This window comes from Eublepharis macularius, chromosome 16, assembly GCF_028583425.1.
Source record: "Eublepharis macularius isolate TG4126 chromosome 16, MPM_Emac_v1.0, whole genome shotgun sequence".
Taxonomy (NCBI): Eukaryota; Metazoa; Chordata; class Lepidosauria; order Squamata; family Eublepharidae; genus Eublepharis; species Eublepharis macularius.
Window position 1 is genome coordinate 21,480,001 of NC_072805.1, and position 106,745 is coordinate 21,586,745.

At 44.1% G+C, this 106,745-nt stretch overlaps 5 protein-coding genes across 9 annotated transcripts in view; 3 read left to right on the forward strand and 2 right to left on the reverse strand.

Moving 5' to 3' along the window:
- TRADD (TNFRSF1A associated via death domain) overlaps positions 1–487 on the reverse strand; it is a 15,758-nt gene extending 15,271 nt beyond the window's left edge. The window contains exon 1 of one of the 2 annotated variants that reach the window (XM_055000429.1): positions 428–487. The gene's annotated coding sequence lies outside the window, so the exon portion shown is untranslated. Of the gene's footprint in view, positions 1–304; positions 405–427 lie in introns of those variants that run through there. The other variant, XM_055000428.1, reaches the window with a different exon arrangement.
- A 318-nt stretch (positions 488–805) lies between these two features.
- Positions 806–13,784, forward strand: FBXL8 (F-box and leucine rich repeat protein 8). The gene is made up of 4 exons (XM_055000905.1): positions 806–876; positions 6,051–6,110; positions 9,854–10,042; positions 11,703–13,784. Exons 3-4 carry the CDS (start codon positions 9,885–9,887, stop codon positions 12,676–12,678), a joined length of 1,134 nt encoding a protein of 377 aa, XP_054856880.1. The 5' UTR covers positions 806–876; positions 6,051–6,110; positions 9,854–9,884; the 3' UTR covers positions 12,679–13,784.
- A 9,686-nt stretch (positions 13,785–23,470) lies between these two features.
- Positions 23,471–51,148, forward strand: HSF4 (heat shock transcription factor 4). Its single transcript, XM_055000906.1, has 12 exons — positions 23,471–23,593; positions 26,342–26,450; positions 30,030–30,157; positions 32,600–32,724; positions 34,250–34,325; positions 36,853–36,917; positions 41,828–41,927; positions 43,176–43,300; positions 43,834–43,939; positions 44,256–44,321; positions 45,580–45,686; positions 48,159–51,148. The coding sequence occupies exons 1-11, from the start codon at positions 23,471–23,473 to the stop codon at positions 45,637–45,639; spliced, it is 1,083 nt and encodes a 360-aa protein (XP_054856881.1). The 3' UTR covers positions 45,640–45,686; positions 48,159–51,148.
- A 2,462-nt stretch (positions 51,149–53,610) lies between these two features.
- On the reverse strand, positions 53,611–76,415 carry DNAAF1 (dynein axonemal assembly factor 1). Of its 2 annotated transcripts, XM_055000157.1 has the most exons (14): positions 76,332–76,415; positions 75,076–75,272; positions 74,178–74,279; positions 73,292–73,415; positions 72,476–72,567; positions 71,180–71,401; positions 67,975–68,141; positions 64,168–64,289; positions 63,484–63,677; positions 61,698–61,958; positions 59,775–59,884; positions 59,491–59,559; positions 58,341–58,716; positions 53,611–54,243 (listed from the first exon to the last, which is right to left on the reverse strand). In XM_055000157.1, the coding sequence occupies exons 2-14, from the start codon at positions 75,200–75,202 to the stop codon at positions 54,140–54,142; spliced, it is 2,070 nt and encodes a 689-aa protein (XP_054856132.1). In that variant the 5' UTR covers positions 75,203–75,272; positions 76,332–76,415; the 3' UTR covers positions 53,611–54,139. The 2 variants fall into 2 exon arrangements, with proteins under 2 accessions (XP_054856132.1, XP_054856133.1); XM_055000158.1 differs by lacking the exon at positions 74,178–74,279.
- Positions 76,416–77,302: 887 nt separating this feature from the next.
- Positions 77,303–102,040, forward strand: HSDL1 (hydroxysteroid dehydrogenase like 1). 3 transcript variants are annotated; one of them, XM_055000540.1, is made up of 5 exons: positions 77,303–77,648; positions 88,788–89,020; positions 94,608–95,053; positions 97,507–97,734; positions 101,190–102,040. In XM_055000540.1, the coding sequence occupies exons 2-5, from the start codon at positions 88,801–88,803 to the stop codon at positions 101,289–101,291; spliced, it is 996 nt and encodes a 331-aa protein (XP_054856515.1). In that variant the 5' UTR covers positions 77,303–77,648; positions 88,788–88,800; the 3' UTR covers positions 101,292–102,040. The 3 variants fall into 3 exon arrangements, with proteins under 3 accessions (XP_054856515.1, XP_054856514.1, XP_054856513.1); XM_055000539.1 differs by having other exon boundaries at positions 77,303–77,593; XM_055000538.1 differs by lacking the exon at positions 77,303–77,648 and adding an exon at positions 87,643–87,689.
- Positions 102,041–106,745: the final 4,705 nt, after the last annotated feature.

A 106,745-nucleotide genomic window follows, 5' to 3' on the forward strand; every position in this document is an offset into this window, starting at 1 on the left:
TCGTCTCAGGGCCTATAACCCGTCCATTCCCCTCCCGCCAAGAAAAAACAAATACAATTCAATATGGAAGCCCCGATTTCCTGGAACGAGCGGGATTCCCGAACTCCGTAAAAACGAAACTCCTTTCCCCCCGAATATATTTTTTTTAACTGCCGCTTGAGTTGCAAACTTTGGCCTTCATTTTCTTCCTTCCGATCTTGCTGGGGAGTTCTCTTTTCCTTATTTTTAAAAATCACTGCCGTTAGAGAAAACCCCCACCCCACCCTAGCTGGGGCTGCTGCTTTCTCTTTCCAGCGGGACCAACCTTGAGCGCAAAGGCACGGAAGCGATCACGCCCGCGGAACTGTCGGATGGAGCCCCCGACCGGCTTGCGCGTCGGCCTCTCGCTAAAGCTCGCCCCCCCTGCGATCCCTCGGCCGCCGCTTACCTGCCGGGGCCAGCGGGCGCCCCCCTCCCCTCCTCGCGCAAGCCCGGGCAGAGCCGCCGCCGCCGGCTTCCGCCCCTGCGCATTGGCGCCCTGGAAAACTTGCCTTCTCCGGCGCCTCTGGTGCCAGACCCTTAGCTACGCCGCGACCCCCCCATCGCGCGGCGCGTTAACAGCAGGTTGGCAACGAGTGCGACGCGGGGCAATTTGGGGACGCCGCATTTTCTCAGCGGCCTTTCATTCTTTTCTTCGGCCCGAAGGCGTGCAAGGGAAGCCTCCCCTCCTTGCCCGGCTTGCAGGGAGCCGCTCTGACTGGCTCGGGGATCTGCCAGTCGAAAGAAGCCTCCGCCGGCCATGCGGGTGGCTCAAAGTCCGCCCCGTTGAACCCGCACCGGGAAGTTTGGCAGCCAATCGGAGGCGCCTCCGAAGAAGGTTCGTTGAGGGCAGCTCGGGTAAGGCCGGCGTTTGGGGCCGGGGAGAAGCTTGCTTGGAACGGGGGAGGCTGCCCGGGGGGGGGGGGGCGGCTTCAGCCTTTGGAAGGATCCCGCGAGCTGCAACTGTGTAAAAGCTTGTGGGTAAGGTTGCCAGCTCCAAGTTGAGAAATTCCTGGATATCGGGGGGGGGGGGACCTGGAGAAAGTGGGGTTTGGGGAGGGAAAGGACCTCGGCATGGCATAATTCCATAGAGTCCACACACACCCGTAGCCGTTTTCTCCAGGTGAACTGATCCCTATGGCCTGGAGACTAATTGTCATTCCGGGAGTTCTCCAGCCACTACCTGGAGGCTGGCAACCCTACTTGCGGGTTTCAAGGTATCCCATAGAGGTAGTGGCTACTCGCTGGTTGGGGACGGGAGTGAAAACCCGAAGAGACTTGGCTCGGCATCCTGCCCTGGTGGGGTTTGCTTTGGTGGAATCTTTATTGTATGCATTGCGATGGAATGGTGCCCCCCCCCTTGATATTTGTGTGTGTAGTTTTGTCTGGTGAGGTGGAGTCCCTGTTCAGTTAGTTCTGTTTGTTAGTTAGGCCCCTAAACTGCATAGACTCTCTAGGACTGAAACCAGCGGCTCCCACCCCTGTATTCCCTTGCTAATAAATGGATGTTGTTTTGAACACACTCACCTCAGTTGTGTGAATGTAAGAACAGGACCCTGAGCGAGTCCCTCATTCTTGACTTTCAACCAAAAGGAACCACTGCAGTTTCAAGCCTGTTAGGAGCAACAAGCTTGCCGAGTCCATAGTGGGGGAAGCTGCGCTTGGAGATGTGCTGAAATCTACCGATGCAGCAGTTTTAATTGATAAAGTTAACAGGCTAAATGTTAGCAAAGAGCAAGAGTCCAGGAGCATCAATAAGACTAACAAAATTTGTGGTAGGGTAGGAGCTTTTGTGAGCCACAGCTCACTTCTTCAGATACTTCTTCAGGCTAGATGTTAATTGGGGGTAGTAGTGAAACATGGCGTGGGGTTTCTCCTTTTCTCCCCAGGGTGTCCTGGACAGCACCAAGCACAAATAGCATCTGCTTAGTGTGCAAGAGGTCCTGAGATCAATCTCCAGTTGAAAGGACCAGGCAGTAGGTGATATAAAAGACCCCGGAGAGGTGCTGCGAGTCTGAGTAGATTATTGCTGGTCTTGATGGACCAATGGTCTGATTCACTCAGATCCTGCAAGGATCTCTGGGAAATGTAGTCTTATTAAAAAAAAAAACCTAGCCGTTCAATGTGATTCTCAGATGGGGAGAATCGCAACCGGAGGGACTTTCTCTCTCTCAAACACACTCTCTCTTTCCAAAATCCTCTGGTGGGTGGGAAGGTAGGGAATGATGTAACAAGAGGCAGGAAAAAAGCCAAGGTGTTTTGCGAGCGAGAGAGAAATCCCAGTGCCTCCCATTCTTCTTCTCCTGGCAAGGAATCACAGCACAGATTCCCCCCCCCCTCCCGTCTCTGAGCTCCTGAAGGAAAACCGAAGCAACTGGATTTTTGAAAGAGAGAATCCAGTGAAGCGGCTGTTTTTTGTAAGAAAATCCACTTGGCTCAGTTTTCCTCCAGAAGCTTGGAGGGGGAGGGAGGGTAAGACTACCACTCCCAGAGAAGTGTGCGCGACCCAACCCGTGCTCTTCACGTGTAATTCATCTCATGTGTTTCCACTCTTAGTGTCCAACTCAAGCTTATCCTTAGAACCTGGTTTTCATGCCAGGCCTCATTCGTCATAAAAGAGAGCCTCTGAATATGTGCTCTGGCTTTGTTCCACTGAATAACCCCATCTCTCCCTACATATATTTTCCAGCCAGGGACTGTACTTTCCAAACACATAAAAAGTGCTGCTTTGCCAGCTGGGGAGAAAGCATGAAGCAGAGACCAATGCAGCTGGCAAAATATTGCTTTGAGACTAGCACTGCCTCTCCATGTGCTTGCTTCCCAAGATACCTGCTCGACCTTTATATTTACCAGACTATTGTAAAGACATTAGACGTCTCCTGCATTGTTTCTTCATAAAGAGGCTTCAACAGCTGCCTCGAACTGCCCATCATCTCAGAGGAGGGCTGGCCGAAAATATCTGGTCCCGTTGGGATTTGCTTTCAGTTTGTCCCCTGCAAGGGTCAACATACTTGCTTGAGTCTCTGACAGGGGAAGCTGTGGCCAGGGACCACAGAAATCACCAAAATGCAGTAGTTGTAATCCACAATGTTGACAGAGTACATTTTTCATTTGTGGCAGAAAGCCCCACATTTCTCAAAAGCAGAACAAGAAACTTTCCCATTCAATGCTGGAAAGTGTTGTGGAAATTTAGTTTTTATCCATGTATTGCTGGTCACTTTCATTCCAGCAGAGACACTTTTCATCCAAGTATTGTTGCCAGTTTATTTCTCTTCAGCTACAAAATGGTTGTTTATAAAAGATGTAGGATCTCATAAGCTCCTCTCCCTTGGAGGTCTGCTGCTGCTGCTACTATTATTGTCTTCATTTGTTACCTTTCCTACTTACACTCAAAGCAGATTACAAAATACGAAAATTCAAACAGCAGAGATCTCTAATAAACAGAAGAATCACAAAACTGGAAAATAATGCAAGCAAAAAACTGTCTTAAGGCAACAGCATTGTCAGTGCAGACTAAAAAAAAAAATTCTGGTAGATCAGACTGAGAAAGAGAGAGTTTTGTCCAGAGCCACAATGGCCAGCATAGAACTGGGGTCCCACTCAAGCTTCCTAGGACTGACTTTCAGCCAGTTTGACCGCTAACTCCAGGGCCAGTTCTCCAGCCAAGCTGCCCAAGTGACTGCTTGGGGCAGCACAAAGAGAAGGCCAGGATACTGTGCAGTGTCCACTTGCTCCCAGCTGTGAGTGGCACGGGCAGAAACACATCCGCTCCTGGACCTGTGCTGCTACTGGCCCAATCCCAACCAGCTCTGCAAACCCAGGAGGAGATGGGTATATTTTGCTTGCACCAACACAATAACTTGAAGTGGCAATTGCTGATGGAAACCTTTCCTGTGCATGTGAGCCTAGATTCGATGGTGCAGAGGTTTCTGTCCCAATCTTTGTTCCACTGGGACGTGCTTCTGAGATCGCTTCATGGCAGTGGCATAAAAATGTTTGGGTTGTGCCATGATGCGCTCTAAAAGTGGATCATTGGACTAGGTCTGGAAGACCCAGGTTCGAATCCCGCTATGCCATGAAAGCTTGCTGGATGGCCTTGGGCTGATCTCACTTTCTCAGCCTAACCTACCTCACAGAGTTGCTGTAGAGATAAACTGGAAGATAAGAGAGCAACTCAAGCCACTGTGGGTCCCCGTTGTGGAGACAAGCAGGGGTCTAATGAAGCAGAATAAATAAATAGATTAATGGAGAAGAATATCAGTGGCTACTAGCTGTGAGGACTAAAGGTGAGCCTCCATATTCATAGGCAGTTAACCTTTGAAGTCCAGTGCTAGGAAGCAACATCGGGAGAAGCCCTTGGCCTCTAAGCCCTGTTTGTTGGCCCTCCAGGACAGCTGGTTAGCCCTTGTGTGATTCAGCATGTTGGACTAGATGGGCCGCTGGTCTTATCTAGCAGGGCGATAGTCTCAGGAAGTACATCTTGTACCCACAGTTCCCATGTGCCCACCTAGGATGTCTGCCTGACCGTTCAAGATTATGTGATTTTCCCCTTCTTGTGGGGAGATGGTCCACACCAAATAGAATCTGCTTTGTGTGTCAGATAGGCAAGCCAGCCTTCCTGCCAGACCTGTGAATATCTCGCGCTTTGCAGCTCTGCATCAACTTCAACTGATTGTCATTTGAACTGGGGCGGGGGGAGGGGCTAGAATATAACTTTTCTGGGAGGCCTTTGCTTTGGCATTCCAGGCAATTACTATGTACAGTGTACTTCTAGGGTGCAAATCTCTAATAAAGACCTTCATCTCATACATCTGTGTCTGATGACGTGGAGAGTCTGAGAGAAATCCCTAGGCAGGCCTGACATTATGCAAGTGAACAGTCTGGGATTCTGACTGTGTCCCACAGCAAGATATGTAAGCTTTAGAGTTATCGTATTTACGTAAAAGGAAGGTGACCCTGAATGTACGAGGATCCCCCTCAAAAAAAGCGCAAGAGTCCAGTAGCACGTATAAGACTAACAACATTTGTGGTAGGATATGAGCTTTCATGAGTCACAGCTAGTTAGTCTTATAGGTGCTACTAGACTCTTGCTCTTTTCTACTGCTACAGACAAACATGGCTGCTCGTCTTGATCTACCCCCTCAAAAAGTTATTAATCAAGAAACATTTCTTATTGGGCGTAACTGTAACTTATGTGCGAATGCAGGGGTCATTTCATAGAAAAAGAGCTGGAGGAATTCATTAGCATAACTCATTAGCATAACTCATTAGCATATGCCATGCCCCTTGCCATCACCAGAAGTGGGTCATTAGCATAACTGATTTGCATATGCCACACCCCCTGATATCACCTATCCTGGCTGTTTTGGACCCAATCCTGGCCATTCAGGACCAAAATTGGGCCCAAAATGGCAAAAGGGGGCTGAAAATGGCTGAAAGGGAGCCCCAAATGGTCAGGATCGAGCCGCTGCTGAGCAGGAAAGTGATCCACCACCCATCAGAGACCCAATCCGGGCCATTTCAGCCCCAATCCAGCCCGAAATGGGCCCAAAATGGCTGAGAGTCAGGTGGGCCACCTGTCACGTAACTGCGTTCCTGTGCGTTCCCCTTTGAAATGAGCCCTGTGCGAATGTAAGATGAACCTCCCCTCTTTTTTTTTTTTAGTGTCTTACCTGAGGGGAAAAAACTAGTCTTGAATTGGAGTAAATACAGCTCAGGTTAAACTTAGAAAAACTAGGGAGAAAAACCTATTTCGAGAACATCTGAACATCTTTTGGTGCCCTCCAACCGTGCAATCCTGAGCAGAGTTACTCCATTGATTTAATTTCAATGGGGTTAGGCTGGAGTAATTCTTTAGGATTGCAGTGTGTTTTTTCTCCCTTTGTTAATTTCACTTAACCTCACCGTGAAGAAGTATTCTGTATAGCTCATAACCTGTCACAACAGATTGTGAACCTTAGCTTTTCTTGTTTTTTTAAAAAGACGCTGGTACTCGTATATAAGGTTGTACTGATTACCACCAATTCCCCCAGGTGCCTGTACTCAGTGCTGGTGAGTGCCGCCACCAGAACAAAGCCTGGTTCCTAATAAAGGTAAGTTTAAAAAAATGTATGGAATGGGCTGGTTTGGCTATCTAGTTTGGCCCCTCTCCCTGAAAAATACCGCTCCTTCAAGCAACTGGATTGGATCCAGACTAAATTGGCAATTTCCTCCAGTTCCCCACCCCCTGCAGACCCCCTTCATGTCATTCCTTGGGGTCCCCTGCCCCCCAGAAGCGGCATTTTGTGGAGATCAGTGAACTGCAGGGGGAGGCAGGAGGCAGGAAAGTTCTGTCACTGGAAAATTTGAGTCTGGATCCAGTCCATGGCTTGGATTACCTCTGCAATAAAGTTGGACTTGCCGGCTTGGGAAGGCCCATGCTTTGCAAAGTGGCTCCATCTCCTCTTTTTAATCCCAATTAGGCAATTTCTTTCCCTCTGGTTTATGGTGCAGGGAGCGGCAAGGAAAGGTGAGGACAGGGCAAACAAGAAACTGGCAATTTCCTTCTGATATAAAGCTTATAAAAATTCACTCTTGTCTCAGATGCAGTGAAATGACCTCATCCTTTTTGGAAAGCAAACAGTAGCCAAGAGGCCCTCCTCTTCCTGGCTTCTGTGTTGTAAGGGCTGGGATGATGAGTAATCTCTCTGGCCCCTAGAGAAGAGACGAGCTGGTGGCTGGAGCAGGCAGGCGAGGGGGATCTTGACCGTAATCGGTAGGTGCAATACAAAATACTACTTGTACATCTAGTGAGCTGAAGAACAGAGAGGCTGTCCCGAAGCGGGCTAAAAATAATATCAATCCAGAGGAGTTAGACATGTTAGTCTGTAGTAGCAAAAATAGAAAAGAGTCCAGTAGCAGCTTTAAGACTAACCAACTTTACTGTAGCATAAGCTTTCGAGAATCACAGTTCTCTTCTTCAGATGCATGAAGAATCACAGTTATCTTCTTGCATCTGAAGAAGAGAACTGTGATTTTCTAAAGCTTATGCTACAGTAAAGTTGGTTAGTCTTAAAGGCGCTACTGGACTCTTTTCTATTAAAAATAATATTGGCACCAGTGTGTAACTTTGCTCTTTCCTCATCTGTGAATGAGCCCCCTTTTCCATCCAGCCTGGTGAAGAAGAGGACCAGCCCTTAACCCAAGATCTCTTTCAGAGTCACGGATTGTAGCTGTCAAGTGGTTTGCCATTTTCCTGGTGTCCCAACAGTTTTTGTTGCTTGGATAGCAGAACTGGTTGAGATTAAAGCCTTCTGTATAATTCAGAAGCTGCAGGAATGCCTGTACCTATGTGAGTCCACGAGACAGCTTCCATGACCAGACCACTTCAGCTGCTTGAGTACAGAGGATGGTGTTTTCCCACATGGAGACAGGCTTCTGTAGCTGCCAATACAGCACAGCAGCAAATGGGTTTCCACATGGCAGGTTTCTCTCTGACCCACCTCCTCCCCCCCTCCCATGCAACCAGGGCTTTTCCAATTTTGGAGGGGGCGAGGGGGGAATTGATAAATGAATATTGTTATAGCAATCTATCTTTCAGGTTCTTTAAATTCCCAGCTTTCACTTTTTTAAAATGTAAATACCCCTTTTGCTGTAGAGAGATGTCTTTCCCCTTATATCTCTGCAACAAAAAGGCTAGATACTTACTTTTTGGTTTAAATGAAAACTGGGAATTCCGAAGATTTGATATATAGATTGTTCATTGATATGCAATTGCTGACTAAAAACCAAAAAGCCCTCCCCTCCTGCCATCTGCACGGGGAGGAAACCGATGCTGCAGGGACAGAGACGGGGGAAATGACTGCCATGTGGACAGGACTGGGAAACTCTGGATGTTCCATCCCACATGGCAGCCATCTGGGTGTTGGTGCACTCTTTCCCAAAACTTTGTATCAAGGCAGGTTTGAGAAAGATTGGAGAAAAGCCTGGGAAACCCCGGGTGGTATACAGGTGCAGTGCAGTGCAGTGGAGAAGCAGGAAAAAAATCAGCTTCACAACACCAGCAAACCTGAAAACAGCTGTGGAAGACCCTGACTTTCCACAGTAAAGCGGAGTTCTTTTGTCAGGCTTTCAGTAGCCCTGAGGTGGTGGCTCGCTTTCTCTTAGGCCGTTTTCACACTGCTTACCGGCCACAGAACATCATGCCAAGCTCCCAGAACAACAGCGTCTTCCTGGTGCAAAATTGCACCAGGAAGACGCTGTCGTTCCAGGAGCTTGGCGCGATGTTCCGTGGCCAGTAAGCAGTGTGAAAACGGCCTTATTTGTATTTTCTGCCAGTGTGATATTGTATTTGGTTTTTGAGACCACTTTGAGTCCTGTTGATCAGCAGTGAAGCAGGATATGGATATCTTAAATAAATAAAAGAAGGAAGATAGAAATCCCATGGTCTTGCCCTGGAAAAACCTGATGCTCAGAAAGATCTTGCTTTGCTTGTCTGTTGACTCTTGCTGATTCGGAAGCAGGCAGATGCCTCAACTAGAAGTGACCTTGGAGAGGCAGAGAAAAGGTGCCTAATAATCTGTCCATCCTAGCAGTTAAAAAAGCGTGATCCAGTCTTCAAGCAACAGGGATAGCCTGAGCTTGTGAGACTCTGTCCCTCTGAGCGGTATACAGAAGTTAATCTGGAACATGAAAAGTTCCTTTAAATACAGAAATAGTTTGCTTCTTTCTTGCATTTCATTGGCGGGCAGAAAATATATCTTGGTGGAGCCAAATAAGCAAAGCTGCATATTTGAGGAAAGGATTCCTAAAACTGGAATCCTTTGTATGTATTTGCGATGTGTGTTCCCTCCCGCATTTTAGTCGTGCAGCATTATGGATGGGGGAGAATCTTGTCAAGCTAGCTGGCTGGAAAACCAGCCTGTATTTAGCAACCTCTCGTTGCTGCACTGCCCCTTTTAATAAGATAATCTGACATCTTATAAAACTTTTGACTCAAATCTTTACAAAATAGAGAATGAATGAGCATGTATGCCAGAACTCTCAATTTAATTAGCATAGAGGGTTTTATTTATTTATTTTTGCTCTATTGATTACAAGCGTGCACTGAATTCGTATCAAACTTCACAGCTTGCATGTATTTGACTGGTGGAAAATGTCCCCTTGTCTTGATCATCAGATATGGTATAAAATTCTATAACGGTTAGACTGGAGGTAGAAGACAAGAGGGCGACCTCTGGTAAAAGAAGAGCTATCGTCATTCATGGTGTGTCCAAACGCGCTACTCCTATACCTGGCCAGACAATTTATAGGGCTTCAAAAATCTGCCAGTCCATTTTGTTGGAGCCTAGATCGGGACCACAAGTAATGCCTGCTCTGTCATCCTGCCTTAACTCTCACAAAAAATTCTCCAATCTCTTTCCATCCTTCATTCTTGGCAAAGTAGAGAGGTTTTGGTGCAAGTATGTTATCATGTGATTACCGAGGAACAATTTGCCACTCATCCACTTCTGAAATGATTTTGTGAATCTTACTTTGAAATCCAGAGGAGTCAGCCATGTTAGCCTGTAGTTCCAAAATAGTAGAGTCCAGTAGAACCTTCAAGACTAACAAACTTTATTGTAGCATAAGCTTTCTAGAACCACCGCTCTCTTCATCAGATGCATGCCTCTGACGAAGAGAGCTGTGGCTCTCAAAAGCTTATGCTACAACAAAATTGGTTAGTCTTAAAGGTGCTACTGGACTCTTTACTATTTTACTTTGAAATGTTTTTCTTACTTTCCAAACCCTTGAGCTTTGACTGATATTTCTGGTTTGGGGGGCAAATTATTATTATTATTATTTTATTTAAATGTAGAGCTGCTGTTGGATTTCGAAGCCCCAAGAGGATGCCAATACCAGACATTTGGAACGTGATCCCGGAAGAAATTCTGTCCCACATATTTTGCTACCTCCCTCTCAAGGACAGGCACGCGGCCTTCCAGGTGTGCAGGCGTTGGGCTGCGGCGGTTTCTGCCAGTTCCGTCTGGAACTTTACAGAGGTCAGGTAAGGAGTGGCAGCCTCTCGGGGCATTTCTAGAAGTCTTCTGCTAACACACACGATCCCCGTTGGCTGGTCTCCTTTTCCCAGTCCGATTTCCGTGTTTTCAGCTCTGCAGTTCCCTGCAGCGGTCTCTCCTTTATTTGCTAACTTGCTTCTCTCCTCTCCCCCTGGTCTGTCCTCAACATCTTGGTTTTCCAGCAAGAACCTCCACGCTAGGATCATATTGCCTGCATTTTCCGGTCATCTTGGTTTCCTCGTCCTCTCTGCTTCCTGTCAATCTCACATGCCCTCCTTCCCTTTCTCCTTCCTTGTCTTGTCTCACTAATGCAGCTTACAGTGCAAACAATGTAAGTCAGAAAACTGGGAGCTGAAACAGACGTGACAAGTTACTTAAGTTCAACTTGGGTTTCCTTACCTTAAGGTTTGATGGGAAGTGTAGGCGTCCTTGCAGCTTAAAGTTTAACATTTACAGAGCAGCAGGGAGGGAAGTGCAGGCATGAGGCACCTTTCCTCCCGCTCTCCAGGTGCATTGCTGCATTTCTCCTTCCCCTGCTTGCGTGGCCTGGAGCTACATAGCCCCATGTGCTCTGCCTTTCCCCCCGGTCGCACTGAGCATCATTTCATCTCCCCACCCCCCTCATCTGGCCCAGCCCTCAACAGCTCTGGGCCACACAGCTTCTGGCGGGGGCCAGGTGGGTGAGGGGGGAGATACAGCGATGCTCTGGGCACCTTTCCTCCCACTCTCCCGGTGCAGCCCGGTGTCGCTCTGTGGGGGCTGGGCCAGGCGAGGGGGGGGGGGAGATGAAGCGATGCTCTGTGCGAGCAGACTATGTATAAATGAACAAATATGAAAAGTGAAAACATAAATTTCGCTCTGATACCTACCAGAGTCATCTAGATGAGTCTTCCAGAACTGTGCTGTAGAAAAACTTATGTTTAGCAGGAGCCACAGCTCAGAGGTAGAATACACACTATACTCGCCAGAAGGTCTCCGTTTCAGACCTTGGCATCTCCAGGTAAAGGATCTCAGTAACAGGTACTGGCTAAGATCTTCTTCTGCCTGCGACCTTAAGAGAACTTCTACCAGTTCATATAAACAAGGCTGGACTAGAGGGCCCAATAGTCTGATTTTGGGTAAAGCTGTTGGTTACCTGGAACTTGAGCCCCGTGGCGCAGAGCGGTAAGCTGCAGCACTGCAGTCCAAGCTCTGCTCACAACCTGAGTTCAATCCTGGCGGAAGCCGGGTTCAGGTAGCCGGCTCATGGTTGACTCAGCCTTTTATCCTTCCGAGGTCGGTAAAATGAGTACCCAGTTTTCTGGGGGTAAAGTGTAGATGACTGGGGAAGGCAATGGCAAACCATCCCATAACAAAAAGTCTGCCAAGAAAACGTCGCGATGTGACGTCCACCCATGGGTCCATAATGACTCAGTGCTTGCACAGGGGACCACCTTTCCTACCTAACTGGACCTTACAATGGGTTCTCACAGGTGCCTTATGAAACACACAGCCTCAGCCCTTGCTGGTATGTGCCTTATTTTAGAGTTAAGAAATTTAAAAAAATGTTTAATAATAGCATCCCATATCACACAGCATTCTGAGGCTTTCCCTTGATACAACTGCAGAGATTTCCAGTTACGTTTTTCCCTCCCCCTGTTCTTTCAGTTGCAAGGATGGGGACGAGGAGGGCACGTTACAGAGCTTGCACCAGTTCCTGCACCGTATCAGACATCTGAAGATTGTGTTTGATCAGTCCGAGGAGGTAATCCGGAGGAACGTCTCCCAAATTTTAGACATGCTAGCCCAGCAGAACCACAGGTTGCAAGCACTGTGCATTGCCTGCACGGGACAGAATCCTTATTTCTACGCCGGCCAAGACATTCTTCAGAGTATCAGGAATGTCTGTCGGAGTGAGAACAAAATTGATCTTCAGAAGATTGACTTGCGGCAAATGCCTTTCACTCTTGATGATGAGATGGTTCAACTGATCGCAGCCTCCAGCCCAAACTTGCACACCTTGTTCATTAATAACCGCACCCTGGTTTGTAACGTCAAGCCAGAAGCCATGGTGAAGGTCCTCCAGGCTTGTCCAAAGTTGTCTACTTTGGGCGTCTATTATGCCAGCCTGTCCGAGGATGTGTTTCTGGAATTGGTGAAGCCAAATCGAGGACCTTTCCATTGCCTGGACATTTTCTGTGAACGTCTAGACAAATATGTCCCAGTCATCACTGAAGAGCTTTGGGCTGCAGTGAGTGAGAGGCACCCACAACTCTACGTTGAGCTAGAGTTTGAGCACACAGTCCCTGCATGGAAGATACCTCGGATTCTAAAGCCAAATATCCCTGTGACTACTTTGCAACTGAACACCTTTACTTACATGGTGAACCAGGTTAGGTTTGTCACCAGCAACTACAGCCAGAGTTTGGAGAGGCTGGTCCTTCACACCACATCGTCTGATGACCTCAACTTCTCCTTAATAGATCTGGCAAAGAAGTGTGTACATCTGAAAGAGATCCACTGCTACTGCACAGTCAGCCAAGCAGTGATCGATGCCTTCCTGTCGCATTGCACGGGTCTGAAAAGATACACTCTGAAGATCACCAAAGAACGTTACCCCTGGCAACCAGTAATCGTCTTATGATTTGACTAAAGAGTTCATTTGTGCTTCTCAGCCAATTCACACATAACCACATCCTCGTCTTGCCTGTTTGATCAGATGTCTTCTGGGAGTTCTGAACTTCCCAGATGTGCAGGGGAGAGATGCGGATTGGGACTGTGGGAAATGGAGACCTAAGGCTTCTCCTTTGTGCCACCTGAAATGGTCCCAAAGAGCTGCATATAGCACCACTGGAGACTGCGTGCAAATTTCCCCAGTGGGGCAACTAATGGCTTCCCAAGACCCTTTCAAGTTGGGAAAACAGCGTAGACAAACCCCGTCTTTCCCACTATCCAAATGGGAACTAAGCTACAAGAGACGGACTACACGAGGATGAGATTGGAAGGCTTTGTCAATTTCTCCTCTCTACAGAGCCAGGGAGATCCCTGCTCAGAGGGTTTGTTAATTTCCTCTTTGCCTCTTGAAGGCTCTGTCAGTTTCACCTCCCCTTCTAAGAGGCAAAGAGGAAATACACAAACCTTCTGAGCAAATACACAAACCTTCCCCTGGCTCTGTAGAGAGGGGAAATTGACAAAGCCGTCCGATCTCTTTTAAAACCCAGATTCCCAGCTAACATTGCGACTCCCTTCACGTGCGCCTCCTCATGTAATTCGTCTCTTGTAGCTTAGCTCTGGGTCTCCAATATGCCTGGAAATTAAGTTCTGAGCACTTAACTCTCAATGCCTGTCTGATCCACAGAGAGGGCTTTGTCATGTATCAGTTGGCTCTCAAATAGCAGTCGCTTGCATCAGCAGCCATGTGTTTATGCGGTACCAACTCTGTTTATTCCCTACTGAACTGGGATTGCGGAGAGCACAATGCACGGATAAAGCACTTTACTGCAAAAGTGAGACATGGAGGGAGACGGCTGTTTTAAAATGTGTGGGCAGCGCAGGCTATGTAGAACTGAAACGCTTCATTGCTAAGCTATTGCCAGAAGAAACAGCTACCATTTTAAAGCATGGATATCAATGCATCTGAAAAGTGATCTCAGCAACTGTGGTGGGTTGGAGTCACGTGGGTAAATAGGCTAAGTATGTAGAATCTAACACGCAACTAAGAGCTAAACTACAAGGGATGAATTACACCAGGACGAGCACGTGAAGGGAATCACAATGTTAGTCGGGAAGCTGAGTTTTAAAAGAGATCAGAAGGCTTTGTCAATTTTCCCTCTCTACAGAGCAACTAAGATCGCTCCTGGGGGGGGGGTGTTTATTTCCTCTTCGCCTCCTAGAAGGGGAGACGAAACTGACAGAGCCTTTGGGAGGCAAAGAGGAAATTAACAAGCCCTCTGAGCAGTGATCTCCCTGGCTCTGTAGAGAGGGGAAATTGACAAACGCCTTCCAATCTCTTTTAAAGCTCAGCTTCCCAACTAATATTGTGACTCCTTTCACGTGCTCATCCTTGTGTAATTTGTCTCTTGTAGCTTAGCTCTAAGAAAACTCATTCCTTCAAATAGGTATGAACACAGCACTGCTTCAATAGATGCGGGATATTTATATACAAGCTGCAGATTTCTATATTTGTATGTATATATAATAAATACATATTTTGCGATTATTGTGTGATTGTAGTAATTTGTACATTTGTGATCATTTATGACCATTCATAATCACAATAAACGTTTGTCTCAAAGTGTAACCACACTTTACTAGCTGTGGTGTGAAGAATACTCTTTTCTGTTTTAAGATCTTAATACCTTCGAGACTTCAACCTGTGGCAATTAGTTGTATTTAGGAACAGTGCTTTCCTTACAGTAACAGACACAGGGAATTCATCTGCCTTTATCTTTGTCATCTGCCTTTGTATCTTTGTTGAAACAGGCTGAATACTGGATTCTTGTTGTGCATGTGAAAAAAAAGGTGTGTGAAAATTGTTGATAAAAATAATATATATGGCAATATACAACACTATTTGCAAAATGCACATTTATATCGCTTGTAGCTACTTACTGTGTCATTTGGACTCTCCGTTTGGAAGGTATGAATTTATATATTTAGAATATATACAAATTGTTTATAGTGTGGTGCTGATTAGCATTTTTGCAGTTTTGGTTTCCTTTATTCAGCATGGCTAAGAGCAATTGTTGGTCTTAACCTCCGTGAATTTTGTCGAATTCCCCTTTAAAGCTGCCTAAACTAATGGCCATCAATACATCAGGTGGAGGTATGTTCCACAAGTGAATTATTCACTGAGTGAAACCCCCCACCTTTTTTTGTTCGTTCTGAATCTGCTGTCTATCCCACAGTATCTCACAGTACTCCTAAAATCCAGTACTCCATTGTGTGTTTTAACTATTTATGTATTTTATTTAATTGGCATTTTTAAATGGTATTTTAAAATGGTGTTTTAATGGTGTTTATGGTTTGCCAACTCAGGGACCCTAAGTTGGGTGGAAAAGTGGGATGGAAAGATGGCATTAAAATGTTGTAACTAAAATAATAACCTTGGAAATAGGAGAAGGAGCCACTGCAGATATCCCAAGAGCAGGCGATCCACGATGCCTGCCCTCTGTTCTCTGAAATATGGTTACAGTGAAAATTCCGTTGTAAGTTTTGAGATGGAATGAGTTCAGGTGGTTCTTCCTTGTTTAACAAAGACCAGAGACTGAGAAGCAGTAGCGTGCGTTGAGGATATCTTGTAAGTGCAACTGAGTTTGGTACTTGCATTTAACAGCTTCCTTAACTTCATTCTTTGATTCGGGGTACAACTTTCAGATACAGGAAGAGAGTGCTGCAGCGGCACCTTCCCTCATTGCTCCACAGTTTGTTCACTAAATTATATATACACAGGGATTTTTTTTCTGGGAAAAGAGGTAGTGGAACTCTCAAAAGTTTCTGGGGAAAGAGGTAGTGGAACTCTCAAGAGGGAAATGAAGGGAACTGATCTCTGGAGATCAGGGAGGGAAGGGGCCACCAGCCATGTGACCATTTTCAAGAGGTGCCGGAACTCGGTTCCACTGAGTTCCGGCTGAAAAAAAGCCCTGTACATACATATTAAAATACTTCCCATAATGTCTTTCTTCACCTCACAGTGAACCCAAGGAGCTCCCTTCTGCCCAATTTTGCCTCCTTCTGCCCAATTTTCTGCCTGTTGGAGGGAACGCATGCACAATCCATGAAAGACTACACTTGGGTTTTCTTGATACGGGCATTGAATCCTTCTCATGTTATATTCATTGCACACATAGCTGAGCATGTGATTCTTAATATTTATCCACGTAGTGGTCCTCGGTTTCATTTGTAAAGTGAGCACCCATTGGCTGTTTCAAACAAAACATCTGTATGCACATATCCCCAGATGTTACATGCATTCACTGTAACATGAACAGAGCTATTATCAAAATTTGATAGAAACAATTTCCATCAATCGGCACCCTTTTATGCAGTGATTTGAGATTAAAAGTAGCTAATGCTGTAGATGGAGGAGTCAGCCGTGTTAGTCTGTAGTTGCAAAATAGTAGAGAGTCCAGTAGCACCTTTAAGATTAACCAACTTTATTGTAGCATAAGCTTTCAAGAACCACAGCTCTCTTTATCAGATGCGGAGAAATCCGTTATGTTGTTGTCTCAGGATAGTCAGCTGACTTTTCCTCAGGGGATTTTAATTGTTAGGAGATAATCCTCTGATAGCTTTATGTATCCAGCAGAGCTTAGTTGGAGTAAATTTAGCAGTTGTCTTCCCCTGTGCTCCATTCCCTATGCTTGCTCAGTGGAACAGTGAGAGAGAAAATGAAAGGGAAGGGAATGACTCAGACACTGTGACATCACTTCTGAGTGAGCTCCTGGAAGTGATGTCACAGCATCAGTGATGCTCTAAAAATATATTTGGTCTTTACTATAGAAATTGGGTGCATTCCTAGAGCTCTGTGGGTGTGGTGACATAACTTCTGAGTGCTGACCTGGAAGTGATATCACAGCATCAGTGACACTCCCCCATGAGGGTTGGGTATATTATAGTTATATTTTGTTTGGTAGCTGATTTACCCAGCCAGAACCATTGAAGTAATTAATCTTTAGGCAATGAAACTGTAGAAAAGATAGGTCTTACAGTTTATTGAAGTAAATTGTATATCTATGAAATATCTATGAATAAAAAGGAAGAGTCCTAGTCTAAAGAATCACTTCCCTATATCACGGCCAACTTGTATGGCGTCAAGGCTGTATGCTGATGTGTGGATGAGGTGTTCATGGCAGGAGCTCTGAAAGTACATCCTTCCTGTGGAGCGAGTTAACAGCTGAGATGACTCAGAAGTTCAAACAACTGGGAAAGCACAATGGTGGACAATAGAGATTGTTGTGCATCTTTTGCCAGTGAAAAAGGCGTCAAATAAACCTTGCAGTTACTTAGTTTTACCTGAAAAACAGGTGCCTGCTTTCCCACAAAAGCATATCGTAAATGAACAGCTACAGAAGACTTCTCCAAAAGTGAGGAAAATTTACAAGAAAAGAACATGGATCTCCCAAACATTTAAAATCAAACCCTACTTTAGGAGGAAAAATTAAATATTCATACAGGTCCAGTTTATAGGAGTAAGAATTGCATAACTGCAGGGTTTCAGTGTCCTGAATTCCTGACTAAGTAGAAATAATAGCATTTTGATTCCCCCTGAGGCTTTACTTCATGCAACTTCCAGCAATCTTAAAGTTACGGCATTTTAAAGAGCTGTTTCCCAGATACAAAGATGAGGACAAAAGTGACTCGTTGCAGAGGTCACACCACATTCTGTGGCATATTGAACATTGGAAGATCATGTTTAGTCAGTACAAGGTGGGAAGCCAAATGAAAGTCGCCTGCATTTTAGATATATTGACCAAAGAGGACCTGGTGTGTAAGGCAGTGTCAGGTAAAGGGCATAGATCCAGAGGAGTTAGCCGTGTTAGTCTGTAGTAGCAAAATCAAAAAGAGTCCAGTAGCACCTTTAAGACTAACCAATTTTATTATAGCATAAGCTTTCGAGAATCAAGTTCTCTTCGTCAGATGCCTGATCAAAACTGGGCAGATACAGAAGAGGAGGGGGAAAGAGAGAGAAGAAAGGGAGGGGGCATAAATCACAAGAAGGCAGAATGCAATTAGCATGGAGGCTATCAAAACATTCCTTTGCTTGGAAATGTAAACATTTCCTTTTGGTGTGCAGTCAGTTTGTAGCAGTGAAGGTATCCAATGCCTATGTAGTATAAGCCTTCGATGACCACAGCTCTCCCTGCCAGCTGCATCTGACAAAGAGAACTGTGGTCCCCGAAAGCCCACACCAGGCGTCACTGGGCTCCCCCAGATCACGCCTCTGTAAAGAGAATCTGTTACCTGTGGTAATGTGATAACCATTCATAGTCTCTATTCAGTCCCCGCTTGACAGAGTCAAATTTGCATATGAATTCCAATTCAGCAGCCTCCCGTTGGATTTTGTTTTTGAAAGGTTTCTGTTGAACCACAGCGACCTTTAAGTCTTTGGTGGAATGTCCTGGTAGATTGAAGTGTTCTCCCACTGGTTTCTGGACGTTTCCATTTCTAATGTCAGATTTGTGTCCATTTATTCTTTTGCGTAGAGGTTGGCTGGTTTGTCCAATGTACAGAGCAGAGGGACATTGTTGGCACATGAGGGCATATATCAGGTTGGAGGATGAGCAGCTGTAAGAGCCAGAGACAGTGTAGTTGATGCCATTGGGTCCTGTAATTGTATTCCCTGGGTAGATATAGGGGCAGAGCTGGCATCTGGGTCTGTTGCAGGGCTTGGTACCTGTGCTGGTGACTCTGCTGGCCGATTCATGATTGTAAGTGAGAAGTCGTTTAAGATTGGGGGGCTGTCTGTAGGCAAGGAAAGGTCTTCCACCCAGGGCTTCTGAGAGAGAGGTATCCTCCTCCTGCCTGCAACAGAGAGCAAAAACACTTGGGATCCAAGCAACATCATCAATCTTTCCAGTTACAAGCTGAGCCCAGCAGAGGAATCAGTCCTCTCACGTGGACTATCCTTTTGCCCAGCCAGACCCACACAAACCATACAACTTTGTGGAGACCTGGAGGCCTATTTTAGACGCCTAAGACTGAAAGAATTCTTCAACTACTCTGCTGGACAAAATGACGAACAAAGCACTGAACAGACACCATCACAGCAGCCTCAGCAGCCCCCACCCCCCCAACCCAGCAATACACAACCATCGTTACAAAACTCCAGGAAAAAGAATTCCACATGGACACCACCTGAGGGCCGTAACTCCTCATTGGACTTTTACATTGAATGCTTCCGTAGACGGGCTCAGGCTGAGATAATTGACAAACAACAACACCTAAAGCAGAACCTCAGCCGTGGAGAAAGAGAGGCCATAAACAGCCTCCAAAATAATTCTGGCATCGTAATCAAGGAAGCTGACAAAGGCGGAGCAGTTGTCATCATGGATAAACAAAATTATATACAAGAAGCAGAAAGACAACTCTCCAACACAACATTCTATAAAATACTACCTTCTGACCCCACTGAACAATACAAAAGGGAACTCAATAAAATATTAAAAACACTCCCCATGGACATACAAGAATGCATCCATACAGACACACCCCAGGAACCACGACCAGGAAGATTCTACCTACTACCCAAAATCCACAAAGCGGGTAACCCAGGACGCCCAATTGTTGCAGGAAAATGCACCATCACAGTAGGAGTCTCGGGATACATGGACTCTATCCTCAGGCCCTATGCCACCAGCACACCCAGCTATTTACGGGACACCACTGACTTCCTCAGGAAAATACAATCCATTGACAACCTACCAGATGACACCATCCTAGCAACCATGGATGTGGAGGCCTTGTACACCAATATCCCACATGCAGATGGATTGCAAGCCATACGGAATATTATCCCGGACAAAACCACAGCAAACCTCGCCACTGAACTTTGTCACTTCGTGCTCACTCACAATTACTTCGAATTTGGTGACAACTTATATCTACAGGTTAATGGCACAGCCATGGGCACACGCATGGCACCACAATATGCTAACATATTCATGGCGGACTTAGAGCAACGCTTCCTCAGCTCCCATCCACTGGAACCACTACTATACTTAAGATTCCTGGATGACATCTTCATCATTTGGACCCATGGGAAGGAAGCCCTTGAGAGATTTCATCAGGACTTCAATAACTTTCACCCTACTATCAACTTAAGCCTGGACCACTCTACACAACAGGTACACTTCCTGGACACCACTGTACAACTACATAATGGACGAATAAATACCACCTTATACCGGAAACCAACAGACCGATACTCATATCTACATGCCTCCAGCTTCCACCCTAAACATACCACTCGGTCTATTGTCTACAGCCAAGCCTTACGTTACAACCGTATCTGCTCCAATGCTCTCGACCGAGACTCACACTTAAGAGATTTACAACAAGCATTTTTGGGACTACAGTACCCACCAAATGAAGTGAAGAAACAAATTAACAGGGCCAGACTAGTACCCAGAAACAGTCTGCTCCAGGACAAACCTAAAGGAACTAACAACAGAACACCACTGGTTGTCACCTATAGCTCCCAGCTCAAACCGATCCAACGTATCATCAGTGAGCTACAACCCATCCTGGAAAAGGATACCTCTCTCTCAGAAGCCCTGGGTGGAAGACCTTTCCTTGCCTACAGACAGCCCCCCAATCTTAAACGACTTCTCACTTACAATCATGAATCGGCCAGCAGAGTCACCAGCACAGGTACCAAGCCCTGCAACAGACCCAGATGCCAGCTCTGCCCCTATATCTACCCAGGGAATACAATTACAGGACCCAATGGCATCAACTACACTGTCTCTGGCTCTTACAGCTGCTCATCCTCCAACCTGATATATGCCCTCATGTGCCAACAATGTCCCTCTGCTCTGTACATTGGACAAACCAGCCAACCTCTACGCAAAAGAATAAATGGACACAAATCTGACATTAGAAATGGAAACGTCCAGAAACCAGTGGGAGAACACTTCAATCTACCAGGACATTCCACCAAAGACTTAAAGGTCGCTGTGGTTCAACAGAAACCTTTCAAAAACAAAATCCAACGGGAGGCTGCTGAATTGGAATTCATATGCAAATTTGACTCTGTCAAGCGGGGACTGAATAGAGACTATGAATGGTTATCACATTACCACAGGTAACAGATTCTCTTTACAGAGGCGTGATCTGGGGGAGCCCAGTGACGCCTGGTGTGGGCTTTCGGGGACCACAGTTCTCTTTGTCAGATGCAGCTGGCAGGGAGAGCTGTGGTCATCGAAGGCTTATACTACATAGGCATTGGATACCTTCACTGCTACAAACTGACTGCACACCAAAAGGAAATGTTTACATTTCCAAGCAAAGGAATGTTTTGATAGCCTCCATGCTAATTGCATTCTGCCTTCTTGTGATTTATGCCCCCTCCCTTTCTTCTCTCTCTTTCCCCCTCCTCTTCTGTATCTGCCCAGTTTTGATCAGGCATCTGACGAAGAGAACTTGATTCTCGAAAGCTTATGCTATAATAAAATTGGTTAGTCTTAAAGGTGCTACTGGACTCTTTTTGATTCAGGTAAAGGGGAAACAGAAGGTAGGGTTGCCAAGCACATACCTGGAGCCCTTGGGAGACTTTGGAGGGTAAGGCATGGGGTGGGTGCAGACTACTCATGGATGTCATTTCTGTTTAAAACCCAAAAGTGATGTCACTGACCATCCAGAATTTTGCTGATCTACATTAGATTGGTAAAATCCTAGATTGTCAGTAGGGCTTTTTTTCAGCGGGAACGCGGTGGAACCGAGTTCCGACGCCTCTTGAAAATGGTCACATGACCGGTGGCCGCACCCCCTGATTTCCAGACAGAGGGGACTTTAGATTGCCCTCCGCACCACTGGAGCAGCGCGGAGGGCAATCTAAACTCTCCTCTGTCTGGAGATCAGGAGGCAGGGCCACTGGCCATGTGACCATTTTCATCGAGGGCGATTTAAACTTTTAAAAACTGCTCCCTTGTTCCAGGTGACCCAAAGTGATGTCATTGTGCGGTCCTGAGTTCCACCACCTCTTTTCCCAGGAAAAAAGCCCTGATCGTCAGTGATGTAGCTTCTGGGTTTTAGCCGGAAGTGACATCAACAACATTTCCCTCCCCCAATTGTCCCACCCTCTGCTGCTCATTCAAACTGTGGTGGGGAGGGAGAGGAGGCAGCAGAAGATCACCCTTCATAGCAGGTAAGTTGGTAACCCTACAGGTACAGGTCTGCAAAAGACTCTTACCTGTGGATCATAGTTTGGATTAACTGGCAGAAGTCTCGGGCAGTGGGGTGATGATATAGTGACACTTCCAGGCTTCCCCAAGAAGTGATCTCATGTCTCTCTCAAAAATTGCAGGAAGCGTTATGGTAAAGAGTTTCCAGTGATCCCTAGAAAGGACTGATATTGGCCATTTTCTCACGTCTTACCAACTGTGGAAAATCTCGCAAAACTACTGGAATGACAGCCTGGCACGATTTCCCGTCATTTCTGATGTTGTCACGGTATGAACCAGAGTCATGACAGGAGATCATGCCAGGAAGACGCCATCGTTCCAGGAGTTTTCCGCGATTTTTTTTGGTCGGTAAGACGTGCGAAAATGGCCATCGTTTCCAAGTTTTCCTGGAAGTGATGTCATGTCATTGGCCCAGTGGTGATTTCTGTTGTTTACTTTTCTCCTGCTGCTAAGTTGCCAGCTCAAGGTCTACTGCCATAGTGGGAGGCCTGGCAGCCCGGGTTCGGATGCCAGTGTGGTTGTGACAACTCCGTTCCTTTAATGTGGGTCAATGTTTTAGACTGCCCTACTCTGCCCCAGACCTTAGTGTGGGCTGGAACAAAAGAAAACGAATTTGCTGGTACTGCAGTTGTATACAGAGAAAGAACATCGCTTGTTAAACTCGGCTCCTGTTTAAAATGGTCCTGCTACCTCATTGGGAGGCCGCACTTTGAGGGCTCAGCAGTCAGTGGGTTAATGCTAGTGGGAGCCCTGCAGTAAGGGGCTACCTCTTGGGTGGCTGCTTGTGGCATGGCAGTTGGAGAGAAGGTTGGGCTGTGTCGCACAAACAGGTCATGGGATGGTGCGAGCTGCCCTTTGACAAGCAGCTGCGCACTTGGGGCATTTCAAATACTGCCGTTTTCAGCTGCTGGCTTCTAGTTTTACTTTTTAAATACTTTTTTGGACAAAGATCTCTCAATGGTTTTAGTGTGAGCCATTTCCCCACCAGATTTGTCTCTTGCATGGGGCCTTGTAGTCTAGTTTGGATTGGGAGGGGGCCTAGCGATAGAAATAGACGCAAGTCAAATGGGGCGTAGCGGTAACAGAAAGGCTTGAATTAGGTCCACATACCATACTCCCCTCTGCCTTCTTAAAGCAGCGCATGCAGAAGACGAACTAGCAGTTGTTCTCCGTGGCTCTTTCCAGTGGTTCGCTGGCTTCCCGGCTGGCTGCGTTTGTGCAAGCAAGTGTGTATTCTCTTTGCATGAGGCTGCATCTTTATTCAGTGCATTGTGTGCGATCAAATGCAGTGTGCTTTCATTCTCTGTATTGTTGCCTGTGGTTGGCCATGCCCCATGCATTGTGCTGAGCTTGGGAGAGAGCCAACTACCCTGCTGATGTGACCGGTCGGGGGAACAGGGAGGGTTTTTTTCCTGAGCTGGGCCCAAATCATGCAGTGTTTCTTCCTCCCTCCGACATACGCAGTTTGGAGTGAAGGGGAGGCTTGCTGTGGTAAAAGGATGGCGCTGGCGTAGCTGGATCACTGTGAAAGCTATGCAGGAGTCTTCCACTTCTCTGGCTATGGATGGCTACTCCAGCAATGTGCCTGCATTTCTCACCAAGCTGTGGACCCTGGTGGAGGACCCCGAGACCAACCATCTCATCTGCTGGAGCGTTGTGAGTAAAGCACTTCTCAGAAGTTTGGTGTCGGAAAGGAGGATAAAAACCCTTTGATGCTTCAGAGGATCAGCCCTCTATTAGATTGTAGCTACTGCTGGCCGCATCGACCATGGGCACGTTGACTAGAAACAGAAACATGCGCTCTGCTGGTTTTGGTGTTATTTTGGCTTTTTGCAGCTCGATCGTTGTACACGTTTGCTCAGGACGAAGTTCAACGGGACTTATTCCTAAGCTAGTTCCAACTGATATCCTGGGCAGAATGAATTGGTAGAATGGACTTTAGTTTGTGGGGAATTGTGTTTCTTGAACGGTTTGTGGGAAAACATCCTGAATGTAGGGAACTGATGCTATGGAATGACTATGGCAAAACCTACGTGGTAGAGGAGATTTTGGTTCTGTTTATTCCCCCCAAAGATGTGCATAACTGCAACACAGTCTGAAACCACATAGTTCCGATTTCCCACCACCGCATTCTAAATAACTTGCAGATCTTGGTACAGCATTAGACTTCTAAAAGAGCTATGCCCAGTGCTGTTTTGACAAACCACTGCAAAGAATTTTGAAATGACTGTATAGGCCAGGAGTCAACAGCCTTTTCTTTAATGAGAGCTAACTCTGAGTAATGAAAAAATACCTCAAGTTACTTCCAGCACCCCACCCCAGCATGATAACCGGTTGTGATGTGTCCTGGAAACAGGATATGGGACCCTATAGGAAGAGTGCCAGAAATGAAGCTATCAGTGAAGCAATGCAGAGAAAAAATCTTATGGAATCAAAATGTTTGGAGCATATCTTTTTGTGACCTTTTCCTGGGTCTTCGGGAGGGTGGGGTGGATGAGCTGTTTGCAGCAACTGACAAGCTAACTACTCCTCTCTGTGCCCGTCTTGGCTAGAAGAGAATGGACCACTCAATGCAAAAGATTCAGATAGACGTGGACAGAGTAAAATCGGGATAAAGAAACTCTGAAAGTGTGCCTGCAAAATGCAATTACAACTCTGTTTTTGATATTGCCAGCTAAATATTTTCTTTAAAATATCTGTCCCAAATTTATAAACTATTGTTTGATAGTTTTAAAAAGCTTACTTTTCAGAAGAATATTGGGGTCTCCCTTGTGCAGTGCATAAAACAGCCCCAGAATACAGCCTTTTGTTCAGTAATGCAGCATATTTATAAGTGCTAAACATGAAAAATAAATTACAAACTTGTTCATTGTTAACCGACGTGAAATTCTTGCGTTTTACATTGGGGAGGGAGAAAGTAGCATGGGGTTCCTTTGCAAGATGGTCCGGAAAGCACAGTAAGTTTAGAAGCGGGTGGGGGGCACTTAAAAAGTATGAGAGAACCACTGGTATTAACTGGTACTTGCTGCTTATCTAATTTCTAATTCTTATCCCCTGCTTCCAATAAATCCAACACTGGCCGTTTCCAGATGGCTTACCTGAAGCCTGGAAACAGCCACTGTTTTGTGCAATCTACCCAATCAAGATTTTGCACCCATTTAAAGGAAGTCCAGAAGAAAATATCAGCCCACCAGATTCTGCTTTGGCTTGGGCCTATTTTGGTTGTTCCACCTGCTAGGTGGTAACCAAATGGATAAATGTATGTGTGTGTGTGTGGGGGTGGTACCCTTGATTTTCCCCACCCTTCTTTGTCCTAACTGCCACGTAAGCCTTCCAGAAATAACAGGGCAACGAACGTTGCCCACTTGGGACACGAGAGAAGGAGAATTCTTGCTGAGAATCTCTGTTAGCAACAGGGAAAGAATAGACCTGGCTGACTTCCTTAGCTGGGCAGGAGCAAGAATGTGTGTGTGCCAAACGCTTTCCATTGAGGAAAATATCTCCTGAAGTGCAGCTATGTTGTGAGGGTGGTTGAGATCAGGTTTCTGAAATCACCATGACTGCAAAGGATGGATGGAACTTTTGGGTACCTGAAAGAGACCAGTTTGTTTATTTAGAATTATTTAGAATTCTATCCTGCCATTCTTCCACAGAACTCCAGGCAAGGTATCTAGGAATCCTAGGAAACAAAATAATACCTTTTTTTGAGGCTGATCCAAATAACGCAAAACATTGCAAAAGCTTTTCAGTTCTATAGAACCTTCCATCAGGCAGATGTAACAAAAACTGAATATGTTTCTTTTTCTGAATATTGCCTGGGCCAATATGGCTGTTTACAACTTTTGTCTTCCATCCAGGCATTGATGCCAATATTTCCACTTGGTCCTGGAAGGAGAGAGTGTCCCCTTCAGTTGCAAGTAGGACCTAAGAGCCAAGCTACAAGTGACACCTGACACAGGTTGGACACTTGTCAGCTTCCCTCAAGTGTTGATGGGAAATGTAGGCGTCCTGGTCTTGCAGCTTGGCTCTCTGACTGCTGTCCAGTGGACTTTTCAACTGTCACTTGTCCAATATTCTGCCAAGCTGCCAACATTTCCCATCAAAACTTGAGGAAAGCTGACAAGTGTCCAACCTGTGTCAGGTGTCACTTGTAGCTTGGCTCTGAGACTAGAGAAATGTATTTATCTTTCATGCCTTGAATTGAATAATATATTTCTCCCTCACATTGTGACTTTGAGAAGTGCTTTGGGCTATGGTACTAAGCTTGAACTGTCTGTATCACTATCTCTACCCGCCCCCCCCCCCCAAATAAATATGTTGAAATGTCAAACAATTATCCCCTTTTCCTACCTCTGTTCATGTACAGGTGAGGACCCTAATCCTGTTCAATTCCTTTTCTTTTAGAATGGCACCAGCTTCCATGTTTTTGATCAAGGCCGGTTTGCGAAGGAGGTCCTGCCCAAGTACTTCAAACACAACAACATGGCTAGTTTTGTGCGGCAGCTGAATATGTGTAAGTGACATTCCAAGATCCAGAAGGGGCAGCTGCATGAGTATAACAGGGGAAAGAAAGAAGAGAGACTGGAACATGTTACGTTGTATGTACATCGCCACATAACACTCCAAAACATTGTGGGTGCCTCCACATCAAGAAGGAATAGGGTTGCCAGCCTCCAGGTGGTGGCTGGAGATCTCCCGGAATTACAGCTGATCTCCAGGTCATTGATGTCAGTTCCCCTGGAGAAAATAGCTGCTTTGAATGGTTGGCTCTTTGGCATTATATCATAATCAGGTTCCTCCCCTCCCTAAACCCACCCTTTCCAGGCTTCACCTCCAAAATCTCCAGGAATTTCCCAATCTGGAGCTGGCAACCCTAAGAAGGAATGTTGCCATGGGACATTGGGATGTCCCATGGTGCAACTGGCAGGGTTGTCAACTACAGATTCGAAATTCCTGGAGATTTGGGGGGTGGGGCAGATCCTGAGGCGGTTGGGGTTTGGGGAGAGAAGGGAACTCAGCAGGTTAGAATACTATAGAGCCCACCCTCCAAAGCAGCCATTTTCTCCAGGGGAACTGATCACTGTGGTCTGGAGTTCAGTTGTAATTCTGGGAGATCTCCAGCCACCACCTGGACCTTGGCAACGCGAGCGACTAGCTTTCCTAGTGAACTCACCTTCCGGACAATCCTGGCTTCCATTTTAGAAATCTGGATTGCCTATTGGGGGGCAGGTCGACAATGTTATTTATTTATTTAGGAAATGTTTATGTTGCCTTTCCTAAGCCCTGCTTGTGACCGCTTAGAAGGAAAAAGTTAGTCTGTTTTATGAGTATTTGTCTGCGATATATAGTAAGGGGCCTATCATACCATATTCCCCTTTCCACAAAGTGGTTGTACAATGTCTGCCTGCCCGCCTCCGTATATTTTGCCTGATTACTAGACAGAGATAGACAATGCAATCCTAAGCATGTATACTCCAAAGTAAATCCCATTGGGTTCAGTGGGACTTAATCCCTAGTAAGCATGTTTAGGATTGCCAACATAGTTGCCTCGTCAAGGGTGCCTAATGTCTTCCATGCTTTGCCCAGATCTGACTGTATTTTCACAAGTTCACACCTTTTGCCCTCTTTTATTCTAGTGATTAGTTCCCATGTTTGGAGTAGACTTCATTTTGCCCAATGTTAGCAGTTTTTTCCTTATTAAATAATGCAGCTCTAGTGCCCAGAAGTTTCACATTTCAAATCCAGTTAGAACCCTTTTGAGGTTGGGGCGCTGTTGAGCTAAATGTCCTTTGCTTGGGCTTCGTGGAGATTTCTTGCCTTCCACGCCTTGGGATTGGGCTTTGGAAAGTAGACTTTTAACTATAGTATCCTATAAGTATGGAAGTATATTCCTTGTTTCTTTAGAATGCTGTAGAGCAAGCAAATGTTAGCTTCTTAGCCAGATTCAAAAGGACCCTCTTTTCTTTCTCACTTGACTGTCCGGTGATTCTGATATCCTAATTAAGAAGTATCTTGTTCTCATGTGTGATGTGCCTATGTAACTAAATCCTTGATGCTTGTCCATAGACATTGCTAACCTGTGTTACTCTTTATTGATAAGCAACAAGAATGGGTATTCTGTAGCAAACAGCTACATGGGATATGTCCCCCTGAAGGCAGAAAGTTTGATTATTCTGTCTTATCTATCACAATTTTATCCTGCCCTTCTTTTACTGGCTTACTGTGGCATACGTCATTCTGACCTCCATTTTATTTTCACAATAGTCTTGTGCAATATGGCAGGCTAGGAGGTAGCCTGTACGGTATGAATTGGTAGAATGATCTGGAAAGATTTGTGGCTGAGTGGGGATTTGAATCTGGGTCTTTCCGGGCTTAATCTAGTACTTTAACTGCTAAACCTCACTGTCTCTTCCAGTGCCTGTCAGCTGTTAGTACTACCAAATGTCTAATACCATTGCACATCAGTTATCAAATATCCAGGGCTTTTTTTCTGGGAAAAGAGGTGGTGGAACTCAGTGGGTTGCCCTTGGCGAAAATGGTCACATGGCTGGTGGCCCTGTCCCCCGATCTCCAGACAGAGGGGAGTTGAGATTACTCTCCGCGCCACTGGAGCGGCGCGGAGGGCAATCTCAACTCCCCTCTGTCTGGAGATCAGGGGGCGGGGCCACCAGCCATGTGACCGTTTTCAAGAGGTGCCGGAACTCCGTTCCCCCGCGTTCCCCCTGGAAAAAAGCCCTGCAAATATCAATGATCAGATACCAAATACTGGATACAAATCCTTGCTGCGTGTCAAGTACAGGTACAATATTCAGCAAGTATCTGAGAAAATAGTCGGAGAATATCAAAGCAAACAAGTAGTTTGAGTTTTTGTGTGCAAATTAGTTACGGATCTAGACTATATCTTATTATCATGTCCTTGTATGGTACTGTCCCTTTAAACAGTGGTTCCTAGTCGTTTTGGTATGGTGAGCAACAAGTCCAAATTTAGTTGCTACAGCGATCCACTTTTAAAAAAAACAAAACAGAGCATGCACAAGTCAATAAGACCAGAAGCTTGGGACTCCCTTTCACAGGCTTTGTGACCCACCTTTGGGTCAGAACCCACAGGTTGGGAAATACTGGCTGGTCCAACAGCGAGGTCCTTGTGGATTAGACAGCAGATTATACCAATCTGAGATAAGAGAACAGGGAGTTCAATCCATGCTTAATTATCTGTTTTCCCCAAAGCCATTCCACACACCCACGTTTGCACAGAGGCAAACCCAAGCCTGCCACCACTTAACAAGGAGTTGCAGCCAATCATTTTCCTTGCATGGGACATGTTTTTGTAACCGTGTCAGCTGCACCTACCTCCAGGATTTTGGAGATCTGTAGGCAAGGATCTCCTCGCACATGATCACATGATGCTGCCGTACTCAGACTGCAAGTATGGGTCTTTCATATCTCCTGCTGCCTGGCTGTTTTCATTGGAGATGCTGGAGATTGAACCTGGGACCTTTTGAGTACAAAGCAGATGCTCCACCGCTGAGCCACAGCCCCTCTCTTGATACGCTCTGCTGCTACCGTTGTGCTTATCTGAGCAAGGTCTGCCACCCTGCAAATGTGTACGATCAGCAGCTGCCCATACCTGCGCTTTCTCTGTGGTAGCTCTCACCTTGTGGAATAGCCTGCCTGAGGAGGTCAGGAAAGCTCTTGCACTTCTATCAAACGATGTAAAACTGAATTGTTTGGGAGGACATTTTTATACAGGGAGTAGAACTGTAGCAAAATGGAACCGTTCAGGATTGTAAAGGCAAACTGTAAAGAGACTAGGGCTGTAGCTTGTGACTTTGTTGCATGGGTTACTGAGTTTTTACTGCATTGTTTTCTAATTCCTGTTGTGCGTTTTTTGCATTTCTTATACATCATGTCTAACTTTGTAGTCAAGCCTTATTACGGTTATTGTTATACGTTTTATGCTGTTGCATTGTGTCCAATTCTGTGAGTCTTGGCAAAAAAAAGGCTCACTCAGCCACAAATCTTTCCAGATCATTCTACCAATGTATTAATTAGTCACACTGTCTTCTCACCAGTTTTCTCTTTGTCTGTTTAGATGGCTTTAGGAAAGTGGTCAATATTGAGCAAGGTGGACTTGTCAAGCCAGAGCGGGATGACACCGAGTTCCAGCATCTCTATTTCCTTCAAGGCCACGAACATCTCTTAGAACACATCAAAAGGAAGGTAGGAAATACGAGGAACTGGTCTATGTTGCTGTCTCTGTTGGCACAATCCACAAAGGCAGCTGATTATTTGGTTTCACACTTCTCTGAGTAGAATCTTCAGAAACCGTTCTGCACGTTTTGTTTCCTGGTGAAGTGGTGTTTTTTATTTGTTTTATTTACTTCATTTATACCCCGTCTTCCTCCCCAACAGGGATCCTAAGCAGTTTGCATCATTCTCCTCTCCTCTGTTTTATCTTCACAACCAGGGCTTTTATTCTGGGAAAAGAGGTGGTGGAACTCAGCCCCCAGGACCGCACAATGACGTCACTTTGGCTCAGCTGGAACAAGGGTGGAGTTTTTAAAAGCTTAAATCGCCATCAGCGAAAATGGTCACATGGCCGGTGTCCCCATCCCCTGATCTCCAGACAGAGGGAAGTTTAGATTGCCCTCCGTGCCACTGGGCAATCTAAACTCCCCTCTGCCTGGAGATCAGGGGGCAGGGCCACCAGCCATGTGACAATTTTCAAGAGGTGCCAGAACTCTGTTCCACAGCGTTCCAGCTGAAAAAAAGCCCTGCTCACAACTATCTTGGAAGGTAGATTAGGTTGAGAGTGTGCGACTGGCCCAGGGACACCCCGCAAGCTTCCGTGGCAGAGCGGGGATTTGAACCTGGGCCTCACAAATCCTAGTCCAACACTTTCACCACTACAGCACACTTGCTCTCAGGAGAATATTACAGGAGAACTGATTAAATTTTTGAAATATCTCTGAATTTACAACCGTACAGGGTGAGAAGATGGGAAGCAAGTAAGCCAAGTGGTGCTTGTTCTAAAGCAAAAGTAGTCTTCTCAAAGCAACCACAGCTGTCTTGCTACTAGGGCTGACAAGCCCCTGGTGGGGGTGGGGGATTCCCCACCCCAAGCTTCTATTGCCCGCTGCTGTTCCAAGGGGTGGCGGGAGGAAATTAAAAAGTGCAGTGTCATGAGCGTGATGATTTCACTTCTGGAGAAAAAACAGAAGTGACAACAAATAGCTGTAGGAATTGCAGGCAACTAGTTTTTCCATAGAGTTTGCAGCTATTCCTAGAGCTACGTGCTGAAACCTTTGGGTTTTTCCTGGAAGTGATGTCATGCTCGATCGTCCTGGCAACCCTACGCTCAACCTACAAAGGCTGCTGCTTCCTGCAAAGTCCAAAACCTCAAATATGTGTCCTCCCCAAAATTTCAGACAGATGACACTCAATATTTTTCCTGAATTAAACCTGGAAGTAGTAGAGTCAAGTACAGTCACAATGGGCACCTCTTCCGTAAGGGTTGCTAATTATATAGCAGAAAGGAGACAAACTTACTGTCGGTTCTAGGGATGGCACTTACACTTACACACACTTGCAAGAGACCAACTGGAAGGGGATAATGGCCAGAACAGCAAATCATGCAGAGATGCATCAGGCTGCCTCTGTCCTCAGTAGATGGGAATTTTCATCTCACAGGAGCCATTAATTGACATACTAACGGTTCTTTCTTGGAAGATGCCTGCAAGTTTACTCAAAAGCATGTCGCACTGAGTTCAGTAAGACATCCTCCAAATAAACTGCTTATCTTATTTATTTATTACATTTATACCCCACTGAACTTCCAACGGAGCTCAAGATAGGTTGCAGAGGTGCCCCAGGAGTTCTCCCCTCCAGGCATCCACCAGGCCAGACCACTGGATCATGTGCCTTCCCCATCATTCCACGGGACACGTAGGACTGTAGCCCATTTCAGACGTGGGGGATCTTCATCAATTCAGTTCTATGACCAGCAACTTGTGGTTTTTCAATCTCCTTTTATACTTCCCGCTTTTAGGAGAATGCTGCCAGAAACGGAGGGGCACTCCTAAAAAATTTAAAAGGGTTGAAAAGGCCTCAGTGGGCTGAAGCGAGATTTTCGGGGTGGTGGTGGAGAGTGCCCTCAAGTCATAGCTGACTAATGGTGACCCCCCCACTGGCCCCTGGTGTTTTTTGGGGGGGGGATTTTTTATTAAAACTGTAAAACCCACAAAAATACCGTAAGATAACAGTGTAAAACAACAAGCAATACAACATAGCTTTCTGAAGTACAAGAAGATACAGCTGGTTGTATAAGTACATGTTCAGAGAGAATATTAGCAGTATCCAACTTGGTAGCGCGCGCGCGCACACACACACACACACATACATATATCGAAAGCCTAAATGAAACTTACATATTCCTGGTGGGGTTTTCATGGCAAGAGACTACCAGAAGTGGTTTGCCATTGCTTGCTTCCACAACCCAGGTCTTCATTGGAGGTTTCCCATCCAATTACTAACCCAGGCTTAGCTTCTGAGACGTAGTGAGATCAGGCTCACCTGGGCTATCCAGGTCAGGGTAGTGGGCCCGAATCTCCCCTGCCAATTGCAGGTTTCCTTCTTTCATGGCAGCTTCCATGATTTCTCCAGGTATCGGTTGTGAAAAGCGAAGAAACCAAGATGCGCCAGGAAGACCTGAGCAGGTTATTATATGAGATCCAGATCCTCAGAAGTCAGCAGGAGACGACGGAGTGTCAAGTGCAGGACTTGAAGCAGTAAGTGAATCCTTACCTGAGTGTTTCCGTCTATTTATTGCAAATACGTTGAGAAACAGTGGCGTGGGCCTGTGGCTCGGTGGTAGAGTGACCTCTTTGTGTACGCAGAAGGTCCCACATTCAATCCACAGCATCTCCAGTTAAAAGGTTCAGGGGACTGTTGATGTGAAAGGCCTCTGAAACCCTGGTAGGTTTGTCAACTCTCGATTAGGAAATTCAAGTACATCCATAAGATCAAGAAGAGTTTGCTCAGTTGACATTCCCCTACCAGTTCATATCCCAACATATTTTTGGGATTTAACATTTCCTAAATATAGACGTGCCTTTATGTTGGCACGTCTTAATGTTTTACCATCTGCATTGTTGTCAGGTAGATACGCTGGTATTCCAAACACAGAGAAACTATGTAACTGCAATCTTAATTGCATCAAATCTATTGACTACGTATTTTTAATTTGCCCAGAATTTTTAAACCTTAGACAGGAATTGATTTTCCCCCTAAATAATAAGGATTTTGCTTCTTCAACTGCTGAGACTTCTAGACTACTAAGCAATAAAGACAGATGGGTTACATATAGAGTTGCTAGATTTTTGGCTGCTGTTGCAGAAATACCGAAACATCCTAAAGCAACGGCATAAACTGTAATATTACTTGGGCAGCTTTTATTAATTGCCTAGACATAAACTCTCAGCGGCTGTTTGCAACCACTGGGTCGAAGGAACAGTGACAGAAAAGAAAGAAAGATTAGGAAATTCCTGGAGATTTGGGATGGAACCTGGGAAGGGCATAGTTTGGGAAGGGGAGAGGGCGCAGCTGGGATGGGATGCCATAGAATCCATTCTCTGAAGCTGCCCTTTTCTCCCAGTTCTCTGTCATCTGGAGATCAGTTGTAATTCTGGGAAATCTCCATGTCCCTCCGGATGCCGGCAGCTGTAGGCTCTGATGAGATGCTGCCTGATCCGAATCGGGCCTTGCTGTGCGTTTACTCTCAAGTTGCCACTGGGAACTGGCAATTACAGTATAGCTGCAAACACATGCAGCAGGGCTTTTTTTTCAGCAGGAACGCAGTGGAACGGAGTTCCGGCACCTCTTGAAAATGGTCACATGGCCGGTGGCCCCGCCCCCTGATCTCCAGACAGAGGGGACTTTAGATTGCCGTCTGCGCTGCCAGCCATGTGACCATTTTCGCCGAGGGCGATTTAAACTTTAAAAAACTCCCCCTGTGTCCCAGCTGACCCAAAGTGACATCATTGTGTGGTCCTGAGTTCCACCACTGAGTTCCACCACCTCTCTTCCCAGAAAAAAAGCCCTGACATGCAGTAATGTCTAGCTAGGCTCTGAGAGAGGACGCCAACAGGAGGAAGCTCAAAGGATGTGAGGTGGTACAAAGGCCTCAGCAGGGGAGACGATCCCTCAGTCCAGCTTAACGGCTTTTATGACTTTTGAAATTGTATCGCAAGTACATGCAGTTCAGTGCTTTGTGGGGCTTGTGCAACTCAACGTGGGGTTCTGTGTTCTTTTCAGGCAGAATGAAGTTCTGTGGAGGGAAGTTGTGTGTCTGAGGCAGAATCACTCGCAACACCAGAAAGTGATCAATAAGGTAAATATGACTGTCCCAAGTCCTCTCGAAGCCACAGGGTGGTGGAGCATTTGCGGGATTTAACTGTTGTTGTGTCTGATAAACATTGCATTGTTGTGAGGTTTACTCCAGTCCGGGTTCTACACTAGCAGCAGGAAAGGTTTCCCAGGCAAGTCTTTCCTAGGAAACTCAGAGCCAAGCTACAAGTGATGCCTGACACAGGTTGGACACTTGTCAGCTTCCCTCAAGTTTTGATGGGAAATGTTGGCGTTCTGGTTTTACATTTTGGCTCTCCATTACAGCTGCAAGACCAGGATGCCTACATTTCCCATCAAAACTTGAGGGAAGCTGACAAGCGTCCAACCTGTGTCAGGTGTCACTTGTAGCTTGGCTCTCAGAAATGAAGGCCTGTGGGCTCCGAAGGGTTAATTTTTAACAGCTTTTTTTCTTTTGCTAATCTGGCTGCCAGAATTGCTTCAGCAAGGAGGAGAACAGCATGACAGGAGTGGCTTTTCCCAGTGAGAAAAGGGTAGGGGAGGAAAGAGTTAAAGTTTCCCTCTCTCCCCATGCCAATCTCATACTTGATAAAGAAACCCCACAGGTTGCATTTGCAAAAGGAAAAAAAATGCTTGAAAGAAAACATGGAAGAAGCACTAACTTCTCGCTGAGCCCAGTAAATAAAGAGCATTTTGATTTAGAAAATCGACCTTGAGTCTCTCCTATATGTTGGGATGCTGTTCACATGGGGACAAAAGAGTGCCTTTAATTTTGCACATATTTTTATAACGTTGTCTATGCAGCATCTCTCAGTTAAGAGGGGCATTTGTAATGTGAATGAGCTTCCTGGTTGGTGTTTGTTTTATATTCACATTAAGCATCACATGTGAACACTCCTAGAAATATGTCCCTTTCACATAGCTGCAGTTCCTTTTTTGGTCCTCAAGAGATGCCTTGATAGTTAAGCATAGATTTGCCAATCGATACATATGGAAATTGCTTAAGCTTAGAGCCTAGGAGCAAACATAAGCATTCCAGGGCCTATACAGTAGTAATACACCGTGTTCTTGTGTTATTTCCGGAATCAGACCTAGTGCTTATTGGATTATTTCTATAATATTTAAGGGGCTCCAGGTGTGTATATCCTGGGTCAAAATGAAAGTAACACAAGGACAGATAGTGGAGAACCTGCAAAAGTAACAGATAGGGTTGCAGCTCAGTAGGAAACCATTTCCACATCCCACACAAGCAGGTCCCTGGAGGCTCCATCTAGGTTTGCCAGTCTCCAGGTGGTGGCTGGAGAACTCCCAGAATTATAACTGATCTCTAGGTGACAGAGAGAGTTCCCCTGGAGAAAATGGCTGCTTTGGAGTGAGGACTGTATGGCATTATACCCTCCTGAGGCCCCTCCTCTCCCCAAACCCTGCCCTTTCCAGCTCCACCCACAAAATCTCCAACCTGGACCTGGCAGCCTTAGAGATTTGGGGGGTGGAGCCTGAAGATGGCGGAGTTTGGGGAGGGGAGGAGCCTCAGAATGGTATAATACCATAGAGTCCACCCTCCAAAGCAGCCATTTTCTCCTGGGGAACTGATCGTTGTCACCTGAAGATCAGTTGTAATTCCAGATCTCCAGGCCTCACCTGGAGGCTGGCAACCTTAGCAGCAACCCTATCATCATAGAGGAATAACAGGTCAAGGAAGGATCAACCTGGAGTATCTGGATGCCATTCTACATGGTCACAAAGTTCTTGTGTTTATTGGGGGCAGAGGCAAGGACTTTACATCACATGGTTGTTGGGAGTTTTGTGCCCCCCAGAAGCACATGGCATGTGGGGAGGAGCAACTTTGGCCTTCCCCCTGCAACATTTTTGTGTCCTCAAACTCCCCCTGTAGCCACATAAGTAATGTAGATTTTGCAACGAAACCTACTGCAGCTCCACGGGGCAGCCTGAAGATAAGACAGGGGGTGGAGGGAGGCCAAACCCACTTCTTCCCATGTGCCACTGTTGCAAAAAAGAAAAGAATTGGTTTGTGTCAGGGAGGCACCAAACTCCTCCTGCAGTCTGATACAAAGTCCTTATGCTGTCCCTCAACAAAACGCAAGGGCCTTGTAAAGTGTTGATTGGTCCCTCCCTGGGAAATCCATGCACTGAGAGCCAAACTACAAGTGACACCTGACACAGGTTGGACACTTGTCAGCTTCCCTCAAGTTTTGATGGGAAATGTAGGCAGCTTGGCGGAATGTTGGACAAGTGACAGTTGAAAAGTCCATTGGACAGCCGTCGGAGAGCCAAGCTGCAAGACCAGGACGCCTACATTTCCCATCAACACTTGAGGGAAGCTGACAAGTGTCCAACCTGCGTCAGGCGTCACTGGTAGCTTGGCTCTGAGTTCCTTTTTAGAAAGATGACAGTGTCCCACCCCCTGGCACTTATGGCAAAACGTAAGGTCTTCCGTGAGTGTTGATGACAAAGGGAAAGCTGTGAAGGGCAGGCAGGAGTGCTGAATCACTGCTGACTGACCAACGCCTGACCTTGATTTCCCCTGACAGCTGATTCAGTTTCTGTTCGGGCAGCTCCAATCAAGCCCCAGCAACGCTGGAATAAAGAGAAAACTGTAAGTGCCCCCCGTGCGACGCATGCCCAGGCAAGCAGCTAGTTTGGGGCTGGCCCTCCATTTCAGAACGCCCGAGCTCAGCTCCGAGTGGCGTGGTGGGTCACCGGACCTGAACACCATGGAGATGGGCAGTGAATGAGGACAAACTGATGAGTCAGAGCTGCTGACCTGTTCTGTTCAATAGCCCATAGAGAACCACCCTGTCAGCTTGATGCACCCCTTGTTTGGAATAATACACAAGGAATTGAAAGGAAGACATCTGAAGAGGAAAGGGGAGGGAGAGCAGGCATGCCTTGTTCATTAAATCCAAAGAGAAATTTCCCAGTAATGTTACTGGCGGCCACACTGGGATCTGGAAAAGGACCATCAAGCCCAGTTGGTCATGAGTGAGCATTCTGTGGCCGTAGAATGGTACCTGGGGCACTAAGAGGGGTCATCTGGGGACTGCAGGACAGCAAAGGACAAAGGAGTGCAGAAGTTTCAAGTTCACTTCTGGCTTGCTGTGTCCACAGGTTATGGACAACCTTGGTTGGTCAGACCAAAGGTCCATCTAGGACTGTAGCATACTGGCCAGCCAAATGCCTGTAGGCTGGGAAGCCAGGGGGTAAATAACCATCCACTAACTTATGGTCGCCCGGACCTGGATAGTCCAGGTGAGCCTGATATTGTCAGATCTCAGAAGCTAGGCAGGGTCAGCCTTGGTTAAATAACTGGATGGGAGACCTCCAAGGAAGACCAGGGTTGCAGAAGCAGGCAATGGTAAACCACCTCTGTTAGTCTCTTGCCATGAAAACCCCACCAGGGAGTCACCATAAGTCAGCTATGACTTGAGGGCTCTCTACCACCGCCAACTCATGGTCATTGGAGTTACGCTACCTGGCTATGGGGATGGTTTTCCACTTAGCTATCCTTGGTTTCCAGCTCTGTGGTTCTACGTTCTCATTCGCCCATGAAGCTGACACGTGGTATCCACTTGAAAAATGCATTTCTGCAAAGGTGGTCCTAAAAAATTTCTTCCCACACTGTTCTGATGACTTTCGTGCAGTAGGGGTTATGATATGCAGTGAAAATTGATAGAGATCTGCACAGGGAGCTGGTTCACGTGTGAGGCCATCTCCGGGTGGTCGCTTCTTTTAAGAGGTTGCTGTGCTGTTATGCCACTCTTTGCATGTGTGAATTGGAACTGTTGGAAAGAAGACAAGTTCTAGGAGTCAGTGAGAAATAGCCAGTGTTTTCAGCGGTTGGAGACCCCCTCGTTACATTTTCCTGCATGTCCATACGCAGGTATTTCAAGAATAAAAATTCTCAGATTTTCTACAAATGGCGGTTTTAGTACCAAAAACAGAAAGCAGGCATTACAAAAATGCAGTGACGCCCTTATTGCAAGGTTGGAACTCAGGGCCAAACAGGACTTCAAACTGAAGATCTGACTTTGATTCCCCAAATATGTAACTGAGCTGCAAAAAAGCCACCAGGGTGGGGGGCGTGAACTGGAGGGAAGGAGAAAATACCCCCCTTCTCTAAGCCCCATTTGAAAAAAAGTTTTACTTATTCATTTATATATCTATATGCTTATACCATGCTGTTATCCCCAATGAGGACCTAAGGTGGCTTACAATATTGCTCTCCCATCCTCCATTTTATCCTTGTAACAACTCTATGAGGTAGACTAGGATGAGTGTGTGACTGGCCTAAAGTCATCTACCATCCATGGTAGAGTAAAGATTTGAATTCATGTCTCTCAGGTCCTAGACTCTAACCACTACCCCACCCTAGAGCCAGTGTGGTGTAGTGATTAGAGTGTCAGGCTCGAACACCCAGCGAGCTTCCAGGGCAGAGCAAGGAATCAAACCTGGGTCACTCAGATCCTAGATCGACATTCGAATTGTCCTAGAAATGTCTCTCGCTTTAAAGAAAGCTTTCCTCACCCCCTCCTTCTAACCAATCTCACGTTCTTCCAAAGGCTGGTATGATGATTTCTGTTTCACACCTCATGGTGACCTCTTGTCCCTTCTACTCTCTTTTTTAAAAAAAAATTAAAATATAGCACGTGGGATGAGTGGGAATCTCTGTATGGCAAAGTGCCACCTGGATTCTCCAGCATTCTGTAACAATAGTTGGATTACACAAAGGTTTTTTTAAAACTCTGTTTGTGCTTCCTGTGGGCTCAGCAAAAAAACAACAACACCATGTTGGGTCAAATGCAGGGCTTCAACCTTGTCAGAATGATGCTTGAATTTAAAGGTGCCCCTTCCCTTGTTACCACGTATTCAAGGAGACACGTGTCAGTGTGAATATGGCCCACTCTCCAGTTTGGCCTACATACACACTAGAATAGCCTAAACTTAAGGAAGAACACTTATTTTTCACTGCCCCTTACGCTTATGCTAAAACTGTTGGTTTCCACCTACTCCCAGTGCTGGCAGTGAGTCTCATAAACGGCTCTTGAGTCTATTAAAGTATTTATATGCCTCCCCTTTCTCCCAAGCATCTCAGGACTCTGGTAAAAGGGCTTGTTGACAGAGGGGTGAATTTCATTAATAAGCTTGGAATGACTGTTGAGAACTTGGGTAGAGTGGAATTGTTGATGGGAATGATGCAAGTTGTTTGCCACACATAACTGAACTACCTCTCCCCTGGCTGGGACATAGTAAAGTTTCCGAACAGGAGATTAGAAGCCAACTCCAAGCTAATGGGGGATCACCTGAGGGTCAGCGTTTGATCCTCCTACATTTTGCGGCATGTGGCCTGTTTGTGCAAAATGGGTACAAATGGATCGTGAACAGTCAGACATTCTGCCAATAAATCCACGGCCTGATCACAACGGGCAAACGGGACAGGAGCCAAACTCGTGGGTGTTCGAGTATCCCTTATAATATTTGAATAGAAATATGAAATATATGTTCAGTTTTCAGAAATGCTGTTCCATAACAAGTAGAAATCTATTCTGGATTTGGACGGATATGGGAGGTCAGAAGGACAATGTAATGTAGAACAAAACCCTAAGCTTACATGGTGTTCAGCTGGTCTGGAATATTTCTAGGGCTGCCAACCACCAACTGGGGGCCTGGAGATCTCCCAGATTACAGCTGATCTCCAGATGACAGACATCAGTTCCCCTGGAGCAAATTGCAGCTTCAGAAGGTGAATTCTATGGCATTAAAGCCTGCTGAGATCCTCCACCCCCAAACCCTGCCCTCCCTAGGTTCCCCTCCTAACATTTCCAGGAATTTCCCAACCTGGAGTTAGCAACCCTAGGTATCCCATACAGGCATTTTATGTTATGATTACCACTCCAAAATAAATTTGCTAGCACTAGATTTCCAAAGTTCTGGTGCTTGGATAGGATCCAGGATCAGACCTGAGGACAGATTCAAGGCAGGCCCTGGTAAACCCCTTGGGAGCAGAGGGGCAAGCTTCCCCATGCTTCTGTGGCCAGTGCTGACAGATGCAGTGCCTGAGTGTGTGCTTGCATTCACCTGGGAGGTAGTAGGGGTAAGAGCGATACCCATCGCTGTCAGGATTAATGCTGAGCAGGGCTGTATTTTTCATACAGCCTAGGGGCCCCACAGGGACTCGGGGCCCGTCAATTTTATTTTTTTGCTGAGGCACTGTTACCTGCACCCTAGGGCTCCAATGGATAAAGCACTTTGCACCATAGTAATATATATAGAATTCTTCAGGAGACCCTCAAAATGGATATAGGGCTATGCAGGGCCGGCGCCAGCGTTTCTGGCACCTGAGGCAGCTTCGGGGGGGTGGGGGTTGGTGCGCACGCACCCGGACTGTGTGATGACATCACTGCGTATGACGTCATCACGCGGGGCAGGGCGGTGCACGGGTGGCCTCCCAGTCCTCCCGTTCAGTTGCCCCATGCTGTCCCGGCCGCCTGCCACGCCTGGCCCACAGCTGTGTGCTGGCGGCGGCAGCAGCGGCAGCACAGAGCAACTGAGTGGGAGGGCTGGGAGGCTGCCCCACACTTCCACTGCCAGCACGTGCTCCTGGCTAGGTGCAACAGCTGCAGGCCAGGCGCGGCAGGCAGCCAGGGCAGCACACGTACATCCTCCCTCTGGCTCAGTTGCTCTGTGCGCCGCCCCAGCTGCTTGCCATGCCTGGCCCACAGCTGTGTGCTGGCAGCGGGGGTGGCGGGGGCACAGAGCTCCTGGCCGGGCGCAGCAGCACGGGGCAATTGAGCTCCGTGGCACATGACCCCGCCCCGCCTTAGCACTCAAGGTGGCTGCCGGCCTGGCCTCAATGGGTGCGCCTGCCCTGGGGCTATGTACTGTGGTCTAGTACCTACCGTATCAGGGTCAGGCTGTCAGCTGTAGTGGGGTGAAAGACTGAAGTACCGGAAGGGCCCCCCCAAACACCTGAAAGCCTAGGGGCCCAGACATGGGTTAATACGGCCCTGAAGCCGAGTTGTTACATTGCTCTTTCCTTTATCTAACATGCTTAATTTGCTCAACTGAGCCCAGATGGTGAGGGAGAAGGAGGTGGTTATGGAGGAAATGCATGTGTGCACTCTGTCAAACATATAAACTAGTGCATGGGGACTGAGCTCAACCACCTGACTCTTTATTGCACACATATGGATGACGCAGTTCAGATGTATGTATGAAATGGGAAGGATGCTGCAGAAGCACAGTCAAAGATTATGCCTTTCCCTAAAAATGGCTGGTAACCAGCCCCCAGTCTTTTCCTTTTACACAATGCAGTTGCAATTAACTGGCCCTAATCCAACTCTCCCTTTTCCCTCCTCCGAATGTTCTTGGTCAGTTGGCAGCCAGAAGGATCTAACGTTCATTCACAGAAACCTCGAGAGTGTTTTTAATGTTCTTGAGAATCATGAGAGGAAAAAATAGGATCTTGATGGAAAGGAATGTGATCAGGTGTATTTTTTTTCTTTACAGACCTCTTATGCTGGATGATGGAAACTCTGCTCCTCAAGTGTCAAAATTCCGGAGGCATTTGTCCGTGGACCCACTCCACGACTCCTATTTCATTCAGTCGGTAAGCTGACTCACGCCAGCAGTCTTTGGCTGAAATAATGTTTGTGCTGTAGAGTGCAAGAAAGGAGAAATACAGTTGTCATACAGTCTTCCTTTCCAGCCCGGGCTCTGATCGGCTCTGAAATCTGACCCACGAACATTCAATCTGTCTTTCATACATCAGAAACCTGACACTTGTGCATTTAGAATGTCTGTGCTTGTATTTTGCACATAACACGCCAGCAGACACTGTAGGGGCTAAAGAGTGTTTTAAATGTCACCTGTGTATTTGGTCCTATTTACGCCTTTGGTGTGCTATGATGCCATCTTGGAAAGTAACCAATTGCCGTTTCCATATGCTGAAGTGCAGTTTGATCAGTATTTAATAATAATAACAATAACAACATTCGATTCATATACTGCCCTTCAGGACAACTTAACGCCCACTCAGAGCAGTTTACAAAGTGTGTTATTATTATCCCCCCCAGCAATCACCCTGTGAGGAGGGTGAGGCTGAGAGAGCTCTGAGAGAGCTGTGACTAACCCAAAGTCATCCAGCTGGCTTCAAGTGGAGGAGTGGGGAATCAAACCTGGTTCTCCAGATTAGAGTCCTGCTGCTCTTAACCACTACATCAAACTGGCTCTCAGTTAGAGATAACAAGTAAGGGTCTTTTACGTGCTCTGAAAGCAAATTGTTTAAGGTAAAGCCCTCCTCCTTTTCTATAGCAAGCAGATATTGTCAGTGGCAGTGATTTATGAAAGCTCTGGAATCCCGTTCCAGTAGGTTTTCAGACTCAAGTGTACCTATAAAGGATGTGCTCCTGCCTTTCAAAAATGCCTTTCTGCACAATCCTGTGTAGGCTCAGGTCTCAAGAGAAAGAATTACAGCACTAACCCCCAATTTTGATGACCCCGTGGCCACTTCTGGAATATTAAGAACGGGTAGAGGACATTCTCACAAAATGGCTGCCATGGAAGTTAGAGCCAATGTCAAAATGGCTGCCATTGGAGGTGGGGGTGGGGAGCTGGGGGGCCAATCATAAAATGTTTGGAGGTTGCTGAATGAGTACTTTCTCCCGACCCAAAAGTGCTCTGGTAAGGTAGAGGAAAGCCAGGACTGGATCTTTGGTTTGGAAAAGAAGGACTGGATCTTTTGTTTGGAAAAGAAGCTCACAGATGGAAGGGACCCATCAACTGGAACCATGTTGGGTGTTGCCGCTTTACAGCTACAGCGGGACTATAAACCCCTATTTTCTGCCCTCCATTTCAGCCCTGTGCAGAACCTGCCTCATGTTTAAACAGCCCTGCCATCACTGGAGGGCCAATCATATCAGATGTTACAGAAGCATCGCCGTCAAATGCTGTGGTAATGCCGCCTCCTCCTGACAGTGAAAGGTAAAAAGCATTCCGGCAATAATATGGATTTCTGTGTGGGAGACAGAAAGATCTTAAAAACAACAACAACGTACTATTCCATATTAGGTAACCAGTATAGTATAGGAGGCTATTCAGAGGAAACCCAGTCTGTAATATGAACCCTTGTTTTGTTTTGTTTTTTGCTGTGTATGCCTTTAAATAACCCCAGTCATCAAGAATATGTTCCTAACCTCCTTGGGATGAGCATAAAATGGGATGGGTGATGAGCCATTTATTTGTTTTGAGTTCTTTGGATATCAGACAAGGGCTGATTCTGCACACATTGGATAATGCACTTTCAATGCACTTTAGCTATCATTTGGAAGTGGATTTTTTGTTTCACACTTGAAAAATTCAGTTCCAAATGATCTCTAAAGAGGATTGGAAGTGCATTATCCAACGTGTGCAGAATCAGCCATTACGGGGGATAGGGGAGGACTTGAGCCATTCATTATCTATAGAACCTTGTGTATTAAATCCACATGACATACAATTGCCTTGTGTTTTCGCAGAGCAGAAATGGGCGACCCTTTAGATGGTGCTGATTTGAATTTGGAAGGCCTTCAGATCTTGCTGAGAAGCCAGCAGTACAATCTGGAAGCCACCGGCTCTTTGGATGTATGTTGTTTCTTTTACCTGTAATAGAGTCTTACTTGGGCCAGTCACACACTCGCAACCTGACCTACCTCACAGGGTTGTTGTGAGGATAAAATGGAGGAGAGGAAAACAATACAAACTACTTTGGGTCCCTACTGGGGAGAAAGGCAAGGTGTAAATGAAGTAAAAATTTAAGAAATAGTGGCAGGAAAATCATCCCTCTCTGAAGTCAGGTCTCTCTGTCTTAAATTAACTATGATTAATTGTGATGCCTGCTGTGTTGCCTTTTTTAAAAAAAGTCCATTTATAAGAAGGATGTGTGTCTTATGTCCCACAGGTTTTCAACCCCACCGTTTCTGCAAGTGAATGGAATTTGAATGACATGGAGGCAAGTTTGTCCTCGGTAAGAGATTTCTACACAGGAAGAGAGATTAAGGGTGGGGACATAAAATAGGATTAGAGGAGGGTTGAGGATTAGAAGTACATCCGCGTCAGTGCCAACCTTTCAGAGATGAAAACTGGGACACCTTTGTTTATTTGGGAGATCTTCATTCTTATACCAAAGTTCTGAGCTTGTTTCTACCCCCACTATGACATTAAGAGCCAAGCTACAAGTGACGCCTGACACAGGTTGGACACTTGTCAGCTTCCCTCAAGTTTTGATGGAAAATGTAGGCGTCCTGGTCTTGCAGCTTGGCTCTCCATTTAATTGAAGTTTACAGAGCGGCAGTCTACGGGAGGGAGAACATGCGGTCAGGAGGGGAGTGCAGGCGTTGGGCTTTCGCCGGGCATCCCCCTTCCCCTCCGCTGGGGGTGTATGTGTGGGGTTTCTGTAAACTTCAATTAAATGAAGAGCCAAGCTGCAAGACCTGGACGCCTACATTTCCCATCAAAACTTGAGGTAAGCTGACAAGTGTCCAACCTGTGTCAGGCATCACTTGTATCTTGGCTCTTAGCCCATCTCTCAAGTTGTGAACCAGAAATTCCATGTTCCAGTCTCACCTCAGCACTTAGTGGGCTTGATGGCTCCCATTTCCTCAGGTTGAGATGTCACCCGTATTAAAAAAACAAAACTGGGCCTCCATAAACTAGCAGGAGGGTAGCAGAGTAGTGTCAATTGTTGGCTGGTGTGAGTGTGAGAGAAAAAAAATCAGACTTTCACTTGGTTTATATTTAGAAAGGAAATAAGAGGTTTTTTATTGTAGGACCTCCGTGCTTAGATAGGAAAGGAGCAGAGATAGATCTCTATCTACCTATCTAATCTAAGGATGGGCACGGATTGCAGGACACGTCCTGCATCCATGGTGCAAGATGGAGAGAAGAGATTGTTGTGTGACAAAGAGAGGAAGAGAAGGAGGTCAGGAGGAGATGTCCTGAGATTAGCAATCTACACATCAAATGATAGTTCAGGGCAGTAAGGAGTAAACTGATGCCCTGATCTCTGTATCTTTCTAACTTTCTCATTTGTCTTTCTAACTTTCTCATTTGTGTTTCTTTCTAACTTTCATTTGTGTATCATTCTAATCTTCTCGTCCTCCTCTTCTCACACCCCCATCCCATCTACAATACAATACTGGGACAATCTGCCCAACCTTAAAGAGTCCTACTGTTTGATTGGTGTTCTAACCAGTTTTCTCTGTGTCACGCCATGTTTGCTACAGTTCGTATTTCTGCATCAAGATGCAGAATCCCACTGTGGATCTGGAGAAGAATGCAACTGAGATGTCCTATCAAGCGTGAAAGCCTCCGTTCAACGCCCCCTGCCCAGGTACCATCAAGAGCTGGCTTTGGAAGCAACAGAAAATAGAGCTGATGAATTGACAGGCATGTTTCCATTCCAAATTGACATTGCTAGCTCTTTGCTTGGAGCTGTAAAGAGAGAGTCCATTGATTTCAGGAGGACTTCACAAATGCTCTGATCTCTTTTCTTTTGCCTTCTGTGCTGACATCTTTTGCAGTGCTTAGTGATTATGAGTCTCTCTACACGAAACGAATTACATGAGGACACACAAGTGAAGGGTGATGCAATGTTAGCCGGGAAGCTGAGTTTTAAAAGACAGATCGGAAGGCTCTGTCAGTTTCACTTCTCTAGAGCTGTCAGGGATCACTCCTCAGAGAGTTTATTTCATCTGCACCTCCTTGAAGGCTCTGTCAGTTTCCTGGCTCATATTGTGTCTCCCTTCACTTGAGCGTCCTTCTGTAATTCATCTCGTATAGACAGACTCATATGTAGTCAGCCAAGAGTAATCATCTATGGATGACCAAAAATGAGGAGAAAACTGTAAGAAATCAGCAGAGATTATGCAGAGATTGCACATTGGATGTAATGAGAATAGACACACACTCCAGTGTAGCTCTGTAAGGATACTTTACTAAGAGGGTAAAAATTGAGTTACTTTGGAAGAAAATAATAAATTGCTAATAGACTACATCTTGCTAGTAACTGAAAGAGAGTGGAATAACAGACTACATACTGCTACAAGACTTACTGAACAAAGAGCAATAAAACTTCAGCACATAGCATCACTTAATTGCCCCCCCCCCATAAACAAGTTGCCCAACAGGAAATCCTAATTCTACTTCATTATGAAGCCCTAATGGTTACATGCAAAGTTTACTAATTAAGTAACACAAATAGTTTAACTCTTTCATGACTGAAACAAAAACACTTGCTAATCCCCAACAAAAACAAAATTTACTTGTGCTAATGAACATTCATAGATGCAAATTTACACCTCATTCCCTCAATTTAAATAGAAATGCAACTAACCCTCATCAGTATCATACCAGTTTTGTCTGGGGCAGCAGGTAGTACTCATCTCCTTGCAACTCAATTGTCCTCTCCCACCCCCTGCAAAAAAAACTCACACATGAGCTGATTTTGGCTGAATCCACACACCCGTGGAGCATCCCGGTGTTGCGCTAAATGTTCGCTAAACACCCGGAAGTGTAGTGTCTTTCTAGCACGAATCATGCTAGAAATACGCTACACTTCCGGGTGTTTAGCGAACATTTAGCGCAACGCCGGGATGCTCCGCGGGTGTGTGGATTCAGCCTTTATTCGACAGAAGCAGAATGCAGGTGGTTTAAAGGACAGGCCTCATGAAAGAGGATTGTCCTCTGGAAAAAAGGGCATCTGGCCATGCATTCATTGTGAAACAAACCTTTATGCTAAAAAAAAAAAAAGCTAGATTTTTGTGGTAATCCATTACTACAGGAAAACAAAAATGTCTCAGTGTGTCTGACCAAGTATGCACTTCTCTTTCATTTGTCTCTGCCACACCCCTTTTGTTGGCTTTCATGCATCAACTTCTTCACAGTAGGTGGTCCCCACCCCCGGCACCTGGGCCAGAAAAAGTTTTCTGCTGGGGACTAGGACCTGTCTGACTCTGTTTTGAAAATTGCTAGGTAATGCGGGGTCAGAAACTCAGTTTTAGCTTAACTTACCTCACAGGTCCAGAGGAGTTAGCCATGTTAGTCTGTAGTAGTAAAATAGCAAAGAGTCCAGTAGCACCTTTAAGACTAACCAACTTTATTGTAGCATAAGCTTTCGAGAGCCACATGCATACATCTGATGAAAAGAGCTGTAGCTTTCGAAAGCTTATGCTACAATAAAGTTGGTTAGTTTTAAAGGTGCTACTGGACTCTTTGCTGTTTTACCTCACAGGGTTACTGTGAGGATCAAATATAGAAGAAAACTATGTATGCCTCCTTGAGCTCCTTGAAGATGAGTTGGATAAAAGCAGGGCTCATTTCGAGGGGGAACGTGCAGGAACACAGTTCTGGCAGTTCCCCAAAGAGGTCACATGTCAGATGGCCCCGCCCACCTGACCCTCAGCCATTTTGGGCCTGTTTCAGCCTAGATTGGGGCCGAAACGGCCCGGATTGGGCCTCTGACAGGTGGTGGATCACTCTCCCACTCAGCAGCAACCCGATCCTGAGCATTTGGGGCCCCTTTTTGGCCATTTTCAGCCCCCTTTTGCCGTTTTGGGCCCAATTTTGGCCCTGAATGGCCAGGATTGGGTCCAAAACAGCCAGGATAGGTGATGTCAGGGGGTGTGGCATATGCTAATGAGTTATGCTAATAAGTTCCTCCAGCTCTTTTTCTACGAAATGACCCCTAGATAAAAGTGTACTAAATTCTTCAACGTTTCTTATTTTGAGCAGTCTATTTGGATTGAAATCTTAGAGGGCCAAAGTGCTGGTAACAGTGTTCTCCATTTCTGTTTCTGTTCCTAAGGAGAGAAGTCAGTCTGGAGAGCACCCAACGGCACCTTGTTGGCAAACCACGAATCCTTTGAGAAGCAACTTCGTAAAAGTACCTCAAAGTTTCACCTCCTTATGCTCAGTCTGGAAATGCAGTTTCCGTCATGTCCTTTGCGGACTTTGGGAAAAGCCTCCCATAAAGCTGACCTCTCTGTATGAGAATGACGTGTGAGCTTTTGCTTAGTTTTATGAGGCAGTTTGTGCCTTTCCTTTTCTACCATGTTTACCACAGTGAATATCAAGGAGTGGACATCTGTCTCGGTACAGTTCCTGCTGCTGCTTTCTCAAAAGTTATACCCTAATTTTCACTGTGCATCTTCTTTAGCAATGAAAGGGGAATATCTGGGTTTTTTCCCTGGATCTCCCACCATGTTATTCTGGAATTCTACAGGAATATCTAAACTTAGTTTCTTCTTTTGTTTGATCTGCTACTGAAAATCAGGTGAGGAGGTGGCCAGTCCTTTGACACTCCTTTGCTGCTGTTTAACTCTCACAACAAGTTTTTGTTGAAGAGAATTTTGTACCTCAGTAAAAAGATGCCTACCTTCTCACAATTGGTCTCAACCGGTCCTTCTTCCTGATTATTTTTCTTCATTATTGGAACTTGAGCATCTATAATATGCTTCATTATTGGAACTTGAGCATCTATAATATTGGCCTGATCCTGTTTGAGACTTGTTACACTATTAAGTGCTTGAGATGGGACTACGTTGTTGGGTGAGAATCCACAAGGGGACAGAGTTCGATGTGTCAGGATCAGGTTGGCCATCGAACAACTTGCCTTGATCAGAGTCTATTACTTGTTCAGACAAGAGTTGCACTGGAACGGAAATGTATTTGGAGGAGAATGTCTTTGATGTAGTGGATATGCTTGCAAGCATTTATATTCCAATTTGACTTTTCCAGCATTCATATGAGCACTACTAGTTGTTAGAATGCTAGTTAAGAGGGTTTTTTTTTAAAGTTGCAAAAGGCCTTTAACATCTTAAACTTGCAACCTATTTCACTGAGAGAACTAAATACTTAAGTGTTTAAGAAGCTGAATTTCTAAAAGCAAAATTTGAAAATGTTGCCAAATTTTAAATGTATGTTTGCTCCTGTTTGCATTCCCTTAAAATGGCACATGACTCGGGGGTGGGGGAGGAACTGGAGTATATGAGGAAGCACTTAGATGTCACATACTTCCTGCAAACAGAGTGCCAGGTGCAAAAACATACAGTACTCTCCCTTTTCCATCTCCACTGCAAATGTTCCCCTTTTCCCTTTGTCAATTTACCCTGGTTCATTGAGCACAGTTACCCCCAAGGCAATTATAGAGTAACACAAGATGGAACATGATTAACCCAAGTTTTGGACTGTATCATCCATGGTCTACAAAGAAATTGCCAAAAATATGTGATAATCAGTTGGGTGGGGAGGCTAGAAGGCATCTGCCATGTTGGGTCAGTATACTGGACAAGTGTAAAAACCAGCACTCCGTTACCTCAGGGAAGGTCTTTGTATAAAATGCTCCTATTTAGCTGGTGTGGAAAAGGAAGTTGACTCCAGAAAGACTCTCTTATACTCTGGGATATTTCAGATTGTGTGTGGAAATAAAACCCTAGCAAAAAAAAAGCTGCAGGCTTTTCATATACTGCCAAATGAGAATATAAGGGCTGTTTTCACACTGCTTACTGGCTACAGAACATCACGTTGTTCTCACGCAAAATCACGCCAGGAAGACACTGTTGTTCCGGGAGCTCGGCGCAATGTTCTGTGGCCAGTAAGCAGTGTGAAAACGGCCATTATCTGGCTTCCTTAGCATTCACTGAATCGCCTTGATTTTTACTCAGAGAGATACTTTAGGCATGCCTACACCACAGAGAGATATCAGGTTGTATGCCACTTTACTGTCAAGGCTTTCCCTCCAAAATCCTGGGAACTACGGTTTGGTAATGGGACTGAGAATTCTTTCTTTAGAGGCCCTGAACCGGAGTTCCCACAGATTTCCTGGAAAGAGGGAATATCAGTTAATTCAAGTTTGTAGTGTAGAGACACCCTTTGAATATCTGGGCTGCCAGAGAATAAATAGGTTGCAAGCAAATTAATTTGAGACAGAGTTTAGCAGGGCTGCATCCTGAAATACAGTGCTCAGTTTTAGAGCTAAGACCTAGAATATATTAACACTCAAGAGTATTTGTACAAATTGTCTTTTCCTCAGTATTGAGTAAGCTCACCAGCCTTCATACATCTGTATTAGGAGAACATGACTTCTGGGAAGGTTTGACCCCCCCCCACCCCAGCACAGGTGATTGTATGGTGCATGAACGGGGGAAGGGACATTTCAACATCTTGATTCTGAGATATTTTCTGCATCTTAAATTCTTCTCAGGTGCACAGTAGGTTTATATGCAGTAAATGTACTTCAGTTCTCAAACCAGGCTTCTTACAGAAGATAATGGCAGGTTTATGGTTTAATTAGATCTTTCAGTATTTTCCAAGTCTCTTTTGTTTACAGATACCTCTGATCAGTCCAGTGAGTGAGTTCACTGTCAATGATTGATATGAAGGGGCAAGACAGAAGGGCAGGAGGTGAGGCCAGCCTGCCCCCTGGCCTTTTTGCAACTCAATCCATCACCTTTAGACACATTTTTTCTAGGTGCCTTAGACAACATTTACAGATATAGTTGCACCCCCCTCCTTTCACAACAAAGAGTAAAGTTTCCAAGCAGGAGTAATTTATATAGTCATCACATCTCTATTTCTGTTGGAGGTTTTTTGAAACTGGCTAATTAGAACAAACATCAATGGGGTAAGTCTTCCAAGCATTTTTCTTAAAGAGCATCGTGTGATTATATCTGTTGGCTATTTGATGCTTTGTTAAGGTTACTTGAAATTGATTCGCTGATCCTACCATTTTGCACTATGCTATTTATTTGTAAAGTTTTACAATGTATGCTAATTAAAGGGGTTTTTTTGTCCTCATTTGAGTTGTTTTGGCTTTTATTTTCCTTCACCTGATCTTCGTGTGTATCTGCTGCCCCGTGAGAAAGAAAAAACAACAAAGGGAACCCCCTGGGGACACGAACAACTCAAAAGTACAGCAACCAGGGTACCAAACACTCGACAACAATGTTAATACATATATTATTATTTTATGCAAAAGTGCAGAAGTGCAAATGTGTACAAGGACAATTTAAAGTGCATGTATCAGCATTAATGAGGTAGTCTATCGGATAATAAATAAATGCATAAATTCAGTACAAAAAGTTCAACTGGTGGTAAGAGAGTGCGTATTAATGGAAAGAAAGCATTCCGCTGGTATGTGGAAACAATCCATATGTCCAAAGGTGGAAACTGGACGAGTCCAGAGACACCTAGTGGACGGGCTTTAGCTCGCTGTTACCAGTTCCCGTTTCGGTTTTTCTTCTTCAATTAATTCAAGACAATTCAATTAATTCAAGACAATTAATTCAAGACACACCCCATATTTAAATATCGCGCCTTGGGTCACGTTATTGAGATGATAAAGTAATGAGCCCTTAAAGGAATCAGTACCACAAGTACATGATAATACAACCAATATCATACAAATAACGTTATTTGTATGATATTGGTTGTGTTTTCATGTCCTTGTGGTACTGATTTCTTTAAGGGCTCATTACTTTATCATCTCAATAACGTGACCCAAGGTGCGATATTTAAATATGGGGTGTGTCTTGAATTAATTGTAACTATCGGTTTCCTTGTGATTCCAACGGTGTGGGGAGTGAGGGGAGATGCTTGTGGACAGTAAGGAAAAAGACTTTTTATTGAGATTATAGTAGTTGGACATATTTTACGTTTTGTATAATATTTATTATTGATGGGTTAATTTTATTGTAGTCCATAGAGTCTAGCCCAGGAAGAAGAAAAACCGAAACGGGAACTGGTAACAGTGAGCTAAAGCCCGTCGGCTAGGTGTCTCTGGACTCGTCCAGTTTCCACCTTTGGACATATGGATTGTTTCCACATACCAGCGGAATGCTTTCTTTCCATTAATACACACTCTCTTACCACCAGTTGAACTTTTTGTACTGAATTTATGCATTTATTTATTATCCGATAGACTACCTCATTAATGCTGATACATGCACTTTAAATTGTCCTTGTACACATTTGCACTTCTGCACTTTTGCATAAAATAATAATATATGTATTAACATTGTTGTTGAGTGTTTGGTACCCTGGTTGCTGTACTTTTGAGCCGTAAGAAAGAAAGAAAGGCTGTCTGTCTACCTACCCATTTCCCAAGGGCTCAGGGTGGTGGATCTGGGCCTATCCCATTTTAACCTCATAAGCACATTTAAGTCATGCTGGTTATGTCACCAATAATGTGGGCTGATTTGTTATCAAATGGCTCGTGAACAGGAGACTTGTGAAAGCAGCCTCCAGCTAAATGCCGCCTTGAAAAACAAAGCTAATGACAAGCAGATAGGGCAGCACATGCAGCTTCCTTACAGGCCTCCTCCAAAGGAGCGCGGGTGCTAAAACAGGCTGTAGTTGTAGGCTTCCTAGTGGAGTGCAGAGTAGCAGCACTGGCTGCTTCCATATAAACATGTGCAATTGTTAAAATCTTGTGTGGAAGACGCATGCTGGGTGCCCCAGATGTGGCAGCATGAAGGTGACGGCTATTTCGAATGGGGCCTTCTCAGTGGTAGTGCCCTGGTTGTGATGTGGAAGTCTCCAGATCAATTTGCCAGGCCCTGATGCTCTTAGCATTACATACTTGAATAAAACAGGGCCTTCCTTTCAGGTATTTAGATAGAGCCTGATTGATTTTGCTGTACTTGTGGGGATGCTTGTTTTAGCTGGGTATGTTTAGTGTGTGAATTGTATATGATGACATACTCAATTGTTTTCCATATTTTCCTTCATGAGTCTACTTGGAGATCTTGCAGTTGAGAGGCAACAAATAAATATTTTAATAAAACAACCAATGTTCTATCATGAAGGTGGCAGGAAGCAACTGGTGGTGGTGGTGAATGAGTGACTGAAGCCATGTCCCATTTTGATTGAGTGGGATAGGTTAGGCTGGAATGGGCCCAGCAACTCGCTCACTTACTTGCCAAATGAAAAGCCCAGGGCTATGTGAGTCTTTCTACCTTATTTCAATAAGAACAAGTTATCCATATCATAAAGAAAAGGGCTGCTTGGCGTGCAGAAGTTCCCAGGTTCAATCTCCAGATTCTCAAGTTTAGAAGGATCAGATAGTAGGTGATGCATAAGACCTTGACTGAAACCCTGGAGAACCACTGCCAGTGAGTAGACAATACTGACTTTGATGGACCAATGATCCGATTCAGTATTAAGGCAGCCACATATTTCTTTGCTTCCATCTTTCTGCTATGGGACATAAGGGGCATGGATAGCCGAAGTCTCTTACACAAGCACATGGGTCCAGTAAGTTGAGGATGAAAATGTTTTACTTAGAATGAATTACAAATAAAGACAAATAAATTACTGAAATAAACAACTAATGGCAATAATTCTACAAACACAGGGCACGATCAAGCAAAGTGAAGCACATTTTAATTTCCATAGATTGCAATGGGAGAGTGTTCAACTTTCTTATTGCCTTAAATGTATTTCATTTTTCCTGGATCGTGCCAATATGGACACTCGTGTTTCTACAAAGCAGTAAGAAACTAGCCAAGAACTAAATCAATACTTTGAATGGTGGCTCGGAAGCCTTCAAGTCACTTGTTACAGAAGAGCTTTTGAGGCTTAGGATAAAATCAAAATCTAAAGGATCTTGGCCTCTATATGCACTATGGCACTATCTGTCTTGCTATCTCAGCCGTGTGACATCACGATGCCGTGATTAAAGGCAGAGCCTGTGTGACTTATGCCACTCAACATATTTTTGCTGATAATGTACCCCCTTATAAGGCTAAAGAACAAATACAGGAGCCTGGGCTGAGTTTTCTTCGGCGTTCAGTCCAACCCACACTCTGTGACTTCACTGTTATTTCCTGGTATGCAACAGGTATGTGCATCTTTTGGTAAGCATGGTTCAGTAGCTGCTTCAGAGACATTCCCTGTAAAGAGATAATAATATTAATAACTGATGAAATTGTAAAGTTTTCTTCACCATTATCACTTTTTAAAAATTGCAGAGAAAAAAAAATCTTCAGAAGACCGTTATATTTGCAGGAAGAAAAAGAATTTTTCTTTCAGATGAAGCAGAGAGAAACTTCTTTTGCTTCCAGCAAATGCAGCTGCCTTCAGATTTTGCCTTGTGAAAACATACTTTTCAGCTGGGCTTTTCAAGGCCAAAGTAGATGAGAAGCTGGGAGAACGGTCAACTGATCTCCCGCACGGTTTTTTTAAAATTCAAAGAACTGGATTAAGAGAAGTTAGCGCTAGCCCTTCCTCTTTATGCCATTTTCTCAGTTTAAACAGCCCCCTCTAAAGATGCTATTTATCCCAAAGACACCTCTATTTTGCCTTGAAGAGCAAATACTAGTTGTTGTGAAGGGTACATAGAGCAAGAATAATTTTCCTAGCAGATGATCTAGCCCTTTATTTATTTCCTTCATTTATACTCTGGTTTTCTCCCCACTGGGGAACCAAAGTGGCTTACATCATTTCCCTCTCCCCTATTTTATCCTCACAACAACCCCGTGAGGTAGGTTAGGCTGAGAGGGTGTGATTGGCCCAAAATCACCCAGTGAGCTTCCATGGCTGAGGTGGGATTCAAACCTAGATCTCCTATATCCTAGTCTGACACTCAAACCACTACATTATACTGGATGCCTTGAACCCCGCAGGCCTGGAATCTGGGGTAGAACTTCCCTAAAGAGCTTTATGAAGAGAACAGTCTAGCCATGTCTGAGCAGAGGTGGGAATGTTCAAAGCAATTTGTTTGCAAATGTGCAAAGCTTTAAAACTAGCAGGAATCTAATACAGAGTTGAAGAAATGCTAAAGAGAGCATAAGCAATTCTGAGACTGACATATTAAACTACATATAAACCATCCAGTAGGATGATACTTACAGTAATAGTACATAGTAGCAAAGTCTATAGTTCCTCCCTATCCCTTTACTGATGTATCTCTTTGAGTCCATTTCCTTACAGTATAGCCCCCTATCTGAGTAAAAAGCCCTCTTGAATCATTCAGTTTTACATTGTTTGCTGAAAGCTCTCCTGACCTCTTCAGGTAGGCTGTTCCATTGGGTGGAGGCCACCACAGAGAATACACATGTATGGGCAGCTGTTGATTTTGCCCATGTGCAAGGTGGCACCTGCAGAAGGCTCTGTTCAGATAAGTGAAGCTGCCGTAGCGGACCTTAGGGAGAGAGATGCTAGACGAAGGCCGTGAAGAGCTTTGTATGTGATACCCAATACCTTGAACTGAGCCTGGTAGCTGATAGGCAGCCAGTGGAGTGACTGCAAAATGGGAGGAATATTCATACTCCTCCTAGCTCCCAATAATAAACAAGCTTCAGCATTATGCACCAACTGTATTATTCCCCTCAAATTCCACTTCTGTGTTTAACATATCTGGATCTCAACATTCTTCCAAGCTTGTTCGCAAATTGCTGGCCTTAGAGGGATACAAAAAAATATTTGGATGGCATGCATACTTATGGTATGATAAAGTAAAAGTGGACTATGTTTTTACACCATTACATTCGGAGGAGCCTCTTCACAATATGGAAAAAGTACAGAGATTACCTACAAGAAGGAATTCCCTCCTGGGTGGTTCCTTATGAAGCAATAGATCCGAGAACTGTTGATAATGAACAACAGTGTTTAACGTATAAGGAGATAACACGAATAGAATTTTCTAAATTAAGAATAAAGACGCAAGAAGAGTTGTCTCCAAATTATGACTGGTTTCAGAGACCTTTATAAATCGGATTGTGCCAAGGGAGGGATAAGAATGGAGAACTCGGACTTGGAGGAAGTAATTTTACAAGAAGACAAAAAGGAAATTTCAAAGGTCTATAAAGTGTTGTTAAAATGGTATACTGAAGAAGAGGTAGTTAAGGTGCAAATGGTGAAGTGAGCTATAAATTTTAATAAAGAAATAACAATGGAGGCGTGGGAATATTTGTGGAAAAATACTTTGAAGATTACGACATGCACTAACATTAAAGAGAATGTTTATAAAATGATCTATCGTTGGTACCTGACACCAAAGAAAATTGCGCTAGGGAATGTGAACACGTCTAATAAATGCTGGAAATGTAAAAAGCATGAAGGATCTTTGTACCATATGTGGTGGACTTGTGAGGTAGTCAGGCAGTACTGGGGGGAAATAATAAGAGTAATAAGTGAGATTTTACAGTTTCAAGTTAATAAGAACCCAGAACTCCTGCTACTGAACTTGGGAATGGAAGATATTCCAGCACAACATAGGACATTGCTTTTTTACATGACAGCAGCGGCTAGACTTTTGTATGCGCAAAAGTGGAAAGTACAAGAAGTGCCAACTATCGAGGACTGGATTCACAAATTGCTGTACATGGCGGAGATGGATGAACTGACAAGAAAACTAAGAGACCTTGATCCAGGACAGTTTAACACAGATTGGGAGAAGCTGAAACAATATTTGGTGAAAAAATGGGAGGTGGGAGGAGAACTGTGGCAGTTTGAAAATTATTGAAGAAAAACAAAAGAAGAGAGAAGTGACTATACCGGGGGGAGGAGAGTTAAAGAAGAATTACTAAGCAATTATTCTATTTGATTATTCTATACAGTATTAAGTAATAGTTATTAAGTGATATATAAGAATAGAAATTAATTAATTAATTATGTTGCTGGCAGATAGGGGTGTAATTGAGAATTAACAGAATTAAAATCCATGAATACAAGAAGGGGGGGAATGAGAAGTAGCATATAGAATATAGGTTAAATTGATTGACTCATGCTGAAGGTATTTTTGGTTATAGCGATATTTAGAAATGTGCAGAACATGGGTCAAATTGATTGACTTATGTCGAATGTATATTGTGTTTATATTTAGAAATGTGTAGAATACGAGTCAAATTGATTGACTTTATGTTACAAAGATAAGAGATATAAGAGGAAGTAAAGAGTAACATATAGAGTATAAGTTAAATTAGTTGACTTATAAATGTATTCATCACTTATGAGTACTCAAGTTATGTATAGGGAGGGATAAATTGTTTGTCCCATATTGATGACATTAGAATGAATAAGTTAGAGTACAGGATATTGATAATATTACCAGTATTATTACTATTGGATAACATGCCAGGAATGTATTAGTTGATAAGTGAAGGGAAATTGACTTAGCACTGTGTTATAATAGACTAGCTTAGAAGAGTGTGAAAGTATATGTTTAATTGACAAAATAAGTTGAAATGAGTAGGGGAAGAATAGACAAAGGGTTGGAAAACTGTTGGAAGTCAACAAACGGGGGGGGGGGGAAGGGAGGGGGTTAGAACTGGAATATTAAAGTAATTTGATTGTTATAAATGATAAAATATTTCTAATTCCAATAAAAATTTAAAAAAAAAATTCTTCCAAGCTTGTAGAGGCACCTCCCCTACTGCCATTTTGTGGGTCACTGCTGAGACGGGGGGGGGGGGCGGTCTTCTAAGCCTGGGTAGATCCAAAGCCCTTAAGAGAGGTGGCAGGAGAAAAGTTTTCTTATGCTCAGATCAGATTAGTGTGGATTTGGGCTTGAAGTGGAAAGTAAGCCATATTCATACTGTCTAGAGTTAACATGCCTGTTTGATTGCACGTGGTAACTAGCGTGTTGAGCTGTATGTGCATACAGTCCAATGTGTGGACATGTGGTAAGCTCTTAAAGGAGGGGGAATAGACCCAGGAAACAGGAGCAATCCCACTCCTTTAGCTCACACAGCCTCTACCCATGTAGAAGTTTACCTAAGGTAGGACCTAAGCACACTTGCTTGTAGGAAGCACCACTGAAATCAATGAAACAGAGTTACTCCAGTCTCAGCCCATTGAAATCAGTGAGCTTAGACTAGAGTAATTCTCAAAGTAAAGGTGGCTAGGCTATAAGTTCAGTGAACAGCTTTGGGAAGAGGAAAAACTCCCACTGAGCCACTTTTCTAAGTACGAATAACTGAAGAGCAACAGAATTGGTGCTCACGAAATGCTGGGGATTGTCACCTTTACCCTGTATGAATGAATTTACCTGGGCTTGGGAACATAGCTTGGCTTTCTCCACTTCCCGCTCCGTCTGGATTTGGTTCTGTTGTTTCAACTGGTTCTTCTGATGGCTTCAGTGACGAATCCAAAGACTCGGGAAAAATCTCTTCAATCAAGGGCTTCCAAGGTTTTGCTGGTTGTGTTTCAGATTCCAAGCTTTCCTCTTTTAGTAAGTCTTCTATTAGGGGCTTTACAGCTTCCTTTGAACTGTTCTCAGGTACTTTATATATGCTTGAAAAGATGGCAGCTGGAATTTCCTCTGCTGCGGTGTTGCCTGAAGCAGCTGGCTTGCCTTCTTCCATTATGCAGTCCCTACTATCGCTTGCTTCAAAAATTACTTCAATCTTTGGAGGGCAGATTTGCTAGAAAGGCAAAAGAACCAGCTTGAAAAATTTCTTTCAACCGAAGCTGTGATCTCAAGAGCCAAGGAACTGGCTTTTCCCATAGCTGTCATGTGGACAGTCCTTCAGAAAATTGTGTGTGTATATGTGTGTGTGTGTGGCAGGATATCTAGATGCGGGGGAGATAGGTAGGACTGTGTAAAGGTGTTTTTAGGCTGACAGGACACGAGAGAAAAGAACAGGAGCATTGAAGTGATTGTTCTTGGTAGCATGAAGACCAACTGGGAGGGCTTCTCCCACTGCAGAGAACAACAAACTAGGCTAATCTGAACAGCAAGGATTTGAGTCCAGTGGCACCTTAAAGACCAACAAGATTTCCAGGCTATAAGCTTTCAAGAGTTAACCTTCCTTTGTCAGTATCGGATGATGGCAGTTTGACTCTCGAAAGTTTATACCCAGGACATCTTCTTGGTCTTTAAGCTGCCACTGGACTCGAATCTTGCTGTTCTACTAGAGACCAACATGGCTACCCACCTGAAACTAGCTAATATGAAGAAGTCCTCTCTGCTGGGGCAAGTGGGAAGGCACCGTCCTCCTCAATGGAGACAGATACCTACAGGAGTGCTCATGCATGCAATGCTTGTGTGACCCACAGGCCAATTTCAAAAGGCCCCAAGAGCCACCTGACTGCAAAAGTGGCCACCGTTTCCCTTTCAGGAATATCCCCATGTCTGCCCTTTGCAATCAGGACTCAAAGAGCATCTACCTGATATAAATAAATTGGGGGAAACTTGCCTGGATGGTGAAGATCTCGTTGCACGGTGAGGCTTCACTGATATCCACATCCTCCAAATCAGGCAGTTCCTAAGCATTAAAAAAAAGAAGAATTCAGACATTTACTAATAAAAACCACTTTTAAAAACTAAAAGTGAATGTGCAAAAAGGGGAGAAAATCAAATGCTGGATTCTCCATTGCAATCCCAATGGCCTTTTTATTTTATTTTATTTATATTTCAGTATATATACCGCCCATCCTCAGGGGCTCTGGGCTGTGGTCTCTTCACAGTCTTAATACATACATCAAGGAACATCTTCTCTGATGCATCCAGCTTAATCTGTTCAATCTCTGCAGATTCATCCAGGTCAGTAAGCCGTGGTCCTGGTACAGCTATCTGAACTACTGGCACCTCTAGAAAGGAGACAATTAGATGGGGGTGGGAGAGTGACACGGAGTTATATTTTGGGTCTTGACACCCACTAAGCACTGTGTATCTTCTCCTTTGCCTGCATTCATACAGGGGCTGGCTCTCTTCTCTTGTCCCATTAATCTACAAGATCAATGCCATTCTGCTCCATATTCAGGGGAATAATTGATTTTTTGATGTTTCAACACATTTTCTTTTCAAAAACCTATTAAGTTGATTGTATTTAAACAAACGTTCTAAGGATGTTCATCCAGAAATCAGCCCCAGTGAAATCAGAGGAATTTGATTCCAACCCAAGGGTTCTAAGATGGGCATGTGAGATGCACAGTACAATCCGAGCCACACCCACCTAAGCCCACTGAATGAACTCAGAATGCTGTGATTCTGTTTAAGACTGTACTGTACGCGTTAAATGTTTCTGCTATGGACTAAATAGCACATATCAAAGTTATTCTAACAGCTATGAACTGAGGTACTTAATATTTCACTTTTTGATCACAATTCTACTTTGTATTTTACATAAAGTGTTCATTAACTTTATGCAAGTCTTTGCCACAGACATTGTACTCTAGTTTTATGACCCCCTCATGGTCAGGAGAGGGGCTGAGGCTGCAAGAGAGTGCCTTTCAGAAGGAATTTAGGGCTGAGGTAGGAGCAAACCTGGGTTCACAGCTCAGTCTCAGCCATGCACTCTACCATTTCCTAAAAATTACGATAAGGAAGATGTTGAAACATGAGGTTGAAACATGGGTTTCACACTCCCTTCTGAATGGAACTACGTTTGTCAAAGCAAACATGGACTTCCTGATCACATATGAATCTTCTAAGGGAACCTCTAGACGATACTTTTCTGCACAGGTGTGCACTTGTTTTAATACGCTCCCTGCAGTCAAAGGGCAGCTGCAGGCGACTGCTTCTTTAAAAAATGGGCTCGGAATGGCATAGCAGGGAGAAATATTTTTTTTTGTATTTATTTATGTCATTTATAGTCCGCCTTTCTCACTGAGCCTCAAGGTGGATTACATAGTGTGAGATCAGCACAATCAGTAGCAAGGACAAGGGCAGGCATTTCCATACAGTGTCAAGGAACACTTCCATAAACAAAGTCATAGGGTAGATGAATACATGTTTACAGAGACGTAGCATTAGCAAGGATCCAACACAGGACTGAAGGACTGCTGAAGCAGAACATAATCAATTCTAGGACTGACAGACAACATGAATCACAAGCAGTATATACTAGTACATATTCAAAGCAACGGATAATATGTAATGGCTCCTGCCTCTCCTCAATGTAGTTTTCTTGCAGAGAAAACCATTCAACAGGGAGAGTTATTTCCACAAGGTGCAGCAAAACAACTCCCCCCATGTGGTTTTCACACAAGAAAACAGCATTGAAGAGGAGGTAGGAACATTTCCTCCTCCCCACAGTGCAGTTCCGAGCCCATTTGGTCTCTCCTTTAAAAAATGTACTTCCCCGTAACTCCTGTGTGACTGTAGGGAGTGCGTTGAAATGAGTGTGTGCCTGTGCAGAAAAGTACTGCCTAGACGCACCCTAATTCCAATGTGGAGGGATGAAGCATGAGCAGGAGAGAACTAGTGAGTGTGGAAATGTCCTTCTGGTTAACAGCTTCCAGCAAATGCCCCTAGCCAAGTTCTGATTGGAAATGTTTGATCGGGGGAAAAAAAGAAGGTTGTGGGGGCAGAAATAAATGTGCAGCTTTTGTCATTGGTTCTAGCAGAATCAGGATAGTGCTGCATTCCTGCTTGTTCAGTTTGTCTGCAGTACGCCATTACCTTCTTCAACAGGTCCGATGTTCGAGCAAGAGTCCAAAGGTGGTTCTTGTGTCAGTGGCTGAGTATTATACGGTTTAATGTTTTCTGAATGATCAAGCTGGTCTCTTAAGCTTGCTCCTGTAACCAGAAACTCTTCGTAGGCCTGCATAGTTTCATCTACAAATGTCTCGATCTTCTGCTTTGTTTCTAATTCTTCAGAATTGCATGATGCCTCTATAACATTTTCTGTCGCAGTGCTATTGCTTGACGATGGGATTTCCCCTGGAATAGCCCAATAACCATAAAAGCTAGTGAGTTTACTGCAATGTAAATCTGTGCTCTGAACATTGTTGTCTTGCTGAAAAATCTAAGACATGGGGAAATGGCAGTTCTCTCAAGGCAGAAGACACCAGCTGCAGACTCCTCCAACTACAGCAAAACATGTGGAGCCAGCTAGATCCAAATAAACCTGCATTTTCTTGGAAAGGGGCAAACTATCTATTCCAAATGATCTTCCCCTTAAACTGGGCCTCAATGACATGAAATGCAGTTATAGGAGAGGTAAAAATATTCCTCAGCATAAATAAGAGACAGGTAATAATTCTTTCAGAGCATTCAAAGTGATTCAACAGAGGCCCTGACTACAGTGTACATAACTTGTCACGATCAGCTGAAGATATTTTAGTTCTGAAAGCAGAACATTCACATCCTCCCTACGTAATAAATACACGTAAGGCACAATTGACCTGATGTTCTCTGGAGTATGTTTCAGTGGGAAGTGAGTAGGAGCATTACTGTAGAGCTTGTGCAGGAGACATTCCCAACAGACTGTGCCCCATAAGTCCGGTTTGTCTGTCTTCCACACTGTGGTCCTTCAAGGTTTCCCAGATCAGCTGTCTGAAGTGGGCAACCTCTATCTGTCTCATGGCTGGGCCACTTCTAACATTCATCTCCCTAGTGTCCCCTTCACCGTCCATCGCAACGCAAGAACCTGCTTGACCAGGGACAGCAATGGGGACATAGGAAATGATTGTGCAGAACACAGAAAATGAAGGCTTCCTTGTGCCCTTTTCGTCTTGTTTAAAAACTGTTGTCTGAGTTCCGCTTTAAATGCTATCAAATCAGGAATGCAAAATCTAACAAATGACAACATTGCTAAGTGGTCACATGAGGTCCATTTCGAATGAGTAAACCACTGATAAATCTACAAGGTAAAAATGTGAAACATGCTAACTTTCAACAATGAAGACTTTGCCTGTATAGTTCTTGAAGGTGCTCTGAATGTATCTTGCGTTACCTGGCTTTGCATCCAAAATACTACATGCTACTTAAAATCTTCCTTTCCTATAAACTTACTCGAATTCTTAGACCTTGTAGAGATACAGAACTTTCTTTGCTGCCACCTCCAAGGGTTAACTCAGCAGCTACAAGGGAGCTACAAAGGACTTTTTCTGCTGTGGAATTGGGAGATACGCTTTACAGATTTTCAGTGCAACCCTAAGCAGAGTTACTCCAGTCTAAGCCCACTGAAGTCAATGGGCTTAGACTGGAGTAACTCTGTTTAGGATTGCCTTGTTAGTTCCAAAAATTGGTGAAGATTTCCTCTGTGAAAGGATGTTTTGGAGGGTCTAACATAATTTGAGTTGTTTAATAGTACTTTACAATAGTTGTCATTTTTTAAAATTTGTAACTGCAGGTATGAAACGCTAATAAAATTGCTTTGCCTTCAAAGTGCTATATTTAGCTGCATCCTAAGGTAGCTTCATGGCACAGAACTTTTGCTCAAGTCAGAAGCTTAACCACAAACCTTCTGGGTTGCTGGTCAATGTTTCACCTCTTTCTTCCATCACCCGTTGTTTTTTCTTCTCTTCCGCTCTCCGACGGATTGCACTGAGTGCATCAATGCTGTCTTGGATCTTCTTTCGGTCTTTGGCTTCCCACAGTTCCCTTTCATTTTTCTCAGCTTCATGGCCACCCTTCGCCCAGGCTTCTGCACAGGCCCTGATGCAAACAAACGAGAGTTCCATCAGCCATCTCAAAGCATGTTCCATTGATTGTAGTGGAACTTATTTCTGCACATTTGAAGGTTTCTATACAGGAGGAGAAAGCAGGGCCAATGAAGGACTTACGGTTTGACCATGGGCAGAGGACCCTCTGCTTTCATTAGTCCACTCAGATAAAAATGTCACCATCACTATGGGATTAGAGATGGTCATAGATTCACAACCTCTCTGAAGATAATTCCTCTATTTGAGGCTAGTCCGGATTACACTCCTGAGATAACAGTATTAGGATCGCTACATATTGGTACCTGCCTTATTTGTTTAGGATAAGGATTTCAGTTGGTAAGTGACTTCTTTTTAAAATTCTTCTAACAATTCCATGAGGAAATAGATAATAATCCCATTTTACAGATGAGGTAGCTGATGAAGTGCTTAATATCCTGTCAGACATGCTAGGGAAGGGTAACTCCCCACTCCCTCCATTTTACCTGTCCTTTGGAAAAACTGGCCTATCATCCAAATACGTCAGATGCTTCAATCGGATGGTAAGTGTTCTTCTATAATTAGCTATTTTCTTAATTACTTCATTTCCCATCAAGTTTAATACACGCTGCAAGAAGAAGCAAAATAGTTTTTAAAAGTAGAATTTTTTTCTGGACAGCACCTAAAACCAACCCAGAATGGCTAAACTAATAAAATACTGTTCTCAGCTCCCACTGGACTTTCTGTCATTTCCTAAGTGTTGTTGCCATGGATGTCAACTGATGTTGCTTATTATTGTTGTTGTTGTCATTTATAGTCCACTTTTCTCACTGAGACTCAAGGCAGATTACATAGGATGAGATTAGTACAGTCAATATCAAGGACATTTCAATAATCAATGCCATAGGGTAAATAAATGCAAGTTTACAAAGATATAACATTAGCAAAAATCAAATACAACATAGAACTACCCAGTAGGGTCATATATAAAGCAACAGCTAGTATATAAGAGCAAATACTTAAAGCAACAGGTAGTACATAAGGCAACATAGTGGAGAAGTCTATGGTCCCTAACTTGTTAGTGATGCATCTCTTTGAGACCAACTTCCTACAAAAGCCCTCCTACCTGAATAAAAAGCTCTTTTGAATAATTCACTTTTGCAATGTTTGTGGAAAGCCAGGCGAGTCGGGGCGGGGGGGGGGCTCCTGACTTCCTCAGGCAGGCTGTTCCATACGGCGAGGGTCACCACAGAGAATGCACATGTATGGGCAGCTGTTGATTTTGCCCATGCACAGGGTGGCACCAAATAAATTTAAATTAAGCTTATTATCATTATTACGTACATCAATGACGGGCAATGTTTGCTCAACAGTAACTGCTTAGAAATTTAGATCATGTATGCGCCTGGCGGAGAGACTATAAATTACACTTATTTATTATTATTACGCACATCAGTGAGTGGCAATGTTTGCTTAAGAGTAAGCAATTAGAAATTTAGATTGCATATGCACCTGGGGGAGGGACGTATCCTTTTAATCTTATGTTTCTCCACAACAATGCCACACGAATAGATTATGATCGATGCTAAAACATCTTATTGCAAAGCCCAATGGAGAATGCCTGTTTGAGAAGCCTGACGGAAGGCAATGATTTCTCAGTTGGGAAATTATTTATTATTTAATAGCCAAGTTACCACTTATTGTTAACAGCATGAACTTTATGTAAGTTTACTGAGAAGAATCTGAAGAAGTGAGCTGGGGCTCACGAAAGTTCATACCCTACCACAAATTTTGTTAGTCTTATAGGTGCTACTGGACTCTTGCTCTTTTCTACTGGGAAGTAAGTCCTGCTTCATTCAGTGGGACTTACTCCCAAGTAAGTGTGCCTAGAATTGCAGCCTCAAAGGTTTTGCTCTGTCCTTTGGTACTGGGAGGAGAAACACTTCTATATCCTGAGCAGTCATCTCTGTCCACATATTAATCAGAGGCTAACTTTAAAGTTGTGATTTCAATCCACTGATTAAATGGATTAATGCTTGCAGGTTAACATATTTTACTCCTAATGATAACAATCACCAACTGTCATTATGAAGGCATTAGTTACGGATTTTTTAGCATGAGCAAGCATGTCACATTTTAAAACATGCTCCCATAATAGATATTGTAAACTAAAGCTGCAAGTTTAGAGATTATTGCAGTTGCTGATGAAGGAAAGTAAGATTTATATATCAGCAAAATGAATATTGTTATGAAGATGTGTGCATAGAGGAAGATTTTTATATTGTAAGTAATCTGGGAATAGAGGAGGCTATTTATTTCTGTGTACTGATATGCTCTCTGTAGCACTTGGTTCCTCCCTCTGCTGATATTCTAGTCCTCTCTTTTTTTTGCTTTGGATCTTCTCCCCAGTGAGCTCAGCCAGTCAGAGATGGAATGTTACCATGCCACAGTACTATGATACCTAACAGATTTTAGGGCTTTTAATTCAAATATTCTCTTTGAGACCAGTTCCTTACAGTACAGCCGCTGTACTGTAAGGAACTGGTCTCAAAGAGATGTATTCATAAAGAGATAGGGACTATACACTTCTATGTACTGTTTGTTATTGTAGGTATGATCTTACTGGGTAGTTTTCTATGTTGTTTAATGTCTTAGAATTGCATATGCAATTCAACATTTCTTCAGCTCTGCATTGGATTTCTGCTGGCTTTAAATGTTTGCACATTTGTCCTATTGTATTATTTATTGAAATGTCTTTGAAATTGACCGTATGGACTAATTTTGTGTAGTGTGCCTTGAGTCTCATTGAGAAAGGCAGTCTATAAATGACATAAATAAATATATTTTAGGATATGGCATTATGGAAAGAAAATGAAATCAGTCCTTTGCCCTTAATTTAAATTAGAACTGGACAGAAGAAATACCCTGTTGTTAAGCTAACAAGGACAAAATGCACATTGAGCTGGTTTCCTTCCCAAAGAGATGCATTCCTTCCTTTCTGCTAACCCTTTTTTCATTCTTATGAATGCTTCTGAAAATGGTCAAACCCAGTAATTTTTAGTATGTGTCAAAATTACCCCCCAGCACCTCTATTTCTTGGCACTCTGGACCCAGGGCAATGTTGCACCCCCTTCCAGAATTCCTGCCAATGAGTGTAACTGTCTAGTGCCAGAAATGGAGGGAGGTTCTGCCCTCATTGTTAAAGTGTAGTGCTTACACTTTAACACCATGTGTGCGAGTGAATGGAAGCCTCATATGGCAAACAGTAAAGGTCACATTCAATGACAGTACTGGGATGGGATCTAAAGCTGCTCCTTGCCCCTGGAGTAAGCTATTGAGAATTGAGCCTGCTTGTAATGATTCCAAGTAAATGTGTGCATGGTCTTTAAATGCTTGGTGTGAGATAGGTGAAGAGTGGGGGGTGAAAGAGAGGGATGAGTGAGTGAGATGATTGGTTGATGACTGAGAGGGTGGGTGGAGTGAATGCAGTTTGAGAAAGGTTTTTCAGTCAGAAGAAAGCAGGCTAGCTGTGTGCTGCCTGAGTATGTTGAAGTGTTTATGACAGAAATATGACCTGTGTGGAACCTGAACTGAGCATGTTTGTGAAAGGACACTCAGTCAGGGAAAGGGAGGCCAGCTGTGTGCTGCCTGAGCAGGTTTCATATTTCTGTGAATAAGAGAAAGAGAGGCTAGCTGTGTGCTGCCTGAGGAGTTTTCTGTGAGAGAAATATAGAGCCTAGAGAAAGAGGCTAACTGTGTGTGAAGCCTTACAAGAGATCTGTGTGAATGAGTTTAAATGAAGTAACATTAAGAACTAAGAACTACTTTTATGAAACCAATACGCTTCTTGAAAAATAAACATTTATTTTGTTTTGTTATATCCCAGAGTAGCTGTCAGTGTTATATCCCATTCCGATCCTCAGGGCCACATAGAACCACGAAGAAGCCTGACGCTTAGGAACTTTACCAAAGGGAAAACTTAATTAAAACATATTGGAATATAATATTCCTGGTGGCAGCTAACTACCCAGAGGGAAGATTAAAGGGGAATATTAAAAGAAAAATCTACCCCCCCAAAAGTAAAGGTCATAACACTGCTGCTATCAACACAGTCACATTTTAGGCTCTGCTAGAGTATTGTGACTCCCCCTCCCCCAGCATCATAGCCTATTGGGCCAAGTTAATGGCACTCATCCTTACCAATGGATGCAACACAAGCTTCCCACTAGCGCAATTAACAGTGGAACAGAGGTAAGCTATGCTTAAGTAATGGGAGATTGGGACAAAGGAAATCTGAGTAACTTTGTGCTTACCAGATCAGGCATGGTCTCCAGGACATTTAAAATATTTGGATCATCTAGCTTGTTGTACGAAAGGTCGAGGACACTGATGCTTGGGCATTCTTGCAAGTGTTCTATGTCTTCGACTGTTTGCAACTTGTTGTGAGCAATCTGCAGAGTGTGTAGAACTTTCAAACAAGCTGTTGAACAATAACAATGCAATGAAAGAAGAGTCATGAAGGTCATCTTCTTCGCAAAATGAATGGAACTTCCAAAGCAATGGACTTGGGATGGCAGAACTAGTGCTGTGGCAAAAGTAGTTAAGACTGTGGCCGTCGTCACACGGGCCCTTATTTCATCAGTTTTGCACTAGAAATCATTTCTTCTGTTATCGTTATTAGAACAGATTCTCCCATCTTTTGATGACTGCTTGCACTTCCAGTCAGTCACATTAAAAGGGAAAAGCGCAATTCGATGGTCAGTCAAAGTGCATCCGGAAACAGGCCCTAAAAATCCTGCCCCCTTTAAAAAAAAAAAAATTCTGCATATTTGCGTTATATCACTCTTCTATTATAATGTTGTGCTGGGCCAACCCAAAAGCCAACCGTGATAGGTAGCAGAGGTTTCCCACCCATGGCAGAATAGTGCTATAGCAATATAAGGCTGACGTTTTTTAAAACAAATTACTTTGAGGTTTAATTGCGGATCGCGCTGGGGCTTGTGGGAGCGTAGGGCAGGAGAATCAGTGTTAAGTGAGACAGATGATCAGGGAGAGTGAGCGTTTTGGTGTTGCAAAGCGTTCATACTCGATCCAGGGCATTCACATGGAAGTGGATAAAGACGACATAAAGAGTCACAAAGCGTGAACTGGGGAGAATGGCGAAATCGCAAGAGAGCCGGAATAAGGTGAGAATTCAGCGGGAGATGGTGCTAGTTTGGCGCTAAATTTACGGCCATGTGATGATGGCCTGTATTTCTAGGCCTCAGAACAGATTTGAGGACTCATTTTTGATTTCAGGAATGAGGACAAGATTCACAGCAAAGTTTAAAAGCAGGACCTGAGTATTTATTAATCAAAATATAAGCATCCTGCTTTTTCTTCAAAGTGGCGAACAAATGCTGAAACAGTCAAAGGAACAATTAAAAAAACCACAAAACCCAGAAATCAGTAACAGAAATACAGACAGGGTACTGGTAATAATAATTCCTTTCCCACTTTATGGATGTTCTCAACATTGTTCACAAAAAAAGCTTTATCCAAAAGCCATATAGACAAGGATCCAAGCAACAAGCATACAGCACCGTGACTAAGAAGACATCTTTGTAAACAAGTATGAATTAAAAATGTCTTTTTACATCCATTTCATTCAAGGAAAAATCTACCATACAGCCAGTTCTTGAGGATCAAACAAAATTCAACTTAGCAGGTAGATTTTGAGCTCCAGGGTGCTTGTCTGGAAGTTTGTAACTGCCAAGAAGGAAACTAGAAACGGGCTGTGAATGCTAGCACACTCGCAGCTGTTACAAAGCTGAACAAGATGGAGAAATTCCTCATTGGATTTATTGGACACTTATCTGAATTAACTGGATATTGTTGGCATATGCCTGAATTCTTAGATAACACACGTCTTGTTAACACATGTAACTTGTTAATCTAAACATTTCTAACAAGGCACTGTCACTTTAAATGAATAAGCACTGATCACTTTTACTATTGTTATGCTAAATGTGAAAACGACTCAATATTGTACCTAAGCACTTTTCTGTAGTTGGGTAGACTACTCTGAGTATGATCTATAGTTTGTGACTTTCCGTTGCTGTTCTTTATTGATTGAATGGAATTTGATTGCCTCGGAGATATCAATAAGAAAGCACTGGTACTGGTGTATTTTGCGTCTCTAAGGTCTGTGACTCTACACCAGTTTTTAATGTTTGACACTGAGAGATCCCTGTCTTTCGGTGCCACACCTCTGAAGATTCCAGTCACAGCTGCTGACGAAATGTCAGGAACTACAATGCCAAGACCACGGCAATACAGCCTGGAAAATCCACAACAACCATCGTTCTCCGGCCGTGAAAGCCTTCGACAATTTATCAATGTCTTCTTAGTTTGTCATGGTGCTGTATGCTTGTTGCTTGGGTTATTTACCATGACACTCTCTTCTTGTTTTGATATAGACAAGGATGGCTTTGTACATTTTTCTAAAAATAATCAATGAAGATCCTCTCCAAACTTTCTCCAGGAGCACATTCCAGAGATTTGGTATAATGGTAGAAAAGGCATTGGATCAAATAATCCTATGAGTAGGCACTGTGAGAAGAAGTTTGATTGGAGGAGTAAAATTCCAAATCCAGTCTGATGCATATAAAACTAAAATCAGTGGCGCTAAGTTAGTTAAAGGCCAGGTAACATCTGTACAACAGTACAAGAAAGACTTCACAAAGGGGAAACTGAGATTAGCTGCTATTTAGTGTATTTTTATCCTGTCCTTCCTCCAAGGAACTCAGGGCAGCATTCAATGTTCTCCCCTCCTCTATTTTATCCACACAACCCTGTAAGCCAGGTTAGGCTGAGAGAGAATTATTGGTCCAAGATCATCCAGGGAAAATAACCGTATTACACACCCGACTAGCTGAAGAAACTGCATAAAAACTTAGATGTTTTGAACTGCAGAGATCAGCTCAGTCTTAATAATTTTAAGTAGACTGGAACCAGAGGAGTTAGCTGTGTTAGTCTGTAGTAGCAAAATCAAAAAGAGTCCAGTAGCACCTTTAAGACTAACCAATTTTATTGTAGCATAAGCTTTCGAGAATCAAGTTCTCTTCATCAGATGCCTGATCCAAACAACCCTGTAACACACAACCCTGTAAGCCAGGTTAGGCTGAGAGAGAATTATTGGTCCAAGATCATCCGGGAATCCTGGCTTACAGGGTTGTGTGTTTGGATCAGGCATCTGATGAAGAGAACTTGATTCTCGAAAGCTTATGCTACAATAAAATTGGTTAGTCTTAAAGGTGCTACTGGACTCTTTTTGATTTAAGTAGACTGGAATTACTCTTCCTTCTAACTCTGTGAATGTTAGGCTTGCCTTCCCCAAAGGCCATTCAAAAATTGCTATGGAATATTTTTTCTCCCTGCATTTTAACACATGAACACCCATATATATTTCTGAAACAACTTTAACTGAAGTGATGTTTAGAAAATTAATCTTATTTCACTGAAGGCAGAGATTCTTACAGAGGTTTTCAATGGTCTTGACGTAATTGTTGCTGAGGTTGAGTGAATCCAGCTTTTGCATGGGCTCGAGGTTCTCCATTTTATGAATCAAATTGAGCTGCAGATAAAGGCAACGCAACTCGGTCTGTGCATCCAAGTTCTCAATCTTTGTCAGGCCATTACATTCCAGCCATAGGCACTTCAATCCGATATATTCCTCCAGATTCTCCAGACGGTCGAATCCTAGGGGGAGGGAAAAAATGAAGGTGTGGATTTGGGAGACTTAAGTAGATGTCATGGTGGCATGCCTATACTACAGCAGAGCAAGGTAAGAGACAATATTTTATTTATGTCCCACCAGCCTTCCTTGGGCAAATGGCAGTAAACATAAAATACTCTGGCAGTCTCCCATCCTGACCTACTTAGCTTCAGCAAAGTTGCTGTATTGCACAGAGAAATTGTAGAAGAACACTGGGAGATAGAAGAACACTGTACTACCCTCCCCTGGAGCAGCTTCCTAATCTAGGTTTCTACTGGCCAGGATTACTTCTAGTTGCACTCACACCTTTGCTGAATCAGGACACATTGTCCCCAGTCCAGCTAGTCAGCTGTGCCTATGCCCCACTGAAAGCAAGCTAGTCATGAAAGCACTTGTTCACATGGTTTCAGTGAGACACAGGCTATAACCCTATGCATACTTGTGCAGAGAATTCAGAGGAGCTTGTTTCCAAGTGAAGGTGGGGAGGATCACGCTACAGCTTACCTTTGTTGGCTTGGAGCCCTGATGTTTTTACTTGCAAAGTTGAGAACAAATTGCAAACTCCAAAGGCACAAAATTATACATGCCTGCAAGACTGTACACACGAGACCCCCAAAAGCCGATATCTTCTGGGCACAATCAACAAAGGAAGAACATCAGTTTCACACCTCACTTGTGTGCCTCCAGAGGCATCTGGTAAGCCCCTCTTGATAACAGAGTGCTGGACTAGATGGATCTGATCCAGAAAAGTAATTCTTAGCTTCTTACGAACCCAAGGGGAGGCAAGTATATGCTTCATTGTGAAATATGTATTTAATACATTATTAAAGAATCCCTTTCTATGAGTTAGAATGTTTATTGTTAATCTGTTTTATATTGTTTTACTTTTGTATTTGTAAGTGCCTTTGAATGTCCTATGGGATAGAGAAGTGAAATATAATTTAACAAAATGTTTCTGTGCATTGGCCCAGATCCATTTGCTGCTTCTGCAAGCTCCAATTATCGGTCTACACGAATGTTGTTTAGCTGCACCGTACCATGTAACTGTTGACTTTTACCTTTGTAGTGGAGATAGAGGGTGTCGTTCAGGCATGGGGTCATGTATAACTTATGCTCTTTGCAGAGATCCCTCAGTAGCTTTTTGGTCATTCTAAAACATTAATAGGAAGCATGAGCCATTGAAAAAGACTTCGTGAAAAAGATACATTCTAGAAGCTTTTGTAAATAACCTTCCTCTTTGTTATAAAGTAATTCATTGGCACGTGGCCAAGACTTTTGAAATCTTCTGCATTTCAGAACCAGTTTCTATTTCAACCTGTTTTATATACAGTGATGTACAGCTCAACGTTCTCTGTGCTGGAAACAATAAAAATAAAAAGACTGTTTCTCCATGAATTTCATTTATTTACTATATTATACAAGAAGGATATCCACAAGTGCTTGCAGGGATGGGAAAACCTTCTGCTTCTTGCTCTCTTGTTCTGCATGTTCCCACCCTCCTCACCCACCCACCATATTGGCTGGTCTCTCCCTAATGTGCCAGTCACCAGATTTCACCCCCTACCCGACCAGTCCCCAGAGTATGCCCCCAGCCTGCCCCATCACTATGTTCCTACTCCTTTCCCTGGGTTCTGAAAATATCTATGAATATTCCAAATTGGTTGCTGGCTCTGATCCAGCTTTATACTTTGTTAAAAGCTAAGCCTGGTTAATTCTGATTAATGCTCTTGCAGATGTAACACTGTTCTATGGATAATACTAGCATGGGAATAAATGGGGCAGAAAAGGAGACCAAGAGGGAGAAAGCTCTTGACCACTTTATTATATTGTTCACAGTACAAGCTTGTATGGAATACTGTTAGAAAGTAAATTACCTCATTCCACCTTGTTTCAGCTCTGATTTTTCGCTGGATGAGTCAGCTGCTAGTTTATAATCACCACTTAATTTCTCTTTATGCTGTGGTGCGTCAGTCACTGAATTGCCTCTTTTCTCTTGTGCTTGGGCGTTGTATATTTATATGAAAACAAAACACATGGCAGCATTTGTTTAAATGTACAGGTCCCAGAAATCCAGTTGAAAAACAGAAATCAGAATTCAGACTTGGGTCTGAGAAGCTCATTTTTGTGTGATACCTTATCTAGCAACAGAAGTGGTACAAATGAAAGTTATGAAGGGGCTTTAAGTACACCTAAAACTGTGGAATTGTTTCACCATGTAGGGTTTCCCCCCAAATTTATACTGCATCAATTAAATTTCAATGCCCTCGGGTAGCTGCTATTTAAAATAACATAATAAGGAAACAATTTGTCTCCAAACATTAAATCAACACAAAAATCAATTCAGCATAATAAAAGACAGCTGAAAATTAGCTATGACAGAAGCAACAGAAAAAAATTGTTCACAGCTATCTTCCCAACGCTGGACAGAATAAAAATGTTTTTAAAATTCTGACAGGAGGAACCTGGTAGGGCTCTGCTGGGAGGCTGTTTTACAAGGATACTGCTTCCCAAACCATGTTGCAAATGTCCTAATCCATCCTACTACATGCCTACCTTATTACCTAGTTTCTGAACATCCTTGCATGATGTGCAGTCCTAAGAAGAGTTACTCCAGTCTAAGCCCACTGAAACCAATGGGCTTAGACTGAAGTAACTCTGCTTAGGTTTGGAATGTTAAACAGGCTATAATGGAGGATTAAGTTGGCAAGCTAATTCCTAGCTCTAAAACTGTATGATATTGTAATTTGGTCATTTAATTACCTGGTTCTCCAGTGCCATAATCTTTCCTAATAATTTCTTCCTGGTTTACATCATCCACAACTTCCTTTCTAGTCTTGTGTTCTCCTTCTGGCAGCTGCGATTCTAGAGTTGAGAGAGATGGGAAGGGGCTTGGCTGATGTTTAATTGTGCAAGGTACAATAAAGAAGACCCTGTTACCTTCCTCATCATTGCGGGGAGAGACAAAGAAAGCTTGCAGGATGCAAGGGGGTGCTTTTAGATTCAGTCTGATTAGTGGAACCTCACGGGGAGTCTCTGGCATAAGGTATCCTTTCCAGCTGCACCCTTTCTTATATTCAGAGGAGTTAGCCATGTTAGTCTGTAGTAGCAAAATAGTAAAGAGTCCAGTAGCACCTTTAAGTCTAACCAACTTTACTGTAGCATAAGCTTTTGAGAACCACAATTTGATCCAGCCGACAAAGAGAACTGTGGTTCTCGAAAGCTTATGCTACAGTAAAGTTGGTTAGTCTTAACGTTCCTACCGGATTCTTTTCTTATATTATAATAGCCACAGTAAAGTAGCACCCAAATTATGAAGGGGGATTTTATTTTATTTGCTTAATTTTAATTGCTTTATTCCAGCGGTGACCCCAAACAGCTGACATTGCTCTCCATTTTATCCTCACAGCAACCCTGTGAAGTGGGTTGGACTGGGAAAGTGCAACTGGCCCCAAAGTGCAACTGGCAGAGGAGAGATTCGAACCCAGAGCCTCCCAGATCCTAATCCAATACCCTAACGACTGGTCTCAACCAGTTCAGAGCAGACTTAAATAAATGATGAAATATCAGCAAGAGGTAAAAATGATTTTAGCAGAAACATATTGCCAAGTTTTGTTCAAAACTCGTTTGTATAAATGCCGATTCTCAAGGTAATAACTACCTGCTTTTATCAAGTTGTCCTCATTGCTGGGCAGGATGTTTGCATGTCCACAGTCATTCATTTCTTGCTCAGTTCCCTCCTCTGCAACAGCCTCTCCTGACCCATGCTCTTCAGGGACTGGATGCATTTTTGTGTTGCTTAAAAGGTGTAAGAAAGTTGCAGCATGTTTCTTTCTCTGCTCTCTATTTGTTCAGCTCCTTTAAACAGAAAGGTGATATACAGTTAGTAGTTTAAAATTAATCTTTTCTTTTTCTCATCCTACTTTAATTGTAGTAGTGTTAGTCTTGTAAGCTGCTTCAAGAATTATACAGGAGAAAAGTAATATACAAACATCACTCAGAGACGCAGCCTGTTTGGTGAATTGCAGTCACAATAACAGACTCTTGTGGCACTTTGAAGCTAACACATTTGTTTTAGAATAAGCTTTCATGAGCCACAGTCCAGATCAAGCCATTTGAAATGGTCTCTGCTCATCAAAAGTTTATTTCACAATGATTTTGTTAGTGTTTAAGGTGCCACGCAATCTAGTTGTTTTGACTCCTAATGGTGAACTATCATGAGGGCAGTGAAATGGGACCACTCACAGAAGTTGTTTCTGGAGACCCAAGAACCTCCTCAGCTTAATTGATAAATACATTTTTTTAAAAACCTGGCAACCAATAAACATGCTCATTTTTACCCCTCTTATTCTCTGACCTGCTTCCCAACACTCTTTTCTTTTATCATACAATATAATTTAAAATTTGTTTTTGTTGAGTGTTTTACTGAATATTCCTTAAATAAATAGATCTATTTGGGATTCCGCTAGACTCCTGCTTCTTTTAAAAACAACAGCAACACAAATAAATTAATCTACTAAGAGAGGCTGTGTGCCACTAAATCCCCAGCTTTAAAAAATATATATATTGATAAGCTTTCATCTGACTAAGAGTTCGTAACAGTTTTTGCCACAATAATGCTGTAATATTACAGCATTTACACAGACCTACACAGTGGGATTTAGTAGATATGCATAAAATTGCACTGTAAATCTGTTGCTTTTTTGGTAATAGTTACCTCACGACTCTTATTTGTTTGAGTATTGCTGTTACAGCACCGATAAAGAGCCTTTGGGCATGTGCAGAGTGCTTTTCCCCCCTTGACGAATAATGCCAGAGGGAACAATCCTAAACGGGTCTACTCAGAAGTAAGTCCCACGTTATTCAATAGTGCTTACTCCTAGGAAAGTATGCTAAAGATGTCACTACTGTACCTACCTCCTCTATCTGCTCAGGGCACCATCCTGCCTCCCCCTTCGCCTACTTCACCCCACCCCTCAAAACCCGCAGCCTTCAACGGCTCCCTCCAACGGCGTCCCCGCGTTGCCATGACTACGCGACGGCCGAACCGCGCGAGTCGGATATACTTAGCCCCGCCTCTGTCATGGCGACTACTTTGACGAGACCCAATCACCCCTCGGCGCTAAGCCCCAACCCGCCAATGGCGAGAGGGAGGCAGGGTACCAGCCTTCAGCGCGTGCGCAGAACTCACCTTCGAAGGCAGAAGGAAGTTTGTGAAGTGCTAGAGACGGCCGCCCAAAGATATACAGTCGTGAGGCAGGGGCAGTCTTTAGTAACACTTCCGGTTCAAAAATTGGGCTTCCCGCTTTGGTTTCCAGGGGAAAAGCTTCACCATAGAAACGCCAAGAGATAGAGCGGCGTCATTTAGAGAGACAGGAGGACTAAACAAGCTGGGTTGCCGTTAAGTCACTGCAATTTAAAGAATCTCCCCTACTACTTCGTCCTGCTTCTCTTGCATTTTTTTAAATCATTTTTAAATTGGTTTCTGTTGCATTTTTTTACATTTTATTTACATTTAAAATACATTTTGCATGTTTTACATTGTTTTTTTTAATTACATTTGCACGCAATCACACCTTCATTGCCCTGCATATGGACGTGTTCAGGCATTCTTTTGGAATCCCGAAGTGCAGGTCTAACTGCCCTCGATTATGACTGCTTCTCGGTGTGCTTTTGACTTTTTCTAGCAAGCCCTTTAAGGAGATGTGTGCCTTATTAGCATTCATTAAAAACTCTTCCCATCTCTTGCCAAAAATGATTGGAGACAGAAGATTGGCTTTTGCTCTTGCAGTGTGCCAGCAGTATATTCACAGACAGATGGAGGAAAATATTTAAATTTCACTGAGTTAATATTAATATTAATTAATATTAATAATTTCCCATGGAATTAATATTCAGCTCCTGGAGTCTGCCTTGGAGCGGTTGACTCTGAACAGAACAACCGAAAACCTGGATTGTGGATCTCTGTGGCTTGACGCGATTATCATTGGCTATCCCGTTCTGAAAAATCCACTTCCAAGATTTCTTCTCGGAGCTGGAGATCGTCGTCTATAGAAAGGAGAGGATTTCCTTCCTAGGTTGAACCAATGACAGGCCGTCTCAGGCCATGAAAAAGCATTGCAAGGTTTTTTATATCTACTCCAAAACAAAAGACTGCCTGAATAAAGGAAGAAAACCAGGTAACAGAAATAAGACTGAGTTGAACACTTGCTTGCTTTGAAAAGAAAAGTGTTGGTGAGTGAATCATGTTAAAGGAGAAACTGACAGCACCATGCTTTGGCTGGATCATGGATTCTCTTTTGTTCCTGTAGCATTGCCTCTTAAGGGTTATTAGCTATTCCACTCTGTCAGATCATCTCAGGAACAGTGGAGAAAAATCTACTATGGCTTATTTTCCTTTTGCCACCCAAGGCTGCAGTCCTAAGCATGCCTGAGAACTGAGCCTCATTGTAATGAGTGAGATTTTCTTCTAGGTAAACATGCATCGTTGTGTGTAATCTTACTTTCAGGTTAATATGTGGAGCATGGCTATTGAGGAGGTTAGATGAAAAACTGGTTAGGTTTTGATTATGTGAATGATTTCAAATATCACAGTTGGGAAAGAAGGCATTTTTATTGCATTAAGCTATTTTTGTTGACACCCTTGTTTGCTAAAACTTTAATTGATAGGCGAGGATTTTATTGACAGAAGCACTTTTTGCCTGGTGGAGCTGAAGTAGGTTTATTTTTGAGGCTGCTTTGGTTAGTGCAATAGGGACTGGAAAAAAAGAATTAATCTTCTATTCATATGGTAATGTTTTTAATTGTAAAAATAAATCCTATGCATCCCAATCCTATTTTATTTATTTATGTCATTTATTGTCCACTTTTCTCACTGAGACTCAAAGTGGGCTACAGAGTATGAGATTAGTACAGTCAGTATCGAGGACATTTCCATAAACAATGTCATAGGGTAAATAAATAGACATAAAATACATATGTATTTGTAAAATACAAAGACATAGTATTAACAAGAATCCAATACAGAGTTGAAGAAATGCTGAAACAGAGCAAAAGCAGTTCTGGGACTGACATTAGACAACATAGAACTACCCAGTAGGGTCATACTTAAAGCAACAGGTAGTACATCAGAACACATACTTCAAGCAATAGATAGTATGTACAGCAACGCAGTGGTGAAGTCTGTGGTCCCTAACTCGTTAGTGAAGCATCTCTTTGAGACCCCCTCCCTACAACACAGCTCTCCTATTTGAGTAAAAAGCCCTTTTGAATAATTCAGTTTTGCACCATTTGTGTAAAGCCGGGAGAGTGGGGGCTCTCCTGACCTCCTCAGGCAGGTCATTCCACGGGGTAGGGGCCACCACAGAGAAAGCCCGTGTACGAGCTGCTGTTGATTCTGCCCATGTGCAGGGTGGCACCTGCAGGAGATCTTGGTAAGATGAGTGAAGCTGCCATGGAGGGACATAGGGAGAGAGGCGGTCCCGTAGGTATCCCAGGCCAAGGCCACGAAGAGCCTTGTATGTGATAGCCAGTACCTTGAACTGAGCACGGTAACTGATCCTGCAGCCGATGGAGTGACTGCAGGATGGGAGTGATGCTCCTGCTCCTGCTCGCTCCTGATAACAGCTGAGCCACAGTCTTTTATACCAACTGGAGTCTCTTCGTTAACTTCAATGGGAGACCGATGTATAGTGCATTACAATATTCAAGTCCTGATGTCACCATAGCTTGGATTCAGGTCAAAATTCTTTATATTTCCAGAGGCTGATAAACACATCTGTCCTCTCTGTCATTTGAGAGCAGGATCAGCATACCAACTCTCTTTTGTAAAAACACTTAGACAACTATGGGAAGCTGTTCCTGAGATCATTTTGTTTCCAACTGTTGTCAGACTGTGGCTAGATAATGTCCTTCCTACAGATTCTCCTTTACAAGCAAACAAGAGTCCATTGTTTGAATAAGGAAACTTTACTGCAGAAATAGTTCATTATAGTCCACTGGCCTGAATAGAAGATTCAGGATGGTACAAGAGCATTGTTACCAATGAAGAGAAAAGCATGAGGTACAAAGTAACAGTTCCCAGCTGAACCAGCCTCCCCCCACAGTTCTCAAAACAACAGCTTTCAGACTTGGGATGCTGGACTCTCTCAAGGCCAATCTGGGGTGGAACGTTGATAGACATAACATTCTCTTTCGGTGAGAAGTCTGCTTGGGAACATGTGCACCTGTGGAGAAAGCACTTAAACACTAGAAGCATTAGAAAATGGAGTCAGTACAGTTCATATACACACTGGACCTGACATTCTGCCCCCTTTAAAATAAATCCCCCCCCAGGTTTATATGGATAGCGAGCATGAAAAGCTTTGGTTAATCTAGGGGCATGAACATGCACAGAATTCACCCATTCATCGAACCCAGAGTCAAAGTCCTTCCATCTGATGAGGTAAAACAGCTGATTGCGTTTGATTTTAGAGTCCAAAATCTGTTGTACCTCGTAGTGTATTTGGTCATCTATCAAAGTAGGGATGGGTGGAGCTTTGACGTGCCATTTATCGTCTGTTGGGGCTTTCTTCAGCAGGCTGACATGGAAGGTGTCGTGGACATGGCGAAGATTTTTGGGTAAATTTACCGCAACAGTCACTTTGTTAATTACTTTGCGTACCAGAAAAGGTCCGAGGAACTTCAACGCCAGTTTGCGGCTGAGTTGTGCTAGTTTTAAATTTTTGGTGGATATATAGACATGATCTCCTGGTTGCAAATCCCATTCGGCCGCACGATGGCAATCTGCGTATTTCTTGTAATCCTGTTTGGCTTTCTCTAGGTGTTTTTTTAATGAGAGTCCATTGCTGGGCTGCCCCCTTCCACCATGAAGACACATCTGGCGAAGTCGGTGCGAGGGAAGGGGGAGCGTCTAATGGAAAAGGATTGAAATGGGCTCCATACACAACTTTAAAAGGGGCTTCTCCTGTGGATGCATGTACGCTGTTGTTGTATGAAAACTCTGCCAGAGGGAGGAGGTCTACCCAGTTGTCTTGTTGGAAATTGATGTAACAACGAAGGAATTGCTCTAGAATTTGATTAGTTTTTTCCGACTGCCCGTCGGTTTGTGGGTGGTGGCTTGAACTGATTCCCTGTTCAATATTCAACATCTGCAAAAGCTCCCGCCAGAAGTTGGCAACGAACTGTCCGCCGCGATCCGAAATCACCTTGGACGGAAAAGAATGTAATTTTACAATGTGTTTTAGGAATAGGTCTGCCAGTTTTCGAGCGGTGGGTATAGTGGTACATGGGATGAAATGAGCTTGCTTGGAAAATAGATCCACTACCACTAAAATGCAGTTGTGTCCCTTGGACACTGGTAAATCAGTGATAAAATCCATGGATATCGTCTCCCAGGGTCTACTGGGCGTTTCCAGGGGTTGCAACAGACCCGGTGGCTTCCCTTTACGGGTTTTGGCGCTGAGGCAAATGGGGCAGGAGGCTACGTATTGGGAAATGTCTTTGCGCATGCCCGGCCACCAGAACTGCCGTTGTATTAAATGTAGTGTTTTTAGGTAACCATAGTGTCCTGCGGTGGGGGCATCATGACATCGCTGTAAAACCTCCTTCCGCATACTGTCGGGTACATAAAAGCGATTTCCCGATAACCACTCCCCCTGCGGGGATTGATTCAGTTTGGATTTGGGTGCTTTATCCCCCTCCTTCTCCACCTCAGCCTTAAGTTTCGATTTCCACTCTTGGGAGCTGTGCGGAAGGGGCTGAAGTGTGCGGCTGTGTGTAGTTACCATGCCCCCCAATTGCGTAGGTGAGAAGACTGTATCTATAGTCTCCTCCCGTTTGCTTTTGTGTTGGGGCATGCGCGATAGGGCGTCTGCAAGAAAATTGGTTTTGCCCGGCAGGTAGTTCAAAGTGAAATTGAATTTGGAGAAAAATTCGGCCCACCGTAATTGTTTGGCATTTAATCGGCGGGGACTTCGGAGGGCTTCCAAATTTTTATGGTCTGTCCAAACTTCGAATGGGTGGCGTGCCCCCTCCAACCAATGCCGCCAATTCGTGAGGGCTGCCTTTACTGCAAAGGCTTCCTTCTCCCACACATTCCAATTTCTTTCAGCCTCAGAAAACTTTCTCGATAGGAATGCACAAGGTCGAAGCTTCCCGTCCTCCCCCTTCTGCAACAATACTCCTCCAATTGCAGTATCGCTGGCGTCGACCTGCACTATGAAGGGGTAGTTTTCATCAGGGTGGCGGAGAATGGGTTCTGTTATGAACTGCATCTTCAAGCGTTCAAAAGCTGTTTGGCAATCGGGTGTCCACAGTAATTTGGAGCTGGGCTTTTTCGCCTGATCCCCTTTGTCTTTGGTTTTTAACAGTTCCGTCAGGGGAAGCGCTATCTGCGCGAAATTTGCAATGAATTCCCGGTAAAAATTGGCAAATCCCAAGAAAGATTGCAGTTCTTTACGGGTAGTGGGAGTTTGCCATTCTTGGATCGCCTGTATTTTGGCTGGATCCATTTTTAAGCCATCTTGGGATATACAGTAACCAAGGTAAGTGAGTTCAGTTTTATGGAATTCGCATTTAGACAATTTAATAGGCAGTTTATTATTCATTAGGGTTGCCAGGACTTTTTTGACCAAATGTATATGGTCTTCCTCCGATTCTGAATAAATTATCTAGATACACCACCACTCCTTTATACAGAAATTCATGTAGCACTTCATTTATCATGGACATAAATACAGACGGTGCTCCCGTTAATCCAAAAGGCATAACTAAGTATTCATACTGTCCAAGGGATGTATTAAAAGCGGTTTTCCACTCGTCCCCGGCTTTGATACGAACATGGAAGTAAGCATCTTTCAAATCTAATTTTGTAAAGATCTTACCTTGGGCCACGACGTTGAGAAGATCCCGGACGAGTGGGATGGGGTAGGCGTTGTTGGTTGAAACAGCATTCAGTCCTCTAAAGTCTGTGCATAGTCGGAGTCCTCCGTCTTTTTTCTTTACGAAAAGAACTAGTGCCGCATGGGGACTATTGGCTGGACGAATGAATCCTCTCTGGAGATTGGTGTCAATGAACTTTCTGAGTTCTTCTCTTTCTTGGAGACTCATAGGGTAGAGTCGGCCCTTTGGCAGCGAGGCTCCGGGTAAAATCTCTACCGCACAATCGGTCCGTCGGTGCGGGGGTAGGGTGTCGGCTTCCTCTTCGGAGAAGGCCGGTAAGTAGGCCCAATAATGTTCAGGTATCTGGTTTATTTCCTCCTGTGTAAGGAGGGCTTTTTCGGTGTGGGTCGGATTGGCACCCCAATTTTGATTCCACCGATGGTCTTCGCAATTGGCGTGACTGAAGGTGACGCTTCCTTCAGCCCAATTTATGTAGGGGTTGTGATCGCATAGCCACTTACTGCCCAGAATTAACGGGTATTTGGCAGTGGTACTAATAACAAAGGATCTTTTTTCCCAGTGTTGGCCCATGCCCGTCACCACCGGGATTGTTTCAGTGGTGACAGGGTTCATATTGGTGCCATCCATTTGCTCGAAGATGACTGGGTTTTTCAATTCCCGCACTGGTAATACCAGCCCATTAACCAGGGCGGGGGCAATGATGTCTCTAGAGCAGCCTGAGTCAATTAGGGCTTGTACACGGATATGCATCTTTCTCTCCGGGTTTAACAAAGTCACTGGTATAAACAATATGGACCCTTGTGGCCGGTCCCTTGTTGGGGCGGACCGAGGGTGGATCTGCCGTTTGGGTCCCTTTACGACAGATCCATTTCGTTTCCCGACTGGGGGCTCTCTGGATTCTCCTCTCCGTTCAAGGCAGCAGGGTCGTATTCCATGAGTTCTTCCACCTCTAACCCTCTGTCGGGGACATTTCGTTGAGAAGTGCCACGACCCCTGCCCAATCTGGGAGCGGGTGTTGGGCGTTGAGATGGGGGAAACGGAGCAGGGGTTGGACGCCGTAATTGGAGCGGAGGTCTCTGCACAGGCCGGTATGGACATTGCGCTGCAAAGTGACCAGCTTGCCCGCATTGCAAGCACAAGCCTTGTTGCCATCTAGCATCTCTCGCTCCTCGAGTAGCATATCCACTGCCCCGTCCTCCCTTTTGCAAAGTTAGAGGTCGTCTTTGTCCCGATTGTTGTTGTTGTTCAACCAATCGGACTTCTAATATACGATTCTCAACTTCACAAGTTAGTTGAATCCATCCCAACAGCGTAGGAGGATTGTCTTGCATGAGTGCTCGGTCCAAAAGTTTCGGGTTTAACCCTTGCTTGAACAATATTATTTTAGTGGATTCCTCACATCTGGGGCATTTGGCAGCTAGTTGTCGGAATTTTGTAACATAGTCTCTGGCCGACATGCTGCCTTGCTTAATAGCTTGCAGTTCCGTTCGGGCTCTAGTTTCTTCTAACGGGTCCTCGTATTGTGCCCTTATAGCATCCACCAACCCTTGTAAGGTATTAAGTTCGGGGGCCCCAATATTATACAGTCCTACATACCAGTCTGCCGCTTTGCCTTGAAGCCGGGATCCAAGATGTTCGATCTGGCTGGCCTTGCTCCCGAATAGATGTCCCCATCGATTGAAGAACTGTACCACTTGTACCAGAAAAAATCCCAACTTGGAGGGATCTCCGTCAAAAGTGGCTTCCAGTTTCACCCAGCCCATTGGGAGATCTTGTCGTGGGACTGGGGTGGTGGTGGGGAAGTAGTCCATCGGGATGGATAGCTGCGTTTGCGGTGTGATAGGAGGTTGCTGGGGGGGTGGGGGTAGTTGGGGCCAGGGTTGTGGCTGCGGTAATGGTTGCCCGGGCCCCCCCGGCTGCGGCTGTAGATGCGGGATCGGTTGAATTGGTGGCGGTCTCACCGGCTGAACTGGCGGTGGCCGTACCGGTTGGGTTGGGGGTGGCCGAACAGGTTGGGCCGGCGGTGGTCGCTGGGGTACGGGTCGGAGCGGTCGAAGTGGGGGAGGCCTTACCGGTTGATCGGGAGGTGGTAACATCGGTTGAGCTGGAGGTGGCCTTATAGGCTGCGGTGGTGGTATTTGTTGAGGTCGGAGCGGAAGGGGCCGCTGCGGTGAGGGCCTGATAGGTGCCGGACCGCGCGGGCTTGCCCCTCCCGGCGTTGCCAATCTCGGACCTGGAAGTAGTCCTTGGGGTATGGTCTGCAGAGGTTGATCCCCCCCTGGAGGTTGTTGCAAGGGGGTTGTTGTTGGCGTTTGGTGTGGTGTCCCCCCCCTTGGAGGAGCTGGAAGTTCTTCTTGCTGAACCGGTTGGAGGATTACCGGAGAAGTCGGGGGGGGTATTACCGGAGTAGTTGATCCCGTCGGGCGGACTGGTTCATCTCCGCCCGCTCCCGGGACCTCTGTCGGAGTATCTCCAGGACCGGAATCTTTAGATACTTCTGTCGGAGTATCTCCAGGACAGGAATCTTCCTCTTCCTCCGTGTCAGATGTAGACCCCTCAGGATCGTCTGGGCACAGGTTATCGGAGCAGGAATCCCCTTCACCTCCTGTCCCTTGTTCGCCCGTGGGTGCCGGCTGAAATGGGGCAGACTCCCGCGGGTTGGAGATAACGCTTTGGAGGGTAGCTATTTGTAGAGCCATTTCTTCGGGTGACGGCCTCTCTCCGTTCCCCGCTACCATTACTGAGAGTAAATGTATGGCATGAGCTAGGCTTTCTTCCATATCGGCTAACCTAGCTTCTAGTAACTGAACTCTACTTGGACCCTGTTGGTCCGTTGGTCTTTCACTCAGTGTCGTTGAGTCTCCTGTGGTGGTGACCACCGGGGTACTCGGCCTCCATGGTGGAGGGTCTTCCTGATTATCTTGCGACCTCGCTGCTAGAATTCCTTTGGCCAATCCCGTAACTGCGGAAATGCCGGAATCCACAGCCAGGGTACGACTTTGCATTTGTACCCAACTTTGTTTGGAAATCTCTGGTTGTCCCGTCCACGGGGTGACTTCCGAATAGTCCCAGCTTAGGACGCTGCGGCGGGACGTTTCCCATTCCATCTGTTCGGTCGTCCTGTTCCAAAATAGCCATGGTTGGCTGCTGTCCTGCTCAGGGACTGTTTCTAGGCTTCGGCGCCCATCCACGGTTAACGGATGGAGCATCCCGCTGGCCCTGCGTTCTCTCGTTTCCCGGGGTCTGGGCCCCCACTCCAAGGGTGTAGGCACCGAGAACAGTGGGATGGTGATGGCCTTCGGCTTTTCACCCTCACTGTCGAGATCGATGAGAGGAGGGGTGGTGGTCGAAGCTCCAATCCCCGCCAGTGCAGGGCCTTGAGGTTGTAACTGTTGATCGCCGGGAGAAGCATACGGATCAAACAAAGGATCCCTGTCCGGGACTGCTTTGGATTCCGATGAGCCTGGCTTAGACATGATTGGTAACAAAATGTCAGACTGTGGCTAGATAATGTCCTTCCTACAGATTCTCCTTTACAAGCAAACAAGAGTCCATTGTTTGAATAAGGAAACTTTACTGCAGAAATAGTTCATTATAGTCCACTGGCCTGAATAGAAGATTCAGGATGGTACAAGAGCATTGTTACCAATGAAGAGAAAAGCATGAGGTACAAAGTAACAGTTCCCAGCTGAACCAGCCTCCCCCCACAGTTCTCAAAACAACAGCTTTCAGACTTGGGATGCTGGACTCTCTCAAGGCCAATCTGGGGTGGAACGTTGATAGACATAACATTCTCTTTCGGTGAGAAGTCTGCTTGGGAACATGTGCACCTGTGGAGAAAGCACTTAAACACTAGAAGCATTAGAAAATGGAGTCAGTACAGTTCATATACACACTGGACCTGACAACTGTAAGTGGACAATGTCAGGTGTAACTCCATTATTATAAACCAATATTTCAGAAGAGGCGGCATTGGGCTGTAATAGCAAATGCTTTCAGGTTGAAAGGAGATGCATGCAATTTGCCACCATGCATCTTATTAATTCAGGATATATAAGCCTTTTACAAAATGTTTTCAAAGGCAGTGAGAAGGGGGACAGCCAGAGGCACCTGAGACTGACTACTTACAGATAGGACCAATTTAATCAGTTTTTAAAGAGAGCCAGTTTGGTGTAGTGGTTAAGAATGGCAGGACTCTAATCTGGAGAACTGGGTTTGATTCTCTACTCCTTTGCTTGAAGCCAGCTGGGTGACCTGGGGTCAGTCACAGCTCTCTCAGAGCTCTCTCAGCCCCACCCACCTCACAGGGTGTTTGATTACTGTGAGGATAATAATAACACACTTTGTAAACCCCTCTGAGTGGGTGTTAAATTGTCCTAAAGGATGGTATATAAATCGAATGTTGTTGTTGTTATAAATGTACTTTGTTGATTTCTTCCTTATTTTTCTAGCCCCTTCCTGATAGCATAAAAGAATGATGGAAGTAAACTGATGATGTGTACTAAAATATGTATGTTAGGAAGAACTAGGAGAGTTTTCTTTAATGGATTAATTGTATTAATAACTGCATTACGGATGAGATGAATTTTAGTCAGGGAAATTTATTCAGGAAACCTATAAATTCAGGATGCTGCCAAGGTATGATAGTTTCTAACTTAGGCATGTTTGGTCTAATTTATCCTGGGGACAAATCTACTATTATTTGACATTTTATTTTCCTTTGAAACCTAAAAACAGATACATGAAGTCTAATATGATCACAATGATTATTCTGTTAATCAGAATAATTCTGTTAAACAGAAGCCACTTTTAAAGAAAAGCTTTGGAGTGTTATCTAATCCTACTTTTTCACAGCATGATTTAAAATTTTTTTACCCCACTCTTCTCTCCAGCGGAGAGCCAACGTGGCTTATAAAATACAAACATTCAATTTAAATAAACAGAAACAAGAGACGTTACAACATGTCACGTCCTACATCTGCTGGCGACAGGCAGCATAATACCTGCAACAGAAGGAAAACATAAGCTCAGCAGGGATCTCATTTATCTGGCAACAAGATGTTCCACAGATGTTCCCTGCTGGGAATGCCTGGGCTACACCCAGGCTAAATATGCTCAATCAAGGAGGAACGCAGGCTCAGCCCAGATCTGAGCCACCTCCTCTTATGAGATTCAAAATGGACCAGTGGAAGCACTCCTTCACACAGCTAGTCGTTGACTTGTGTGACTCACTTCCACGAGATGTGGTGATGGCCATTGGCTTAGATTGATTTAAAAAGGGAGGTGGACAGATTTGCGGAGGATAAATCTATTGCTGGCTGTTAGGTTCAGAGGCAGAATGTCCCTGTCAGATGCTGGAGAAGCAGTGAGCAGGTAAGGGCTATTTCGTGTTTATGGGCTTCCCTGCAGCTTTTCTTGGAAGTAGATGCTGAATCAGAAGGGCTCTTGGCCTGGTCTAGTACGGCTCCTCTTATGCTCTTATAGATGACATTATGCCAACCACAACTGGTGCTCTGATTTCCATTTCTGCAGTGGACCTTATCAGTTAGCTTATCAACTCCTGGTAAGACTTTAATAAGCCTTTCCATGACAGCTGGTATTGCAGATTCTAATGATGAATTATAAATTTTTGTTGCAGTCGATGTATCTGCAGTATGTGAAGTATCAAAGATGTGGATTCTAAGTAGGGAGTGCAATCTCCTTTTTCTCCTATCTCTGTAGACAGGGTGACTGTATGCGGCAATGTTATTCAACGAACTGTAGCCTGTGAATTTAGGATGTTGCAACAAGTCACAGTTAGCGCAAACTGTGGTGGACAAACCAGCTGCAAACCATAGTTGAGAATTCCTGTTTGCTAGACCATGTTCATGTGACAACTGTAGTTTATTCAAACTGTAGTTTATTGCAATGTCTGCATGCAGCCTTCAGTTTTAGCATTTTCCTCTAAAAGGGATCAGAGAAGAAGATATTAGAGTCAGCCTTTCCTTCAAGTGCTGACTGGTACTTCTTGCTTAACTGAAACATTTCTCGTATGTTTTCTTTGGTGGGCTGGATCCAAAGTATTTTTCCGCTGGAGAAAAAGGAAGGAGACTACTCTAAAAGGCTATGCTTTTGGATCTCAAGGCCTGGAGGGACAGAAGCTACATGAAACAAAGTTTTTATATAGAGGGGAATTGGGGAAGATCAAGTGGAAAAAGCTGGCTGGATACAACCCCGAATCTCAAAGTCACTTACAGTAATAGGCACATTTATTTAAGTGTCATTGTTAATTTAATCTGTGAAAAGGCCAGTGATCAATCATTTAAAATTCTTAAACTAATTGACAGCCTTAGCAATAGTACGAGTTGATACCATTATTGTTTAGGTATGTACTATGGGAAGCTGCAGTATTGATTCGGCACCCCCCAGGCCTCCCCACACATAATGTATTGATTTTGTCCCCACCAATTCCTCTTGTGTTTTCCTTCCCAGTTGTCTGTTTGACATGGCTGCCGTGGATAGCTTCTCCCTCCTGCTCCGGGAAATTGGACGGTCCTGCAATTGTTACATAGAGACGTTGGCGTTAATTGGAGCCCTTTATACAGCCAAGACCTGCTTCACCTTCGTGAATGACACTTACACCCTGATCAGGTTGCATTTCATTCCTAGGTTGGTTAGGAGGGCTGATCTAGTCAAGCTGTATGGAAAATGGGCTGTCGTCACAGGTAAGAGACAAAACAAAAGGATTTATTCACATTTCCTCTTCCTGAAATACAACCATAACCTTGAGCTTTTTAAAGATTTTCATTTACAGATTTTTATTGGATGGGTCAATATATATTCAATTTCAAATACAAATACATTCCATTTCCCCTGTGTATATTTCCCCACCCCTCCCCTCCCCCCTTTTCAATAATGACTTCCAACAGCACTCCAACCCCCCGTTATTAATAATACCTTATTTCTATACTAAAGTTGTTCTTTTCTTATTATTAGTAAAGCTCTTAATTATATCTTATCTTACTTAATTTCTTTAAAACCCCTCGAAAGACCATAATTGTCCCTTAACATCCCATTTCTTTCCCATGTATTTTTTCAACTTTTTCCAGTCTTCCAAAAATGCTTCTGGATCTTGCTCCTTCAGATTTCTTGTTAGTTTGTCCATTTCAGCCATGTACAACAATTTCCTTGTCCATTCTTCAATTTCAGGTATTTCTTCTCTCTTCCAGTACTGAGCATATATTATTCTAGCTGCTGATACCATATAATATAACAATATCTTATCATTTCTATTAACATCTTCCAAATGCAATGATAATAACAACATTTCTGTCTCGAGGAAACAGCTGCGAGCTGAACAGCCTCTCCGACACCAGAGGCTGACATCCGACAGCTCCTAAATCTTCCATGTCGTCCTCAAGTGTTAAATCAACTGGCCGGTCGAGTCCTTTTCCCTGACTCATCTTGCCTAATCAAAATAACAAACTTGCCGATTGCTGTGCAACAGACTAAAGCCTTAGTACAGAGTACTACCAATGTGTCAGAATTCGTACCCAGATTGTATCACGCAGCTGCCACCATATCCAGGGATAGGGGCCCAAGGGGGCTACCTCCCACCTGCCGTTTCAAGTGCTGCTTACAGCCACTCAACCCCCTAGTAGGCCTCCTGGAAGAATAGCCCTTACCCCTCCTGTTGAGACTCACCGGTCTCTGGGTTCTTTTCCAACTTGGGGGACTCTGCACACACTTGGTCAGACACTCACAGACACAAGGCTTACATAAAAGGTGTTTATTACTTCAGAAGAATGTATGCAAGTAGCAGGAAGCACTCTACTAAGGCACAAGCAAAGGGCATTTAAAACAATAAAAGCTTGTCTATTGTAACTATAGCTGACTAACCTAAACATAAAGCTGGCTAACTTAGCATTTCTCTGAGGAAAACTTGAGGCTTGTAGTCACTAACATACTCCTTAAACTATACCAGGCAGGTCTGGGCGTCAGGCCTGGCATAGAGCAAAATATCTCCCTCATGCTGATGGAAAAGTCACCTGGAGCCACCTGAGGGCTGAGAGGAGCCAACCTCCCCCTCTCAGATTCCTAGCCAATCAGAGGTGCCGTCAATCCGCGTTGCTAGGCGGGAACTGAGATAAGACTCCCTTGTTTCTCAAGGCCCCCTCTCGGCAACAGCTTGCAGGTGCAGTTAATTAGCTGAGCCAGACATTCTGCTCCCAGGATGTTAAGCTAGAACTGGGCCTGTGGAAACTAAGAGCAGAACCACAAGTGACAAAAGGCACAGATTGGACACTTGTCTGCTTCCCTCAAGTTTTGATGGGAAATGTAGGCATCCTGGTCTCGCAGCTTCGCTCTCTGACTGCTGTCCGATGGACTTTTCAACTGTCACTTGTCCAACATTCCGCCAAGCTGCCTACATTTCCCATCAAAACTTGAGGGAAGCAGACAAGTGTCCAATCTGTGCCTTTTGTCACTTGTGGTTCTGCTCTCAGAAGCCTGAACCAATACAGGCAATGAACTTAAAGGGGCTCTGCTAGACAACATCTTCCAAATGCAATGATAATAACAACATTTCTGGATTTTTTGCAACATTATAACAAAGTATCAAAGACATCTCAGTACATATTTTGGTCCAAAAGTCTCTAGCCTTACAACAAGTCCACCACATATGAAATAGAGAACCTTCATGCTCCTTACATTTCCAACACTTATTAGATAGCTGTTTGTTGGCTATGGCTAATTTTTTCGGTGTTAAGTACCATCTATATAACATTTTATAGCCATTCTCTCTAATACTGGTACATGTTGATATTTTTAAAGTATTTTTCCATAATTGTTCCCATGCTTCCATCGTTATTTCATTATTACAATTTATAGCCCACTTTACCATTTGCACCTTGACTGTTTCATCTTCTGTAAACCACTTCAATAACAATTTGTACATTGAGCTTTTTAAAGATTGAATTACCTTACAATCAGTAATCTGTGTTTAGATTTTGCCTTCTATACAGATAACAGAATAACAATTGGTTGTAGCCTGTGACTCACCCCAGTCATTGGGTGAACTGGTTTGATGTCATAGAATATTTCCAAACATTCTAACGGCTGAGATAGTTGTCCCTTGAAGTGTTGGAAAACAGTGGAGGTCTTGCAAAGGAAGCAATTCGTTATTTTAGCTTGGAGAAAGCTTCATGTAAAACTTAAAACCATAAATCACATGTGCTTGGCAACTATAGAGACTAGAAATGTTGAGTGCAAAGACGACAGGCAGTATTATTGGGGTTAAGGAGGGAGAGGAACTGTAGGTGGTCAGGTGAGGGCCAAGCTCCATGTTTTGCAGGCGATCGAGATCTTCTGACTCAAATTATTTTTGTTTAAAACCTGCTTCAGATAGTTCTGGATTTGATCAGGGTGGCAGTGCTGGGATGGGAATGTTGCCATTTTCCCCTTCTAAATCAGTCCCTCTTCCCAAACGTTGCTATTAGCCAAGGGGTGTGTGTGTGCAGGTAGCGCTGCCAACTCCAGGTTGAGACATTCCTGAAGATTTCAGGGTGGAGTATGGAGAGGGCAGAGAGTGGGGGGAGGGCCCAGCAGGATATAATGCCGTAGACTCCACCCTCCAAAGCAGCCATTTTCTCCAAGAGTACTGATGCTTGTAATTCCAGAAGATCTCTAGGCTCTGCCTGGAGTTTCACAGAAACAGAGAGTATCACAGCAAAAACAAACCAGAAAAAACAAAAAAAGTGATAAACTGGAAAATATTTATATAAAGTCAACCAGTTACTATATTTAAACAGTACTTGTATGATAACAACTTATATCCAGTAGTACATGTATATAGGCGTTAATTACAATTACAGGCAGGGCTTCTTTTCAGCGGGAACATGGTGGAATGGAGTTCTGGCACCTCTTAAAAAATGGTCACATGGCCGGTGGCCCCGCCCCCTGATCTCCAGACAGAGGGGAGTTTAGATTGCCCTCCGCGCCGGCGCGTTGGGCAATCTAAACTCCCCTCTGTCAGGAGATCAGGGGGCGGGGCCACCGGCCATGTGACCATTTTTGCCAAGGGCGATTTAAACTTTAAAAAATTTCCCCCTTGTTCCAACTGATCCAAAGTGATGTCATTGTGCGGTCCTGAGTTCCACCACTGAGTTCCACCCGGAAAAACTCCACCCTGAGTTTCCCAGAAAAAAAGCCCCGATTACAAGCAAAGCAACTTCCAAGAACAACAGCACCACTTTAACAAAAGCGTTAAAGTGTCAAGTGCAAGGTAAACATATACAATGTTCCTATATATATACAAAGTGCCAGTGCCTATTCTGAAGAACAATTAATGTTATTTTCAAAGTAGCCAAAGTTACAGTACTACATACATTCAAAAAGACCCATTAATGACGGTGCAAAAAAACCCCCTGCCTGGATGAAGAAAATGATTTGAAACGGGTCAATTTACTGGCTTCCCGTTGCAGTTATTATCAAGAATTATTGTTACCATCAAATATTATCTTCATTTGAATGTCTACATTGAATTTTCCTTTGCAAAACATTTTTTGTACCATCATTAATGGGTCTTTTTGAATGTATGTAGTACTGTAACTCAGACAAGTATTGTTTAAATATAGTCAGGGCTTTTTTTCAGCCAGAACACAGTGGAACGGAGTTCCAGCATCTCTTGAAAACGGTCACATGGCCGGTGGCCCCACCCCCTGATCTCCAGACAGAGGGGAGTTTAGATTGCCTTCCGAGCCGAGGGGCACGGAGGGTGATCTAAACTCCCCTCTGTCTGGAGATCAGGGGGCGGGGCCACCAGCCATGTGACCGTTTTCACTGAGAGTGATTTAAACTTTAAAAAAAAGCAGCACCCTTGTTCCAGCTGAACCAAAGTGAAGTCATTGTACGGTCCCGGAACATGCGTGCACTTTGTGTGTGCGCATGTGGTACCAGGGGCACCACCTCCTGCCAGGAGTTGCCCCCTCTGCTGGCAACCCACTGAGTTCCACCACCTCTTTTCCCAGGAAAAAAGCCCTGAATATAGTAACTGGTTAACTTTATATAAATATTTTCCAGTTAGTTTATCACATTTTTTTTGTTTATTCTGGTCTGCCCGGAGTTTGGCAACCCCAACTAAACTTGTAGATTTGCCCTGAAAAGATAGGTCAAAGCTGGAACTAGAGAACTGAAGGGAAAGAAGGGTGAAGGAAATAAGAGGCTGAGGGTGGGGGGACTCCAAAGGTCATCTGTATGCTGTTGGCGGGAGGTTGCTACTGGGTGGTTGCTACGAGCAGGAAAGTTGCAATGGAGATGTCGGCTGATTCTGCACACGTTGGATAATGCACTTTCAATGCACTTTATCAGTCTTTTGAGGTATATATTTTGTTCCGCACACAAAAAAATCCATTCCAAATGATCTATACAGAGGATTGGAAGTGCATTATCCAACGTGTGTGGAATCACTAGTCATGACGGGCTAACGTTTTATGCATTGATTTGATCTAACTGGACTTTTGTCGTGGGACATATGTTTTTCTAGATTTTATTTTAAAAAGATGGGTTTGAATAGTGCAAAGACATCCTGCTGTTTCAAATGGTGACTGTAACATGACTTGGGCCTCGCCTACAATATGTATTTTTCAAGCAGCGGTTAGTGGTAACTTAACCAAGCTGTGTTCTATTCCTATATGTTTCCCTTTTCTCTGTTACTGGCTGCTTTGCATTTCTGCCTCCAGACTCTTGGACCAGTTCCTTAGCTGTTCCCTTCCCTAGTTACTGCTTTTGTACTTCCCTTTAGAACTTCCATCCAGCTCCTTTGGGGTTGTTCTCAGCCTCGTGACCAACTCGTGACATTGAGACAGAAGCAGGCCTGATAAAGAGATAAATGGGTCGCCTTCACAATGTGTGCCTTATTACAGTTTTACAGTATATTACATATTTTGGCAAGCTTTCCATTCCCAAATTAGTAACACCGAAGCTCATTGGTTGACCTTGGGACAGTCAGCTTAAAGTACCTCACAGGGTGGTTGTTAGGCACAAATGGAGGAGAGGAGAATGTTGTAAGCTGCTTTGGGTCCCTAATTGGGGAGGAAGTTGAGGTAAAAATGAAGTAAAAGTTTTAAAAATTCAGATAATCACACTAACCGTAGTTTAAATTAACCACATTTTTGCGCAATGTCTGTTCCTGACACCATCCTCCTAATCGATTTACTTGAAAGTAAACTCTGTTGAAAGTAACAGGGGTGACTTCTAACTACATAAATTTAGGATTGGAGCTCCAGGTTTCATCACTGTCCTGATCTGTTGCAGGCTGTACCTCAGGCATTGGAAAGTCCTATGCTAAAGAACTGGCAAGCCGCAAGGTGAACATTATCTTAATAAGCCGGAACAAAGAGAAGTTGGAGGTTCTTGCCAAAGAGATAGCCGATACCTACAAGGTTGAGACCGCGATCGTTGTGGCAGATTTCAGCAAAGGCAGCGAAATCTACCCAGCCATCAAGAGTGCCTTGGCGGGCAAAGAAATCGGCATCTTGGTGAACAATGTTGGCTTGTTCTACACCCATCCAGACTATTTTACCAATCTGACCGAGGATAAAATTTGGGAGCTCATCAACGTCAATATCGGGGCAGCTAATATGATGGTCCATATGGTGTTGCCGGAGATGGTGCAGAGAAAGAAGGGGGCGATTGTGAACGTATCCTCGATGTCTTGCTGCCAGCCGACCCCTCTGATGACGGCATATTCAGCCTCCAAGGTGAATTTCAAACTATAAGTGTAGAGGATTTTTTCACAACTATTTTCCTAAATGGAAAGTGGGGGTTTTACCTCCGTAGAAGTATGTTTTCTGTTTCTGTGCTATCAAGAAACCACCCTTAGAATAGTAAAATCTCATTATTGCTCCTATTGTCTTGAGCGCTGAGGCTTTTATAAGCTCTACATGGCATCCCATTTCAGGGTCTCACTAAAAGTTAGACCTAGATACTTATAGGTCCTACACTGTTCAGTTGGGGTGTCTTGTATACTCCAATGATTTTTTTTTGGTCTCTTACTACATACCATTGTTTTAGTTTTTGTGTAATTGTTAGTTGTTCCTCTTTACAGTACTCACCCAAATGGTCTAACAGTCTCTTTAATCCAATCCTAGTTAAAGAAATTAGGACCAGTGTATAACAGTACTGACACTTTCTGGTGGCCTAAGGTTGGCGAAAGAAATTCTGGTCCGGATAGTTTTGTAACAATATCATTTATACTGTTTCTGTGGATAAATACTGTGTTGAGCTAGTATAATGGAAAGGCTTTTCAGAGTGGAGTGATTTATTTATTTACTACATTATACCACAACTTTTCCCCCAAACCAGCTTACACCCATCTCATCTCTCCTCTGTTTAATCATCACAACAAGGTAGGTTATTAGGCCAAGTATGTGTGACTATTCAAGGTCACTCAGCAAGCAATTTAATTTATTCGATTCCTTGCCCGCCCGCCCTGCGAGAGGGCTCAGGGCAGATTTTATGGCAGAAGTGGGGATTTGAACACTCTAACCACTACACAACACTGGCTCTGAAACATTTTTTTTTTTTTGGAATTTGAAACAAGAATTAAGTTCGATATATTGTCGAAGGCTTTCACGGCCGGAGAACGATGGTTGTTGTGGATTTTCCGGGCTGTACCGCCGTGGTCTTGGCATTGTAGTTCCTGATGTTTCGCCAGCAGCTGTGACTGGCATCTTCAGAGGTGTAGCACCAAAAGACATTCCACACCCTGGGAAACTCTTACAGGATGACTCAGCCCAAACCCACCTGCCTGAGTAGATATAAATTACCTGCCAACATCTTTTCCACACTGTGACACAGAGATCTCTGTCTTTTGGTGCTACACCTCTGAAGATGCCAGTCACAGCTGCTGGAGAAACGTCAGGAACTACAATGCCAAGGCCACGGCTATACAGCCCGGAAAATCCACAACAACGCACGCTGGCCCAGGGCAGCTCACAACAAACATTTAAATACAAAGTTAGAAAATTGAAAGAAGAATGGGGATTGGGGTTCGGTGTGGCTTGAGCTAGGTTTCTTCAGGAGTCTGAGTTGAAACAGCATATGGCTACTTGTGTATTTTTCTTTTTAATTCCTGTTGAGTACACATGAAGCTGCCTAATACTGAATCAGTCCCTTGGCCCATCAAGGTTAGTATTGTCTACTCAGACTGGCAGCCGCTCTCCAGGCTCCCAGGCAGAGGTCTTTCCCATCACCCGATCTTTTGGCAGGGATTGAATCTGGGACCTTCTGCATGCCAAGCAGATGCTTTACCACAGAGCCACAGCCCCTCCCCACTCAGAGGGTCTGAATCTCTTCCAACTTCCTTCCTTCCTTCCTATGGAGCTCAGCAGCCCATGGAAGAAAGGAGCAGGGGATGCAGAGATGTAGCACCAGCTTGTATGCACCCTCCTCCCACCCGAAGAATATATCCCTTGTCTGATGTCACTTTCTTCCCCAGCTTGAATATCTCACAAACCACGTTTCTCAGTTGAGAGGCAATGATTTTAGATGCGGGAACTGGTGCTTTGCATGTACCCTATGTAAGAAACAGGACTATAGCAAGTTGCGCTTGCTCAACAGGGTTGAAAAGAAATGGAGAGTCCATGGAGAGAGTTCATATCTAGCAGATACTTGCATAACACTGTCACCAAGATCAAATGACAGCGTTTGTTTCAGTGTGTATGAATGGCCGGTGTCAGAACCGTATACAACTTCTAAGAATAGTGTTGTATTTTTTTTTTAAGTTCAGAAGCTTTTAATGATGATAACACCTTTCTTTGGTTACCCATTTTAAGGACCTTGTCATGCCAAGAATCCTAGTATTTTAAGGGGGATTTGATTCAGGATAAGCTACCTTGAAGATCCACTTTGTACTAGGGGGAGCAATGGCTGGTCAGCACTGGGGGGCGGTCAGGAGGGGTCAGCCAAGGAGAAATCGGAGCATCGCCACTTTGTGAGCCAGCCTTCCACCCCTGATTTAAAAAAAAATCCCGCTCATTAAAAACAAGCTCCTCAAACGGAAGCGGTCAAGCCAAAAACCATTACTCTGGTTGAACTCTCCTGCACAGCCCCAAATCTTAGGTAGGGGAAATCTAGGCGAGATGATGCACTTGCTGGCCGTGCCCTGTGTAAAAACCAGAGAATGCTAACTGCCCGCTCTTATCCTTGGCAGGCTTACCTGGACCATTTCAGCAGAGCACTTCATTACGAATACGCTCCTCAAGGCATCTTTGTCCAGAGCTTAATCCCGTTCTTCATCTCCACAAACCTGACAAAATTCAGCGAGCAGCTCACCAAAAAAAATTTCTTAGTGCCTTCCGCCGAAGAGTATGCGCGTCATGCTGTTACCACCCTGGGGATCTCTCGAAGGACCACTGGCTACTGGCTACATACAATCCAGGTGATATTGTTAATTCATGACGTTCTGGATGACTCTGGTCAGGTCTGATTCGGATCCAGGTGTTCACTTAAGAAGCCCTGAGTGTCTAGTTAGCTTTTCTTGATCAAATCATTTAACTCCTGACAAGTGGCACACCACAAAGGATATTTTAGGTTCGTTGCTGGGTATTGTACACAAGTAATACAATTACAGAATCTCTGCTTCCATCCTGTGCAAGCACCAAGTCATTACTGACCCATGTGGGGGATGTCGCATCACGACATTTTCTTGGCAGACTTTTTACGGGGTGGTTTGCCATTCCCATCCCCAGTCACCTACACTGTACCCCCAGGAAACTGGGTACTCATTTTACCGGCCTCAGAAGGATGGAAGGCTGAGTCAACCTTGAGCTGGCTACCTGAACCCAGCTTCCGCCGGGAAGGCTGAGTCAACCTTGAGCCAGCTATCTGAACCGCCAGGATCGAACTCAGGTCGTGAGCAGAGCTTGGGCTGCAGTACTGCCGCTTACCACTCTGCGCCACGGGGCTCCATCCTATGCCTTTATTATTGCACCATAATTATTCAGCATCCTGAATATTAGCCCAATCAACAGAAAATCATACGATCCATTATAATAGCTGCATAGATCATTAAAGGAGAGCAATTACATGAGTCCAAAAAGATATGAAGGGCTAATTTATTATCTTATAACTTCAAACACTGGACAAGGTTATCCATATTTGAAGCTTCTTAAAATATATATAAAAATTATTCTTGCTACCTCTTAACAAAAACCAGTGATTACAAGGTGTTCGTATCTATGAATATCTTTTGGCCCCTCAACTAATACATTCATCCACGACTTCTGTGTCTAGCTGCTGTGAAGTTATACGTTCCTGCCATTCTCAGATGCTCTTTGTGCCTGGGCCTTAGTATGTTGTATATATTGATGTGAGTTTCTTCTAATCTACACAAAGCCACACAACTGTGTTACTCCCCTGTTTCATGCTCCTCTCCAAGGTTGTTCTATTCTAGGCCTCTAGACCAGAATGTCTAGTTATTGGGCTGGGCTAGCCCTGTTTCAGTGTGCAAAGGAATTTTCTATGACTTTCTTGCTCATATCCAGCAACTGTTCTCCTATAGTTCTAGCTATATCCATGACTTGAGTTACATTTTTTTCTCTTGATTTTTCCAAGTATGTTGTTTTGCTGCAGAACCTAGATTACCAGAATTTGAGTGCAGTGGCACCTTAGAGACCAGCAAGATTTTTGGAGTATGAGCTTTCCAGAGTCAGGGCTCATATCCTGAAAATTTTGTTGGTTTCTAAAGTGCCCCTAGACTCAACTTCTGCTGTTCTACTGCAACATGGCTACCCGCCGTAAAGAACCTAGACTGATTCTGAAACAGAAGCAAGTTAGGATCTTGACCACGGTACCAATTAGTGTAAGCTTCCTGTCTCATTTTCTTCCTCCAGTGAGCTCTGGGCAATGTACATGTTTTCCAGGCTCGCTGACTTTTAATTCCTTAGGGATGTGGGACGCTGATTGTATTCATGAATTAATCAGGGAATGGTTTTTTTCAAGGCATGACTCAAATTCAGCAGTGAGAACATTCTTGCCTAAGTCATGGCACTAACACAAGTCTCTTCCATGCTGCATAGTACCTTTGACAGTTTTCTCTAGTTATAGTGAACTAAGAAGTCAAAGAATGGAGAGACTCAAAGAATGGAGAATCCAACTCTTTCAAAGTTGGATTCAGATGAACATCGAGTGGTGGCGGAGCTACCAAGAGTTGACTGGATGAACATCAAGTGGTGGCGAAGCTAGCAAGAGTTGACTGGATGAACGTCAAGTGGTGGCGAAGCTAGCAAGAGTTGACTGGATGAACGTCAAGTGGTGGCGAAGCTAGCAAGAGTTGACTGGATGAATGTCAAATGGTGGCGAAGCTACCAAGAGTTGACTGGATGAACATCAAGTGGTGGCGAAGCTACCAAGAGTTGACTGGATGAACATCAAGTGGTGGCGAAGCTACCAAGAGTTGACTGGATGAACATCAACTGGTGGCGAAGCTACCAAGAGTTAACTGGATGAACGTCAAGTGGTGGTGAAGCTGCCAAGAGTTGACTGGATGAACGTCAAATGGTGGCGAAGCTACCAAGAGTTGACTAGGAAGAACAGTCAGTATGACTGTTATCTATGACTGCTGTGGTTCTTCGCTGAGAAGTGGTGAGAGGTTACCAAGGGGAATTTTAGGAACTCGCCTGGGGATTCCTATCCAGCTTCTGAAAAATTGTTCCACGGTAGCTGTTCCTCTGGGTCTTGATGATTGTCTGAATCCAGCTTGGGAAGAGTTGCAGTCTCTAGCCGATTCATTTGAGCGTCTTCATTCTTCGACTTCAAGTTCACTACAACTAATGAAGACGAGCCAAGCTACTACTACAAAGCATGGAAGAGACTTGGTCCTCTGGGTCTTGCATCCAAGAGTGCTTTTGTGCTAACTCCTTCAATCAGGCTTGTTGTACATAGTGTATAGGTTTGTGCCAAGACATGAACCTGCAAAGACCTCATTCCAACACAAGGGGGTCACAGCTTTTGTAATGTGTACAGCCGTAGATGGAGACGAGCTGCTTTTTCACAAGCTCTGTGCAGAACACATCCGGGTTCCACTGCAAGGAGCAAAACCTTTTAGAGCCACATTGCTCAGATACAGTGTGAAGACAGAGTCGAAATTTTATGGAGAGGGCTATACTTCTGGTGGGGTGCATATACCTCTTTTCTCTCACTGTCACCAGTAGTCAAGCAGGCTCTTGAAGCAATATTCAACGGCAAATGTGCATCACATTCAACCAATTCCTCTTTCGAACTATCAGTTCTCTAAAAGAATATCCCTAGCCTCTGCTGGCCACTTAGTATAGACATGCAGAAAGATATTAATGCAACTAGTACAGTTCAGACGATGGAAAGAAGGAAACGCCTGCCTTTTACTTAGCATAACATTCATGGGGGCGTACAATTTGACTTAAATCTATTCCTTTATTATATTTACTTCATTTATATCCTGCCTTTCTCTCCAATGGGGACCCAAAGCAGCTTACACCATTCTCTCTTCCATTTTATCCTCACAGCAATTCTGTGAGATAGTTTAGGCCGAGCGTGTACGACTGGCTCAAAGTCAGCCGGCAAGCTTCAGTGGCAGAGCAGGGATTTGAACCTGGTTCTCCCAGATGCTAGTCTGACACACTAACCACTACACCAAACTGGTATTAGAGAAAAGCATCATTAGGATTAAAGATTTTAGTCCCATTGGCCACAATGTGCCCCTCCTTCCCAGGTCTACAATGAGTCTTTTCAGCAGACATAATTAAGTACTTCCACATTTGATGTTGCAGGGGAGGGGAAGTGGAAGGAAGGAGCGGGTGATTCATTGCTTGAAGCAGGCTCTTAATTCTGTCTTGCCTTTCATCTCTTGCATTGTAGTTTCTCATGGCACAATACCTACCAGAATGGCTCTGGGCCTGGGGAGCATACCGACTGAACAACTCCTTGCGCCTAGAAGCCACTTCGCAAAGGCCACATTAAGAACGCCGTCTGAAGGGAGGCCGACGTCTCGGTGACTGCTCTGACCGTAGTTCCAAAACCCCAGTCTCTTGAGTGGGATTCTCTCTTGCCTGCTCCTGAAATCATATCTGTCACAAAGGCTTAAAGAGACAGTCAGTCCTGCTTCTATTCTTGAACAGGCATGGGTGGGGGGAAATCCTGGTTTTGTTGTATGATGTAAAAGCCCTTGTGTCCATTAAGTACTAAGTGGTTCTTGTCCCAGTTATGGGTCTGAAATGAAGGAATGCTTTGGAAGTTAAAGAAAATTGAAGAAGATGCTTCAGAGACGGTGTCATTTAAGAATTGCAGGCCAAGTTGAGCTGTACTGTGAAAGGACTGTTCAGGACCAACTTTTGAGTGTGGTGTACTATATTTTTTCCTCACGAACCTTTTTGTGTCTGTGCAGAAATTCTCATGTTTTAACTGGGAAAGTGGACGTGGTGTTACAAAAACATCTGAAACCATTAAAAGCGGGAAGGAATATGTTTTTGGTTTTATGGTGTAAATTACTTTTGAGTGAATTGCTTGAGCAGTCTGTTGGTATGACCTTGCTGTGTTTTGTAAGATCAGGATTACAGAGCTGTGAGGCTTCGGATGAAAATGATTCTGTATCAAGTTAAGATTATTACTTGTCTGTCTAGAAATATTTTGTTAGTCATCTTTGTGTCTATAGATCTGTGGTTTGTATGAAGCCTTGTTGCAGTGTTGAAATATTGAATGTCTCATTGAGTGTACAACAAAAGTGTTTGTGATTCTTATATAACATTCACTTTAACATTCGATTTATATACTGCCCTTCAGGAGAACAACACCCACTTAGAGCAGTTTACAAAGTATGTTATTATTATCCCCACAACTATGTCAAAGCAACACCCTACCACCTCATGTTACAAAAATAAGTACCCAATTTACAGTGAACACAAACTTTGTTTACAGGATTTGTATGTTTACATTGTTCATCATCAACCATAATAATAACATTAATAATAACATTTGATTTATATACCATCCTTCAAGACAATTTAACGCCCACTCAGAGCAGTTTACAAAGTGTGTTATGATTATCCCCACAACAATCACCCTGTGAGGTGGGTGGGGCTGAGCGCGCTCCGAGAAGCTGTGACTGACCCAGGGTCACCCAGCTAGCTTCAAACAGAGGAGTGGGGAATCAACCTGGCTCACCGGATTAGAGTCCTGCCGCTCCTAATCACTACACCAAACTGGCTATATTATACACCAAACTGACTATTATACAGAATAATAGACATACCCTTTGACATTTCACAGACAAAAATACAGACATGCTTGTGTGAGCTTAATTCTGTTAGCAGCAGTCGTTAATGAAGGGTCCTTACCTTATCCACTCGTCCCCAGTGTGGTGTCTGATATGTTTCCTACCACCCATCTGCTTCTCCACAAAGCATCTCTTCCCCTAAACAAACAGCCATCCCTGGCTTTTCTCCACCTACCAGTGCCTTTGTGTCCACAGGGAAAGCTTTGCAGAAACAGTTGCCTCCATCATAGGAAGATACTTGGCTTGCTACCCCCTCCCCCCTGAACATTTTCTGACTGTGCCATGGTAGCCATTTTGTGGTGGTGTCCACTCTCGTTTTTATACGGTTCAGCATGAATTGCAACCTTTGCTGTATGCCATATCAATTTACACTATATTTCTTGTTAAACATAATGCTTGAAAAACAAAATTGTTGTGTGTAGTCCAACTACGTGATGTGTTTTTAGCAGCCTGACTTGATACTAGTAGAACAAAATTGTTCTACTACAGCTACAGGATATGTATTTGCACATGTTCCCTGTAGCCAGATGGCAGCTGCAGGGGATTTTTGACAAGCACTGCAGGACCTGATTTGGATCGAGAGCCTCCCTCCCTCCCTGCACTGTTTTCCCAACCTGAAATGGCCCCCAAGGATTGCTTCTTCTGTCATTACCCGGCTGTATCATCTGAATGGAGTCGAGTAGGGAGAACTCCAACCTGTCTTGCGCACACATGTAGTACCCAAGTTTGGCCTTAGTTGTCAACAGTTCGAAGAGCATCTCCCCTAGAATGTCTGGCCATTTGCTGCTTGCTGCCTTAGTAATGTTTTGTGCATTCACATTTCCATGTATTTAAATCTGAGTGGGTGGGATGATTTATCTTCTAGCATGCCCTGGAGAAGAACCATTTCCCCATCCACTCAGATTTGAATTCTAGAGACCTAGAGGAGTTCCCCTGAAGGTTTTCAATGATAGAAAATTGCACTCAGAAAATGTTAACAAGATGACAAAGAAGCGAAGTGATTTGTCAGGGAATAGAAAAGAGTCCAGTCTCAAAGTTTGCTAGTCATGGGGTTAGACCGGGCAAAATCACTCATTAAGCAGAGAGTGGCAGACATTGAAAGACAGATTTATTTAGAGCACCAGGTTTTATTTCTTCAGATACTACTAAATATATTGCCGCTCCTGCAGCCTATTTTTACTTTCTTGAATCCAGTAACTCTAGAAGGGCATTTACTTTAGCTAGAAGTTTGACTCTACCCTCTGCCGTTCTGGAAGGAAAGTTTAAAGCTGTCCCTTACTCTCTTAGGCTTTGCTCCTGTCCCCTAAGAGAAATTGACTCAATGGAGCACATCTTCTTTAACTGCCCAAGTCACAGTAAAATTAGAGTGGAAACCATCAGTCCATTAGTAGAAAGATTCCCTGGAAGTTCAAATAAAATCAAACTTGATTATCTTTTGTCTGATCGGAATCACCAGACAGCACGGCCAAATCCACACGCATTCACCATCTGCTTATCTTGCGCAGTCATGGCAGTTGGGTTCATTCTGCTACCATGCTGTGCATCATCACACTCACCCTCCCAGTGCATCTTCGTGGCACAATCAGTTCTCCACATGCCACTGAGTAAAGCGTTATAGTGGGCGGTTCCCTCCTCTGTTGTCAGTGTTGATGGCACACGTCACTTCCCCTTTCTTTTTTTTAAAGTTAATTTTGTGCTATACTGATATTCCGACTTCTAAGAAATGGCAAGTTCCCCTCCCCCTCAACTTTGACTGGCCCATTTTTTGCTCATCACAGACCACTTTCTAACAATTGGCTGGTTGTTATGGCGGGCAAATTTGAAAATTTCAAAACCATGGATCAGCATGGCCAGGTCAGCTGAATTTAAAAAGGGAGAAAATTGATGGGAACCAGATACATCTGATACAAGTCACTTTGGGTTAGTGTACCAATCTGTTTCTCAAAAGCAAGGATGGATCCATTAGCACTCCTAAGCTCTTAACTTGCTCCAAGTTAATGAATCTGAGCATAGCAGAGTTAACAATATGCACCACAATATTTGCACCTTCTCTATTTATGCAAAGTGCCCGTTTTGTGGGTTTCTCATCAACAAATTGCCCAGTGCACGTGTTTGGAGGACAAAGGGATGGTTAGCTTATATAACACTTAAGACTACTGTGACTGGCTGCAGACTTAAGTCGCCATCTTAAACTGCTCACATTAAAACATTCTCCAGAAACCCTGTTGCTCACAAAGTAGGTTTTCCGGTATACTGACCTTTCTTTATTGTGCAAACGCGCTATGAAAGCCCATTTTTTTTTTAAAAAGGGCCGGGCAAAAACAGATTTCCGCCATTATCAAGTGGTACGGAAAGGAGGCGCAGTTGTGGTGCGGTGATGGCGGGGAACACGTGGAATGGGAAAGCGTGTGAGTATCTGCTTGAACAGCGCCACGGTTGAGAAAAAGGTGCAGAAACAAAAAGGAAGTGTGGATTCGGCCCACGTCAAGTAGCAAGATTCTGTGCCCAGGTCTACAAGCAACGTAAATCACATAAGGCAGACTGAATGTATTTTAACCTTTTAAACAACTCATTTATTATGATCTTATTTTTCTGCTCTTATATTTATGCATTGTTCTTCTCTTGTATCCAGTCTCCACTGTTTTTAAACTGATTTGCAAATTGTTTTATATGTGTTGGTCGCAGACTGTAATAATTAAAAAAAAAAGAGTCCAGTAGCACCTTTAAGACTAACCAGCTTTACTGTAGCATAAGCTTTCGAGAACCACAGTTCTCTTTGTCAGATGCATCTTTTAAGCATTAACATATGCTGTAATTGTAAGCATTCTTCGTCATGCATCTGATGAAGAGAACTGTGGTTCTCGAAAGCTTATGCTACAGTAAAGCTGGTTAGTCTTAAAGGTGCTACTGGACTCTTTTCTATTTTGCTACTACAGACTAACACAGCTACCTCCTCTGGATCTATTGTCAGGGAATAGTGTTGGAAAACAGGGACTGTCCTTGGTAAACAGAAACCAGCTGAGACATGTGGCATTTATTTTTATAATGCTATCCATATATATGGTGCTGTACTTAGTTTATACTCAGCACAATGTTTTTTCCTCCTTTCTGAAATCTGGTTGCTAGCAAGGGTCATAGATTAACACAATTGGTTTGAATAGGATAAGGAGCTTTGTACCTCTCTTTTCCTCCCACTTGAAGGATAATTGACCACTGATGTGTTCCTTAAGAGCAGGAGAAGCCAAGACATGGTTGATCCAAACATGATGGCAGAGGTTGTGTGTCTTCCGCTGTGATTTTTGCACCCACTGGGTTAGATTTTTCCTGCAGTGTTCATGTTTGTCTTCATGCTTAAACTGAAAAATGGAAAAGGAAATACCAGTAATTTTCCCTTGAAAACCTTTAAGCTTTTAGAGCCCTGAGAATAAATTCCTATAAGCAGTTTGAATTTCTGTTGCTCTTCTCTTGAGAGCTGCCACTCAGAGGAGAAAGATTCTTGAAGCTCTTATCTACAAAGGCTGTCAAAATAATAAAAGCGGAAGTGATGGTTAGTAATTAAACACAGCTTTAAATAATTGCTTATAAGTGCAAAACTGATTAATGTAACTGGAAATCTGAAAATCTCCCTTTTTAAGGCATCATGGGCTGTCTCTTCCATTACTTTTAAGTAATATTACTTAAGTAATATTACTTTTAAGCGTTAACATATGCTGTAATTGTAAGCATTCTTGAACATAATTGCCACTAAAAGCAATAGAACAGCAGGATTTGTGTCAACTGGCTCCTCAGAAACCAAGATTTTCAGGATATAAGCTTTTGAGAGTCAGAACTCCCTTCTTCAGCTACGTCTTGAAACTTTATACCCTCAAAATCTAATTGGTCTCCAAGATGCCATTGGACTCAAATCTTACTGTTCTGGTGCAGATCGACACAGTCCCCCACCCCCAACTAAAAGCCATGGGGCGTTTCCAAAGTACTTATGTTCGAGGTGCGCAATTTAATAATGACTACCTGACCATCCCTAGTTAAAGAAAACTGGAATTAACTGAAAAGGTCCGGGAAACAAAATGTGAAACGTTTCTAATATCGGGGGAAACGTATCTGAAGAATGACCACACATGTCACGCCTCTTACAAACGCGA

Bases quoted from the DNA above. Each gene is read 5' to 3' on its own strand.
- HSDL1 (XM_055000538.1), top strand. From the start codon at position 87,655: ATGTCCCTGTCAGATGCTGGAGAAGCAGTGAGCAG. The intron at 89,021-94,607 runs GTAAGAGACAAA...GATCTGTTGCAG, and splicing joins AAAATGGGCTGTCGTCACAG to GCTGTACCTCAGGCATTGGA. The intron at 97,735-101,189 runs GTGATATTGTTA...CTTGCATTGTAG, and splicing joins ACTGGCTACATACAATCCAG to TTTCTCATGGCACAATACCT.
- HSF4 (XM_055000906.1), top strand. From the start codon at position 23,471: ATGCAGGAGTCTTCCACTTCTCTGGCTATGGATGGCTACTCCAGCAAT. The intron at 23,594-26,341 runs GTGAGTAAAGCA...CTTTTCTTTTAG, and splicing joins ATCTCATCTGCTGGAGCGTT to AATGGCACCAGCTTCCATGT. The intron at 43,940-44,255 runs GTATGTTGTTTC...TATGTCCCACAG, and splicing joins AAGCCACCGGCTCTTTGGAT to GTTTTCAACCCCACCGTTTC.
- DNAAF1 (XM_055000157.1), bottom strand. From the start codon at position 75,202: ATGCATCCAGTCCCTGAAGAGCATGGGTCAGGAGAGGCTGTTGCAGAG. The intron at 63,678-64,167 runs GTAAAATGGAGG...TGTTTGCATCAG, and splicing joins CCAGTTTTTCCAAAGGACAG to GGCCTGTGCAGAAGCCTGGG. The intron at 54,244-58,340 runs GTAAATTCATTC...ATCTCTTTACAG, and splicing joins AGCTATGTTCCCAAGCCCAG to GGAATGTCTCTGAAGCAGCT.
- FBXL8 (XM_055000905.1), top strand. From the start codon at position 9,885: ATGCCAATACCAGACATTTGGAACGTGATCCCGGAAGAAATTCTGTCC. The intron at 10,043-11,702 runs GTAAGGAGTGGC...CTGTTCTTTCAG, and splicing joins TGGAACTTTACAGAGGTCAG to TTGCAAGGATGGGGACGAGG.